This window comes from Equus przewalskii, chromosome 12 (genome assembly GCF_037783145.1).
Source record: "Equus przewalskii isolate Varuska chromosome 12, EquPr2, whole genome shotgun sequence".
Classification (NCBI taxonomy): domain Eukaryota; kingdom Metazoa; phylum Chordata; class Mammalia; order Perissodactyla; family Equidae; genus Equus; species Equus przewalskii.
The window spans coordinates 7,867,609-8,010,190 of NC_091842.1; the positions used below are offsets into that span (position 1 = coordinate 7,867,609).

At 44.3% G+C, this 142,582-nt stretch overlaps 4 protein-coding genes, 3 long non-coding RNA genes and 1 pseudogene across 22 annotated transcripts; 6 read left to right on the forward strand and 2 right to left on the reverse strand.

The window, feature by feature from the left end:
• The first annotated feature begins 301 nt into the window (after positions 1-301).
• AZGP1 (alpha-2-glycoprotein 1, zinc-binding) lies at positions 302-9,713 on the forward strand. 7 transcript variants are annotated; one of them, XM_070567630.1, is made up of 7 exons: positions 302-533; positions 1,641-1,910; positions 2,078-2,212; positions 2,924-3,862; positions 5,693-5,953; positions 8,239-8,514; positions 9,101-9,713. In XM_070567630.1, the coding sequence occupies exons 4-7, from the start codon at positions 3,787-3,789 to the stop codon at positions 9,424-9,426; spliced, it is 939 nt and encodes a 312-aa protein (XP_070423731.1). In that variant the 5' UTR covers positions 302-533; positions 1,641-1,910; positions 2,078-2,212; positions 2,924-3,786; the 3' UTR covers positions 9,427-9,713. The 7 variants fall into 7 exon arrangements, with proteins under 7 accessions (XP_070423731.1, XP_070423727.1, XP_070423729.1 ...); XM_070567629.1 differs by lacking the exon at positions 1,641-1,910 and having other exon boundaries at positions 318-533; XM_070567627.1 differs by lacking the exon at positions 1,641-1,910 and having other exon boundaries at positions 326-533; positions 5,693-6,013.
• Positions 9,714-40,435: 30,722 nt separating this feature from the next.
• LOC103561762 (uncharacterized) lies at positions 40,436-44,819 on the forward strand. Of its 4 annotated transcripts, none has more exons than XR_011524693.1 (5): positions 40,436-40,601; positions 40,864-41,000; positions 42,223-42,339; positions 44,291-44,475; positions 44,546-44,819. It is a non-coding gene; the product is annotated as an uncharacterized lncRNA (long non-coding RNA). The 4 variants fall into 4 exon arrangements; XR_011524695.1 differs by having other exon boundaries at positions 44,572-44,819; XR_011524694.1 differs by having other exon boundaries at positions 40,877-41,000.
• Positions 44,820-58,905: 14,086 nt separating this feature from the next.
• Positions 58,906-101,452, forward strand: ZSCAN21 (zinc finger and SCAN domain containing 21). 7 transcript variants are annotated; one of them, XM_008536548.2, is made up of 7 exons: positions 58,906-59,043; positions 67,339-67,855; positions 68,107-68,260; positions 70,563-70,654; positions 70,929-71,055; positions 73,514-74,351; positions 100,429-101,452. In XM_008536548.2, exons 2-7 carry the CDS (start codon positions 67,433-67,435, stop codon positions 101,024-101,026), a joined length of 2,232 nt encoding a protein of 743 aa, XP_008534770.2. In that variant the 5' UTR covers positions 58,906-59,043; positions 67,339-67,432; the 3' UTR covers positions 101,027-101,452. The 7 variants fall into 7 exon arrangements, with proteins under 7 accessions (XP_008534770.2, XP_008534772.1, XP_008534775.1 ...); XM_008536552.2 differs by lacking the exons at positions 58,906-59,043; positions 67,339-67,855; positions 68,107-68,260; ... (1 more) ...; positions 70,929-71,055; positions 73,514-74,351 and adding exons at positions 90,781-90,901; positions 91,166-91,308; positions 93,453-93,508; positions 97,804-98,295; positions 98,584-98,776 and having other exon boundaries at positions 100,188-101,452; XM_008536553.2 differs by lacking the exons at positions 58,906-59,043; positions 67,339-67,855; positions 68,107-68,260; ... (1 more) ...; positions 70,929-71,055; positions 73,514-74,351 and adding exons at positions 89,646-90,901; positions 93,453-93,508; positions 97,804-98,295; positions 98,584-98,776 and having other exon boundaries at positions 100,188-101,452.
• LOC139074844 (uncharacterized) lies at positions 101,349-105,648 on the reverse strand. Its single transcript, XR_011524697.1, has 2 exons — positions 105,419-105,648; positions 101,349-103,748 (listed from the first exon to the last, which is right to left on the reverse strand). It is a non-coding gene; the product is annotated as an uncharacterized lncRNA (long non-coding RNA).
• Positions 105,649-106,654: 1,006 nt separating this feature from the next.
• LOC139074840 (endogenous retrovirus group K member 7 Env polyprotein-like) lies at positions 106,655-113,850 on the forward strand. The gene is made up of 2 exons (XM_070567633.1): positions 106,655-106,729; positions 111,980-113,850. The coding sequence occupies exon 2, from the start codon at positions 112,074-112,076 to the stop codon at positions 112,974-112,976; it is 903 nt and encodes a 300-aa protein (XP_070423734.1). The 5' UTR covers positions 106,655-106,729; positions 111,980-112,073; the 3' UTR covers positions 112,977-113,850.
• Positions 113,851-125,342: 11,492 nt separating this feature from the next.
• Positions 125,343-130,636, forward strand: LOC139074843 (zinc finger protein 527-like). The gene is made up of 4 exons (XM_070567640.1): positions 125,343-125,549; positions 125,862-125,988; positions 126,560-126,676; positions 129,613-130,636. The coding sequence occupies exons 1-4, from the start codon at positions 125,442-125,444 to the stop codon at positions 129,702-129,704; spliced, it is 444 nt and encodes a 147-aa protein (XP_070423741.1). The 5' UTR covers positions 125,343-125,441; the 3' UTR covers positions 129,705-130,636.
• Positions 130,637-134,212: 3,576 nt separating this feature from the next.
• On the reverse strand, positions 134,213-134,806 carry LOC103561767 (non-histone chromosomal protein HMG-14 pseudogene; annotated as a pseudogene).
• A 3,795-nt stretch (positions 134,807-138,601) lies between these two features.
• Positions 138,602-140,216, forward strand: LOC139074848 (uncharacterized). Its single transcript, XR_011524701.1, has 3 exons — positions 138,602-139,081; positions 139,177-139,357; positions 139,979-140,216. It is a non-coding gene; the product is annotated as an uncharacterized lncRNA (long non-coding RNA).
• The last annotated feature ends 2,366 nt before the right edge of the window (positions 140,217-142,582 follow it).

Consider the following 142,582-nt stretch of genomic DNA (forward strand, 5'->3'; position numbering starts at 1 on the left):
ACTCAAGGAAGGAGCCTAATTTTGGATTCTGTCCTTGTCCCGAGAGCCTCAGGGAGAAACTGTTCTAGATAAGTTCTGTTGTCCTTTAGTTCTGTCTCACATTAGTATTTTTTTCTTATACCGTGATGAGTGAGCAATATGCGGAAATGCTGTCTTTGATATTTAGTCATGGAAGAAAAAACAAACAACGCAGAAGGAAATAACCCAGCTATTGATATTTGAAAGCAACTTCTGATCTTTTGAACAAATAAAGAAAAACACGTGACAGGAGAAAAGTTTCAGATCAATGAGGAAACTCAAAGTTCACATGAACAGGCAGAGCTAAGGCAGACTGGAATGTGAGATCCGGCCCCACTAGGACAGGAGAGATGGGGCAGGGGTGGAGGAGGGAGAAACCCCAGAAGACCCAGTCCTGGCCAGGCGTGGGGCAGGAGGAGAGGGGCACAGGGCCACTTGGACACCCAGACAAGCTTCCTGGAAGGATTCTGATTTCAGAGCAAGTGCGAAGGCCTAAGACAGCTTACCAAGGAAAGGTAAAAAGATTGTTCCTGACCAGTTGGGTGAAAGACAGCTGAGAGGGGAGGGTCACAAGGGCCTCAGGCGACCTGAGGGTGGGGCTGGGCTATGGGCATCGATTGAGCACACCAGGGAGGATGGGGGTCCAGAGAAGCAAATGTGGGTCCTTCCACGTTCACCTCCTGCCCGCTCAACAAAGAACACCAACAGATTCTCCTGCAGGCAGGACCGACTTCAAGTGCAGTTTGAGGATGTCCCACCCCAGGAGGGCCTCGTTTCCACAAATTGTCTCCTTCTTAACAATTCCTCAGTCACTTTAGAATAGCATGTTGTTCTGTACCTGGGAGACTCCTCTGCAAACAGCCCATCAGCCCCCGAGGCTGCACAGAACAACTTGTGTTTCCATGTAACTAGCTTCCTCTGTATTCTATATGCTTTGTTTTATGCATTAAAAATTATCTTGAGAGGCCAGCCTGGTGGCATATTGGTTAAACTCAGGTGCTCCACTTTGGCAGCCCAGGGTTCATGGGTTTGGATTCCAGGTATGGACCTACTCACCACTCCTCAAGCCATGCTGTGGCAGAGACCCACGTACAAAATGGAGGAAGACTGGCACAGATGTTAGTTCAGGGATAATCTTCCTCAAGCAAAATGAGAAATATTGGCAACAGATGTTAGCTCAGCACCAATCTTCCTCACCAAAATATATATATATATATATCTTGAGAATAACTGGTAAGAGAGTAAATGGCACAAAACGTTAAGAACTGCTGACCTATAAAAATGTATGCTTGGTCAACCTTTGAGATTCTTTTAGTATGTCTAGGATTAGAAATTAGATATGTACCTTTACTAATAGGAAGACAAAATTTTAATTTAGTCTTGTTATGCATATATCAAATTCTAGACCAACATAACATTAGCCTCGATATCTGGTCATCAAAGTCGAAGTTTCTAGCTAATTTGCCTTTCAAGATCTAAATTCAAATGGAGGCTGACCTAATATGTCGTGTTGCTTATTTTTTACGTGAAAGGAGTTTGTGATATTTCCCAGGACCATCTTTCCAAGCAAACTAGTCACCTACAATGTGAGGCTAGATCTTTAATAAAAACTGATTTTCCAGTCAAAAGGAAAAAAAAAGAGCTGCTGACCTAGAGGGATGGGGTATGCAGAGAAGGCAGGCTGTGAGGGAAGAGAGACGACAGCAGGATGTGCCTCATTCATGGACTGACATTGGACGCTCATTGGATCGACACTGGATGCTCACTGGATCGGGGAGCTCCAGAATCTGACTCCAACCTCCCATTTGAATTTATCACCCCGCCTGCCCAACCCCTCCATCTTCTTCATCAGCTCTGTTTCCACCAAAGTGGCCTCAATGACCTTTAAATAGGTGTGGTAACATCTCTTTTTGTCTTTGCTCCTTTATCCATTGATCTATTTTTGTGTTTACTGGTTGTCTTCTTTGTACCAGACACTGGGCTAAGACCCAGGGACAGAAAGATGAACGTGACAGATACCATCTCTGTCTTTATGAAATTTGCCCCCATCTGCCAACAGGAATTCTCTCCCTGTTCCATGTCCTGCTCAACCATATCTCTCATGAAGCCACTCCTGCTGCCATTCCAGATTTTAGTTCCTTCTCCGATGAAGCTCTTCTTGGCACTCACCGTCAGTACTAATCGTACAAAATTGGTAGGAATGTCTTGATAACTCTTCGGTATCAGATTTATTAGGTTTTTGTAATTAAGTTATGAAACCTAATTTTTTTTTGTTAGGTGTTAACCATTAGGCGTTAATAGGTTTTTGCCTGTTTCATCCTTGTAACTGCAAAAGACAAAAGAGTCTTTCCCCGCTATCTCAGAAATTGCCTGATTTTCAGACTGTGCCTTGAGTCAATAATTTCTGCTTTTGCGTTTATTCTCTTTTTCGTTAAGCTTTTCAGCACTTTTGGACTCAACCTTCCCAGACTTTATCTTTGAATTCCTCAAGTCCTTCATGCTGTGCAACAGTATTGGGACCTAAAATTTTGCCTTCGATGAACAGTTCGTTCTAGTCAACCACAAGAGATAACACAGTCACTTGTTTCACCCTCCACTGCGTTCCACACTAAGGACATCCCCAAGACGACTGTATTTCTGCTGCCTTCAGCCCCGATCTGGCCCCATAACCGGTCCCAGTTCCCCTCTCTCTGTTCCCCTGAGCGAGTGTTGCCTGAAAACAATCCTTGCACCAATTTTGTATCCATCAGAATCATTACTTGCTAGAAACAGAATCCAATTCTGACTTTGAGCAGAAAATAAACGTATTTATGAGTCGGCTCTCAGAATCAATGTAGAGACAGGAGAAGAACAGGCAAAATCACGAGACGGGACCAGTTCTGTAAACACGTGCTACCATCAACAGGGACACCGGATGCCACCTCGTGGACCGATGACACCACCCACTGGACGCTGGACCTCCCCCTCATGGCTACTGCTGCCCTGCTGCCCCCAGGAGTTGCTGAGACAACCAGACAGGGCTGTCCATGATGCCCTCTTCTTTGCTTCACTGACACCTGACCCTGTGTCTAGGGCACGAGCATCTGCCTCACTGAGCCCAAGCCACGCACACTTGGTCTGTTGCAAGAGATGCTGTGAAAAGGGGATCCTGGCTGTTTCTGCTTCCATGATGGAAAGGCCTGGATTCCCCAAGCATCGAAAGAGAGGGAGACAGACATGTGAATGTCCTCCAGACAGCACTCTGGTGGGATGGGGTGTGGGAGAGTGAGGGTCACACCTTAACTGGGGTCTACCCAGGCAGACCCAGGCTCTGGACATGTTGAGAGGTCTTCCAGAGGAGGGGAGTGAAGCCTGGTCTGACAACAGCCAAATCCCCCTACTGACCCCAGGGTGGGAACATCATAATAGACTGGAAGGGTGACACACATCTCAGGCACCTGCCACTTGCCACATACACCCCCAGCCCACTGGCATTCTTTCACCCGGGGATACAGAGTCCCTGTCCCTAGATCAGCTATCTCGGTTCTCAGTTTGGAGACTGTCCATAGACTCACTGAGCACAGCTTCTGCCCAGCCTGGCTGGTGCATCTTTTTCTCTCACTGTCAGGGGAGGAGCCCATCCTGACACTCTCATTGGGCTGTGGATTCACCTCCCTTGGGCTGGGCTCAAAGCCCAGCCATTCCCATAACTACACCTGGCTTTCTTTCTAAGTAGCCTGCTCCGAGCTCCAGGATCCAGGGAAGCCCAGAACCTTCCAGACAGCCACTATGAGCACAATGGTGCCTGTCCTGCTGCCTCTGCTGCTCCTTCTGGGTCCTGCCGTCTCCCAGGAGACTCACACTGGTGAGTGGGGAAGCCAGGAGTGGCTATGGAGAAGAATGGAGGGGAGATAAGGAACAGGATAGGTGGGCTGGGAGAATGGTGCCCGAGGCAGCTGCGATTCCCAAGTGTACTGCGGGAGTGGGCGTCCAAGGCTGTCAACCAACTCAGCTCACCCCCTTCTAGAAGCATTCAGGGAGCCTGTGGACTCATGCAAAATAAGACCTTAAAGAATCGGAACCGAAAACTCTTCATTTAAGACCCAGAGAGGATAAATGACCTGCCCAGGGTCATCCAGCCAGGACAGAGCAGGAGCCACACAGGTGGAACCTCTTGTTCCTCCCCTCCTTCCAACGGCTGGATGTACCTGTCTGACTCTCAGGGAAAGAGGGAACAACCTCAAGGGGCAGGTGTGAAGGCAGCTTAACTGGAGGGATGGTTCTGGAAGGACCTCACCCCACAGTCAGACACTACTCCAGTGGGCCTGGAAGGTGAGTGATTGTGAAAGGAGCCAGCTGGAGCTTGGGAAGAACCAGCGTCAGTTCTAGGATGGGGAAATGAGGCTGTTTTTTGACATGCAAAATTTCAAGAAGAAGAAATGTAAGCCAAACTGTACAAGTGTAAAATTCGTTATATTTATAAACGAGCAGAATATGTATTTTATAACAATTAATGACATTTAGAATGTTATCACCTCCTACACCAAAATCTGTGTTAGTCAGGGTTCTCCAGAGAAACAGAACTAATAGGATGTATATGCAGATAAAAAGAGATTTATTTTAGAGAATTGGCTCACACAGTTGTGGCAGCTGGCCAGCCCAAAATCTGCAGAGTAGGTCAGCAGGCTGGAGACCCAGAGAAGAGCTGATGTAACAGTCTTGAGTCCGAAGGCAGTCTGGAGGCCAAATTCCTTCTTCTTTGGGGCACCTCAGTCTTTTCTCTTATGGACTTCAACTGATCAGATGAGGCCCACCCACATTATGGAGGGTAATCAGCTTTACTGACATTCTGCTGAGTTAAATGTCAGTCACATTTAAAAACCAATTAGCAAGAATAATTTCAGTACTTGAACTAGGAATCTGCCATATGACCTCTAAGATTATTAACACTCAGGTAAGTCATATCATGAATTAATTATGGAAATGTCCCCCCCGCCCCCCACCAGTCCCTGCCTTCCACCAAAATGCAAGGTACAGGCCTGGGAATTCTGAGATCGATCCTGGTCTTAACCTGTGCTGATCCATTCTGGGTCATTTCCCGAGTTTTCCAGTAAATTCTCCTTTCAGCACTTTCTAACTATATGTATTTGTCAGGTTCGACTAGGCTATGCTTCAGTAGTAAAGTTTTTAGTGGCTTAACCCTACCGAGGTTTCTTTCCTGCTCATACAAAGTTGACTACAGTTCAGTCAACTTTCCTCTCCTCCATGGGGTGACACAGGGATCCAGCTGTTCGCATCTTGAGACTCTCCTGTCTCATCCTGGGGCCTCCACAGTCATCGCCTAAAGGGAAGAGAGACAGATGGGGCAAACCAGCTCATCAGTCCTCAGACCAGAAGAAAGACATCACTTCCCTTTTGACAGAACTCAGTCACATGGTCCCAACATACCTACAAGGGGGCTGAGAAATATTATGTTCTTGTGTGCCAAGAAAAGGAAACAAGACACAGAAGGGTCTCTGAAATGTCATCCCAGAAAAGACGTAGAGCCCTTTTGCTCGAGCGAGCCTCCAGTGGTGTGAGGCTGACAGCAGGGTGAAGAGAGCTGGGGAGGAGGAGGCCCAAGGACCAGGTCTCCCTCCCTGGCCCTCTGCTGTCTCACGTTGGCCCCCACACCTCAAAGTCTTCTCTTTTGCAGGGCCTTACTCTCTGAGCTTCCTCTACACTGGGCTGTCCAAGCCCGCTAAGGGTTTCCCCAGGTTTCAGGCCATCGCCTACCTCAATGACCAGGCCTTCTTCCGCTACGACAGTGAGGGCAGGAAGGCTGAGCCCTTGGGCCCGTGGAGCCAGGTGGAAGGGATGGAGGACTGGGAGAAGGAGAGTGAACTTCAGAAGGCCAGGGAGGACATCTTCATGGTGACCCTGGAAGACATCATGGACTATTACAAGGACAGAGAAGGTCAGTGGACGACGGACTGCTGGGGTGGAGGGTCTCAGCTCAAGAGGCAGCCCTGCAATTGTGAGTAGAAAAGGGTCAGCAGGATGGAAATAATCCCAATCCCAAAGGAGGAACGGGAAGCACAAGTAGAAATACACAGACATTTCTGTATCTCCCCCACCCCACAACACATCTGCTTTTCTCCTTCCCCATCACATCTCCCATCCTCACTCCCAGGACTCAACTCACACAGGAAGTGATGGCAGAGCCAGCGCTTATCCAGGCACATCTGACCTCTCAGCTCCACACCCCCGCCCGTCTGAGGCTGATCCCACTTTAGAAGGTGTCAGACTCACCCTTGCCCACGGATGTTGGGTAGAGAGTGAGCCAGCCTTGGGGTCACTCTGACCTGGGTTCATGTGGTGGTTCTGCCAGTCACTAGCTGTTTCACAGTGAACATGTTTCTTAATTATCTGGTCTGAATCTGCAAAACTTGGAGCATTGAGACTCGCCTTCAAGCGATTTCATAAAACTTGTTTATGAAAATTCCCTGAAGGCTGGGACATAATCTGTCTTAATCTCCCCTGTAGCCCCATCATCTAGGACAGCCAATAATACTTGCTCAAATGAAATTTGCTGAGTGATTGAGAGGAAGTACCTAGCACAGACCATGACCCATACGGAGAGCTCGGGAATGACTGAATTCAGGACCATGATGGTTAAAGTTACATGGAATCCTAAACACCCTCTTGTCCATAAGGAGCAAACTCAAGAGAGGTCAACTGGACATGTGGTGTGAGGAGCTGATCAGAGCATAGCACAGAGACTAGTTCTTGTGTCTCTCAGCCCAACACTCTTTCTCCTGAACCACACTGCCGACCCCCACTGCCTACCCTCGAGGGTGAGTGTCAAAAGATGGGTTTCTTGAGGGGGCCTGCATGGTGGCAGAGTGGTTAACATGCTCTGCTTCAGCGGCCCAGGGTTCACAGGTTTGGATCCCAGGCGTGGACCTCGCACTGCTTATCAAGCCATGCTGTGGCCGGCATCTCACATATACAGTAGAGGAAGATGGGCACGGATGTTAGCTCAGGGCCAATCTTCCTCAGCAAAAAGAGGAGGATTGATGGCAGACGTTAGCTCAGGGCTAACCTTCCTCCAAAAAAAAAAAAAAAAGATGGGTTTTTGAGTACAAAAATGCCCAAGAAGCTACACAGAATCTGAAAGTTTCCAAAAGGAGGCAAGAGTTATGCAAAACTGAAAGATGTGGAATGAGAAGCCCTGGTAAGGAAAACGCCCTGGTTTGTGTGTCAGAAATAGGAGAGGGTAAGGCCGGGGAGGACACTGGGAGACATTGTGATTGGTTGGAATAGAAATGTTGAAGTGAGTAACTATGAGTAAAGAGGATAAAGAGACTAACACCAGGTATTAGAAAATAATAGCACCTCATATTTAGTGAGCAATTACTATGTGCCAGCACATGTATTAACATGTGCAACGCTCACAATAACCCTCTAAAATAGTACTATTGCCAATGCCATTTCAGAGATGAAAAAATTGAGGCACAGAGAAGTTAATGGCCCAACTTCATGCAACAAGCCAGGCGGGGGTGGGGAGAGATCTGGGATTTGAGCCCAGACAGCTTGAGATCAGAGCCTGTGCCAATAGCACTAATCAGTATTCGGTAAACACCTACTTTTATAATCGAAATGGAGAGGTCATGTCCCCTTTCCCTGAGGAGGCCCATTTCCAAGAGCTGTTGCTAATGGGGAGGGGAGATGGCGCTTTAGAGATTTTTATTAAAGATATCAAACACCGGAAAAGAGGGAACAAGTGATCAAGCTATGTTTACTCAAGTGGTGACATCAACTCCACTTAGAAGTGAAAACAAAGGAGGGATTTCGTAATCTATATAAAACTACAAATAATTTCTATTTAACTTGGAAATGCACTTCAGCATGGCTGCATGAGGTTCCTAAGAACTCACAGCATATTTGAACAAAATTCATTAAATGAGATGATGCAGAGGTGCTGGCAAGCCGGGCTACAGTCTGTAGCTCTCTGAAATTCCCTGGCTGGGAAGAATGCAGCTCATCTCAGACTGGCCGAAAACACCAAACCAAACCAAATTTCCCTCTCTCTGTCTGCTGTAACGTCTGGCAATAACCCATTTGTCAAGATAAAGGGATGGCATGCTTAGATTTCAAAAACCTTTCTTCCTATTGGGTTGCAAACTGTGTAGGAGTAAGAGTTATTACGACTGGGTTGATGCCAGGCTGACTGACTCCCGGGGGGCTGGGGGGATGCAGGGTCTCACACCTTTCAGGGACTGTTTGGTTGTGAGCTCCGGAATAACCAAAGCAGCGGAGCCTTCTGGAGGTACTCCTACGATGGACGGGACTTCATCGAATTCAACAAAGAAATCCCAGCCTGGGTCGCCCTGGACCCAGCAGCTCGGGACACCAAGCAGAAGTGGGAGGCAGAAGAAGTCTATGTGCAGCGGGCCAAGGCCTACCTGGAGGAGGAGTGCCCGGGGATGCTGCGGAGGTACCTGCAAGACGGCAAGATCTACCTGGACCGACAAGGTACCCGCCGCTTCCTCGGTCCTGCTCCCCTGCACTGAGCTGAGACAGACTGAGGTGGTCACAGGCTGGGAGCTCAGGGGAACAGCTCAGGAGAATCCCACAGTGGTTTGTCTCTATGATGATGCCTCCTGGCTGGACTGTGGAGAGCAGGCAGGCGTGTGAAATGTCTGTGCTGGAAGGATGAAAATGAGCAAGTGTGACAAGACTGATTGTCACAAGCTGAGACTTTAGTTCGAGAAGTAGCGAGAAAGAGGGTCTTGTGGGACAGAGCTGGGAAGGATCTGATGGACGGAGTGGCAGGCAGAACTAAGGGGCAGGGCTGACAATGGGGGAGAAGGGAGCCACCAAGCTCACTCAGAGGTTTGGGAAAAAACAGAAAGTTGTATGTGGGCAATCACAATTTCTTGCCATCAAAAGTCAGTAAGTGGAGGAGGCGCTGGGGCAAGAGAGCAGCCACGGACACCCCGTGACCCAACAGGCAAGGCTCAGGGGAAGCTCTAAGATCACTGACATCCGGGGTGGGGGCGACATGAGCAGGCAGATGTCTGCTTCAGGCCCTCAGTACCCATGCTCCGTCCCTCCACAGATCCTCCCTCTGTGTCAGTCACCAGCCACGTGGCCCCAGGAAAAGAGAGGACACTCAAGTGCCTGGCCTATGACTTCTACCCACGAAGAATTGGTCTGCACTGGACCCGGGCCAGCGATGCGCAGGAGACTGAGTCAGGGGGAGACATTCTTCCCAGTGGAAATGGCACTTACCTGTCCTGGGTGGTGGTGGGAGTCCCCCCTCAGGACAGAGCCCCCCACTCCTGCCACGTGGAGCACAGTAGCCTGGCTCAGCCCCTCTCTGTGCTGTGGGATGAGAGGCAGGAAGCAGAGGTTAAAGGTGGCTTGGGGACTCGAGCCCAGTAGTTAGCCTTTCTGCAGGACACGAGAGATCTGAACTCTAACAATCACTGTCAGCGTCATCAGCGGGGCCCAGGGAACAGTTCCAGACGACAGGTGGTGGATCTGGAGACGGAAGACTTGAATGCCGGGCACGGAGCTGATTCACCGCCAAACCGCCCAGCAAAACCCCATCATCGAATCTGTAGGATCAGATCAGTAATAATCGTCTGGCCCAGCACCCAGGATAGAAATGTATCTGTAAACCATGAAATGCTGTAGAAGTGTGAATAGATTTTATCCTTTGTCCCGTCCCCTGAGTATTTGATTCATCTGAAATTCTGGGCATCCACTCGAAGCAATGTTCACTAGGCATCTTGACCTAGGATGTCTACCGTCTTGTGGTGTGGACCACCTGGTCTCTCGGGCGTTGCTCAGGAGCCCGCTGCTGACGTCCCCTCTGCTTGTGAGGTTGCAGAACTCTGTGGCCTCTTCAACACAAACCCAATCCTCCTCTGTACCTCAGTTTCTCCAGCACTCCCTTGCTCCCTGTGAGACACCACCATCCACTCCAACAATTTCCCCCTTTGCACACCATGTTGGCCCTTGGGGCCACGCACCACGCTCATTTGAGAGGCTCGTGTCTCAAGGACACACTCCCAGGGAAGCAGGAAGCTGATATTCCTGGACTCCCTCCAATTTCATTTGAGTGTGTTTGTATAACATTCATAGAAAAACACATTTTTTTTCTAACTTAGATTTAAACCTCAAAGACAGAGCAGAACTCTCACACCTGACCTTTTCATTAAGCTCGCCTACCTATGACTGTTTTTTCTTTCCTGTGTGACAAGACCTTCCTTCAAGGACACCCCATCCTCAGCCTCCAAAGTCAACCCTCCAAGCAGAGCTCCTTAAGGAAATCATTCCCAGCCTTCAGAATTCTGAGCTGACTCTCTTGTCTTTCTTGATAGCCTGAATTAAAGTCTACACTTTTTTTTTTTTTTTTTTTTGGTGAGGAAGATCAGCCTTGAGCTAACGTCTGTTGCCAATCTTCCTCTGTTTTGTATGTGGGATGCCATCTCAGCATGGCTTGATGAGCAGTGTGTAGGTCTGCACCCAGGATCCAAACCTGCGAACCCCAGGCCGCCAAAGCGGAGCACAAGAACTTAACCACTACGCCACCAGGCCAGCCCCAAAAAGCTATTCCTTTTTCTATTATTATTATTTTGAGCCAATTTGAAAATCAAAGCTGAGAAATAGCTTCTCTAGTCTATATGAAATCCGCATTCCTCTCCTCTGGGGCAAAAAAGTTCTGTCTAAACCCCCTGTAGAAGGGCTGCAGGGAAGAAAATCCAAACAGTCAAGAGGGAACAATGTGGTGACTGGTATTTCATACGTTATGACACTTGGAACAAATAAGAAAAACGCATGACAGGAGAAAAGTTTCAGATCAATGAGGAAACCTAAGGGCTACATGAACAGGCAGAGCTAAGGCAGGCTGGAATGTGCAATCCCACCCACCAATGACAGGACAGATAGGGTGGGGGTAGAGGAGGAGAAAAACCCCCAGAAGACCCACCCTGGCCAGGTGTGGGGGAGGAGGCGAGGGGCACAGAGCCACTTGGACACCCAGAGAAACGTCCTGGAGGGATCCGGTTTCCAGAGCAAGTGTGAAGGCCTAAGACAGCTTGTCAAGAAAAGGTAAAAGGATTGTTCCAGACCAGTTGGGTGAGAGACAGCTGAGAGCGGAGGGCCACAAGGGCCTCAGGTGACCTGAGCAGGGGGCTGGGCCATGGGCATCAACTGGTCACACCAGGGAGGATAAGGAGTCAGGAGAAGCAAATGTGGGTCCTTCCACAGTCACTTCCTGCCCACCCAACAAAGAACACCAACAGATTCTCCTCCAGGCAGGACAGACTTCAAGCGCAACTTGAGGATGCCCCACCCCAGGAGGGCCTCGTTTCCACAAATTATCTTCTTCTTAATTCCTCAGTCCCTTAGTACTAGCTGGTCTCTCTGGAGCATTCCTCTGGCTATCGCTCACCAGCTAGACGGGAGGGATGGAGCGCTCTGAACTAGGCAGGAGACACCAACCTGATATAGCACTTAAACACATTCTCTGTTAAACAATCCTCTTCAATATGGCTGAATGCTGCTTGTTCCATCCTTTTTCCCAGCTAGAACTTGCTGTTCTAGCCAAACAGACCTTATTGTTCATCAGACACATTTAGTATTTTCTACTTCTTTTGCTCATTTATCGGTGAATTCACTCAAGAATTATATATTGAGTGTCTATTTTCTGCTCGGTACTATAATAAGCACTGGAGACCTGGTGGAATAAGGTAGGTACAGCTCCTTCTTGCATGGAGATTCCCCCAAATCTGCTTATTGAAACAATACCTACTGTCAAGGTCCAGCTCAAATCTTACCTCCTCCCATGACCACTCCCGTGACCACCAGTGTCAACATATCCTCTTTCCATGCTGAGATTTCTCGCAGATAGAAATATCAGGGAAGATTTCAAGAAAGACATTTGAGTGAAGCCAGTCTCCACACTATCTAAGGATGTCACAAGCAATCTCAGACCACCCTATCACCTATTCTCTTTTTTCTTCCTTCCCAAGTGAAAAGAAAGGGAAAAAATAAAGAAATCAAAGATGGGACTATCTAGAAGAAACGCATTTGGAGAAAAGGGCACAGCAAATGCTAAGTGCCCAGGGGCAGGAACAATCTTGATGATTGAAAGACAGAATAAAGACCAGTGGGGCTGGAGCATCACAAACGAGAGCAGAGTCATAAGAGAAGATGTTGAAAAGGCAGATCATGTAGAAGCCAGATCATGTAGGGCTTTGTAAGCCTTGGGAAGGAGTTTCTATTGCAAGTGGCAACTCTTGGTGGACTTTAACCAAGATGGTGATACGACTTGACTTAGATTTTTAAAACATCCCTTTGGCTGCTGTGTGAAGAACTGACAACAGTGACACAAGAATGGAAACAGCGAAACCAGATATGAGTTCCAGTGAAGGGCTTGGACCAGTGTGGTAGCAGTGGGGAAGGTAGTAAGCAGCCAGTTTTAGGATACATTCTGGAGATCAAGCCTGCGGGACTTGCTGTGGATCCCAACGAGCACTGAGTTTGCTGATAGGTTGGATCTGAGCTGTGGGGGAAAGGAATGACTCACATCTGAACCCCAAGTTTTTGATCTGAGTCACTTCTTGAGGCCCTCTCCTTCGAGGGCTGTCACATCACACACAGGCCTCCACACTTCTCTTCTGAGACAGGACCCTAAAAGTTGTTCTCAGCTCCCCTTTTCCCTACCCACCAGTCCCAATCCATCACCAAGTCCTGTGGGTCCTTATTGCATAATCCATTCCAGTCCTCCGCTGACCTCCCCACCATCCAGTCCTCAGGGACTCGAGGTCCATGTGGCTTCAGAGAGACTGGGACATTCTGAACCCTGACCTTGTTAAAAGAAAAAGAAGCTCCCTGCTTCCCACCTGAGCAGGAGTTTTCAAGGTGACCCACCGGGAGTAGCATTTCCAGGGCTCCCAGTCACCACTTGGGAACCCACAGTAGCTCCTCCCAGAATCAGCCTCCAATCCAATCCGTGCTACTCCTTTCTGCACTCTTCCTCGCTCTTCCAGCTCAGACCTCCGTCTTCTCTCCCTCTAGCCCAAGCTGCAAGCTAAGTTCCCAATTACCCCCGACTTGTAGCACCCTCTCCTTACCTGGCCTGACCCTGCCTGCAACCTTTCTGACAAGATCATCCTCAACAGCCCCGCCTGCCAAGCCCTTCAGAGGCAGCTTCAGCGTAGCTCACAGCACCCCCTCGTGGTCCAAAAGCAAAGGTGCAGACTGGCGGTCCTCACCTGGAAGGGATCTCCTTGCGCTTGAGCGTCAAGATATCCTTTGCCTCCCGTGGAATCTGATGAAGCCAAGGTGGCTGGATTAATATCCGCAAAAGCAGGAGGGCTCCTGGAGGTGGAAATGCTTTCTACCTGGGAGGTCAATAACTGCTATAGATCATTCTTAAACTAAGAGCTGGCAGAGAGAGGAAGGAACCCATGTTGGCCCAAACTGAAGAGACCCAGCTGAACTTGTCCCTGAAGCCAGGTTGACAGAGGCTCCTCCTGCGCGCTGCCCGGGGAGGCAGAAGGGCAAAGACTCCCAGACGGCGTCACCAGACACCTCCTCCCCCAGACGTGCCACCCCTTTCTTTGATCATTTTGGTTTACTATGTTTTCTTTCATTTTATTTTATTTTCCACTCCCCAGGAAATCAAGTTCATCATCACTCCGCAGGACACAGCACATGGTTAGCCTCAGACGGCTCAAGGCCTCTCTGGCTTTCCTTTACGAAATTATTGTCCCAATTCGTCTCATCCTAACGTTGCAGCCCTCTGGCTGTTCATAAAGACCAGCCTCCACCCCACACACCGCCTTCTAGTGGGTTCTCTTCTGGCTGGGCAAATGAGTCAGGGTGAGCAGCCTCAGGAGCTGTGGGGATGAAGACTTGCTGCCTTTCTCTCTGTGTCATCCAGGAGTCACGAAATCCCTTTGCTGTGACCCTTTAACTCTGGGAGAGCATCACCCCCTTGAGAATCCGGCAAAATGAGCTAGCCCTCTGTAGCAGTCGCCGCTGGTAACTGACCCACAGCCTCTCGGCGTTCCTTGTTCTCGTGCAATGGATGCCGTAACAGAGTACCGCAGACTGGGCACCTTAAACAACAGAAACGTATTTCTCGCAGTTCTGGAGCCTGCAAATCCGAGATCAAGGTGTCGGCAGGGTTGGTTTCTCCAGAGGCCTCTCTCCTTGGCTTGCAGATGGCCGCCCTCTTGCTGCCTCTCCCCATGGTGGTCCCTCTGCACACGCACATACCTCGTGTCTCTTTGTGTGTCCAAATTTCTTTTTCTTATAAGGACACCGGTCATATTGGATCAGGGCCCACCCTAACGGCCTCATTTTAACTTAATTACCTCTTTAAAGGCCCTCTCTCTACATATGGTCACATTCTGAGGGCTTCGGGCTGGAGGTTGGGGCTTCGACATATGAATTTGAGGGCGAGCAGACACAATTCATCCCTTAGCATTGTTGTTGCAGGCTCCTGCTACTCTGCCTGGCAGCTTTTCTGCTCTGGGCTGATGCTTAGTTTACACATTGCAAAACTGTAAAGGCTTTTTGGGGTAAGAATGCGCCTTCTTAAGGATCCAGGGGAGTGGAGAATTAAGTCCTGAACATCTGGTTTGGTTTGGTTTGGTTTGGTTTGAGGAAGATTAGCCTTGAGCTAACATCTGCTGCCAATCCTCCTCTTTTTGCTGAGGAAGATTAGCCCTGAGTTAACATCCATGCCCATCTCCCTCTACTTTATATGTGGGACGCCTACCACAGCATGGCTTGCCAAGTCGTGCCGTGTCTGCACCCGGGATCCAAACCAGAAAACCCTGGGCCGCCAAAGTGGAACATGCGAACTTAACCACTGCACCACTGGGCCGGCCCCCTGAACATCTCTATTTTAATATTGGAATTAACCTATCTAAATACATTGCAATTACTGACACTGTTGAATTGTCTCACCTCATCTTCTGTTTTCTATTTACCATGCTTTCTTGTTACTTCAAACTTACCACGTGTGAGGCCCAAGGCTGAGGGCACAATGGTGAACAAGACAGGCAAAGTCCCTGACTTGGCAGGACCTACCATGATGCAGAGTTGTGTCCAAGAACATCCTTGGTGGCAAACAACAGGTACTAGCTGGCTAACTTAAGCCCAGCCCCACCCCCAAAAAAGGACTTTATTGGTAAAATTTTGGGTAATTCAAGATTTTGAGATGTAATCTTCTAAGGCAAACACAGAAAAGAAAAGTATGAGGTGAAGGCCAAATTGCTCTGGATTAAACATTTTAATGTGAAAATCAAACTCTTAAATATCTTACTGGAAAATATTTTTATAACCTTGGGGATAGGAAGGATTTCCTAAGCAAGACTCAAAAAGCATAAACAAGGGGCTGGCCCCGTGGCCGAGTGGTTAAGTTCATGCGCTCCGCTGCGGGCGGCCCAGTGTTTCGTTGGTTCGAATCCTGGGCGCGGACATGGCACTACTCATCAGGCCACGCTGAGGCAGCGTCCCACATGCCACAACTAGAGGGACCCACAACGAAGAATATGCAACTGTGTACCGGGGGGCTTTGGGGAGAAAAGGGAAAAAATAAAATCTTAAAAAAAAAAAAAAAGGGGGCTGGCCCCGTGGCCGAGTGGTTAAGTTCACGTACTCCACTGCAGGCGACCCAGTGTTTCGTCGGTTTGAATCCTGGGCATGGACATGGCACCGCTCATCAAGCCACGCTGAGGTGGCGTCCCACATGCCACAACTGGAAGGACCCACAACGAAGAATATACAACTATGTACCAGGGGGCTTTGGGGAGAAAAAGGAAAAAAATAAAAATAAAAACTTTAAAAACAAAAAGCATAAACAAAAAAAAGATTGATTAAAGTCTGCTGTGTTAAAACTTAAAACATGTACAGCAAAGACACAAGTGAAAAGCAAACCCACATGCTGAGAAGACGTATTTTGCAGTGCATAAAATCAGCAAAAAATGTAATATCCAAACGGACTTTAAAACTCTTGCAAATCAATGAGAAAAGGCTAGTGGGGAATGGGCCAATATTATGAATGGGAAATCATAGAAGAGGAAAGAGGAATGGATAATAAACATTCAACTTCAGTCGTAAATAGAAAAATGCAAATTAAACCATGAGGTATATCAAAACCACAATGAGATATCCCTTCACACCCACTAGGATGGTTAGAGTCAAAAAGACAGACCACCAGTGTTGGTGAAGATGTGGAGAAATGGGAACACTCGGACGTTGCTGGTGGGAATGTAAAATGGTGCAGCCCCTGTGGAAAGCAGTTTATCAACTCCTCGAAAGGTTGGCAGTACCACGTGACCCAGAAATTCTACTCCCTAGTACATACCCCAAGGAAATAAAACTATATGTTCAGCGTCACCCTGATAACCTAGTGGTTAAAGTTCAGTGTGCTCTGCTTCAGCAGCCCAAGCTCAGTTCCCAGCTGCAGAACCACACCACTCCTCAGTGAGTTGCCACACTGTGGCAGCAGCTCATACACAAGAACTAGAAGGACTTACAACTAGAATATACAACTATGTACTGGGGCTTTGGGGAAGAAAAATATGTATATATATTTTATGTTCACATAAAAACTGGTACGGAGGGCTAGCCCAGTGGCATAGTGGTTGAGTTTGCACACTCCACTTCAGCAGCCTGGGGTTCACCAGTTCGGATCCAGAGCACAGACGTAGCACCTCTCATGAAGCTACTGTGGCAGAGTCCCACATACAAGATAAAGGAATATTGCCACAGATGGTGGCTCAGTAACAATCTTCCTCAAGCAAAAAGAGGAAGATTGGCAACAGATGTTAGCTCAGGGCCAATCATCCTCACCCCAAAAAAAAAAAACAACCCTTGTACAGGAATGTTTATAACAGCGTTATTCATAATAGCCAAAAGGAGGGAAAAAAACACATGTCCATAATTACTTAAATAAGATGTGGTATATCCATACAGTAGAATACTATTCATCAGTAAAAAGGAATGAAGTACCAATACATGCTAGAATATGGATGAATCTTGAAAACATTATGGTAGGTGAAAGAATCACATATTGTATGATTCCATTTATAGGAAATGTCCAGAACAGACAAATCTATAGAGACAGTCAGTAAATTCGTGGTTGACTAGAGCTGGAGGTAGGGGGATTGGGTTATATATACAATATTGGTCAACTTTTGTGTGGGGTTTCTTTGGGGGTAATAAAAACGTTCTGAATTGACTGTGGTGATCGCACAACTCTGCAAATACACTAAACTCCACTGAAGTAAATACACACTTGAAATGGGTGGGTTTTGATATGTGAATTACATCCTAATAAAGCTGTGGGGTCTTTTAAATGTTGGAAAAGGAGTTGGGGCAACCTCTTTGGAGAATATCTAGTAAAGCCAAAGATTCGCATATCCTAAAACCTAGCAACTCCGCTCTTGGGTTTATGCTCCATGGAAATCCATGCAGAGGTGCAGAAAGGAACAAGTGAAATGTTATTCATTGCAACATTGTTTCTAACAGTAAAAATTTTTTAAAAAAAGACATTTGAAGCGTTCATCAACAGACTAATGGATACATAAATTGTGGCATATTCACATAATGGAATGCTATACTGAACTCAGAGTTAAACTAAAGCTACATGGATTAATATGAATGAATCTCAAAAACATACAATTGCATAAAAAAGTGAGCTTCAAAATAATATGTATAGTATGATATCCATTTTATTATGTTAAATACATGTAGCCCAGCATTATTTACAGATACATCATATGCAGTAACCTAACAATATGCAGAGGAAGGAGCACCACCATGTTCAGAAAGTGGTTACCTCTGGCGGGGAGGATGAAGACTGGAGCCAGGAGAGACTATCCACAAAGCATCATCTGTTTCCCATGTTTTAGATCTTTTTTAAAAAAAAATTATATATGTAAAACATAAATGCCAAAATACTACAATTTAACAAAACTGGGTTTTGGCTACACGTATGGTTATTATATTATGCTCCTCATTTTCTGTATGATTGAAATATTTCATGATAAAGTGAAAATGCTAAATGGCTTTTAAAATGAGACAATTAACATGTATCATTTTATTTAATTTTTAAACTTTTAAATACTTACCAATTATTCTCAGCGGTGAATTTACCTTGGTGAACAATTTAATGCTTTTAAGATTCCATGAAGCCCATGAATCGGTGGACAGAGGCACAAGGCAGAAGGGAAAAGAGATTCACAGCAGGAATTAATCCTAGTTTTAAAGGTCATAAATGAAGTTTCAAAAAGGAAATGGTCCAGCCAAGTTCATGTGGTTTATGAATGACAGAGGCAGACCTTGATCCCTAAATGGGATCAAGAAGAAATTCCTGATCATAAGGTCAGCACTATATTCGCTGCACTTGTCGCCCCACAAGTTCAAAGTCATCCAGATTGCTCATGGAGGAATTCAGAGGCATTCGAAAAACACTTCTTGAGACCATATAAGTATTAGGTTATTCACCAAAACAAACAGCATTGCTAAATGCACTGTTACTGTAAAATTAAAATGTGTTATAAAGTATTGAACATTCATTAAGGAAAATTTGTCTATTAAAGGAAAATACACCAAAAAAACTCAACAACGTCCCATCATTTAAATATAACCTTTCTCAACATTTTTGTTTTTACTATACATTGGCTTTTTAAAAATACATAGATTTGCAAATATAATTTACATCCTAATTGTTTCCCCATGTTCTGGAATATCCTATGAAAGCATTCATTCTCCAATAAGAACATTCCATTGAATTGATATTCTTGGCTTAACTAAAACACTTCCCTCTGTTGAAGGTTTGGGTTGTTTCTTGTTTTGATAGCATAAATATTGCTGTGATATCGTCATGCTTGCCTTTTTTTAAGCTTCTTGGTATATATTACTAAATTGCCTTCTGAAATAATTGTTCCATCCTTCTTGAGGACAATTTGTCTTTAGATGTGGGAACAAATTCTTAATATAACAGTAACCCCCCCCCCAAAAAAATATACAAAACAGTGTATACGTGAGTTAGTATGGGTTACTAGTTAAGCAAGTGGATTCTGAAATAAGATTTACTGGCTCCGATTGGAAGCTGTGCCATTTATGTGTGATCTCTCTACCTCGGTTGTCTCGTCTGTGAAACAGAAATGTTGTTATTATTTTCCTGGAGTAAGGTGTTGAGGATTAAGTGGTAGGTACACGGTACTATTCAAAACTCTACCTGTATTAAATCACTTACTCCTCAAGACAACAAAAGTATTGGGTGCTCCCAGGTCGGGCACTGACAGGGAGGGGATGAGCCCTCCTTCCCCCTTGGGTCTTCCCCATCCTGCTCCTTGGAAGTGGATGTGGTTCCTGAGGTTCCATCTTGATGACAATGAGGCCCACACCCTGGGGATAGTGGAACAGAAAGCTGGAAGCAACCTGGGTCCCTGGTGAGGATGGAGCCGCCAATCCAGCCTTGAACTGCCTAAATCCAGACTTTTTAAATGTGAGAGAAATGAACGTCTGTTTTACTTAAGCCACTCTTATTTGGAGTCTCGTTCTCAACACTTAAACCCGGATCCTAACTAATACAGCCTGCCACCAGGCACATTCTGCCTTTTCAGTCGTTCCTGGGTTTTGTACTGAAATAAAGGCTCAGACTTCTAAAACGGCCTTTCCTTAAACGGAGACAGGGCCAATCAAAAGGAGATAAGACCAAAACAAAATGTTTTCCACTCAGTAATGTTGCTTAGGGACCACCCAGGCAGACCATTTCTTTAAACGAGAGCTGCCGGGCTGGAAAAGCCTACGTTGTACATTGCACATTGATAGCTGGATGGAAAGGTGGAAGCACGAAGGAGACCCCCAAATATTTTCAATATACACACTCTTCTCACCCCACCATGCCCCATTAACTTTGCCTTTCAAATCCGTCCATCCAGGAGCCATTTCCGTGCCGTCCCGCAGGTGCCTCCTAGGTTCGTGGCACCTGCTGAGGGAGCAGTCAGCTTCTCTGGACCCTTGAGCACCCAGTCCTTACGTGCAGGATCTTAAGACACATTGCGCGGGTCAGTATCAGATTTCCCTCTTAGGCTAACGCGGCTTCCGGGATTCAGGAAAAGACATTTCAGCCCTAGAGTGCAGGGGCAGTTGCAGTTTTATGTTTTTGCCAGCAGAGGGCACTATGGATCCTGCTAACGGACTGGGAGAAGTTCTTCCAGAAGCTTTAAGAATATGCAGTGGGCAAGGAGCCCTGGGTGAGAAGGGGAGAGGACTTTTCTGTTCAACTATGTTTGTGGGTCCCTTTTATAATTATGGAGTCATCTCACTCCGTTTCCACAACTGTCCCCCAGCATTTCCTCCTGGGTGTCCTGAAGACACCTCAGAATGACAAGTCCAAATTCCAGCATGATCTTCCTCACTCCATCCCATCCCCCAAAAAGAACAAAAGCAACTCTTCCTGCTCCTCCTCCCTCTCCTGCATTCTCCTCCCCCTCCCCCAGCTCTCCCTCCCCCTCCTTCCCCCCTTCTCCCCTTCCCCTTCCTCCCTCCTCCTCTGCCTCTCCCTCCCCCTCCTTCTTCCCTTCCTCCTTCTCCTCCTCCTCTGACTTTCACTTTCTCAGTTAAGGGCATCTTTATCCTCCCAGCAATTCCAACTAAGACCACTGGCTCCTGTCCTCCCCCTTCCATCCCATACAGCCTGGGTGTCACCAAAGCCAAATTATGCACTGGGTTCGTTTTCTCCACCCACACTGCTCCTGTCTGGTTATGCCTCAATCAGGTATTTTGGAGTCCTTCCAAGGCTCCCTCCTCTCCCATCATCCTTAATACTCTGACAACACAGGTAAGATCATTTGCCTCTTTAAAGGTCAAGATAAGGTGGAAACAACCCAAGTGTCCATCGACGGATGAATGGGTAAACAAAATGTGGTCTATCCACACAGTGGAATATGATTCAGCCTTAAAAAGGAAGGAAATTCGGACACAGGCTCCAATAGGAGGCTCCTCCAATGAACCTACAGGACGTTATGCTAAGAGACAGCAGAGCTGGCGTTATTCCAGAACTGGCTGTTGGATTCAGATACTTTTATCAATAGACCTTTCCAGACAAATGTCCCAATGTATGGCAAATGGTGGGACAGAGAGATCAACTTCTAGCATACACAGATTTAAAGTAAACCTTTAAATCAACTATTTCCTCAGTCTCTAATTTCCATATTTAACTAAGCGAAATTTCTGGGTTGAATTTACTTTTTCCAAGTAGACTTTCCTAAGAGCAGTTCTCAGTCACCGTTCTCTTCCTGGGAATAGCTTCACCTAAAAAGGAATAAAGCTGGCTCTAGTTTCCCAACCAGGTTTTGTGGCTCTGGTTACTGAAAATCTGTCTGAGCCTAATTGTAGTGGCAAAGAGGACAAACTGGTCTAGAATTAGTCAGTCCCAGGGCCACTCTTGGCTCTTCTAGCTCCTATGTGACAACTCTGGGCAAGTCATTTATGTTCCTGTGCCTCAGCTTCCTCATCTGTAAAATGGGGTGGCAATATTACTGCTTGTCTCCTAAGGTTGATGTACAAGTTGAAAAAGATAAGTTTTCTAGTGGCCACACTTTAAAAAGTAGAAAGGCACAGATGGAATTAACTTTAATGATATATTTTATTTAACCTGATATATCCAAAACATTAGCACTTAGACATATAATCAATATTTTTAAATTTTTAATGATATATTTTACATTCTTCTCTTTAAATACAAAGTCTTTGAAATCCAGTGTGTATTTTACATCAAAGCATATTTCTAGCTCAAAAAGATACCTGCATCCCCATTATTTACAATAACCAAAATATGGAAGCATCCTAAGTGTCCATTGATGGATGAATGGATAAAGAAAATATGGTGTGTGTGTGTGTGTATATATATATACACACACACAATGAAATATTACTCACTCATAAAAAAGAAGGAAATCTTACCATTTGCGACAACATGGATGGACCTTGAAGGCATCATGCTAAGCAAAGTAAGTCAGACGGAGAAAGGCAAATATCATATGGTCTCACTTATGTGTGGAATCTAAGAAAAACTCCAAACTCATGGACACAGAGAACAGATTGGTGGTTGCCTGAGGCAGGGGGTATAGGGTGGGTGAAGTGGGTAAAGGTGGTCAAAAGGTACAAAACTTTCAGTTATAAAATAAATAAGTCCTGGGGATGTAATGTACAGCGTGGTGACTATAATTAATAATACTGTATGTATATTTGAAAGTTGCTAAGAGAGTAGATCTTAAAAGTCCTCATCACAAGAACAAAATTTGTAACTGTGTGGCGATGAATGTCAACTAGACATTGTGGTGATCATTTTGCAATGTATACAAATATCGAATCACTATGTTGTACACCTGAAACTAATATAATGTTATATATCAATTATATCTCAATTTAAAAAATTTAAAGCATATATCAATTTGGATTAGACACATGTCAGGTGCTCAACAGCTACCTGTGGCTAATGGTTACCCTATTGGAGAGAGCAGGACTAGAATTTAAACCAAAGAAGCTACTGAAGGCATCATGTCGCCAAATCCAAACTCCTACTGATCAGACAGAATGTAGTAATTTTCCACAAAGCTGCATTTCTTGAAAAAACATTCTACTATGGCAAGAGCTCAGTGAGGAATGCCGGAAAGCTTTCTCTCCCATTTGGGTGACAGTTTTCTTCTTGCGTGAATTGTTTACATTCAAACGATGACTTGAACCTTCTTTGTATTTAAGGTTCTTCTCTCCAGGGTAGCTTTTCTGTTGTTTCTTTAGGCTTAAGTTACAACTGGAAGCACCCCTATATTTGCCACGATTATAGGATTTCTGACCAACGTAAATTCTCAGATATGGAAGAAGCCCTGATAAATGGCTTGGAGCTTGGCCACATTCATTGCTTTCAGGAGGGTCCTGATTTGAGTAGATCTTATAATGCTGAATAAAGTGTGAGCATTGACTAAGTTCTCCCAAATTAATTACTGTCTCAGGGTTTCCCTGTAGTGTGATTTCTTTTTTTTAGAGAACAGATTTTTTTCCGCAGCTTTATTGAGATATAATTGACATGTAACATTGTGTAAGTTTAAGATGTACAACGTGATGACATGATACAATTATATATTGTGAAATGACTACCACAGTGGGATTAGTTAACACCTCCATCATCTCACATAATTACCATTTCTTTTTTTTTTTTTTTTTTGTGGTGAGGACATTTAACATCTACTCTCTTATCAACTTTCAAGTGTATAATACAGTATTTTTACTGTGGTCATCCCTAGAACTTATTTATCTTATAATTAGAAGTTTGTACTCTTTGACCAACATCGCCCCATGTCCTCCAGCCCCCAGCCCGTGGTAACGACCAGTCTACTCTCTGTTTCTGTAAGTGCAGCTTTTTTAGATTCCACATATAAGTGAGATCACAAATATTTGTCTTTGTTTGATTTATTTCACTTAGCACAATGCCCTCAAGGTCCATCCATGTTGTCACAAATGTCAGGTCATGGCTAAATAATATTCCTGGTGTGTGTGTGTGTGTGTATAAATATCTTTTTATCCATCCATCCATAGACGAGCACTTAGGTTGTTTCCATACCTTGGCTACTGTGAATGATGCTGCTAATGAACATGGGGATGCAGATATCTCTTTGCTATCCCGATTTCATTTCTCCTGGATATATACCCGGAAGTGGGATTGCTGGATCATATGGTAGTTCTATTTTTAATTTTTTTGAGGAATCTCCATACTGTTTTCCATAGTGGCTGCACCACTTTACATTCCCACCAACAGTGCACAAGGATTCCCTTTTCTCCACATCCTCACCAGCATGTGGAGGATAGGTCTTTTTAATAATAGCCATTCTAAAAGATGTGAGGTGATATCTCATTGTGGTTTTGATTTGCATTTCCCTGATGATTAGTGATGTTGAGCATCTTCCACATTCCTGTTGGCCATTTATGTGTCTTCTTTGGAAAAAATGTCTATTCAGGTCCTCTGCCCACTTTTAAATCAGATTATTTGATTTTTTGCTGTTGAATTGTATGAGTTCCCTATATATTTTGGACAGAAACTCCCTATCAGATAGATGGTTTGCAAATATTCTCTCCCATTCCATGGGTTGCTTTTTCATTTTGTGAATTTTTTTTCTCTGAGCAGAAGCTTTTTAGTTTAATATGGTCCCACTTATTTAGTTTTGCTTTTGTTGCTTGTGCTTTTGGTGTCACCTTCAAAAAATCATTGCCAAGACAAATGTCAAGGAGATTTTTTCCTACGTCTTCTTCATGAGTTTTATAGTTTCAGGTCTTATGTTTAAATTTTTAATCTATTTCGAGTTAATTTTTGTGAGTGATGTTAGATAGGGTCCAATTTCATTCTTTTGCCTGTGAATATCCAGTTTCCCAACTCTATATATTAAAGAGACTCTCTTTTCCCCATTGAGTCTTCTTGGCACCCTTGTTAAAGATCAGGTGACTGTATATATGTGGGTCCCCATTGAGTCTTCTTGGTACCCTTGTTAAAGATCAGGTGACTGTATATATGTCGGTTTATTTCTGGGCTCTCGGTTCTGTTCCATTGATCTACTTGTCTGTTTTTATGCCAGTACCATACTGTTTTTACTATAATATCTTTGTAATATAGTTTGAAATTGGGACTCCAGCTTTGTTCTTCTTTCTCCGAATTGCTTTGGCTATTTGGGATCTTTTGTGAATGTATACAAGTTTTAGGATTGTTTTTTCTATTTCTGTGAAATATGCCATTGGAATTTTGATAGGATTGCATGGAATGTATAGATGCCTTTGGGCAGTATGGGCATTTTAACATTAATCCTTCCAACCCATGAACACAGGATATCTTTCCATTTAATTGTGACTTCTTCCATTTCTTTTATCGAAGTCTTACAGTTTCCAGTGTCCAGATATTTCACCTCCTTGCTTAAATTTATTCCTAAGTATTTTATTGTTTTTGATGCTATTGTGAATGCGATTGTTTTCTTTATTTCTTTTTCAAATATTTCATTGTTAGTGTATACAAACACAACTGATTTTGATATGTCGATTTTGTATCCTGCAACTTTACTGAATTTGTTCGTTAGTTCTAACAGTTTTTTGGTGAAGTCTTTAGGATTTTTTATATATAAGATCATATCATGTGCAGAACAAGGACAATTTTACATCTTCCTTTCCAATTTGGGTGACTTTTTTTGCCTTTTCTAGCCTGATTTCTCTGGCTAGGACTACCAGTACTATGTTGAATAGGAGTGGTGAAAGTCTGCAACTTGTCTTTCTCCTGATCTTAGAGGAAAAGTTTTAACCTGTCACCACTGAGTATGATGTTAGCTGTGGGCTTGTCATATACGGCGTTTATTATATTGAGGTACATTTCTTCTAATGTTGAGAGTTTTCTTCATGAAAGGATGTTGGATTTTGGTAAATGCTTTTTCTGCATCTATTGAGATGATCATCAATTTCTATCTTTCATTCTATTTTGTGGTGTATCACATTGATTGATTTATGCATACTGAACCATCTTTGCATAACAGGGATAAATCCCAGTTGGTCACGTTGTATGATCTTTTTAATGTGTTTTTGAACTTGGTTTACTAATATTTTGTTGAGAAGTTTTGTATCTATATCCATCAGGGATATTGGCGCTGTAGTTTTCTTTTCTTGTATGTCCTTATCTGGCTTTGGTATCAGGGTAATGCTAGCCATGTAAAATGAGTTTGAGAGTGTTCCCTCCTCTTCAGGTTTTGGGAAGAGTTTGAGAAGGATTGGTGTTAATTCTTCTTTAAATGTTTTGTAGAGCTCACCAGGGAAACCATCTGGCCCCTGGCTTTTCTTTGTTGGGAGGTTTCTCATTACCAATTCAATCTCTTTCCTTACTATAGATCTGTTCAGATTTTCTCTTTCCTCATGATTCTGATAAATAAGTGAAAAGCAAACGAATATATTGGAGTATATGAGGAAGCCACTTGGTTTAAAACTAATTTGGCCTAACCTTGTTTTCCGAAAGGGCCTGAAGTGCCCTGTTGAGCAGGCATTGTACATCTGCTTTAAACATTTACTATGTCCCAAAGATAAGAATGATGCCCATTAAGATAGGGATGTAGCTTCCTCCCATATACGCATTTCTTTAAGAATAAGCATCTCTTCCTGGAAACCAAGGGTTATTTACTGACCTGCTGTGCAACCTTGTGACCGCTGACCTGCTGACCACCAACCTGCTGTGCCAGCTGAGCATCTTGTGACAGCAGTAAAAGAGATATTCCTGTCACATGTGATGTACACTCCTTGTTCCAAGACAGCATATAACCACTCTGTACAGTTCCACTTCTTTGGTGCCCCTCCTTCCTTGGAGAAGGAAGGCCCCAGGCTATAGTCCTCAAATCTGGCTCATAATCAACTCACTCCAATTTTGATTTATAGATTGATTATGGATTATTCGAAATTACTGAAATGTCGACATTTCAGACTTGGTCGGTTGAGCTTTATATTTTGCTCTGGTGCTTTCCAACTATGGATAGTGTTACTGGGGAGAATGGAGGTAACTAATTTTGGAAAATAAAGCACTTTATAGGACCCTCAAATATACCAACCTTGTTCTCCAAAGCACAGATCTTTGGGCATCCGAGAAAGCAGCTACAGGAGGGTGCCAGTGAGCAGAAAGGGAGGTGAAATGGGAAGGTCACCCTTGTTTTGCCTGGAGTCAGCCCTGCTCTGGGAAAGTGATTTTTTTTTTTTTAAAGATTTTATTTTTTCCTTTTTCTCCCCAAAGGCCCCCGGTACATAGTTGTGCATTCTTCGTTGTGGGTTCTTCTAGTTGTGGCATGTGGGACGCTGCCTCAGCGTGGTCTGATGAGCAGTGCCATGTCCGCGCCCAGGATTCGAACTAACGTTGAAACACTGGGCTGCCTGCAGCGGAGCGCGCGAACTTAACCACTTGGCCACGGGGCCAGCCCCTCTGGGAAAGTGATTTTTGAGCTTGCAAACCCAGACACCAGGCCCTCCTGTGAATATTTCCTAGAAATGCCGCTGCTGCCTTCTCTTCACACATCCTCTTGATAACTTGTATCTCTGATGTTGCCTTTTCCAGTTCCCAAAGCAGGACATTGGGAATGATATTCAGGGTGAAATATAGCTAATTATTTTTCTGCTGACAGTGGCAGGACTTTTCTAAAGCTCTCCCTAGTACTAGATTTCCATAATTACTAAGTAATTTGCTCAAAGCTATTGTAATAAAGCTTTTTTGAGAGGCTTTCAGAATCTTCCATGGTACCTGGCATAGAGTTTCAGGACTTTTTGTTCCAATCCCTTGAAAAACCTGAGATTGGGGCGATATTGCCAAACCCACCCATGAAACATCAGTTAACGTCATCATCTACAAAGATTTATTTATGTTCTGCTGCCAATCCTGCTTACCATTTCAGAAATCCCACCCTATTTTTGTAGCACAGGTCTGACACCTTTTACATGGGACTGTGTCTTCTCTGAGCTCTTATTTGTGCGTGTGGTAAAATAAACATAAAATTTACCATCTTAACCATTTTTAAATGTACAGTTTAAGCGACATTAAGTACATTCACATTGTTGAGTAACCACCACCGCCATCCATCTCCAGATCTCTTTTCATCTTGCAATATATATATATATTTGCATATACATATTTTATATATATATATGTATATATATATATGAATATACACACCACGTTTTGTTTCTCCACTCATTTGTTAGTGGATGCTTGGGTTGCTTCTACCTTTTGTCTATTGTGAATAATGCTGCTATGAACATGATGTACACATTTCTTCAAGTCCCTGCTTTCAATTCTTTGGGGCATATACCCAGTAGAGGAATTGCTGGATCATATAGTAATTCAATTTCTCCACATCCTTGCCAACACTTGCCTTTTTTTTTTTTTCCCCGAAAGTAGCCATCCTAATGGGTCCAAGATGGTCTTCTCTGAATTCTTGCACACTCCATTTGGTCAGCTTTGAAACTGTTACATGTTTCCTGTCATTTTGAAAGCACAAGCTTTAATTTTAATAGTGTTCATCTCTTTTGAGTGGCATCCCCAGGCAGCGGAAAGTGCACAGGCTTTTGTGGCACAAGTGGTGGGTTCTGACCAAGCCACGGCACTGAGAGACCCTTTAACAGGCGAGATATCTGGGCCTCAGTTTCCTTGTCCTCTGCTGGGGAGCCAGCGTGATAATCCACTCTGCTCCAATCCCTTGAAACAGGCCTGGATGCATTTTAAGTGAAGTTTCTCCTCCACTTGAATTGCTGGACTTGATTCCTAATTTTTTTCTTTTGATTCATTTTGCTGCCCCTGGAACGAGGAACCTGGGAGTCGGGGTCTAAGCGGTCTGGTCCCTAGAAACCTTCGAGTGTGGAGAACCACCGAGATGTGGGGCCTCCGCATCCTAGAGAGGGCGCGTCGCCAGGCGGATGCGGGCGCACTTCCGGCCTTTGTGTTTCTGCCTGTGACGGCGACCCGGGGCGGGGGGTCGGGGGGTCAATGCTCCGCGCGCGGGCAGCCCCGGGCGCTCGGTGGGGCATGGCTTGGGGGCCCCAGGATGGGGGCGTGGGTACAGCAGTCTCGGGGCGCCACGGTGGGCCTGTAGGGCTCCGAGAAGGCCGGGCGGCCTGCTGCGGGCGCCGCATCTCTCTTCCTGACCCCGCGTTTTTTGCTCTCGCCCTCCCTTCGCTCCCCGAGCCGGCGAGGAATTTACAAAGACTGGGGGCGGGGAGAGGGCGGGGGTGAATCCACGGTTCGACCCCTCGTTCCGGCCTCCTTGGAGCCACCTTGGCTGCAGAACTCAGGCCGACCCCGCTCCCTCCCAAGTCCATGCTGCTGTCCATGGAAACGCCTTTTGAACATGACCTTGTGGGAAGTCCGAGTTGTTGAACTGAAAAGTGCGCTCTGGACCCCTGGACTTTCCGTTTTCGTTATTCTTCAGCATCCACTTAAGAACGTGAGCATCCCTAGGTACAGAGGAACAGAAGATTCAGACTAGATTCTTGCCTTTCCCAGACTGGGACCTCTAGCAGGGGAACTGACGTGTGTTCCTGATAGAGTGTGAGATGTAAACGAGGGCGGTGCAGAGGCACAGGTGAAGATAGATACTGCGGCGGAGATCGGGGAAGACTGCAAAGTGGGTGGTATTCGCAGGAGGGGGGAACTGGATTTGTGGGGATGCCCTACCAGCCAAGAATATTCCAGATAGAGCTGGAGCAAAAGCATAAAGGCAAAAGGGTGGGAGAACTGCAGAGAATGGTAAATATTTCAACATCATCCTAATAAATGTTTATTGTCTGCTGGGTTGTGGAGATTAAAGAATGTGTGGCCACAGGTCCCTGCCATAGAGATTGTTAAATCTCTTGTAGAAATAGCCAAGCCCCTTTAAAAAACAAAAACGTGGGTCCGTCTGGGTGTGTTTTCTGTGGATAGTATAATAAACTGAGATCTGAATGCCATTTATTGGCTGTGTGACATTGGCCAATGATTTTCTTAACCTTTCTGACCCTCAGATTGCTTGTTTCTAACGGAGGGATAATAGCACTTATAAAGCACCCACCCCAATGTGTGTGGCAGGTACAAATAAGTTAGTCATCGTGTATCTTCCTGCACTTCATTTAAAGTGGTGTCACTCCCTATTTTTTTCTTGTGTCCTCACCAGACCTTTGGCACTTTTCTTACTGTCTTCATTTTTCTTTGCACAAGCCTCCTTTGCTGCTTCCATTATTTCCTTCTGGCTTTCCTCGGTTTCCCCATTATTGATTCTGTTTCTATTCTGCTTTTTCAGATTTTTGTTTCTTCTTTGAGTGCTTTTTCCTTTAATTTCTGTGTTTTTCAGGCTCGAAATCAAGTGTATTCTTTTTCCTCTTCAAACTTATATACAGTTGTGCTGTATCGTGATACATGCATTCCTAAAAACTTCATGTTCTACAAAATCATCAAAAAGACCAAGGCTAACAGAGTTGGAGAGACTCCTCAAAACTATACTTTTGTAACCAGAACTTCAAGAAAAACAATAACAATCCTAATTTTAATTGGTAGCACAGTTAAAAAGACATTGCATTCCTAATAAATAAAGGAATGCTACAGTATACAGGAATTTGCGTTTAAAAAAATAAAGGACAGGCATACAAATGGCCAATAGGTACATGAAAAGATACTCAGCATCACTAATCATCAGGGAAATGCAAATCAAAACCATGATGAGGTATCACCTCACATGTGTTAGAATGGCTGTTATCAAAAAGACAAAAGATGACCAAAAATGGCGAGGATATGGAGGAAAGGGAAACTTGTGCACTTCTGCCACCAACAGTGCAGCCACAACAAAGAACAGTATGGAGGGTCCTCAAAATTTAAAAACAGAGCTACCGTGTGATGCAGCAATTCCACTTCTGGGTGTTTATCTGTAGGAAATGAAGTCAGTATCTGAAAAAGACATCTGCACCCCCATGTTCATTGCAACATTATTTACAAGAGCCAAGACATGGAAACAACCTAAGTGTCCATCTATAGAAAAATGGATAAAGAAAATACGGTGTGTATGTATGTGTATATATATACAATGAAATATTATTCAGATGTTGACAAAAATAATCCATAACGAATCTATAAATTAAAATTGGGGTGAGTTTATTATGAGCTAGATCTGAGGACTAGCTTAGCCTGGGGCCTTCTTTTCCCAAGGCACCAAAGCAGTGGGGGCATACAGAGTGGTTATATACTGTGGGAGCCTGGAATTGGCCACCCCAAGATATGTCTCTTTGGCATGATGATTATTTGGGGCTAGTTACATTGCAGACAGGAAAGCAATTGAAAAGTAGAGTTTACTTGCCCTTTGTTAGGAGACATTTACAATGTAAAGGAAATCTCCATCTATAAAGGTCCCTCCCTCTCCGTACCAGGAAGAAGAGGAGGATGACTTTATCTCTAGAAACTCTTAATACCAAAGGCAAGGACTTCAATCTGCATTTGTTTACTGTACTTGTGTGGTAATCTCCCAAGATCGACTTCCCCTCCACCCCCAAAATCCTCCTTTGTCATTAGCTGAATATGATATTTAAGGTAGGGGCTTCAGACATTTTGGCAAGTTGCTCAGCTTGCCTGAGCCTCTCCCATGTACACATGTTATAAAGCTTTGTTTAATTTTCTCCTGCTATTCTGTCTCATGTGAATTTAATTCGTTCTCCAGCCAGACAAACCCAGAGAGAGTAGAGGAAATGTCTTCCTCCCCTACAATACCATCAGAGAGCATGTGTCACATATGATTGAAATGTCTCTATTGAAATAATCATGAGGTTGCTCTGTCAGCACAGCGATTAATGGACAGAGCAGGTAGTAGGTCTGCTGCCTCGGTGGACACAGCAGGGTAGCAGGTCTGTGGTCTCAAGCTAGGTGGTCACAGGTGAGCACAGCAATCGGTTCCTAATCTAGGGAGAGATGCTTATCCTTAAGGAAATGCCAATGTGGGGGAAATTGCATCTTTATCTTAAGGCCATTTATTCTTGTCTTTGGGACATAGCAAATGCTTAAAGCAGATAGATAATGCATGCTCAACGGCCACATCAGGCCCTTTTAGAAAAACAAATTCAGGCCAAATTAGGTTTACACCAAATGGCTTCCGCATACTCTCCAATATATCCTATTGCTTGCTGTTTGCTTATCACAGCCATAAAAAGAAAAAGGAAATCCTGTCATTTGCAACAACATGGATGGACGTTGAGGACATTATGCTAAGTGAAATAAATCAGAAAGAGAAAGACAAATACTATATGATCTCACTTATATGTGGAATCTAAAAAAAAAATGAAGTCATAGAAACAGAGAACAGATTGCTGGTTGCCATAGGCTGGGGGTTGGGGGAAATGGGTGAAGGTGGTCAAAAGGATCTGACCAATTATAAGACAGATAGGTTCTGGGGATGTAATTTACAACATGGTGACTATAATTAACAATACTGTATTGTATACAGTCATGTGCTACTTAATGACATTTTGGTCAACGATGGACCATATATATGATGGTGGTCCCATAAGATTAGTACCATATAGCCTAGGTGTGTAGTAGGCTATACCATCTAGGTTTGTTTAAATGCACTCTATGATGTTCGCACAATGACGAAACTGCCTAACAACGCATTTCTCGGAATATATTCCCATCTTTAAGTGACACAAGACTGTATTTGAAAGATGCTAAGAGAGTCGATCTTAAAAGTTCTCATCACAAGAAAAAAATTGTAACTATGTGAGGTGATGGATGTTAACTAAACTTATTGTGGTGATCATTTTGTAATATATACATTTATCAAATCATTGTGTTGTACACTTAAAACTAATATAATGTAATATGTTAATTATATCTCAATAAAATGGGGAGAAAAATAAAAGGAGAAGGTGTCTTGATGGAAGGGCTGTGAGGAAAGGTAGAGACTATTGAGCTAGAGAGACACAGGCAAATACGCAAAGATTAGGGACCACTGTACAATAAGCCTTTCCAAAATACAGCACTCGACCAACTGTGCTATAGGCCACCAACAGGAGGGAAAAAGGGATGTGTGCTGTACTCGGTTGCCCCACAGCTTGCCGAACTCAGTTTTGTTGCTGAGCTTTGCTTTCAGGTTCTGTTGCTTAGTGGCACAAAACATTCATATGCTGAGAAAACATGTGAAACCACACGATTTCACACTATGCTAATATCATTCCCTTGTTTACCAAGTGTATATGAGCTAATTCACCCTCCAGAAACACATACTCCAGCAAAACAGACTATCTGGTCATTGTTTTCTTCTGGTCCTTTTATAACCCCTCAAGCTACACTTTTCTTAATTTCTCAGGAGAGGATATGATGGATAATAATTTTTGCTTCTATAGCAGAGATGCACAGTTATCAGAAATTGGGAAAGTGTGTGGGGGAAATGGGGAGGGGTGGGTGAGACTGAAATATAAGCAATACGGGTTACAGGTGCCCGGTTTACAAATGTCCTGTAAGTGCGGTGGCCAGACGTACCTGCTTCCTTCTCTCTCCACCCTCCCCTATACCTCCCCTCACCACACACACACACACATAATCCACCACCCCTGAAGGCTTTGACCAGCAACCAAGAGTTAAGGCTCAAGGACTTGTCTGATCCGGCATCTCTTCCTCACCACCTCAGGGAAACCACGTACTCACTGCTGCCTTTTCCTGCCCATCACTGCTCACCATTCAGTCACACCATCCCAGACCCACTTTCACACAACCTCCTCTTTATGTCCCTGCAAAGGGTGCTTTCTTTCAACACTTGCCTTTTACCTTAGGAAACATGCTGTGCTTTTTCCTCTCACCCTCTTCATTCCACCTGTGAACTTAAAAATAATCTTTGCTGATTTGACCAGAGATAATCCAGAGATGTAACTGTATCAAGGAAAGAGAAGGGGGGCTGGCCCCATGGCCAAGTGGTTAAATTCATGCACTATGCTTCGGTGGCGCTGGGGTTTCGCCGGTTCGGATCCTGCACGGGGCGGCCCTAGCACTGCCCTTCAAGCCATGCTGAGGCTGTGTCCCACACAGCAGAGCCAGAAGGACCTACAACTAGAATATACAACTATGTACTGGGGGGCTTTGGGGAGAAGAAGAAGAAAAAAAGAAGAAGATTGGCAACAGATGTTAGCTCAGGTGCCAATCTGTAAGAAAAAAAGAAAAGAAAAGACCAGAAGTATCAAAGTGGAATTACATGGGTGCTCCCAGCACCTCAACTACTTGAAAGCCCAGACTCCTCACTCAGTATCTCCCAGACATCATCTCTTTCTTCGGTAGTCCTCTAATCCTCAAATACTAGCATCCAAAATGAATAAAGTAGTGTTTCTAACCCAATTTTAGTGTTTTCCTTCTGTACTTAAGTGCTAGAATTGCAATAATGTTTTCTTCTATTTTTTACTGCAGGTACAGCGTTTTAGCTACATTATGCTTTAGCTATGCTTTTGTGAGAGCATAGCTAATGCCTACAGCACTGTTTAATTGGGAAAATAAGCTCCAAATTCGCAAGAGCCAATCTGTAAATGGAATATTGGAATAAATTACCATTGTATATCAGAAATAGCCATTTATATGTTAGCATTTTAGTCTTCTAATACATTACTATTATAAATAATTTTTCTTCCTTCAACCCACATTTATTGGCATCTTGCTAATGTTGTGAGAAATAACACTTTTAATCATTCTGCGTGGAAATCTTTCTAAAATTTATAACACCTTCCTGTGTGTATATGATTTAACTCATTTCTTCTGACTTGGTCAACATTGTGAACATCCTTTATACAATGACATCCTGAGGGTTCTTTGCCCTACATGAAATGATCCTAATTATGTAACTTTTTTTTAATTGATACTTCACTGTACACTTATTTTAAAAGAAAAAGTAAACAGGAGCCTTATATACGCAGATAATTTGCTCAATTAAATGTGAATCCTTCTTTCATGTCAGTTATTATAATAGTCTCTGAAGTTTTATATTTATTTCTAAGTGACTGGAGAAGTCTGAATTTGTTTAAAATGCCATCCTGGTACAACCCTTTCCATACACCATTTTAAAAACCTGGTTTGACACAAATGTTTACTTTGTAATGTTCAAAGAGGAAATCTAAGCCTGTTTAAAAATAAAAACAAACAAACTCCACCCCCTGCTTGGGCCTTAGTCCTTATTTCTCAAACTTTATTGCAGACTGCCCTGATATTTCTTACACCATTTATGTAGTAAACATATTTACAAGAGCGAAGTGATTCATACTTGTTTTCCAATTTCCTTTTGGGCAGTGGTTATAAAAACATTGTTTCATGGATCCACTCTGTCCTCGGTCATCACTTGTTCCTTCTGGTCCCAGCTGGAGCATTAAAATGCCCTCTTTCTGGGAGCAGGTCTGTAATCACAGTCTGTTCTCAACCACATGGCTCTGCTGCTGGAAAGTGGGACAGGACATAAAACCACATCGAGGATGATTGCTCTTTCAAGAAAGTTCACTTCTCAGGGGCTCTATCTGTGTTAGAGCACTGCCCAGTAATCAGAAATACAATGTCCCAAAGGATCTATGCCATAGTCCTAGCCTGTTGCTTAGCTTTGGTCTTGTCTGTTTTTAAATGGGGACATAAATCTTGTCCTCCCAGCTCATTGAAGATTCACCAAGAAAGGATAGATGAAAGCACTGTGGAATCTATGAAACATTAACACGCGTAACAGCCACAAAGTGGTAAGCACCTGCTGGGCACCAGGAATGGCACTAGATGCTTTGTATCCACGAGCTGATCACTTTCAAATCTCGGAACAACCCTGCAAGGCTGGAATTATCGTACACAGTGTCTTACTGAGGAAACCGAGGTGCAGACAGCTGCCAAAGTTCGGCAGCTACAGCGTGACTTCAAATCTCAGGCTCTTTTCGCTAAAATCCTTCCTCAGATATAGGCTCTTATCTTCCTCTCTACCCAGCATGAAGACAAGAGCCATGTTTAAAGTTCTCAACCAACAGTGCACGGGATGACAGAGTGACTAATCGCTGCTTCGGCACAGTTGGCCCAGAAGCATGACTGTCCGTGAGCTATGCTTGCATTTTAGAACAGGCCCCAGGCCATCTGGGAAGCCTGTGGGGTCTGTGCGTTTTGGAGAGTTTTGCTGCATATAATGTGAAAGAGTAAAATTAAAGCATTTAAACCAAGAGGGTAGTACGATCTTGCATTCCGGAGAAAGCCAGAGATGACGGAATATTCTTTATCAGCGGTCCTTTCTCATGTTATCAAGTAGATGCACAAATGACAAATGATGTGGGAAAACATAAGGACGTGGTTGACTTTTGAAAACTGCTAAACAACAACAAAACAAAACAAAAAAATTTTTTAAGAAATGCAAAAATGTCCTTTTCTATAGGGCTAAAACAAAATGTCTTCCTGGGGTTTTGAGAACAGTTTGATTAAGAATCTGAATACAGACATATATTTTACTCTTTAGAAAAATCCTGGAGCTCGCTCTTCCTGCCTCAGAATGGCCTGGCTGTCGTCTCAGGATCTCCCCTCAACAGACCCTGGGGAGCCTTTGACCCACCTCCACCCCCGTGTTGCCTCTCCTGCTTCTGGATCCCATTTCTCTCTTTTTGTACTCCTCCTTTTGGTGAAGCGTATCCTCCCATAAGCTTCCTGAGATGGAGTGCCTGTGGAGTAAATATTCTGTGACCTTGCATATTTGAAAATGTCTTTTTGGCTCCCTTCATAACTCTTTTTTTAGTTTGGGTGTAAAATTCTAATTTGGAAATTATTTTCCCTTGGAATTTTGTCTTCTAACTTCCAGTGTTACTGTTGAGGAATGCAGGAGCATTCTGATTCTTAGTCCTTCGCATAAGACCTCTTTTTTATTTCTGCAAATCCTTGGATCCTCAAATTTCACATCCATGAATCCATTTTGTTTATTTATTTATTTATTTATTTTTTGAGAAAGATTAGCCCTGAGCTAACATCTGCTGCCAGTCCTCCTCTTTTTGCTGAGGAAGACTGGCCCTGAGCTAACATCCATGCCCATCTTTCTCTACTTTGTATGTGGGACGCCTACCACAGCATGGAGTGCCAAGCAGTGCATAGGTCTGGACCAGGATCTGAATCGGTGAACACCGGGCCACCAAAGCAGAACGTGTGAACTTAACGGCTCTGCCACCAGGCCGGCCCACCACACTTGATTTTATATAATGCGTGGGTATGACTCCAATTGAGTCTGCATACTGAAAGGATTTTTCCATCTCATGTTGGTCCTAATTTCCATTTCTCTAGACTATTTCAGTTCTTTCTTTGAACTTTACAGGCCACAATGTCATATCATAAGTGGACAAAACTAAGACTCCTCTTTCCATCTTAGTGACCATGAAATGTACACCGATTAATTACCCTTTTGTTTCTCTGAAACTCGTCCTGCCACGTCCCTTAGCTCTATAAAGCCCCCTGCTGCCTTCTCTCCTTGAAGTGGATTTGAGAGAACCCATGCTCCCACCTTCTCTTCTCGGCCAATTCAAATAAACCTTTCTCCGTCTCCAAGCACCTGATGTCTCGGTGTTTGGCACATGAACTTGAGAATTAAGAGGTTCAGTAACAGGGAGAGGAAAGGACTTGACCTTAAAGGGTGGGAGGGGTAAGGGCAGAGCCAGTCATCCACCATGGGTCTGAGAGCCCACAGCTCTCAGGCTACCAACCAGACCCAGCTGGATCAGGGACACCAGGCACAGCTGAGGTGTGGGAGCTATAAGAAAACAAGGGATTAAATGAATATCTGCTGGGGAACGGTGAGACGCCCCAAGCCCTGCCCAGGTGCATGAGTTTTCCTAGAACAGGAAACAGCAAACTTTTTCTATAAAGGGCCAGATGATAAACATAGGCTTTGCAGGCCACATGGTTGATGTCACAGCTACTTAACTCTGCCGCTGTGGCTCAAAAGCAGCCAGAGACTCTATGGAAACAAAGGAGCGTGGCTGCAGTCCAAAAGCACTTTACTGGTGGACAGTGAAATTTGAATTTAATATAATTTTCATGAACAATTACTCTGCTTTCAATTTTCTTCCGAACCATTTAAAAACGTACAATTCTTAGACGGCTGGCTATACAAAAAGGAGTGGTGAGCTGCATTTGGCCACGGGTGGAAATTTGCCAACCCATGTCCCGGAATATCATTGTCAAGAGTTTATCGTCAAAAGCTTCTGAACTGGGCCGGCCCGGTGGCACAGTGGTTAATTTCGCACGTTCTGCTTTGGCGGTCCAGGGTTCACGGGTTCGGATCCCAGGTGTGGACCTACACACTACTTGTCAAGCCATGCTGTGGAAGGCATCCCACATGTAAAGTATAGGAAGATGGGCATGAATGCTAGCTCAGGGCCAGGCTTCCTCAGCAAAAAGAGGAGGATTGGTGGCAGATGTTAGCTCAGGGCTAGTCTTCCTCAAAAGAAAAAAAAAGGCTTCTGAACCTTTCTCACTCTTCCCCTCAGCAATGCCTCTAGTGCTACTTTCTTTTTTTTATTATTATTATTTGTTTTTTATTGTGGTAACATTGGTTTATAACATTATATAAATTTTGGGTGTACATCATTATATTTCAGTTTCTGTGTAGATTACATCATGTTTACCACCCAAAGACTGATTTCCATCCATCACCACACACGCGTGCCTAATCACCCCTTTTGCCCTCACCCCTTTCCCTCTGGTAACCACCAATCCAGGCTCTGTCTCTATGTGTTTGTTTGTTGTTTTTATCTTCTATTTCTGAGTGAGATCATACAGTATTTGACTTTCTCCCCTCTGACTTATTTCACTTAGCATAATACCTTCAAAGTCCATCCATGTTGTCACAATGGCCAGATTTCATCCTTTTTTATGGCTGAGTAGTATTCCATTGTATAAATATACCAATCTTCTTTATCCATTCATCCCTTGATGGGCACCTAGGTTGCTTCCAAGTTTTGGCTGTTGTGAATAATGCTGCAGTGAACCTAGGGGTGCATATATCTTTATGCATTCATGTTTTCACGTTCTTTGGATAAATACCCAGCAGTGGAATAGCTGTATCGTATGGTAGTTCTATTTTTAATTTTTTGCGGAATCTCCAAACTGTTTTCCATAGTGGCTGCACCAGTTTGTACTCCCACCAGCAGCATACAGGGGTTCCCTTCACTCCACATCCTCTCCAACACTTGTTATTTCCTGTCTTGTTAGTTATAGCCATTCTGATGGGAGTGAGGTGATATCTCGTTGTAGTTTTGATTTGCATTTCCCTGATAGGTAGTGATGTTGAACATCTTTTCATGTGCCTGTTGGCCATTCTGTATATCTTCTTTGGAGAAATGTCTGTTCAGATCTTTTGCCCATTTTTCAATTGGGTTGTTAGTTTTTTTTGTTGTTGAAATGTATGAGTTCTTTATATATTTTGGACATTAACCCCTTATGTGATATATGGTTTGAAAATATCTTCTCCCAATTGTTAGGTTGTCTTTTTGATTTGTCGATGGTCTCCTTTGCTGTGCAAAAGTTTCTTGGTTTGATGTAGTCCCATTTGTTTACTTTTTCTATTGTTTCCCTTGCCCAGTCAGACATGATATTGGAAAAAATACTGCTGTGACCGATGTCGAAGAGCATACTGCTTATGTTTTCTTCTAAAAGTTCCATGGTTTCAGGTCTTACATTCAAGTCTTTAATCCATTTTGAGTCAATTTTTGGGTATCCAGCGCTAATTTCTGTCTGTAGGTATAAGGGTTACTGGTTCTTTCTCCCTCATGCCGGCTCCAAGGTGTGCCATGGAAATTTAGACATTTATGGATTGCCTTGGAATGGAAAAGGTGGTAACGGTGATTCCAAGCGTTCCTGCCAAGTTCTGCCGCAGGTGGAACAAGTTGTTGATTGTTCTCTCTCTCTGGATTTTAACCAAGGTGATAAATGAGTGCAGTGAGACATCTCTGGGACAGAGCCCTGACTGCCAGACCTTGAGCTTATCTGAGGCAAAATCTGTCTCGAGCAGAAAAGACTGTTTCAAGTCAGCCAGTAACTGCTTGGTCTCAGCTTTCAAATCATCAAAGAAAGAAATCCCACCTTGCTTAGTTGCAGGGGCAGAATAGGGGTTTGACCGAAAAAAGAGCTGCTTCTGCCACTTATTATTGTGTATTTTCGGGGCAAGTCAGTTCTCCTTGCTGAGCCTCAATTTCTTTATCTCTAAAATGGGGATAATCACCCCTCCCTCACTGGTAGTTGTGTGGATTAAAAAATTAACATATATTAAGTCCTTGTGACATCAAGGGGGCTCAACAAATGGCAGATAGTATAATTCCAATGTATCTAGACAAGGAAACTCAGAGAGGTTAAGGCACCTTCCAAAGGGCACACAGCTAAATGTATGGAGGCAGGGTAGCGGCAGGAATACAATTTGTTTTCTCAACCCTCCACATGATTTTCTTTCTTCTACCCTGTACTGCCTGAAAAGGAGACAGTTCTTTCCTTCACCACACTTGAAATGCTACAGTAGGGAAGGCATTGGGGCTGTGGCACATCAGGGGGAAAAACTGTTCCCCGTTTTTCTCGCACTCCCTTGGCTTCTGCTGCAGGTGACAGACCCTCTTCCCTCGTGGTCAGACACTGAGCAAAGCTGACTTCTCCATACTGTATGGCACAGGGGGTATTGGTCGGCCCCACCCCTTAGCCACCTGCCCTTGGCTCCTCCAGCACCCCTTATCTCCCCCTCACCCCCTTCCCGATGCAGGCTCCCTGCCTCTGAGCTGGGCAGCTGCAAAGGATAGTTACAAAGATTCTTTGTATTGTGTTTACACGGGGAGGAGTGAAGGCAGGGGCCTGGCTGTGCTCAAAGCACATGGGCCCCCAGCCCTGTTTACACAAAGAGAGAAGGAGCCAAGATAGATGACCCTGTTGCTCAGGGGCCCGGATTAAAAACCTAACCCAAGTCCAGAGCCCACGCGCAGGCTCCTCGTTTCTGAGCTACACCACACAGAAGCAGCTCCGAGGCGCCTTTCCCTGGGAGGCCTGCTGACTCTGCCGGGTGAGAGATGTTTGCACAGGGAGGGAGGTGGCAGCGGCCATCTGGCTGTTCCCTGGCTCAGCAGGGGAGCATTTGCAGGTCAGGCACCGGCTGTGTTCCAGGGCCTGTGGGGAGGCAGCCCCTGGACAACAGTCTTTCTGAGATACTTGTCTCTTCTTTGAGAGTGAAAATGGACAGTTTGGGAAAATTCTTGAAACAGTGCTATTTTTTCCCCTTTAATTCATACCCACACCAAATAAATCTTCTAGGATCTTTCCCCTAGTTTTATTTTGCAGGGTGAGAAGAAACGCAGTTTTCAGCATTTAAAGAATCGTGATGGTTGTTGGCACCTATAAGGTACTTTGCAGTTCACAAAGCATCATCATATCCTCCATTCCACACGATCCTCAGGACAGCGGGGTAAGTAGTTGTGGCCAAAATCGCCCCTAGTTTACAGATGGAGAGTTGACACTTAGAGAAATCAAGTCACCTGCAGGAAACCACACACCCAGGAAGAGGCAGCAGCCAGGTGACCACACATTCCATGCTCTTTCCACTCTGCCCCTGACTCCCCATTTGGCGGAAAAGCAAGGTGTGCAGAGAGCTTGTTCCAACTTGTAACCCCCTTGCAGGTGGCACCCGGGAGACAGCCTTGTGTCTCAGAGACATGGTGGAAGCCAAGACAGTGAGCCACAAGGGCACTATGCTGGGACTATGGGTCTGCCCTTGGGTATCACCAATGGGGCACTCCCTGGGCACCAGACGAAGCCTTATGTTGACCAACTGTATGAAATGGCATGTAACATACACACTCTTCTACCACCAGTGGAATCACAGAGGCTAGGGCATGTGTTATAGAATCATTGAAGCTTTCCTCCAAGTTCTCTAGTCCCTGCCTCCTCTTGGGCTTGATCTCCCTGCGTTCAAACCTGCATATGTCCACCTGAAGCCATTACCTGAGTTCCAATTTCTGTCCTAGCCAGTTCTTCCCAGTTCTTTATCCTGCCTTTTATAACCCAAAATACCAAACCCACCCAACAGGTGTCATTCCCAGCTTTCTCCTCTTTCTCTCTCCGTCTCTGTCCCTTAAGTCCAGCACCACTGCTCGATTCAAATGGCTTTGACTTGTATGATTGACTGGAACTTCTCAGCTCTGCTTTGGCCGCTCTTAGCCCAGTCCTTCTCTTTTCTTTCTTGCTGCTGTCAAATCCTGGCTCTCCTCTCTTCTCGCCAATCTATCCTTTAGTGACTACCTTTCTATGACAACGAATGTGTTACTGGGTTCTGCAGCTTGCAAAGAACTTTTGCACACGTGCATATAGAAATAAATTCATACGAAGTCTTAGTTAGAAGCTAGCTCCTCCTCTGTACCAGGTCTCCATTCATCTCCTGCCTAAACTACTAAAACTGTCTTTTGTTTGTCTTCACCTTGAATGCACCTGAATCCTGCCTGCCATCTTTTTTTTAACCAACCTACACTCAGATCTTTCATTACCTTCCTGATAAAATGCTATTTATAAGCTCTCAAGTATTGTTCCTATTGTGAAGGCCTCACTTCCCTTCCTCCAAAAATTCTAATTAGCTCTCTCCTGTACCCTTCTTTATTTTCTCTCGACATTCGGTACCTGTCGTCGATTGTTAGCATCATCAGACTGTGAATCCTGGAGCCAGAAGCTTTAAGGATCATGTGGCCGGTGAATGATAGCCACCCTGTGCTGCCTACGAGTGTTTGTACATCCACAATATGCTTCCTTACACTGTAAGCTCCCTGGAGCAAAGATGATCCTTTTCCTTTATAAACTACGCAGATGGTTAGAGGAATCTCTGAGGTTAGTTCAGCTGTTCTCCAGGTTCCAGCCCAACTCTGAGATGCATCTCTGTGCCATGTGCTCTCTCTCCTTTGCCATTTGGCCAATAGCAGAGGCAAAGTGGGGAGGCACTGCTATAAATGACTCTCAGTTTGCCTGTGATTGAAACTCTGATGATCAGAGAAGGCTTGGTACTGTGTCCTAGGGTTGAATCCCAGAATTTCAAAGAAGGTCTTGCAAAATTTGTACACAGCCTGCACAAATGAAGACGAGACCTGGGAACACAGCCCAGTGTTATCATTGTCTTCTCTACCTTGGTTCTTAAAGGGTGAAGAAGGACCACCCTATTCCTCTTGGGTGCCTGTCAGAGCCACTGGAGTTGTACTAAGCTCTCCTATATCCGTGCCACCTTTGTGTGCTGTAGACAGAGGCTGCCCTGTCATTGGCATACAGACAGGGAAGAGTTGCTGGGTGGGACCACATATGCAGCTCAAGTCCAAGGGTCAGTCAACAGCCCAGAGCCCTAAACTCATCTTGTGTCCAATGTGTGTGAGTCAAAAAATACAATAATGATAACAACTACATTACTAGCTAACCACAATAGTTCACAGTGTGCCAGACACTGTACCAGGGCTTTATGTGGGTCAACTCAGTTAGAGCCTCATGACTACCCAATGGGATAGATGCTGTCATAATTCCAGTTTTACAGACAAAGAAATGGAGGCTCCAAAAGGTTAGGTAACCAGGCCAACAGTAAGTGGTACAGATGAGATTGGAACCAGGGCCATCTTAATCCAATGCCCATGCATTGCATACCAGACATGGGAAGGTTGTCGCCTGGGCTTATTTGGGAATGAGGCCACAGGCTTGTTTTTGGGTTTTGTTTTGATGAGGGTTTTGTTTGATGAGGGCACCAATGTCCTCATTCAGACCCAGGTGCTTTTGTGCTGGTGTGACCAGATGTGGACTGGAATTCTGTTTGATGACTGGAGTCCAAAGTAAGGACAGGGAGGCTCAAAATTCTGGAGGACACCCCCAGCCCACAGCACAGTACCTCAAAGATCCCAGACGCCAGTAACAGGAGGAGGCTGGCATCTTGTTCTCTGGATGGGTCTCACCCAAGGGACCCAGCAAAAAAAATGGAAGGAGGTCTTGCTGGGGAAGATCTATAGGGACAGGGGGCTAGGCAGGGAGCCGGCTCCTGAGGGCCCACTGAAGATTTCATCCTTGTACTTCACGAGGCACCATTTGGATGTCTGACACACAGACCATCAGTCATGGTAGATGATATTTTCCAAAAGTGGCCACAGCAATATATTCTGGCCTCACATGCACTTCCAGAACCTTGATACTCCCCATCACTCTCTGTCACCTCCCCTTGAAACTGAAGGTGAATTTCTGACTTCCCTGAGGAACCGAACACTGTGAAAGTCATGCTGTGTGACTTCTGAGGCTGGGTGATAAAACAACATGGCCTCCATTTGGCACTTTCTCTCTCTCATGGTTGTCCTTGGATCCCAGCCACTATCCTGTGAGGAGGCCCAGGCCATGTGGAGAGGCCGCATGCAGGTGTTCCAACCAATGGCCCCAGCTAAGATCTCAGCTGACAGCCAGAATCAACCACCAGACTAGGAGGGAGTGAGAGAGATTTCAGATAGTCCAACCCCAGCCTGTGAGCCTCCCCCGCTGAGTGAAGTGGAGCAGAGACAAGGCAACCATGCTGGTCCCTGCCCCAAATTGAAGATAAAGGTTGTCATTGTTTAAACCCACCACATTTTGGAATGATTTGTTTTGAGGCCTAAGTTACTGGAACACTGTGTTACATAGTGAGCAGCGACAGCCCGCAGAAGGAGCAGTAATGGACCTTTGACCCTTTCCTCCTCCCTCCTCTCTGCCCAACAGGCCAAGAGACCACAGCTCAGCCCAGGAAAGGGGAGGAGGAGGCAGTCTCCTAGAAGCTGACCACTGTTTCCTCCACTCCGGGCAGAGGGAGGGAGAAGAGCAAAGTGGAGACCACACTCGCCTTCCCACTGCGTTCCCCAGCCACAACCTGGCCAACAGTAAAGGAGAGAACTTTAGAATCAGAGGTGAGACCAGGGCTCTAAACTAGGCAGAATCTTAACTGAAAGTGACTAGAAAGTATGGAATCTCCGTCAGGTGTCATTTAAAAATCTGTCACTCAGGGGCTGGCCCCGTGGCCTAGTGGTGGAGTTGGTGCGCTCTGCTGCAGGCGGCCCAGTGTTTGGTTGGTTCGAGTCCTGGGCGCGGACATGGCACTGCTCGTCGAGCCACGCTGAGACGGCGTCCCACATGCCACAACTAGCAGGACCCGCAGCGAAGAATATACAACTGTGTACTGCGGGGCTTTGGGGAGAAAAAAGAAAAAAAAAATTAAATAAATAAAAAAAATAAAATCTTTAAGAAAAAAAAATCTGTCGCTTAGGGAGATGAGAGATTCGACAATACCAGAAGGGTACTATCATGGATGAAAAAACTATTTCATGTGTGTGCCCCTCTGAATTGAGAATGCTCAGTAAAGTGGTTATATTCGCCAAGTAACCAAACTTATTCCTACCCAGGGCCCTAGTGTGGGCACCATCTTGAGGCAGTGGGAATGTGGGAGTTAGATGATGCAAGCAGATATGGCTGGAGGCGCGGAGACTCTGAGACTTGATCAGAGTAATTCCGACAAAGACATGATGCTGGAGTATTTTGAAAAGAGGGTCTCACTGGATAAGGATGTGCCATACAACCTACTATCTTCCCCTGGAGGGATACTACCTACTATAGGTATGAAGGCTATGGCTAATCTTTGCCAGATTATTCTGTGGCAAACATCATCCTAGGAGCTTTTTATTTAAATCTCACAACAACCAGTAGAGGCGGGTTCTGTTGATGGCGCCATTTCACAGACAGGGAAACTGAGGTTCAGAGAGGTTAAGTAACCATCCCAGGTTCACTTTCCCAAGGTCGGTCTCTCTCTCTCATATACACAAGAGGTTAAGTAGCCTCCCCAAGGTGGCAGAGCAAGGCTATAAAGCCAAGTATGACCACAAGGCCAAAGAGAAGACTCCTCCACTGCTTTGCCTGTCCTCTTGAGGGATAGTACCATTGAGGACCGCTGTGTTAAGGCAGGGAGTTTTATTCCCAGTTCAGCTGGAGCTCCAAGCTATAAATATTTAGAAATTGTCAATTTCCCTTCTTCCCTGAATCTTCTCTGTTCCTGACATTTTATAGTGGCTATTAGGCAACTCTTCTTCCCACCCCATAGACCAACTCTTTCCCCACCATGTCCTCGAGGATGGTTCACCTATGGGAAAGAAAGTACAAGCCATTTTCTTTTGAGGATAAATGGAACATATTCCTAAGTCCCCTACAAAGGGTCTTTGGCTCTTCCTATGAAACTTTTTCAAATACTCATTCTGGACCTTTCCCTTTGATTATCAGCACTGTGACAAGGAAGAATTTGCATGTGGAAACAACTATATGATAAGCAGAGCCTGCTCCATCTTTTGTGTGTGTGTGTGTGAGGAAGATTGGCCCTGAGCTAACATCTGTTGCTAGTCTTCCTCTTTTTGCTTGAGGAAGATTGATGCTGAGCTAACATCTGTGCCAATCTTCCTCTATTTATGTGAGGTGCCGCCACAGTGTGACCTGACCAGCAGTGCTAGCTCCATACCTGGGATCCGAACTTGTGAACTCTGGGCTGCCAAAGTGGAGTGTGCAAACTCAACCACTATGCCACCAGGGCAGCCCCTCTCCATCCCTTTTTAAGCTTTCTATGTCCTCCTAACTGGAAGCTTTGGGAAAACCATGGATTTTGCATGTTAAGAGCAACCAGGAAGCCAAGAAAGGTTTGTGTATGAGGAAGAACCTGTTTTACGCCACTTCCAAGGAAAACAATCGCCCAATATTAGGTGAAGTAGTGGCAACTGCCTTCACAATTTAGCAGGGAATTGCTTCTCCAGGGAAACGTTGTGATCTCAGAAACCAGAATGGGGACAGATCCTTAATCACGTATCTTTAGATAAGGCTGGGCACGGCCCACTTTTCCATGGAAGGGCTAGACGTGCTCTGATAAACTGAGATCTGGAACCAGGCTTTCTAGCTGGATAGGTGAAGGCACTGAGGAAAGAAACCCAACTGAGGACCCCAGAAGGAAGTCCTGACCAGCATGAAACTGACTGTCCCGAGGGTCTGGGAAAGATAGGCAAAGAGTTGGCATGGGAATCTCACAGAAAGTAGCAGGAGGCACCAACATTAGCTGGGAATCTAGGGCAGGTGATATTGAGAAGCAGGTAAGTAGGTGGCATCTGGGAGTTCTGCCAAGAGGGATCTAGAATCCACTTGCTTCAATCAGGAGCAGGCGGGAAAGCCTCCAGTCCCTGGATAAGAAGTGACAAGGCTAAAGCCCTCTGCCACTCCTAAATGGACCAAGGTGCTATGCAAATCCCAAACCAGGACATCAGGCACAGGGATGAGGCAGGATTCCAGACATGGGAACTCAGATAAAAGGTAGAAGGAGATCTGCTCTTTGGAACCAAACAGAAATTCATGTCACAGAACTGGTGCCCAAGAGTAACCAGAGTGACCTTCTACTGAGACCCAGTGTTCAGCTGGGTCCCCTTACATCTTTCTCTGATATGAATGGGCCTGCAAACGAGGGGCCAGCTCAGCTTCAGAAGGACCACCAGTGGTCCCAGCTGGGGGAAGCACAGCGGGACTTGACTTTCTCCTCCCTCTGGGTCATGTCATTGCAGTCCAGCCACCATTTCTTCTCATCCCTATGTTTAAAAGTTAAGATGAATTCAAAAACATATCTGCACCCTCATGTTCACTGCAGCATTATTTACTATAGCCAAGATATGGAGACAATCTGACAGTCCATTGATGAATGAACTGATAAAGAAAATGTGGTGTGTATATATTACATATATATATACACAATGGAATATTGTTCAGCCATAAATGAGAATGAAATCTTGCCATCTGTGACAAAACGGATGGACCTCGAGGGCATTATGCTAAGTGAAATAAGTCAGAAAAATATTGTATGATCTCACTTATATGTGGAATCTAAAAAAAGAAACAAAAAAAAAAGCTCATAGATATAGAGAACAGATTGGTGGTTGCCAGAGGGGAGGGGTGAGGAGTGGGTGAAAAAGGGTGAAGCTAGTCGGAAGTACAAACTTCCAGTTACAAAATAAATAAGTCATGGGGATGTAATGTATAGCATGGGGACAATAGTTAACAGTATTGTATTGTGTATTTGAAAGTTGCTAACAGAGTAGATCTTAAAAGTTCTCGTCACAAGAAAAAAATTGTAACTGTGTGGTGATTTAGACTTACTGTGGTGATCATTTTGCAATATAAACAAATATTGACTCATTATGTTGTACGCCCAAAACTAATATAAAGTTATATGTCAATTATATCTCAATCTGAAAAAAAGAAAGAGAAAAAAACTTAAGAAGAAATGGCACCCTGGTCCAAAACCATTAAGCACCAGGTCTAGGATTCTGTCATTAAAGGGAAGCACAAGACATATTTTTGTAATTGCACACATATATCCTCAAATACTAAAAATATCCTCAAAATGACTAGTCTTATTATGTAATCTGTCAGCCATCTATGAGCTACACTCTTCTTCCCACCCAGCACCGCTCAGTATCAAAGAAGCTCAGCCTGACAGATGCATCTCGAGGGACCATCTAGTCTACCTTTTCTCTGACACAACACTCCCAGCAAGAGACTATCTATCCTCTCTTTGACCAGCTTTGAAACCATCGCTTCCTAAGGCAAAGCTCTTCCTTTTATCTTACAAAGCTTTTCCTTATACTGAGCCAGAATCGGCGTTCCTAATAACTCCCATACAGTGGTCTTTGCTTTGTCTGCTGGAACCACAATGGAGAATTGATTTCCTGTGGAGACAGGAGTCAGGCACTATTATGGGCTGAATTATGTCCCCCCTAAAATGCCTATGTTGAATTCCTAACCCCCCAGTACCACAGAATGTGACTGTATTTGGAGATAGGGTTTTAAAAGCTAATTAAGTTAAAATGAGGTCATTGGGCTGGGCCCTAATCCAATAGGACTGGTGTCCTTGAAAGAAGAGGCAATTAGGACACAGACACATGGAGAGAAGACCATGTGAGGACACAGGGAGAAGACAGCCATCTACAAGCTAAGGAGAGAGGCCTCAGAAGGAACCAACCCTGCCAACACCTTGATCTTGGACTTCACCTCCAGACCATAAGACAACACATGTCTGTTGTTTAAGCTGCCCGGTCTATGGTACTTTGTTAGGGCAACCTCAGCAGACTGACACAGGCCCCTTCCCAAGTCCCCTCTTCAGCCTAAGCTGCTCTTCTGGCTGAAGCCCAGAGGAGAAGCTTCCATTGCTCCATCCCCATATGGCTAGCTCTCCTCTCACTGCTCTCTGCTTTGTTCCGGCGTCCAGAAGGTGAAGCCTTGCACCCAAGTGACCTGACGGTTGCGGAGGCAGGTGTGCCTTTCCCTCCGTGTTTGGACTCTGTGCTGCTATCTCTGCAGCCTAGGATTTGTTTGACGTTTATTGAATCACACTGTTGGCTCACATTGAGCTTACAATGCATGAAGAGCCCCAGGCCTTGTTAACTACTATTGCTGCCAGAAAGCCACCTCTTTCACTTCCAGTCCTTTCATATTTATTTTTTCCAGACTGATGCTCCATCTTGGACAGTGGCCACAAGGATATTTTGCAGACTTTTCCACCTACATGCAGAACATTTGGCCCTATTACATTTTAACTCATCTACTCCCTGTTTATTATTGGGGAAGGGGACAAGGATTGCTTTTCTACCTTCAACATACTAGCTAACACCATTAGCTTAGAGTCACATACAAATCTAACTTTATGTTACCAACGTTCTTATATAACATTGATAAAACAGAAAACAGGTCCTAAAAAGCACATATAAGAGGATCTGGTTGAACAGGAAACAACAGGACAGAATCCACTAGGAGCTGGCTCTGGACACGCCATTCCAAATTGATGTGAGCTTATTCATATAACTTGGGTCTGGTAATTCAACCAACTGAAAAGTACATCCAACTCTGCCATTACCTGCCTTGCATTCATTCAGCAAGGACTCACTGAGGGCCACACTTCTCTAGCTTGTCCCCTGGAGTAAGGTCCATAAACTCACTGTCTTCTCTATAAAGCAGCATCTCCAGGTATTTGTCCTTTGTGCGGTGCTTGGGCTTCTTCATTCTAGTATTCCAAGATTCAATGATTAAGCCTGTTTTACTCCAGCCACACCATTTACAATTTTTCAGACTTACAGGTCTCCCAGATTTCTACTTCTGGCCATATGGCAGACAAGATGATCAGAGAAAGCTTCCCCATATAGCACACCGAAAAATGGTGGGTTCCATGCAAAATATGTCTTTTTTTAATGCATGAATGAGCTGGTGGGAAAGGAAAGGAATCCTCTGGAGGCCAGAAATGACAAGGAAGCACTAATCCAGATGGAAAGCACACACTAGAGAGACTTCCCTGAAGAGTCTGCTCATCTCTTGCGTCTAGAGCATGGGTTTTAACAGGCCACACATCATGAGGGCAGGAGACAAAGCTGAGGACCTGAGACCTCTGCCAAAAGCTGGGAACCTCAAGGACAACACTCTGAAGGGTGAACAAAAATAAAATCCACCCCAAAGCAGAAGACAATGGGGATATGTAGCTATTCAGGCCTTGGAAAATTCTTAACCACAAAGCCACCCTCACAAAGGTTTGGGGCCTGAAATCACACTATCTGAGTGACCCAAAAGATCTCTAGTTAAATTTAGTTTATAGTGATCCTGTCTTATTAATCTTCCTGGGTATAAGACTGAATCAAACACAGATTCTCACTATAAACCCAGGGCTCATTTAACTCCCAAAGAGAAAAGTCTGAGGAACCCACAATAAAAAGTCACTAAGCATGTGAGAAGATTTACCCTCCGAGGTCCCTAGTGCCTGGTGTCAGCAACACATTCAGGGATGCACCCCTTCAGGATTAAGTCTACTAGTTTTCACAACATGGAAGTCAAACTTGGGAGCACAGTTTCTAGAGTGCCCTTCAGAAACTGTTATTTGCTCAGGGCAGCCTGCCAGTCCTTCAGCACAGCACCCCTTCGTAACAATAAATCACTACAGTTGGTGCTTTCAACCCTTTCACCTTTGAGTTCTTTCAAAACTCTTGGTGGATGCAACCTGATCTCATTAACTGAGCTTGTTTATCAACAGGTCTAGAGCCTTGGAGCTACAGCACTATTTCATATAGTTCCTTTACTGTGGGACCAACAACCTCATTTCTTGGAATCTATCCTCAGGAAAATAACCAGAGATGTCTTTAGTGATTATATACAAACATGTTTTCTTTTCTCATAGTACCACTATGAAACTGTCTTATTTGATTATTTACTCGTCTCTTTTCCCCGTACGGATGTAAGCACCATTATTTCCTCTTCTAATTAAGATTACAATAAGAATAGCAATAATAATAACGATGGAAAGTAACATGCATCGAGTGTTCACTGTGTGCCACATGGTTTGCTATGCACTTTATACACGTTATGTCATTGAACTCTCACAAAGACTTTATGAGCTTAGAACAATGATCACCATTATCAATTACTATTAGTAATTACCAATGATTAATTATCATCATTTTACAGATGAAGAAACTGAAGGCTTAGAGAGGTTATTAAGAAGCCCCCAAAGACTAGTTAGTGGTGGAGTTCAGACTTGAACTCAGCTCCATTTGACTCTAATTTTTATGCTCTGAATAAGGACACTGTGCCTGGTGTATGGGAAAGCTTAAAAGGAGCTCACCGGTCTCTTAAGTCATTCCACGGAAAAGGCACTATGCAGAAGAGTATCCTAGATTTTTAAGTTTCTTGTCTAGTATGGCAGAACCTGTTGGTTAGTCTACTCAAATCTCTGCCCCTACCGCCCCTAGGATCTCAGCTGTCCTGTTTTTGCCCTGCTAGCATAGCCCTGATTTTGTTTAGATTCTCCCCTTCCATACGGCTCACAGGTACCACATCCCAGGCAGTGAATCTCCGTAAGTCTTAGCCAATCCTGGTGATTCTATCCTCCATGCTCTTATGCTTCTTGGCATGAGTATGTGATTCTATTCTAGCTGAAGAGATGTGAAAGTCTACTGGGAGTGAGAGCGAGGGCAAACAGTTATAAGATTTTCCCCGCTCTTAAAAAGGGACACAAGACAGAAGACACGCCAGTCCCTTTTACAAGCTCTGAATATGGTATGAGGAGATGACTGAGGCTGTGGCAGCCATCTTGGGACCACCAAGGAAACAGCCAAAAGCATCAGTCAGGTGTGTTATAAAATTTTCTCACTTGTCTTTTAATTTTGTAAGTGTGTTTTTTTCAACTAGTTTTAAAAGGCTTTTAATTTAAAAATCTACCATTTTTTTTTCATGGTTCCTGTCTCTGGTATTATTTGAATTGGAACTTTGGATAGTAAGAGATAGATATTGAGCTGAAATAAGCTGTGGCAAAAGTGAGAATTTATTAACTCACATAACCAGAAAGGACAGGGTGTAACCTAGCATTGCAGGAGGTAGAGACTAGCCATCCTCTGTTTGCTTCTCAGCTTGCTTTTCCCTCCTTGGCAGAGCTTTATTTTCTCATGATGGCTGTATCCAAAAGGCTAGAATCACCGCCAATGGCAGTGCCAGGAGACACATCTTAGTTTCATGAACAGGGAGGGGGTTCAAAGAATCTCAAGGTGACTCAGACTGGTAGCCAGAGGAGTTATTAGCCCTGCTTGGATGAGGAGCTCACCTCTAGACCAGCCACCGTGGCCAGGAAGACGGATTCACATGAGAGGACACCGCTTGCCCAAACCACTTGTCCATGGCAGCAGGGGGTGGGGAGTGCAAGGGCAGGGCAGGGTCCTCGGAAGAGGGGAGCTGCTGGGTGGACGAGTCAATGGATGCCTACCTCAGGTGTCATGCTTAATAATCTCCCACTGCCCAAAGGGTACAAATAGTCACGCCTCCTTTCTTCTATTACTTATTTGGTTTTATATTTTATGTTTAAAATTTTAATCCATCTGGAATTTATTTTGATCTAAGTATAAAGTACACATCTAATGTTTCATGTTTTCCAGATTGGTAACCAATAACCCCAAAACACAACCATGTGATGGGCTACAGAAATAAGAGTTGTAGCGTGGAATACTACTCAGCCATAAAAAAGACAAAACTGTCCCATTTGTGACAACATGGATGCACCTTCAGGGTATTGTGCTGATTGAAATAAGTCATGCAGAGAAAGAAGGGCACCATACGATTTCATTCACATGTAGCACACAAACAAACACATAGATAAGGAGAACAGATTGGTGGTGACCAGAGGAGAAGGGGGTGGGAGGAGGGTGAAAGGGGTAAAGGGGCACATGTGTATGATGACAGATAAAAACTAGACTACTGGTGGTGAATACAATGCAATCAATACAGAAACTGAAATAGAATAATGTTCGCCTGAAATTACACAGTTATAAATGAATATGACCTCAATAAAATAATTTTTTAAAAAAGAAAGGGGCCTGCCTGGTGGCATGGTGGTTAAGTTCTCATGTTCCGCTTTGGCGGCCTAGGGTTCACAGGTTCAGATCCCGGGCACGGACCTACACACGGTTCATCAAGTCATGCTGTGGGGCTGTCCCACATACAAAATAGAGCAAGATTGGCAGATGTTAGCTCAGGGCCAATCTTCCTCACCAGAAAAAAAAAAAAAGAAAGAAAGAAGACCTGTAGCAACTATACATATTTTCTTCCTTATTTGTATTATATTTTATATTTATATATGTATTTATATATTTCTATATATTCACTAATCATTCCTTTTTTCCTCTCTCTGTTTATACTACAACTTTATATAAAGAGTGTTTTTAATTTTACTCCAGGAGTGGTTTTAGATTTAGGTTTAGATTTTAGGTTACACACTAATCAGGTGAGACTGGAACTGAACGAGAAGAGAAAGTAACACTCAATGGCAGATACGGCGACTGATGGGACTTTTCAGAAAAGGGCAAAAGCCTTCATTTGTATGAGGGAAGTTGCATCATCTTAAGTGGAAGCACAACGCCTTTTGTTGTCACTGCTGTTGCATGGAAGTTAAATCTGGATGAAAGGGTGTGAATGGATGCAATGGACTTCACCTGTCTGCTCTCAGCTCTCAGTTCAATTCTGTCTGCATTCTGTGTTCCATTCTGTGTTGAAGAAGTCTGGGACCGTGCGAATTACACTTTCCAGACTCCTTTGCCAACAGGCAATTCTGGTGTCATTTCCTGCAGGGTTACTGGAATAGCCTTGGTGGTGGTGATGGTGAGCCAGCAGGGTGAGACAGCTGGTGATGAAGCAGTGGCCTGGGCATGCAGGTCCACAGGTGCCCAGGCCCTGGGTGTGGGACATACAACCCACAGAGGAGGCTCAAAGAATTCTTCCCTCAGGAAACTGTGGTAGGCAGAATGATATCCCGAAACATCTATGTCCGAATCCTGAAACCTGTGAATATGTTATCTTTCATGTTAAAAAGGACTTTGAAGATGTGATTACATTGAGCATTTCAAGACGGAGAGATTATCCTGGCTTATCTGGGTGGTCTCAGTGTAATCACAAGAGTCCTTGTAAGAGAGAGGCTGAAGGCTCAGAGTCAGAGAGCAAAGATGTGAGGCTGGAAGTAGAGGTCAGAGAGAAGAGAGAAAGACAGGGATTTGAAGATGCTACACTACTGAGTTTGAAGATGGAGGCAGGGGCCATGAGCCAAGGAATGCAGGTGGCCCATGGAAGATAGAAAAGCCAGGAAGTGGGTTCTCCCTTACAGCCTCCAGAAGGAACCAGCCCCGTTGACACCTTGATTTTGGCCCTGTAAGACCCAGTTTCAGACTTCTGACCTCCAGAATTGCAAGAGAATAAATTTGTATTTTATATGCCCTAAGGGCTGTGAGACTGGAATAGGAGGCCACAGGGAGCCAGCTCAAGTGGTAAATCTGACAGGCAGCATTACTCATGCTCAGAAGTGCAGTCCCCTGTGACGACTTTATTGCTGAGTAAGACTTGTCTGCCAGCCTCTCCCATGGGGTGAGCTCTGTCTCAGGAGGCTTCTCCGACCTTCGTGCAAATAGGCCTGAGGAGGATACATTCCTCAAATTCAAAAGGCCCAGACACTTGCACCCCCAGAGTGAATTCACATGGGTCAGGACTCCAAGGTACCCTTTTATGGAGGACACAAGTCAACCCATAATGGGAACAGAGGCTCGGAGAGGTTAACTAACTTGCCCAAGCTCATACAGTGAGATAGTATTTCAGCAAAGATTTAAACCCCAGTCTGACCCTAAGAATCAAGCAGATCACGGACTCTGCTGCCTTCCATGTGCAGCCACCAGAGAGAGGAGAAAAAAAATTGTGGCTTATGTATTTTTGCCTTCCAAGCTGGGTTTCTTAATTCCTTGTGGTTTATGGGAAATGTTTTCCATATTTCTGGGAAAGAGAAAGGTTTTTCTGTTATCTACCACACTGTGTCCACCCGTTCCCTTCATCACATACACCTGACAGGCTTTTTCAGTGAAACCTGTATTACCGCAGTGCAAATCAATATTTGAGTAGCACTTACCAGAAGATTTGAAGGTGTTGAGTCATCTTGTCCTGGACAATGGAAAGGGGACTGTGGCATTATTCTGCTCATATTTTCAGTGACCCACTACAGCTGGGAGAGATGAAGTGATTGGGTAAGGTTATACAGTTTAGCAAGTGGTCGGCTGGCACCTGGCTGAAGTCTCCTCGCGTAGACTCTGGGCTTCGTCTGCTGTCCAGACCGCCCATCCCGGGGTGCCTTCTGTGTGCCACCCTGGCCATCCACCTTGTCTAGGGAGCACCAGCCTTCCCACAAGCAGGGCCAGTGGGCAGCTTGCAGACTCCATGGGAGTTTGTTCACCATCAGCCCCCTCCCATGGCGCTGAGGGGCACAAAGAGTTGGGAAGGTTGGTTCTGGTCTAAGGCCGTGATGCCAAGGATTAAAAACAACCAGCCACATCCATCAACATCCTTCACTGAAGGCCTAGTGGACTCACCTCCAGGAGGCATTGTGAAGAAGAAGAATGCACTTTTTGAAAGGGAAGGAGTGGCAAATGTGCTTCCATATTATTGGGGAGGATGGGCATTCACCTCCCGGGCAGGTGGCGCATTGTTTGGGGGAACCCATTGAGAGAACATTTTTAAGAAAGGGAGCTCCTTAGCCATGGGGCTCTTTAGACAAGAGGCAGCACATGGCCACCTACCTGCAAAACCCGTCTGCCCCCAACTCAGAGGGGGTGTACCTGTGTATGTGCCCTGTGTGAGTGTGCCCCTTGTTTGTTTGCTGAGTGCCATTGAAAAAATGAGAAATTTCATCTAAAAATCCCATTTCTCCTTAGAAAAATGAGCCTATCTGGTAATTCTGAGTCCACATCCCACTTGGCAACAATAGGCTGAAAAGTGATTGCCTCCCTCGGCCGGGGCATGTGCTCAATAGATGGGTGGCTACCCACAACCCCCTTCACACTCAGGCAACCATTAAATCTATCCCAGCCATTGGCTGCCTGGCCCTCGTGGGCATTTGGGGATGGGGGTGGTCGGATTGATGTACGTAAAGTGAAATCAATGCCCAACAGAACAAAAGCTCCAAGAGACTGTTAGGATCTTAGAAGCTAGGAGATGTGAGGAAGGATCTGGACAAGGCAGAAGGCTTCAAGGGAGGCTAAGCATTAGAGAGCTGGCCAGGGATATATTCCTGATGGCTGAGATGGCTGAAAATGTTGAATATTCACCTTGAGGCTGATTCCAGTCCACACGGTTATCATCTTCCTCATTGATTCAGAAATTGAGGATTAAATCTATTGTGCACAACAATCTTGTGCGATGGATCTTTCATGGGTCTAGAAACTGAAGAAGAAGCTGTTCCAAGCCAGGGGACCCAGAGAAGACAGCAGCTGGCAGTGGCACTCAGGAGCAGCAGGAGGAGAAGCTACAACATGGCTGACCCTGGAGCAAGCTTGAGACAACACCCTTTTCTACTAGCAGAGAGTAACCTTCAGAAGAGAGCTCCACAGAACTCTTAATCCTGATCTGGGAAATCTGCAACCAGCCCCGAGAAGTGCATTTATGTGGCTCCAGACACACACATCATTTCACGTTGTATTTTGGTGACCCACACATTGGCCTAACATCCCCTACCAGACGGTAAACTTCTTGAAGACCAGTGCAAAGTGACTTTTGCATCCTCCAAAATCAAGCATAATCCCTGATACTTACTAGGTGATAAATGGCTACAAAAAAATAAATTCTGCCGTAACTCTGATATGACCCAATAAATTAATCAAGGTCAATAGAAGGACATTTGCCACCCTTCTGGTATAAGTAACTTTGCTGAAGGAAGAAGACAAGAATTAGACCTCTTTGGATAAGAAATATAGTAATATATATATTGCAAAGTGCATACCCATTAACTCAGTAAACCCATTTGTCAGAATCTGTCCTAATTAAATAATCCAAAAGACATTTGCACAAAAATCTTCATTTAAATATTTCTTAAACTATCCAAACTTTGGAAGTATTCTACATGTCTAGAAATAAAGGAATTATTAAATAATTAATGGTATAGCTGCTCCATGGAATACTATAAAGCTATTAAAATGATACTTATCCATTCTGTGTAGCAAAATTTAAAATGTTAATGATATTAAGCATTTTTAAGTGTACACATGATTTCACATCAATCACATAGGGCTTTTCCAGGTGACAAAGAACAAAGTTAGACTCTTCATTGGCAAGGGATTTATTGTAAGGACACGTGGGGAAGGACGGAGACAGGGCGCAATGGCATATGCAGCAAAGTCCAGCACTGCAGAGAATAAAACACAGGGACCTGAAGGTTATTCAGGCTGTCGCCTCATCATGCAGTGGGCCCTCAGCACTGGGTGGCTGGGCTCCCTCCTGTGCGCTCTGCCATGTAGAGCACCAGCCCTTCTCTGCATTTGTTTCTAGAGCTCAGTTTGTTTTTCTCTCTACTCAAGCCTCTGCTTACTCATGGCTTCTATCACGTAATGTCTTCTGCTTACTGATTTCTGCTTGCCTCCAGCTTTCTGTGTGTCTCACATTTAAACTCCCCAGGAAGGAGATCTAATTGCCTTGGATCCCTGCTGTTCCATTAGTCAGAGCTCTCAGGCCAGGCCACCTCCATAGCTCCAATGGGCAGCATCTATATAAGCCGTATTTCCATCAGGTGCCCAAATGTGATGCAATCAGCTCTGGTCCAAAAAGTGGTCACAGGATGAACGTGGCAGGTACTTCACGCACACCAGCTACCTATCCATTACAAGGATAGTTTTGAACTATGTTTAACACAATTAATGAAAAATACATGCACACATATGAAAACAGATGGGAAGGGGATAAATTAAAGCCATCATAGTCCAGTTAAGGTGGAGGGATTACAAGTGATTACTTTTCTCCATTTTGCAATCTTCATTTAATGACACTGTAATTGTTTTTTTTTTAGTTTTCAAGTATTTTGTAAAGAGTAGTCTCCCCCAGCACGATGAAGTGTATTCAGGAATTGATAAACAACAATGTACTCCTGAAATTACACAAAGGTATAAACCTTTATAATCCCAATAAAATTACTTAAAAAAAAAAGTAATCTCCCCCACGTAATAGGAGTCATGCAACCAAGCTACTAAGTTCAGTCTTTCCCATGTACTTGTTTTGGGAGGTAGAACAAAGTCACAGCCATTAAAGCTTGTGGTCACGCTTGCAGGCGGAGCATTATTTCTGCCTTACCTTGCCAGGTAAAGGTCAAGGCCATAATTGTTGAAGGTTTTTAAAGCACCTTGAAGGCAAAAGTGTCTGTTATTATTCCTCTGAAACCTCCTTTAAACTGATATAATAGCATGTGCCACATGAGCAAAACACAGAACCTCATAACTAACTCGGCTGTGTCAAGTATTTGAAAACACCATCCTCTCGACTGACAAAAATCTCCAGGGCCCGAGAGAAGCTACCATGGCAGTTCTGTGAAATCAGCCACCCCTGGCTTCACTTTGATCTTCCTCTGTCTACAGCCTTGTTTCAGAACCTCTGTCACAGACATACAATTACTAAATATTATTACTGCTTGGTAATAACTATAATTACTACAAGGACTGCCAGAGATGGAAAGACAGGAGAAATCTAATTATCATACGGACTGGTGTCTGAGCTGGACAGTCTGTTTGTATCTCGTAAAGCCTGAAGCCCCTTCTCGTCCGTCCCCGGCATTAATTCCGGACGCGCAAACTGAGGACGGGAACTTCAAACCTGGAGGCTTGATCCCCCGAGGGCAGGTCCCCAGTCTAGCAATTCGGGAACCGAGATGCAAAATCCTCCCGCGCTCCTAGAGAGGACCCGGAAGCGCTGCGCAGTCCCGGAAGGCGAGGTGCTGACACACTTCCGGCCTTTGTGACTCATTGTGTCTGTGTCGAGGCGTCGGGAGGGCCTAGGTCCGTGTGCAGCGCCCTTCGGCCGGCCTGAGCCCCAGAGTCGGCTCCCCTCTCTCGCCCAGCGTCCCCAGGCCGCTCCCGGGGCTCACGGTGAGACTTGGGGCCGGCCTCGGGGGAGGGCGGGCGGGGCCGCAGGGGTGTGTGCGTGAGGGTGGGCTCTGCAGCTGCGGCCCGGGTTGCCCTGCAGGCCGCCCGGGCGGAGTGTGACGAGAGTCCGGTGACCCTGTCCCCTCCCCAGGCCCGGCTGTAGGAAGCTCCGTCCCCCGGGGGGACGTCCCCGCCCCACCCCGGGACCAGGCGGGGATGGGGCGAGGGCTTAGCGTCCAGGGGAGCTCGGAGACCTGGGGAGAAGGCGTCTACGGCCCCTTCGGGCCTCTCGCCCGCGGTGTCGTCATCGTCGTTTGACGTTTCAGAGAATCGCGAGCGAAGCGACCCCTGTCTGATTTTTCTGCTTCTCCTAAGTCGCCATTTGCTTTGATTCCAATGAGAGATTTTTTTTTCGGGGTCTTCCAGGACCTCGAGGTGAAAAATGCGGAAGGCCGAGCAGTGGACGCATTTTGAGGTGCCGCATACGTGTTTCGAGATCACCTGTGTCTTTTCACCCCACCCCCACTCGCGAGTGGTGATTCAGGAGTCTTTGAAGCCTAGTCAGAATGGAGAAAGAAGTGATTCAGATCTAGTAGCGATTATGTACATCCCACTCTCTCTCACTTTCAGCTAATGAGTATTTTGAAGGCTTTTTAAAAATGAGCTGTCCGGAAGATTAGGTAGATTTTTTAGTTCTCGGTGGTTGCTCTGCTTGACTTGGAGTGGGTGAACAGTGAAGGGCATTTGTGGAAATTGCACAGGCTGTTAGGAGCCTGATGAACCGAGTGACCTTGGATAAGACAAAACACTTGGCCAACTCTCAATTTTGTCATCAATAAAATTAACTAGATTTTCTCAAAAGTCCCTTCCAACTTGGAAATCATTTGATTTGGTCAGTGTAATTGAAAAACTCAGCTACCGTTTAGCCTGACACTGCTCCCCTCCCTTCCCTTTCCTGCAGTGCCTCCGGTACACAATAAGATACTTTCATTATAGAGAGTGGCTGTTACATGGCCTGGGACCAAAGAAAGCATTTATTGTACAGGCCAGTGCTAGGCGGATTGGAGGTGGTCAGTAAATACTTGTTGAATTGAATTGTGGAGAATTCATTGTAACCAGATCAACAAAGCACTGTTCCTATATATGCTAGCCAAATGTGGAGAAATAACTTTACTACATAGGGAACCATAATGATAATTTGCCCCAGAATGTTTCTCCAAGTTTGTATGCAGGATTCTTGTTCATTATTTCAGGCAGTTTTCACCAATCTTACAGTACAAACGGAAGCTAGCTACTTGGTACTATAGTCTTTTGCTGGTTCTCTACGTGATCTAAGCATTTAAATTTTTTCTAACTTTATATGGTATCTAAATACAAATGAATGTTACGGTTAAATCCTACCTTTTCATTCTGAGATAGTATCAATATTCTTTGGGAAGGTAGCTGTCTTTTAAAGGAAATGTTTTTATATTTTAAGACATTTTATAGCTCTGTTCAAAAATGGCAGGGGGGCGGTTTGTTTAAACTTCTAAGACTACGCCCTGGAAAAGATACTGACCTGTTTAGAAAAATAGCCTTTGGAATAAACTGAGCTTGTAACTCCAAGCCCTTTTTGTAAGAAAATCGTTTGTATTCTTGGTGAGAACCACATGCGGGGGATAATCTTATCTATATTGGATAGTGTGTCAGAATGGTTGTCAGCTTAAAGGGACCCCGGAGGTAGTTTTCCACTCCTCCCCCGCTTACACACACTTGACAGGTAAGGATACTGAGTGTCCAAGAGGTTAAATAACTCACTCGGGGATGTGTAACTCATTTGTGGGAGACTGGAATTCAGCTGTTCCAACCTGTGCTGCTATTATAGGATTTCTTCCATTGCTTAATCTCAGCAGGCTGAAAATTGCAAAATACAGTTACATTTTGTAAATTTATCAACAAAAATTAAAATACTTTTCTAGTGCCTGCTAAATGCCAGACACTGTTTTAAGTGCCTTATATATGTTAACTCATTTAATCCTCACAGCAACTCTGAGGTAAATACTGTTTTTCATCCCCGTTGTGCAGATAAAGAAATGTGCATAGAGAGATGAACCGGCCCCAAATCATCACCTGATGAGTGGTGAGCTGCTAAGTGGTAGCCTGTGGGGCTAATTTGAGGGTAACATTGTATGAATAGGCACAAAATAGTGACATTGTAAATTCAGTCAAGTATTTTCTAAAAACTGATGCTTGCAAGGAAGCATACTGAGTGGTCTAAGAGGCACAAAGACGCATACCCTTAACAATAGTTCGGTTGAGAAAGAAGGCATGAAAAATTAAATTACAGGGGAAGAAACATCCTAAGAACTTCCATATCAAATGCTAGGTGGAGACTATTAGGGCCAGGAGTTTAAAGAAAGGAGAAAAGATTGTGTGCTCAGATCCTCTGGGAGACCTAAAATAAAACCCAGCCCTTCCACTGCTGTTGTGACCTTTCTCTTGTCCAGAGTAGGAGCAGAGAAATGTTGGGAGATGGGGGAGAGGACCTGTCGCAATTGAGGGAAGAGGGCATATGCCCATGCCCTCGTCTCTGTCCCTTTAGGTCTCACTTCCTCCTCAGAGTCTTCCTATTGAGTCCCACTGATCCAGGAGTATTCTGCTCTTTAAAACTCTGGCCTAAGTGTGGTCACAAATGAAGATTCCTTTTATTCTCCTTACTATAGCTGAGACAGGATAGAATTTTCATAAAAATAGAGATTTCTAGTGCTAGGCTAGTTACTGCAGTAGTTCAGTTATCCTGTTTCAAGGTCCCACCTGGTTAGACTTTAGATGATTCCCACTTGCTTCTCCTCCTGTATCTCCTGAGTCACATAGCTCTCCAGTGAAAACAGTGGGTGGCAGGTGAAGCCCATTCCTGAGTGATCATCCTTCATGGGTCTTCCTCTCAGAAGGACTCTGTATGTACACAGAAGCCCTTCCTTACCCCACATGTTGGGACAGAGTGAGTTTGGTATGATGGTTAGAGCTTGAAGTGAGGAGTCCCACAGACCTAATTTCAAATCCTGGCTCTGCCATTTAATTGCTGTGTGACCTTGGGTATGTTATTTAATGTCAGTAAACCTTAGGTTTGTCATTATAAAGTGAGATGATAGCTGTGTGAAATGCTTCATATGATACCTGGTACAGAGAAAGCCCTCAATAAACGTTGGCTCTTACTATTCTGCCTCCAGGAGGCTTGAATTGAACAGTGATGAGAGGCAAGTGGCATTTTAGCTTAGGTCTGACAGAGAAGTAGGATTTGAAAAGGCAGAGAGACTGGGAAGGAAATCCCAGGCACTGAGTGTGATGTGAGGAAAGGATAGCAATCAAAATACAGGGGCAATATGGGAAATACTGAGTAGACTCATCTTGCTGGATGGAGAAGGTTCCTGCGGGGGAGGGAGAGACATTGATGGGAACTGAAGCTGGAGGGGAAACTGGGACCAGGTACTGGGGTGTGTTGACGCAAGGCTATAGAGTTTTAGGAAGAAGAATCTGAGAATAAGGTAGGAGATGAATTGTGGGGAGGAAGAAAATGAAGGCAGGGAACCAAAGGGAGGAATCTGGACTTCATACAGCTAGGTAGAAAAATATATATGAACGAAGAATTCCTTCTACCTGGTGCTTGGACACTGAATGCATGTAAGGAGAGGGGGCAAGGAACGTGAGAATCTGAGCCTGTGCGATTGAGATATTAGTAGAACGTCTGATCTCTAATTGCCACAAAAGGCAGATGGCAGGGGGGGCTGTGGTAGTTTGAGTGGTTCTTATTTCTTTTATTCAGTTTAACAGAATTAAACTCTGCCAGGTTCTCTAGGAGATGATTACAAAGAAGACAAGAGTCCCTGTCATTGAGGGGCTTAAAATTTAGTTGGGAGTGGAGATAGGAACTGTCACCCAAATAGTGATAATACAAGGAGGATGTAAGTGCCATAAGATAGAACAAAGAAAGTACTAAGGGTGTTCAAAGGAGGAAGATACCTTATTTAATTCAGAATGTCAGGAGACATTACACATCTTGAAGGGTGAGTGAAAATTTGACCCATAGTGTTGATAGGGTGGGAGATGGTTCACAGCAGAGTGAGGATGAAAAATCACACTGCATGCTTGGGGATCATTAATAGGCCAGACAGGCTGAAATATAGGGGCTTGCTACTAAGAAAAGTAGTGTAGTGTGTTGTCTGAACACTGAATTGGTAGATATTGAGGATTCGTTGACAGTAATTGAGAAGAAGGAGGGAATAGCCAGAAGCATACTTTGGCAATACTCTGTTGACCTTGGTGTATTGTTGGTATTGGAACAGGGAGAAATTGAATCTAGAGAAACGATACGGGACTATGGCACTAGTCTAGGCAGGAGATATGGAGCCTGACTTCGGGTGGTGGAAAATAATTGTGGGAAGCATAGCAGAAGATCATCTTTCTTTTGACTTCTCAAAATGAAATGAAAGAAACTAAGGTTTATAGGAACTATTTAGCAGCCAGTGGGGAGAAACTAGGCAAACTTGCTGCCTCTTCCTATAGAGGTTCTGGCTATTCTGTGCCCCAGCTCCCGGGGGCCTCTTCCTAGAAGCTGTCTTATTAAGGCTGTCAGTTACTTCTCAGGGCTCCTCTTGCACTGCTACTGAAACCTCCTTAGAACAGTTGGCACCTTCTTCTCTGTACTGTAATTATTTATATAAAAATAGGAATCGTGCTTCTCATCTTTTTATTCCCCTCAGTCTAGCAGGCACCTTGCATATTGTAGATCTGCAGAAGTGTTTAGGAAGTTGAATAATTGTAGCTGTAAGCAGGTAAAGCTGCTCTGAAATTGAAAAAATATATTAAGGCTGCAGCAAGGAGGGTGGGGTGCAAAACAGCTCTGAGGGAATCCATCGATGGGAATGGCTAGAAGATGGTTTGCAATAGGACTTTTGCTAGTTTAAAATTATTAGAGAAATTACTTGATTCCCACATCTTCTTACATTTATGTAGAAAGCCTTTTTGAATGTAATGTTCTTTGTTATTATTATAGACTGCTATTGTAATAAGAATTTCTGTTTTTCATTAGGGACAAAGGAGAAAGAAAAACTAATCCTGTGATAAATCTCAAATTACAGTCATATTTTCTGTAATTAACATAGTCATCTCCAAACTTTTTTGGTCACATTCTTATCAGTAAAAACTATTTATAAAAATTACAAACATATGCTGTTATACCAATGATGAATAAATGAAAAGCAATTAAAAACAGTTAATGTATTGAGGCATATGAGGAAACCAGTTGGTTTAAAACTAATCCGGCCTGACCTTGCTTTTGAGAATGACCTGACGTGCCTATCCAGCGTGCCTTGTACATCTGCTTTAAACATTTACAATATCCCAAAGCAAAGAAAAATGCCCTTAAAGATAGGGATGTATGCCTCACCCCAGATCAGCATTTCTTTAGAGATAAGCATTTCTTCCCAGAAACTAAGGGTCAAACTGACCTGTTGTGTGCATCTCATGACCACTGACCTGTTGCGCTAGCAAGACATCTTATGATTATAGTAAAAAAGAGAGATTCCTGTTATACTTGGTGTGTGTTCCTTGTTCCAAGATGGCGTGTAACTTCTCTGTAGACGCCGCTTCTTCCTCGGAGCACTTCTTCCCCTGGTGGAGGTTACTTCTCTCAGGCTGTATGGTCCTCAGGCTGGCTCATACAATAAACTCACCCAATTTTGATTTATGCATTGATTATTGATTATTTGCGTTGACACCAACATTTTGTATAATAAAACAGTACATTAAATCGTGCTCTTTAAAAATAATTTTTGTGCTTTAAATGTACATGATTCCTTTCCCACCAAAATTGTTAATAACTTTTTAGTGAGAGCCATGTAATTAAAAATGCTTTGCTGATCTAAAACTCTTGGCTTAACTCATTGTGATACTATCTTGTATTTGGTGCTTAATTTTGATGGCTGCACAGGTGAAAAAAATATTTCCCAAAGATTTGTCACTTCACATGGAAGAAACGCATTGTCGACTGCTTAGTAACTCGTGCTTGGTGCTGTCCACCAAGCACGCTAACTTTTTGTTGCTGTTGAAATTCAGCTAGTACAGTTCCATTTTCCATGCCCTTAAATCATCTGTTCTTACAAACTAATCTAAAGGTGTTTTATATTTTTAACAAACAGGCCTAAGACCCACTAAAACTCTTGATTTGGAACATTTTTAAACAGATGAGGAAGTTTTTCCAAGTTTTTTTTTAAAGATTGGCCCAGAGCTAACATCTGTTGCCAATCTTTTTATTTTTCCTTCTGTCTCCCCAAAGCCCCCAAGTACATAGTTCTATCTCCTAGTTGTAGGTCCTTGTAGTTCTTCCGTGTGGGACACCACCTCAGCATGGCTTGATGAGTGGTGCTAGGTCTGTGCCCCGGATCTGAACCTGCGAAACCCTGGGCCTCCGAAGCAGAGCGCATAGACCTAACCACTTGGCCACGGGACTGGCCCCTCCAAGTTTTTAAAATGTGTAATAAGGATTTTTCCAGGATACTTAGTATGATTTTTGGCAGTTAAAACTACTTAACAGTGGAAACATCTCCCAGCATACACCTGTTCTCATAATAGTTCTTCACACTCTGTTTTGTTTTCTTAAGGAGCTGCCTTCTTATTTGTTGACTTCTTGTTTGATTTAGAGCCACATTGGTTTTCACCCTCTAATCTGGCAGAGTAGAACCTTACTCTAGATAGAAGCTTCAGCTGTACCATTTTCTTGTTCACGTGTGTTTGCATCATTGGTGTTTCTTCTAATTGTAGTTTCTCTGGAAGAATCTTTAAAGCTGCTTGTCTCTCTTTTTTTCTGAGATATAATTGACAGAACATTATATTAGTTTCAGGTATACAACATAGTGATTTGATGGTTGTATATATTGCGAAATGATCACCACACTAAGTCAATATCCATCACCATAGTTACAAATTTTTTTTCTTGTGATGAGAACTTCTAGAATCTTTTCTCTTAGCAACTTTCAAATATCCAATACAGTATTAGTAACTATAGTAACCATGCTGTGCATTACATCCCCACAACTTATTTATCTTATAACTGGAAGTTTGTGTCATTTGTCCCCCTTCACCCATTCCACCCACCCCCCATGCTTGTCTCTTTTAGGAAGGCCATTAGTTAAGGCTGGATAAAAATAATCCATTATTTCCGTTAAGTGTTCTCAGGTAAATTGGGAAACACCACAGTACCTAAAAGTGAACGAGTGAATGAGGGCATCTCTGTACGGGAGGGAGGGGCCTCCCACTCTTCCTTTGGGATGTATCATACACCCTGTGTGACATGGGGCAGTTCAACATGTAGACCAAGTGAGGTTGTTCGTGTCAATTTGTACATAAAATATGCTTAATTTCTCTAATGCTTACAATATAAATAGGCATTCTGACGTTTTCTTTCTGTACCCAAGGTAGATCATCTTGTGCTTTGAAGACCACAGCTTTAGACTGACTAAGGCACCTATAGAAATAATAGAAATAGGGGCTGTCCCCGTGGCCGAGTGGTTAAGTTCGCGCGCTCTGCTGCAGGCGGCCCAGCGTTTCGTTGGTTCAAATCCTGGGCGCGGACATGGCACTGCTCATCAGACCACGCTGAGGCAGCGTCCCACATGCCACAACTAGAAGGACCCACAATGAAGAATATACAACTATGTACCGGGGGGCTTTGGGGAGAAAAGGGAAAAAATAAAATCTTTAAAAAAAAGAAGAAATAATAGAAGTAGCCAGGTGGTAGATTGGCAAGGGCAGGACTTCAAATTTGGCTTGAATGTTGACTCCACCGGGTAGGTAACCACCTGCTAGCGAGCAAATGAAGTTATCTAAGCTTCAGTCACGTCATCTGTAAAGTGGTACTAGCACTTGTGCCCACCTGCTGGGGTTATTGTGGCAGGATATGCCATTTTGCGTGCCCTGTGTGGAGCCTGGTGCCTGGCACCCTGCTGACCTTCAGCTCTCCTGGGCTAAGCAGTTTAAACACCTGATGTCACAACCTGCTGTCCTCCTGGAGGTAAGGTGCTCAGACTCGACAAACACCCTGAGGGTGGAATTCGCCTGTTGGAGGTTTCTGTTTGCAAGCCTTAATATACAGAGTGACAGTGAAAAACAAAGTGACAGTGAAAACAGTGCAGCCCTGAGGCTTTTTTTCCCCCTTTACTGTTCAGAGGCATTCTTAGCGCCTTGATGTGAAGCCTTGTATGAAGGGTTAGCAGCACAGTTCACTTTTCATAAAGGTGCTAATAACTTTTTTCAATACCTCAGGAATAGTGCAGAAACAAGTACCAGAAACATCTCCTAGGACAGAAAGGAGAGCACAGACCCTATTTGGATCAAGTCGGTTCCCCGAGCCTGAACGATGACTGCTGAATCAAGGGAAGCCACGGGTCTCTCCCCCCAGGCTGCCCAGGAGAAGGATGGCATTGTCATAGTGAAGGTGGAAGAGGAAGATGAGGAGGACCACATGTGGGGGCAGGATTCCAGCCTGCAGGACACCCCTCCTCCTGACCCGGAGATATTCCGCCAACGTTTCAGGCACTTCTGTTACCAGAACACTTTTGGGCCTCGAGAGGCTCTGAGTCGACTGAAAGAACTTTGTCATCAGTGGCTACGACCAGAGATAAACACCAAGGAGCAGATTCTGGAGCTGCTCGTGCTGGAGCAGTTCCTTTCCATTCTGCCCAAGGAGCTCCAGGTCTGGCTGCAGGAGTACCGTCCCGATAGTGGGGAGGAGGCTGTGACCCTTCTGGAAGATTTGGAGCTTGATTTATCAGGACAGCAGGTAAGAAGGAGTGGAACCTATTGTATGTGAGCAGCACGTGGACTTTGAGACTGGAACAAAGAGAAAGTTACTCATTTAAATCTAGTGTGAGTAGTCTTTGTGGTGGTTATTCTCTCAGCTCGGTTTGGATATTAAAAAGTATTCTGGCCTTCTCCCCACTGCATCCACTGGTATACGTAATGGTTTTTCCATTTGTTTAAATTCCTGTTAAAATACGATTTACCCGTGAGCCCAACCTGTTTGTCCCTCAGGTCCCAGGTCAAGTTCATGGACCTGAGATGCTCGCAAGGGGGATGGTGCCTCTGGATCCAGTACAGGAGTCCTCGAGCTTTGACCTTCATCCTGAAGCTGCCCAGTCCCATTTCAAGCATTCATCTCGGAAACCCCGCCTCTTACAGTCACGAGGTAAGAAGCAAATCTTCATGTGGGAGAAAGAGGCAGACTGTTTCGGGTGGGTGTGCCCTCTCTGTGTTGCTAAGTGCCTGTAATAAAGAAGCATGCTGTTTTTATCATTATACATGGTTGTCATCATTATTAAACATGAAGAGAAATATAACTTACAGACGAATCTCAGGAGTCAAATGTTACTAACGAGTTACATGAAATGTGCATAGTGAACTTGAGTGGACATTACATTATTTACTGAATTGTCAGCATTCTGGATGTCTAGCAGATTTTTTTTTATAGGAAAGTGCTGGGAAGAGATGATATATTTTCAGCCTGGGTTTTGAAACACCCTAGTATGTCATAAATTATGTTAAAAAAGGATCATCTTTAAAATTCACTTTATTAGGGCCGGCCTGGTGGCTCAGCAGTTAAATGCACACGTTCCCCTTCGGCAGCCCGGGGTTCACCGGTTCAGATCCCAGGTGCGGACATGGCACCGCTTGGCAAGTGGTAGATGTCCCACATAGAAAGTAGAGGAAGGTGGGCATGGATGTTAACTCAGGGCCAGTCTTCCTCAGCTAAAAGAGGAGGATTGGCAGCAGATGTTAGCTCAGGGCTAATCTTCCTCAAAAAAAAAAAAATTTTTCCTTCCAAAAGAAAAATTTATTTTATTTAAAATGTATAAAAATATTCTGTAACTTCGCTCTTCTAGGTTTCTTTTAGAAATTTCAAACAATGGAAAAATATTTTGTTTTTGGGTGAGGAACATGATGGGGAAGAAAATCACTTCAGGGTCATATAAATAAAACTCAGTTTTAATTTTTTTTCCTTTGAGGGACTTTTAACAATATCTTTATCCAGTTTTAAAATCAAAGTAGGTGCATAGGATATCAGTATAAACAATAACATGCTAAAATTATAGTTGTCCAAGAAGAGTTGATAAAGGCACATTCCTTAGCCAGTGTGTCTATTTGTGATGACATTTGGGGTAGGAATATTAGCACTTAAGGAAGCATTCTTGTCTGTATATCCTGGAGGATAGCCAGCATTCACGTGCTGGAGAAATCCACATATACCAATGCACTGTGATGTCATCCACCACTGTCCACCCAACCCCTTCCAGGGATTGCAGGGTCTCTCTACACTCCACAGGGGAAAATCAGGAAATTGAGGAGGATATTCATGGTTTTAAGTGCCAGATTAGAGCTTCAGGTTGCCAGAATTAGTTTCAGAGACCCTGGTACATACACTTATTACTTAGTACAGAGTTCCTCAACGAATTGAGGCATACACACTCATTCTTAATTTCTTCTTTGTGCGCTTCGTCTTCCGGAGTGCTCCTAACTGTCAGAAAGTTGAAGTGCTGGGTACTCGATCTTTTTGTACATTTTACTTAGCTTGTCTTATTATTGTAAGTTCTGAAATAGGTGCAAGGTTTAGTAATTCAGTTTCAAATTCATTTCCCTAATATCTTTGCGGCTCAGTAACATTACCTGTTTAGCAGTAACATTTCCAAATCTATTATTACTTGGCAAGGGAGGATTTCAATTTCGCACTTGAAAATTGTTCTGCTTGCTCTTACACACTGCAATTAGTGTGATCATTCGCTATGTTATAGATGTCTGGTTAGATGAGTGTCAACCCAGGCCTTTGTACTCTTGTAAATGTCTTGTCAACATTTGAACCGTGTATACATTTTATCAAAAAACTCTTTGGTTCAGTGAGAGAGAAAAGTAGAGGGATGGAAATGGAAAAACTTACCCAGAAGTAAGATGATCCCCTTCTTACCCTGTTTTTCAAGATCCTACAGCTAAAGATTTTTAAAGCCGTGGTGTGTTTTTCACAACTAAATGGGATTCTCGTGTCCTGGTACTGTTCCTTAGACTGGAGAAAATTAAATTATGACCCAGACTTGAATCATGGGCTAAATGTTACCCACTTCTGTAGCTGAGAATAGGAACCTGGGTTCTGGTTCTGGTTCTGGTTCTGCCATTCTTAACTGTGTGACATTAGACGAGTCATTTACCCTCTCAGGACTTCAGTTTCCTCAGGGCTTCAGTTTCCCCTTTAAAATAAAGGGGTTGGACCAGGTGATTTTAAGGACCCTTATATGATTCCTTGTGACTCTTGCTTAAGACTAGAAGTCTTGGAAACGTAGAGGTCACGGTTTTTCTTCATGTTCTCTGTGGTTATCTATTCTGTAGTTGAACGTTGAATATCAAGCATGCTGGTGCAGGAAAGAGAGTGCCCCTGGGCCCTTCTTCGAGGGGAGGCCCAGAGCAGAGCTGGTTTTACTCACAGCTCCTTTCTCCTCCCTCAGCTCTCCCTGCCACCCACGTTCCTGCCCCTCATAATGAGGGGAGTCCCCGAGACCAGGCGATGGCATCTGCACTATTCACGGCAGATTCCCAGGTGAGCTGTGGGCCCCTCTGCCCTCCTGAGTCCCTCGTATCTGCCTCTCTTCTGGAGCTCTTTTAGCAGTCTCCACTCAGGACACTCACTCTTGATGCCCCTGCCCACAGAGCAGCCTCACTCCCCCCTCCATGCACCAGAGCCTGGCATGGTCACCTTTTCTTTCCCAGCATCCTGTAGGTTTGTAGTCAACTCTGTCCATGACTCCAGGTTTGGGCAGTGGGATTGTCCCTGAGCTTCGGGAGAACTGAGTGTGGGGATCTCATTATTTCAGGCAATGGTGAAGATCGAGGACATGGCCGTGTCCCTCATCCTGGAGGAATGGGGATGTCAGAACCTGGCTCGGAGGAATCTCAATAGGGACAACAGGCAGGAGAATTATGGGAACGTGTTTTCCCAGGGTAAGACTGATGCAGGATTATTGTCTGATAAGATTGTTTTGCCTGTTTTCTTGTTAGTTGTGGGATCTCTGATGTGTTCAGTTGAGTGTTAACCAGGATTTAGAGACCACTGAGCCCCTTTCTTCAGACCAGATAGAGAATCAGAACATTTGTGTTCATTTAACCCCAAAAGCCTGGTGCTTTGACTCCCTGATTCCAGGTGGATTTTTTCCCTCTAGGTAGTTTTTGCTATTTGAAGTCAGAAATACTCTTGCGTTCTTGTCCTTACCTCTTCAGCCACTCCGTTACCTGGGAGGATTCTTCTCCACTCCTCAGGGGTTAGTTTAGGCGCCTCTGTCGGGGCATCTGACAGTATCTGTATTTCCTGGTATAAAGGGCCAGGTGAGAACTGATCATCTCTCTAACCGTAATCCGGGACCATGCTCCTGAACCTACCAACATCCTTCCATGGACTCTGTGTCTTCTTCCATCCAGTGAGCACTGCTCCGCGACAGCTTTATATAATTCCGTGAACCTGCACCCACGCCTCCCTCATGATCGGGATTCCCAGTGTCAAAACTAATGGGGATCTTTGAAGAGCTGTGGCTCCTGGGTGTGTAATAAGAATGAAGAAGGTCTATGAGGCACCACAATTGACAGACGTTCCCATTTGTCTCTGCTAGATCTCAGCCCCTGGGAGATAGACCGCAAAGCAGCTCTCAAAGGAGTCCTACCACGGGGAAGTCCACAGTGAGACTTCTGCCTGGGGAGGGCAGAGGGAGGGTGGATGAAGGGAAACCTTGAAGAAAGACAGGGTGTTAGCAAAGAAACGTCAGGTTTCGTTTTGAGCCATAGGAGTAACTGGGGTTTATGGTTTCTTGGTAACTGCCCTTTGGACTAGATGAAAGTTAAGCCAAAGAACTGATCTGTATTTATGAGCTGGGTATTGCTTACTCTGCAATAGCTTTTAAAAAAAGACATTGGGAATAGTCTGGGAATTATCTAGACCGTCAGGAGCTTGGCTTGGAATTCAAAAGAAGTGGACCGATTTCCTCTTCCTTAAAATTGGTTCAGTATTTATGGTAATTTCATCACTCAAGTCACGGGCGGGCCTGGTGGCGCAGTGGTCAAGTGCTCACATTCCACTTCGGCAGCCCGGGTTTCGCCTGTTCAGATCCTGGGTGCAGACATGGCACCGCTTGATAAGCCATGCTGTAGTAGGCATCCCACATATAAAGTAGAGGAAGATGGTCATGGATGTTAGCTCAGGGCCAGTCTTCCTCGGCAAAAAGAGGAGGATTAGCAGCAGATGTTAGCTCAAGGCTGATCTTCCTCAAAAAAAAATTTAAAAAAAAAGCCGGTGCATCACTCAAGTCAGGAGTTAGATAGTATTTAGCTCCCTCAGTAGCTGCATTCAGGGGCCTCTTGGGATGGTACAGACCTACCTGGAGAGGTTTCTGAAGGCCAAGTAAAAAAAAAAGTAGAATTAGGATATTTTTGTTTTATTCCTAGACAAATGTAAACACATGTAAAATATTGTGTGTTTATTGAAGAATTTTCAGTCTCTACTTAGAAAACAAAGTGACACACAGAATGTAGCAGGCTACAGCAAAAATATATTCCAGCATTTAATATGTGATTGCTGAAATGAGAGGATCAGCTCTGCATTTGTAAAATTTTGTTTTCTTCTGTTATCTCCATGCCTGTCTCCAGCATTGTTTTCGGTTTCTTTTCTGTTAGCAATTATTCTCAGTTGTCTGTCAGTGAAGGATTTAATTATGTTTACTAATGCCCCACCCAGCTTCTTCGCCCTCGTCTCTCCTGGTTGAGCACTGGCAGCTCTCTGCTGTCCCCCATGGTGAAGAGAAATTATTTCCTTTGTCTGAAGGTCCTTATAACTGCTAAGTTCGGAGCTCCTTGTTTTTCCCATTAACCATGACCTTATTGATAAAAGTTTCACATAATTGGAGGAGTATTCACTTTTCCTTTATTAACTGTGTTCCTTTCTTTCTGCTAATACCACTTAATATTTTCTGGGAAAGATCTATCCATTGTTTTTGTTTTTAACTCATAAATGCTTGCATTAGAAATGAAATACGATTTTTTAAATGTATATTCCTTCAAATTAGCTATCAGGTACCCAACAGTAGAACTGTGAATTATGACCTCTCATGTTAATTCTGCCTCCCTTCCTTCCTTTACTGGTTCTGACCCCTCTGCTCATTCCCCAGCATGGCTGTTCATTCCCGTCCCCTCTGCACACTCCCTTTGTTGTCCTCTCCACTCTTTGCGTGCCCTCTCACTTCCCAGCTCTACTCCCTGCTGTCCCTATTTTTTTTCCTTATTTTTCTCCTACTTTATCTCTGATTAATATTATGAGGTCATTTTGCAGGCATGTAGAAGCTTTCTGAAAAACACTGTCAGCTGATTATATTGAAAAGAAAAAGACGCTATTTGTATTTTCTATTTATTGTGTCAGGTTGTGAAAACAGGAATGAGAATGAGGAGTCAACCTCAAAGGCTGAAATTGCAGAAGACTCAGCATCACGTGGGGAGACAACAGGAAGATTCCAGAAAGATTTTGGAGAAAAACGTGAACAGCAGGGCAGAATAGCAGAAAGGCAGCTAAGAAACCCTGAGGAGAAAACTGGAAAAGAAAAGAAAGATTCAGGGCCAGCTACAGTCAAGGAAAAAAAACCCACCACGGGAGAGAGAGGTCCAAGGGAGAAGGGTAAAGGATTGGGAAGAAGCTTCAGTTTGAGCTCAAACTTTAACACCCCTGAGGAAGTTCCGACAGGAGCCAAGTCTCATAGGTGTGATGAATGTGGTAAATGCTTCACAAGGAGTTCAAGCCTTATTCGCCATAAAATAATCCACACTGGAGAAAAGCCCTATGAATGTAGTGAGTGTGGGAAAGCCTTCAGTCTTAACTCAAACCTTGTCCTCCATCAGAGAATCCACACAGGAGAGAAACCTCATGAATGTAACGAGTGTGGCAAAGCCTTCAGTCATAGTTCAAATCTCATTCTACATCAGCGAATCCACTCCGGAGAGAAACCTTACGAATGTAATGAGTGTGGGAAGGCCTTCAGCCAGAGCTCAGACCTCACTAAACATCAGAGGATCCACACAGGGGAAAAGCCCTATGAATGTAGCGAGTGTGGAAAAGCTTTCAACCGAAACTCATACCTTATTCTGCACCGGAGGATTCACACCCGAGAAAAGCCCTATAAGTGCACTAAGTGCGGCAAGGCCTTCACCCGGAGCTCGACGCTCACTCTGCACCACAGAATCCACACCAGAGAGCGCGCCTCCGAGTACAGCCCGGCCTCCCTCGATGCATTTGGAGCGTTCCTGAAAAGCTGTGTGTAAAGCAAAAGTTTGTCAACAAGCCATTTCCCCCTTTCGTTTCTAAAATTATCTCAGAGATGTGTGCCCGTGGAGGGGAAAGAAACAGATTCAACAGATTTAAAAAAATCACACTAAGGATCCTTGTAGTTACATCAGCAGTGTTTTGCCTTCGCAGTCTGTGGGCATCTAGTTCTTCCACACAGCCCCTGCAGGGGAAAGCTAGTCCTGGATAATCGACATGCTATTTCCACACGAGATGAAAGCACACACACTAAAATGTCAAGCTTTTCAGTAATGAGGATACCTCTAAGGCGCTATTGGACTCTCAGCAACCATAATATATGATTGAAAGATTAAGATTGGCTCTGAAAATGATACCAAGGTTAAAAAGCTGCTTGCTGCAAACAAGCCCTGCCTGGCCGCCATCTGGCTGTACCTTATTTCTCAAAAAAGAGGAACAGTTAAAAAACAAAAACTCCATTGGGACATGCTGCTCAAACTAGTTATATATACAGTAAGTTATATATATGATCACTGGTAGCCTACCAAAGCTATGGAAATCGAGGACTGTGCTGATGAGTATTAAACCAAAGATTTCTGTCTCTTCCTGAAAGAGAGAGTACGTGCACCAGTCTACAGTTCCAAAGGACTGCAACACATGTAGATGGTTCTATCCTCATCACTGAGAGAAATTCTACTGAAATGGCAACAATGATTCAAAACACTTCTCTCCCTTCTAGAAATCCCTAAAGCACTATCGCACTCCTAAATGCATTTCTCCACAAGTTAGCACTTGATTGTACACTCTCTTCTAATCCTTCATGGTTTTGTGTCTGAAAGTTTTCATCACCCCCCAAAAGAGATGCTTCCATTGTCAAGGGATGTGTTTATATCCCCCACAGCACTGGACACAGTGCTGAACGCAGAAGAGACACTCATTCTGCCTGACTTCCAACAGGACTTTTGCATTTATGATAAAGCCCTGTGAGTCATGAGTACCTGAAGTGTAGTAGCCTGACCCAGCTTTTGAAGAGGACCTTCAGAGCCTGAGGCATGCTAACCCTCAAGGGTCTGATGCTATTTTTGTCCTAAATATAAAAGAAAGGTGCTGGTTGGCTGCGTGCATAGACTTTCTAAACATGGATCGGTGAGTGAGTACCATGGAATGTCAGAAATGACTCTGTTGTCGTCATCTTAAAGAAGAAAACTATGAACACTTACTAAGGCCATTTCTTGACATCTTTCTACGGTAAAGATCTTAGCCAGAGTTCTCTTCAGTCAGCAGCTGAACAACCTGATGATTTGGGCACTTTCTGAATCATTTGTAACTTTACATAATATAGTTCAGAAGATGTGATTTTTGTTGCTTTTTCAGAAAAAGGAAAGTTGCAGGGAGCATTTTTTCCCCACACTTTCCAGAAACTTTGCAAAAGCATTTGACATCGTTAGCTGGCAGTTACTAAACACGTTGTTGCTCTGTGAAGTTCACCAACACGCTAGGATGTGGTTAACTGTATCGTAGTCATACTGCAAGGGTCTTTTCTGCTTCTCATCACTAAAGACTGAGGTGAGGTTATGAAACTTTGAGCTTTTCCATCATCTGCGCAGGAGGATGCAATTGGCTGCCTCAAAACTAGTGACAGAGACTGGTTTGGGATACACATACAGGAGACCCAAGTATCATGCGCTCCACGGGTACTCATTAGGGACTTGGGTAGAGATGACTGCTCATGAGAGCACGCAAATGATTGTGGACAGCTCTGTAGAAACTTAGAAACATAGGCTAAGACCAAACCTGAAGACTCCCCATAATGGGAGAACCCCACATAGAGTTTGAGGTCTCCCATCGAGAAACAGAACTGAAACTAGATTTCAGCAGTTGTTCACTAAACAGGAACCAGCTCCTCATGGGAGACAGCATGGCTTTATGGGGAGCCAGCGGGATCGGAGCAGCTGTGGCCTCAGCTCCAGACTAAACTACAGTTCTGCACAGCAGTAATTCTTTTTTTTGGCTTGGCTTTACTACTTGGACCAACCACAACTTCCCTGTAGCTTCGAAGCAGTTTCATCATGTTGCGTGGGGAAACTTCAAGGAAGTCAGCTGCTGACCAGAATGTTCCTATCCATCCAGTTTAAGAAAAACAGACGAGATACTCCCAAAGAGTTTATGTAAGTAACTCTTTACAGTAAAGTGAAGGTAGAAAAAAATGCTTTCAGGATTTTCTTCAAAGAGCGAGCCGCAGCGATGATTGCATAGAACAACCGCTGGTGCTTTTGAGCTACGACTTTGGCTGCTGGGAAGCAACTGAAGGCAGTGAGGTACTTACCTCCAGGCACTGATCAAAGCACTGACTGTTCTTAAGAGGGAAAGAACTTTGCTCGGTTCCAGGTGGGCCTTTTTCAACCGCAACTACATGCTGGCGTAAGTCAGCCATCATTTTTGTTTTTTTTTTAAGTGGAAGTTAAATATAACCTGAGCCCCCACATTTAATTCCCGTTTTACTGGGACAGTGTGCTGACTATGTGTGGTTGCCCCTGGGGTTGCTTCAGATCTTCAGCCTTGAAGCAGCTGTTTGAAGATATGTTTTCTGAAGAAAACGGGTTACAGCTGTTTATTAAAGCTTATTTGCATTGCATTCCTTTACCTGCTGCTCAGTGCAGAGTGTAATTGGGTCATGGTCAAACAGGCTTACATCATCTAATTAGTGCTCAGGATAGTCACTCGAAAGTTCTTGACTGGCTGAAGTCTGTCAACAGTTTAAGTACTCTACAGTTAACCATTAGCATGCTAGTTGACCTAATGGAAGTTTTTGAAGGGTTTTTAAAAATATACCTTAACCTTGCCAGGAAGAGAGGTAAAATTCTTCAGGTTGTGGGGTATTTGTTTCTACTCCAGCCTGGCAGTCAAGGCTAAAGCCTGAATACAGATGCGTGAGGCATCTTGATATGTAAGGCACTTAGTTTTTTATTAAAGGCATAAAGGTGAAACTGTGCTAAATATGTACAGAGAGGACGACGTGTTTGATATGTGAGACAGTTCACATCTTAACATATATCAGAGAATTCATTCCAGAAAGGAACCTCTTGAATGTGATAAATATGGCAAAGCCTTTAATCACATCTCAGCCCTTAGCGTCAGAAAGCTTACACTGTAAATAAACTTTACTAACATTATATGTGAGGAAAACTTTCACGTATAGCACTCGTTGCTTTGGACAGAAAATGAATTCCGTCAGTACGTTCCAGTCATATAACGAATTTCAGAAACACTGCAGAGGAAACTCAATCTTAACTCCAGAGGATCCGCAGAAGAAAACAATGTGGGGAAATGCTAAAGAAATAGCAAAATGTGCTTCTTACAAAAATTGTTAATGTTGGGTACTTCTATATATTTTGTATGACCATGATGTCAGTGTCTTGTGTTTTGTACCTCCAGCCCCTGTTGTTATTCTGTATATTCTCTGTAAACAGATAGTGTATTTTATTTTAATCTATTTGACAGAACACATCACTCCAAGAGAGCAAAGTTTTGGAGTGAGTAGTGAAAAAGTCAATGTGGTTATAGACAAAAAATCAGTTCACAGAACTGAGGAGGAGGAAAATGAGAAAAAATTTCCGTAGTTTGGTGCTTATCAGATCTGGAGAGGAGGGTAGTCGATTGTTAGGAGAGACAAGTTCATAGGGCACTCAAATGGAACAATTCCTGTAAACATCTGTAGCTTCCTGAGAGTTTTCTCTTCAAAGCCAGGAATTTAACCTCTTAGCTGCCAGATCACCATTTCAAACAAAGAGAACAGGTTCTCAGAGCTTGTCTGGGGAGAAGGAGGGTCTTCTCCATGAATCTAGAGGAGGGAGTATACTGGAAAGGCCAGTGGGACCACTTAACTTGACCGGATTCTGTAAACCATAGTCCTGCTTCCCCCACTAACTCTTAAATCCTTATGCTTAGAAATTTTGGGATAGGGAAACACCAAGGTGAACTCTTTCCTGGAAAATAGGCACAGATGCCTCCAGTTCCTGGCATTACAGAAAGTTTTCCTGATAAGGCTTGAGAAGCATTTTGCAATATTCCCTTGTTTGTGCTCCTGCGTGCCTTCCCTGCTCCCATTTCTTCCCCGGTTTATGATGATTAGGAGAGAGGACTTGTGAAGATTCATAGCTGTGAAAGAATTCTTTTCTAGTTTTTATCCTAGAATTGATCACCTTTTATTGCAGGGTCTGGTCATCCTGATGTACGCATCTAAAGCTAGCTAACCAGGTTCATCCTGCCACCTCCTGGAAGGTTCGTTGTGTGAATTGGAGTAACAGTGTTAAAACGTAATCAGACAGTGACCACAGTACTTGCCAGGGGAGCTGTATTTTTGTGTGTCCCACTCTGAGCAACTTCTCAGAAATGTTTATGAGGGGGCTGGGGTTCTCCATCTGGGAAACCAAATGAGGGTCTACAGATTGCCCAGTGAAATACAGAATCAGAAAAAAGGAAATTAAGTGGTATAAATAGGTCTTTTCATAGAAGTTAGAGTAGATTTTTATTTCAACTACTACTGGAGAATTTAATAAAAAGCATTATTTGAAAAATTTTCGTAACAGATTTATGTTTCATTTTTATTTTTTTTTTTTTTTTTTTTTTTTTAAAGATTTTATTTTTTCCTTTTTTTCCCCAAAGCCCCCCGGTACATAGTTGTGTATTCTTCGTTGTGGGTTCTTCTAGTTGTGGCATGTGGGACGCTGCCTCAGCGTGGTCTGATGAGCAGTGCCATGTCCGCGCCCAGGATTCGAACCAACGAAACACTGGGCCGCCTGCAGCGGAGCGCGCGAACTTAACCACTCGGCCACGGGGCCAGCCCCTTATGTTTCATTTTTAGAATGAACACACTTGCACATTTAAAAGCAGTTACTTATTTTGCTATTCAAATTAATTTTTTATTCTATCTAAAAATGAAATTATCTGTTTTACTTTTCAAAGCATTGTGAAACAAACTTGAAGTTATATGGAGGTAAGCCATCTCCAATTCTGCAGGTCAAACAGAAGTTTGGGAAATACTTCGGACATCTCATAATACAGAATGTCTTAACATGAGAACTTAGTTTCATGTTGTCTGGTTCTGTTTAATAGTGGATACCACAAACCAAGTTTTTCTCATCCTAAAACAGCGGAAGGTAAAGAGTGGGCATTAGGTTGACTTCTAAACAATGGTCTGCTGTGATTTTAACAGCTTTTTTTTTTTTTAATCTTTGAGATTCTCACCTCCATTTACTAAAGAATCATGAAGTATTTACACAGTAATCAGCAAAGTTAATTGGTCTTGAAATTACATTTTATCCCTTCAGCAAGCACTCATTAAGCAGTGAGGCTGAGTGTTTTAAGAATGAAATCTGTGAGTGATTGAAAGGTGGGATTGAAACTCGGATTTCATTCCAGTTTCAGATTTAGGTTTTAAGTTCCTTTGGTCCAGGGAAGGGACTAGGCAACCCCAGTCGCCCCAAATCTCTGTCAGTTTGTCTCCCGACGAGGTCAGGTGTTTTATGAAGGAGCGAGGGGAGGAGGTTTTTAACAGCGCCTGCTCCCAGCTGAGGAGGAATAGTGCCGACGACGCCTGGCGGAGGGAGAGGAGAGAAACTTGGGGATGTGTTGCGTCAGTGCTCGCTCGCCTTCCTCCTCAGCTCAACCACTTAGCAGCTGAAGGAAGGTTTCAGTCCGGCGGAGCGTGTTAGACTGAGATACTTCTGCTGGTAGGCGGGGTTCTTACGTGAAAGCAAATACGTGAGGGGGGCGGGGTGGGAGGAAGCCGATTGTGATTATGCAGGAAAATCTTGTTCTAAAAATCTATGAGTTTAGGGGTAAAGGGTGATATGCAAGCAAAATCAGTAATTATTTTAAAATGAACATATGTATTTTTATTAACTTTTAGTTAAATATAGATTATTACAACCAACTCGACATGATAAGCCTAAATCTATATAGAGAGCTAACTCAGGCATTGTCTTGTTTATCTGTAGACTGGATAAAACAACCCTTTCCTGTTGTGTCAGTTCCTAGTTTCTTAGTTTAGAATAAATTAGACCAAAAGAAGAAACTCGCTTGTCTTTAAATACCTGCAGAATTAAGTTATTGCTGTTAAAACCTGGCCTTTTCATTTTGCTAGTCTTGGAAGAGTCCAGATGCTTGGTAGATGTTCAGTAAGTGATTTTAAATTAAATTTGTTCATTTAAAATCCTCATTAACTTTTCTAGAAAGGCTTCTTTCAATAAATAATGGAATCTTAGAGGAAAAGTGGTTTGTTTTTTTAGAAACTAAGGAACTCCTCCACTGAAAATAATCATTTGAAACCTTGATTGAGGATTAAAGTTTCAATCATGAGACATGGCAGCAAAAAGAAATTTATATGCATTTATAGTCAATGGTCCATTTTAGGAGGCCGGTGGTGTCTGACAAATGCTAGAGTAGTGAGGTTGGGGAAGGAAATTGTGGGGATTTGTAATAAATATTCTCTTTATGTTGTTTCTCTTCTGGGTCATGGTAAAACAATAAATTATCATCTCTAGGTGGCAGTATTTGTGGCGCTTGGTTTTTTTTGTCATCCTTGGTTGTGTAAATACACATGTTTTGGGTAAAGAAAAAAGTGTGATTTCGAAGTTAAAAACTGGAACTGTGACCCACAAACAATCCTCACACACATGAACATGTTCTGAGTAATTTCACAGAGCTCTGTATGAAACACCACCTTAGAGCTCCAGGTAGCTTCTTGGAAAGAAGGCAAGAGGGTGAAAAACCGTGAAACAAAGTAGCTTTTTAATGATCCCCCCAAACAATTTTCTTATAAGTTGGAACCATTAAAATAACCTTTGACCAATTTATGAAACTTAGAAAACTGAACATCCTAAGGGTAGGTGCAGCATGCAATCAATAGTTGAGACCTTCAAACTATGACCTCTAACCTGATAACCTTGTTTTGTCACTGCATGATATATTGAGACAAATTCTATTTGATTTTTTTTTACTTTGTCTCATTTAAATAATTGACTTATTCATCCTTTTCAGAAACCAGAATAGAGGTGCAAAGTGTTCTGTTTTCCTGCATGCTTCAGTTTCAGAATCCTTAAGGTATTTAATACTACCCCCTGCCCTGCTTGCTTTCCAAGGTTATGGCGGAATAAGCAAATTTTTTCTAAAGTAAATAAAAGGTGGCACATGTGAAAAAAACATGTATTTTTACTTGGGTATCTTCACATCCAAATCCCTGTTCAGGGGATCTTCACCCTATCCTGTCCACCTGTCTCAGCCTGTGTTCCCCACAGAGCAGAAACAGGTGAGGGCTTGTGTGCAGATGATTTACTTAAGGAAATGATTCCAGAGAACAGAAGTGAGGGACAGGGTAGTCAAGAACAGGAAGAAATCCAGTAGTTTATTGGACTTGGTCACTGCTATGGACAGTGGGTCTTGTGAGAGATTCTTATCCCAAGTTAATAAAGGCTTGGACACGGAGACGACGAGCCTTCCAGCGCCAATGTATAGACAAGAGCCCTAGGAGTGACAAGGGTCAGGGTTCACCATCTGAGCTGCTCTCAACATTTCACTCTGTCCAGTCCAGTTCAAAGCCTGGTGGCTTCCTCCACTTCCTCCATTCCTGCGCCTTCGTTATGGAGAGCTGACAGAGGCAGACATGCCCACGTGGCTGCCTTGGTGTCTGGCCCCTACTAGACAATCCCCTAGTCTCGATTTCACAGTCTGGGTGTCTCCTGCCCCCGCAAACTTCCGTGCCTACCACAGCCTCACCTCACCCCTTCCCAGCAGAGACCCCCTCAGCATTCTTTCCCGAGGGCCCCAGGCCATCCGGATGTGCTTCACTCTGGTCCTTCCTGCTCCCTGGAGCCCCTTGCATGCTGCCTGCAAGGGGTATGGCCTCGATCTCGGGTGCCTCTAAGCTCCTCCTGACCCTTCAGCATCAGTTCTACATTTAAATAAGCACAAACTTGTAGATTTAAGGGGCAAAAGCAAATGTGTAAAAATCTTTTGTTTGACCTTGTCTCTTCCTTTTAGCTACCAATCCTCTACCAAGTGGAGCATCACTGCTGTTTTCATCTCTTCACTGCCAGTGTCCTCCCTCTTAAAGCCCCTGTGACTCAGCCCTTATCCCACCTACTTCAGTGGCACTGTTTAAGGTCGCCGGTGTTCTTGACAGAGCATTTTCTCATTTTTCTATAACATTTGACCATTTCCTTGAAACATTGTCAGTTCACGTTATGCTGTCCTTCAACTCCTCTTCCTTCACTTATGAGTTATAACAACCATGAATTTTCTCTAATCCACATATCAACTTCGCAAAGACAGTTGCCCCATTTTACAGATGCAGAAAGTGAAGTGGCTGACCCAGCAAGTGGCAGAGCTGGATTTTAAAAGCAGGTGTGTCTGACTCCAGCAACCAGATTCTTTCCACTACTTAATTGTCCCCTGTCCTCCTTTATGAGCTCAATTATTCTCCCATCTTCATACATCACGGCTGTGGTCCCACAGCTATGTTTATGGAGCAGCCTAGCATAGTGGTTAGGCACACAGGCACTGGAGCCAGTTTGCCTAAGATCAAGTCCTTCATCCACCACTGACTTGCTGTGTCTTAGTTTCCTCATCTGTAAAATGGACATAGAGTTATCCTAAGCATTAAATGAGCCATTACACTTGGAGCACCTACAACATTGCCTTATGTAAGTGTTCCAAAAATATTAGCTATGATTATTTCCTCATGTGCCTCTTGCTCTTCTCTCCTGAATTCTCATTTACCCCTCACAAAAGTCTCCCTTTTGTAAGTGAAACGTGCTGGCAGTGTCCTCCATCCCATGAGTTCCTAAAACACATCACCTTGAAATCAGGTCTTTATGAAAAGACTGTTCAGAGACCATTTCAGTCCCAGATGTTACGGACAGAATTCCACACGGTTTCTGTGATTCTCCCAAATTGTCCCAATCCTTGCTCAATTCCTTCCCCTGCCCCAATCCTCAGCTAACAAAATTCCTTTTAAATCCCAAATCCTCTGAGGAACCAAATTTCCCCTGGAACGATGGAAATTGCTGCGCAGCTTCAGGAGGCCTTTCTTGTCCCAAACCAGCCGTGTCCCTTTGCCAGTAGATCCCATCAGTGCCTCCAAGTCTCAGATGTCTTCAGCACGGCCTCCGCTCCAGATTCTTTAACACAGCAGGTACTAGGCTGACTCGACTCTGCCTGGCTTATGTCATCATGTGCCCTGCATTTTGTCCTGGATTCCACATTTTAAAAGACAGACCAACTGCAGGATGGTAAGGGCAAAACCACCTCCTGCGCAATAGGGTTTTGCTTGGTGAGGAGAAAACTCACTGGGAACTCGTCTCTGCCCTCAAATATCTAAAGGCCTGTCGTGTTAGAAGAGGGATTCAATTGCTCTGCATGACTCCAAGAACTAGAACTAAATCCTTTCCAACAAACATTGTTGTCAGGCCATGTGCTGAGTGTGAGGAATAATAAAACAAAAGGTAACAGCAATGAGTAAGGCAGACAAGTAAAGGCAGCTCTGCCCAGCCCCACCAGGCCTTAGGGCAAGTTAGAAAAAGGCACCCCTTCCTCAAGACACTTGACTGCCTCCTGCTGGCAAGCATAACTATATAGTACAGCTCCCTGATAACGAGATGAGTGGTGGCCCCTGGCGTTGTGCAGGGCACAAGTTGCACAACCGGAAGGAGTGGTCCTAGTGAAGGCTACTGGAAGAAGAAAGAACCTTGTCGCAGAGCCAGCCAGAGCAGGTGGCTGTGATGCATCAGTTCAGGTGTTCAGGGATGGCTGGGGGACACCTGGGTCCTGGGCAGGAAGGGATGTTGCATGGGGGAAGGCTGGGCCAGATGCCCGTTGTGATCTCCTTCTCCTCTGAGATTATGCCAATTTTTGGTGGGTTCTTCCACAAACAAGGGGGAACAAGCCAGCAATCTGCTCTCGTAAAAGTCTTGGCAGGAAACTGTATCCTCTCTAATTCAGGAGAAGGCAGGTGGCCCTCTCCAGGGAAGGCAGACTGGAAAAAAGGATCTGTGATAGGTGGAGCCACATATATTCCTGTGGGGCAGGGGGCAGAGAGGGTTGACATTAAAACAGAAGAGGGGTGGCCCGACAGTGTAGTGGTTAAGTTTGTGTGGTCTACTTTGGCAGACCAGGGTTCATGGGTTCAGATCCTGGGTGCAGACCCACACAGCTCATCAAGCCACACTGTGGTGGCATCCCACATACAAAAGAGAGGAAGATTGGCACAGATGTTAGCTCAGTGACAATCTTCCTCAAGCCAAAAAAAAAAAGAGGAAGATTGGCAACATATGTTAACTCAGAGCCCACCTTCCTCACCAAAAAAAACCAAAAAAACCCAGAAGAGATCAGAAATAATATTGTAGCCAAGAGTTTTGAAGATTAAAAATCCCTTACTATTGGTATAGGTAGTTGCAGAGCTAGTTCATTCTCACATGATCCAAATGCTTTCAAGTTGTCAGAACAGGTATTATTATGCCCATTTTCCAGAGAATCCGGTTGTCTATCCAAATCTCCCAAGGCTTGTTAGCAGCAGAGCTCCAGCTCTAAGCTGTGGGGCTAACTAAATCACTCCACTTTTATTCTCCTTTCCTTTCATTTTCTTTAGCTGAATGAATGTCTTTGCAGCTGCAAGTGGACTCCTTCTGGAAAGAAAGAAGGGAAGTTTTCAGACCCATAAGGGGTGAGCAGCTTTCCTAGCCCTGTTCTAAGAGAAATCAAGGTTTGATCGCCCTCTACTGGCCAAGCATAGCGATGGCAGCAAAAATAAGCCATGGTGAGAGTGAGGGAGGGTGATCCAGAGAGCAACCATTTTAGAGAGACCCGGGCCCACCCTGCTGAGAGAAGAGGGAGGGAGCCAGGGCCCACAGTAACCCTGCAGCTTTTCCCCTTCCCGATTTCTGCTACAAGGGGGAGGGGAATCCTTTTTCTCTTTGAAACCAAATCTTGAACTGCGGGACCTTCAGAGGGCCCGCGGTCAGTTCGGACATTTTACATTCCAAGATTCAGAAGTAACTTTAAGACAAGATTATGGAACGGTTGTAGGTGATCTTTGGGACAATCATACGTGATAGTTTTCAAATATTTTGAAGGGCTGACAAGAAGAATAACTACATGCATTTTGTGAGAGAAAAGAATCAATCAAGACTAGGATCAATGAGTTGAAATTATAGGAAAGCAGATTTTTGCGTTAATTTAAAGAACTTTTAGCAATTAGAACTCTCCAAAAGGAGGGAACGGTACTCTAGAGTAGTAAGTTTCCAAGCAGAGGGCTGTTGTAGAAAAGACGTTTATGAGAGGTTAGAGTGTGGATACCAAGATGACACACACAGTCACCATTTATTGGTCTGGGGTCTATTATCACTGAACACATCTGTAATTAGTTGTTTACAGATCTGCCAAGAACTGTGTGTATTTTTAATTTTTTCCTTGTGCCGCAACACAATGCCTGACACATTGTAGATTCTTGGTAAGTGTTTGTTGTATGAATTCATTGGAAAACGATGAGGTTCTTAAAAATCAAAACCATTCTGAAGAGGGAATGCAGGTGACACATTACAGTGAGCCACAGGTCACACTGGCTAGCTTTTCCTTTGCTCTCTTATGGTTTTATCATATGGTCATGGTTATATTAATGGAAGATAATAATGGATCATCCTAAATTAACTTGTTTTAATACTGTATGATTTGGATGGACAGCATATTGATCTTTCTAATGCTATTTTTAAAATTGTGGAGATATAGTGAGGACACAGGATTGAATTACAGAATCTGCATTCTACTCTCATCTCTGCTACTAACTAGCTTGTTAGTGTGCCTTGGATCTGACTTCTTCAGACATTGATTCTTCACCTGAAAATGAGAGTTTACCAGATTGTCCTCAAGGTCTCTTTTGGCATTAATATTTTTCAGCTCTAGGCCCCCTTGATTTAGAAAGAACAATGGGCTTAGAATTGGAAGGATTTCTTTCAAGCCCCAACATCACCACTCACAGGTTGCATGACAAGGCAAAGATCCAAAGATCCTTTTGACTGAGAGGCTGGATAGAGCGCCACCAAGGCATCAACACGTGTGGCTCATGGAATTGTGCAGGTTCCCTGGTTCTCCCCTCTGCCCTAGTGATGCTGTTCCCTTCAACCTTCCCTCCTTTCTCCAGTTTAACTCAGAGGCAGTAGATGCTTAAAAGCATGGGCTTTGGAGAAAAAGCCAAGTCTGAAGCTTGACTTTCTCATACATCACTTACATGACACTGGAAAGGTTACTTACTTTTCTGAGCCCAAGTATCCTGATGTTTAAAATAGAGATTTTAATATTTCACAGGGCTAAGTATTCTCAGCATTATAATATTTCATAGGGTTGATATAATGAAGATAAATGTGTGCAGTAAATTGCTTCCAAAGATAGTCACCACATTATCTCCCATCCCACGCGCTCTTTTGCAATGTGAGCAAGAGACAGAGCCTGTGTTTCTGTTACCAAACCAGGTTTGTTTTTGCCCGTCGCCTGGAAAGCCAAACACCAAGATGATGAGATTGCAGCAAAGAGAGAGTTTAACCACAAGGCAGTCGAGTGAGGAAACGGAAGAACACGTCTCAAATCCACCTCCCCGGAAATGGGGGGCTCAGGGGTATTTCTGGGATAGGGGGCAAGGTGGTCTGAAATGTGGAGGTAGGTGATTGGAGGTGAGGAGAGGTGAGGTAATTGATGATCTGCGCAGGCGTAGTCAGACCACGCCTCTTCACAGGACGCACGTTCACAAAATGGTGGTGTTAGCATGATCTGAGGATGGAGTTTTTAGTCTCTTGACGTCAGACATCTGATCAGGCCCAGTTGATGGGTTGATGGATTGGCCTGAAGTGGACAAGGAGTTCTAACTCCTGAAAAACAGCTCACACAACCATTACCGTGGTGACCAGGCTCCAGGGAGATGTTATCTATAGGAGCCTAGGGGAAGTCAGCATATCGCCTAAAGAGCACAGTTAACAATGGGTGGGTTAAACAGCTAAAAGCTATAATCAGTAATTGCAAAAAGGAAAAAAACCTTTAGTTACTAGCTATTTAATCATCAATGGCTGTTTACTGGTTTCATTTCTTCCCCTTGAATGGGGCCCAGTGACCTGTTTTAACAATAGAATGTGCTGGAAATGATACTGTGGGACTTCCAAGGCTGGGCCCTAAACATCTGCAAGTTCCACCTTGATCTCTTAAAATGCCCCTCGTGGGGAACCCAGTCGTCACGCCGTGAGGAAGCCCAAGCAGCCATGCAGAGCGACTCGCTTGGAGGAGCACCGAGGCCCCAGGCCAGCATCCCAGCTGAGCTTCCAGTCTGGGCCAGCACCAACTGCCAGCCCTCCCAGCTCCTCAGTTGATACCACAGGAAGCAGAACAACTCAGCCACTCCACAGATTTGTGAGAAATGATAATTGTGTTAAGGCACTAAATTTGAGGGTAGTGTTTTTTTTTTTCCTCTCCAAAGCCCCAGTGCATAATTGCATATCCTAGTTGTAAGTCCTTCTAGTTCTTCTATGTGAGCCACCACCACAGCACGGCAACTGAGAGATGGGAGGTGTGGTTCCTCAACCAGGAAATGAACCAGGCCACCGAAGCAGTGAGAGTGCTGAACTTTAACCATTAGGCCATCAGGGCTCACTCTGGGGGTAGTTTTTTATGAAGCAATAAAGAACTGAAACCAAGTGCTTAACACAGCACCTGGCCCTTGGTAAGTACTCAAAGGAGGTGTGTAGAGGGAGCAGTAATGGTGAATGAGTGCTGTGAAAGGGTTGGAGTCTAACGGAAAAACTAACAGGAGTCTGGGTCAGGCTGGGAGAAGATGTTAAAGATCATCTAGCCATAAAATTTACTCTGCAAAACTCCCGTCCTCCCCATCCCCAGAGCTCTCCCACTTCTTCAAAACAGCACAAGATGAGGCAGGAAGTGGCCATCTTTAAGCAACTCTATTAGGAAGTCCTTCCTTGGATCAAACTTTTCTATCATTTCCATTCATTGGTATTTTGTCTTCTGGGGTCCCATAAGACAAACTGCTTTTTCAAATGGCAACACTCCACATACTTGAAAACTAAGACTGCTTTGTCCCTCATCCTCCCCTTGTCTTCTCCTACCTAAGGGAATAAAAAATTCTCCAGATTCTCTTAGGTCGACTGGCATGGTGTTCAGACCTCACACTTTCTGATTTGCTAATTTCTGGATGCCTGTGGGGTTTTGAATGCTCCTCTTAACATGTGGCACACGGAACAGTCCCATCTTAGACATCTGACCAGTGCATGGGGGAATGAATGAAACAACACTGACCGTGTGACAACTGCTGAAACTGGCCAGTTGGTACATGGAGGCTCCCTATGTCATTCTCCCTACTATTGTTTATCTTTGAAAATAAAAATTTTTTTAACGATCCTAGAAAATATCAGAGAAAAGTGATGTCATGTTTCTATAAATTTATGGTGCACTTAGGGAATTCCGTGTGCACGTATGTTGCCATCCCTCAACATCTACGCCTTTTTTCTTTTTAGCTTTGGAGTCAGATTTATTGAACACCACAGTAGTTCCTGGATCCACTAACTGTGTGACCTTGTGCAAATAACAGCATGTAGCTTGTAGAGTTGTTGAGAGGTTTAAGAGATGCATAGAATGAATTTAGTAGTTCTGCCATGTTGCAGGAGAGCATAGCAACATTATCGCAAGGCTTGAAGCTTAGCAAGAACAAATTACAAAATGGGCGACTGAGAAATACGCAATCTGCTGATTCTCATAAATTACTATACTAGATTGTTTGTGCTTTGGAATCAAAGGCCGGAAGGGAGGATCTTATCAAACATGAAGGCAAGGGGCTTAGGAACGCCGGGCCCTTGCAGGAATGGAACGCCATCTGCATAACTTGCCAGATTGTTTGTTCCCAGGATGCTCCCTCAGAGAATGGCCTTGTGTAGGGCCGGGGTACATTGAAGAGGGGATGACTAGAACTGCTGAGCTTTGACTTGCATGTCCCTGCTGGCATGAGTTCCTGCTATGCTTGTACTTCTTTGCCTGCAAATAAATACGTGGCAATCAGAGGGATGTGACCTCAGTCCTTGAGGCTGATGGTCCCCTGTCCCATTAAATAATATAGAGTGTGTTGTGTCTATTATATAGACTGTGTTCTGTCTATTAATTCCGTCTGGCCCTTCAGCTGGCTGCCTAGCTGGTCTCGACAGCACTGGCACATGGTCAACATGCAGTAATTGTTGTCAGTATTCACACATCCTGCAGTATATTTACATGAATATCCAGGTGGTTTTCCTTTGTGTGAATTCCTGGGCACTGAGTCACTTTTTTATGTGCCTTTGGGGCCTGCAGAATTTATTCCTCTGGGGTTGTATTTTCCTGATTAAAATGTGAGACATGATCCAAAATTTCAACGCAACAGTCCATTGACAGCAGTTTCTTTCAACCATTGCTTATCTTGGTGTCACACAGGGCTATCAGACAGCTGAGGTCCTGATGCAGGCAGGTTTCTCACTCAGGTGAAGGCATCTGAAAACTCGATACGCAGACTATCTGCCTGCCACTAATACTCTCCTTTCAGGAGGGCCAAAGATGCCCTACTTTCAAGTCATCCTGGGGTTGCATTTGCCCACAGTCCACAGCTGGCCCCTTCGCATGTGGCCGGAGTTCGGCCGGGGCACTCCAGCCCGGGCAGGGGCGGCAGGAAAAAGGGCCAACGTGCGCCTTTCGAGGGACCAGGCACAAGCAAGCTCCTGGCGGTCAGAGGGGGTGGGGCTGAGATCGAAAACACTGAGAATCTAGGCTGGAAGCCTGCAGCTGAGTAGGAGCAGCGGGAGATAGAGGTGAGCAAAGACTTCTTCATCAAGTCCTGCAGCATCTGGAGCGCTTGGAGGGCAGCCTCTGAGACTCCCGCCCGGGAAGCTGAGAAGCCGCACAAGGCCCAAGGGCCCAGCTACTTCGGATTGATGCCGCAGGTGCCCGGGTCTGAGAGTGACAACTGAATCTCTGGCTCCATGGGCCAAGCGTGGGGCTCCGTGTCCATAAACGTGGACCATGTTCTCACGGAGTGACGGGCCTGTGGGCTACAGGTGACCCGGGCTCTGAAGTCCACGAGGGGGCCCGAGGTCGCCGAGCCGCGCCCACCGCCTCTCCCTGGCCTGGGGCGTCGGGGGCGGGGTGCGAGAACCGCCGAAGCCTTCAACCGGTCGGCCCTTCCTTGGTTAAATAAAAGGGGGCGGGGCAGGGGAATGAGGTCCCTGCCTGTCCATCTTGAGGGGGGCGACTCCGCTTGTCCCTGACGCGCCCCAGCCTCCCGCGCATCCGAGACGCAGAGATGCAGAGAAGACCTCCGGAATTCCTAGAGGGGTCGCTGCGACCCCGCACAACGCTTCGCGGGAGCGGGGCTGTGACGCACTTCCGGCTGCGCCGGCCGTCGTGCGCGTCGAGGCGTCCCGGCCCCCCGAGCGGCTCTGACTCACGGTGAGCCTCTAGATTCCCGTTGGGGTAGCGGTTGGAACAGGGAGCCTTGGCCGCAAGGGTTCAGGGAGGGAGGGGTGGATTAGGCAGCTGTGGCCTCTGGGGATTCCCCTACCCCCGGACCAGTCCTGCGAGGGCTCTGGGGAGGAGCCCGTGCCCGTGCCCAGCCGTAGATGGGGGAGGCGCTGCCGCCCTGGAAAGCGTTTTCCTCCCCCCCACCCCCCCCAGGGGTTTAACAAATGAAACTTTGTCCCTTTCTCATTCCAGAGCAGTTTTGCCGTGCGCTCCCTGAGCCGAGCCGTCTTTTCAGTCTGACCAGGGCTGCCTTCTCTTTTTCCCTGGCTCTCCACGGGAGGTCTGAACTCCAGGGGAATTGATGAGAACACGCCCGAGAGGGTTGGGGACCTCCGGTGAGAAAGCGAGGCTCATTAGAAATCTGGGTAGTATCAGATTAGAGGGAGGGAGTGATTCCGTTGGGCTTTGTTGAGGTTAGAAAGCACATGCCTAACGGATCTGCTCGAGGTTGGAAACACATTTTTAGAGGAGCATTTGTAACTAGTTTGTCAAGAGAAGGGTGATCTGCTGGGTGAGGTACTTAGAAACCTATGTTGTATAAGGAACAGCTGAAGGAACTGAAGAAAAGAGTTAAGAGGCAAGACAGTTGTTTTCAGGTGTTGAAAGACTACTGGGGAGAGGGTAAGTATTGGTCTGAGACCGAAGAAAGAAGATAAAAAGTGATGCAAAATTTGGTTCGGTTTAAAGAAAACCTTGTAACAATTAGAACTATCCAGCAATAGAATTCTGTGCCTAAAGAATTATCAAATTTGCTTGCCTGGGAGTTTTCAGGCACAGAATGGGTGTGTTAAAGGCGTTCTAGCTTTAGTTGGTAAGTCTCATTAAATTGTTAGAGTCTCTGGTGATTTGATTTATTTGTGCCTTGTCTTGTTCCAGAATGGGTTTGGGGTACTTTTATAAGGGCATATAAGCTGCAGGAAATGAGCATAAAGGAGGAAAAAAGAAACGGGGAACAGAACAAAGGCCTTCTGCTTATAGATGACCATGAACCTTTGCTTGATGGACCTCTTGAGCTAAACATGCTAGATAGCCTAAAAAAGTGATTCACTGTGGTTGAACACAACGTCAGTTAGTAACGAAACCTGTGTTTTCCATCCACATGCTTTTTTATTTTATAAACACTTTATTAAGAAAATTTCAGAAGCTGAGACCTGGAGGGCATCCCTCAATGACCCTTTAGACAAACAGCATGACTAAAAATGAAATTACTGGCTTTGCGCAGGGGAAAAACAAATCAAGACAGCATTATCAGATTTAAAAAAAAATCTTTGCTGGTCTGATAGGTAGAAACATTTCATTGTAGCTTTATTTGCATTTCTTTTGTTAAGCATAACTGAGGTTGAGCATCTTTTCCTGGGTTAATTACTAAGCTGAGACTTGAAAGACAAATAGACGTTGGCCATGGGAATTGGGCACTGTTGGAGTATAGGGCAGGAGAAGAGGAGTGACGAGACTGACAGTGGAGGCAGAGCCTGGATTGTGAGTGACTTTGTTTGCCACGCGAAGAAGTTGTTATTACATGATTTTAAACAGCTGGGTGATATGTGCAGCTCTGTATTTTAATCTTCCACAGATAGCCTTTGAGCCTGGGGAGATAGAATTGCCAAATTGGAAAATGGTCTGTGTGATTTCAAAGGAAGAATGGATATTGTCGTGAGATTACCAAGTAGTTAAAAGCTACAAGTGTTTGATAAAATTAAAAATAGGCTTTGTGGAGGGCCAGGCTTGTGGCTGAGTGGTTAAGTTCACATGCTCCGCTTCCGCAGCCCAGGGTTTCAACGGTTTGGATCCTGGGTCCAGACATGGCACCGCTCCCCAGGCCTTCTTGAGGCGTCGTCCCACACAGCACAACCAGAGGGTCCTACAACCAGAATATGCAACTATGTACTAGGGCACTTTGGGCAGAAGGATTAAAAAAAAATGTGGCAACAGTTAGCTCAGGTGCCAATCTTTAAAAAAAGTAGGCTTTGTGTTATTTTTGAAATACATTTGCTAGAAACTTTATTTCATTAGGCCAATATTCTGACAGTTGTTGGAAGGGAGTTAGAAACTATTGTTGCTCCTAGAAACAAAGCACGCACCTTTGTTTAAATAATTCTGAAAGAAAAAGGCTTCACAACTTTTTTAAGTGTCCAATTAACTCTGAGTGGTCGGCTTCAACCTTCTAAGTGTTGTTGAAGTTAACAGCTATATTTCTCTTTACCACCCCTCCATAATAGAACAGCATTTACCGAGGCTGCTGTTTTTCCCCAATGCCTCATATTTTTTTAAGTAAACATTTTATTTTAGAATAGTTTTAGATTTATAGAGAAGCACAAAAATAATATAATGAGCTTCATTTCCCTCTCACCTGGTTTCCTTTGTTGTTGACACCTTACATTTGTCACAACTAAGTAACCAACGTTGATACATTACGATTAAGCTTCATCATTTATTTGGATCTCACTGGTTTTCCCCTAATGTCCTTTTTCTGTTTCAGGATCCCGTCTAGGATACCACATTCCATTGGTCTTCATGTCTATTTAGTATGCTGTGGTCAGTAACAATTTCTCAGTCTTTCCTTGTTTTTGATGACCTTGAGAGTTTTGAGGAGTACTGGTTGGTTATTTTGTAGAATGTTTCTCAGTTTAGGTTTATCTGATGGTTTTCTCGTGGTTTGGGGGAGGAAGTCCACGGAGGTGAAGTGCCCTTGTCAGCCCTTCCTGTTACGGACACAGGACTTATCACTGATGATGTTAACCTTGATTGCCTGGCTGAGGTGGTGCTGGCCAGGTTTCTCCACTGTAGTTACCTCCCCCAAACCCTTTCCTTCCTCTCCTCTTTAGAAGCAAGTCAGCCCACGCTCTAGGAGTTGGGAGTTAAGCTCCATCTTCTTGAGGGGGAGTATCTACGTAAATTATTTTGAATAATTCTGTATGGGAGATTGTCTCCTGTTTATTTATTCAATCACCTTTTTTTTATATCAGTATGAACTTACGGACTTTTATTTTATACTTTGGATTATAACCCAGTATTACATTATTTATTTTGTTGCTCAAGTTGTTTCAGCTGTGGTCATTGGGAGGTTTTTGTTTTTTTTGTTTTTTTAGGTTGGCTTCTGTGTCCCTTTGACACACCCCATTGTTTTGTTTTTTGAACACTTTCTGGCAGGCTCCAGGCTCATCTCGTATACTCCTCAACCTAGAATCAGCCGTTTCTCCATTTTCTAGTTCCTCTTAGTAGAAAATGATATTTAGAAACCAAGATCTGGGCACTGGGTGGCTGATTGCTACCAGCATGTCATTGCTTTTAGACCTCCACAGCAGACAGAGCTAGGAAATAAATGCCGGTATCCTAACCCGTGGGCACACATGTAGCTAATTAAGCTAAACGTGAATTCATGCTGCCATATTTTTTCTACTTAAATTTGTATTGATAATATTTTTTTAAAATCTGTTTTCACAATTTTTACTCCTTAAGAGTAGCCCTAAAGATCCAGGTTTCATATTCATCCTTTCCACAGATATTTGAGCACCTACAAAGTACCAGGCATATTCTGGACATCTGGAATACAGCAGTGAGCAAAGCAGATGGAAGTCCCTGCCCTCTAGGGTTGATATTCAAGGACAGAAACAGTTTGAAAAAAAACCAAAAAGATAAAATATGTAGTATATTATAGTAGTAAATGATATAGAGGAAAAGAGTACATTAGGAGGATTAGGAGTTCTGGGGTGAGGGCAGGCAGTGTGCAGTTTAAAACAGGGTGATAGGGATGCCTCAGTGAGAAGTGCAGACCTGAAGGAGGTGAGGGAGTGAGCCACGTGTAAGCTGGAGGAAGTGTTAGGTGGCGGGAGCAGCGAGTACAAAGGCTCTGAGATGGGAGCGTGCCTCACACGTTCAGGGAACAGCGAGCGTGACTACGGCAGAATGAACAGGAGGGAGAGAAGTACAGGATGAGGTCAGAGAGGCAGCAGGCCTGCGATCTTGTGGGCCTTGTTGGCCTTTGTGATGACTTTGGCTTTTACTCTGTATGAAACACGGAGCCATGAAGGGTGTGAGCAGAGGAACGATGTGACCTGACTTGTATTTTAACAGGAACACATGGTGTGCTGGGAATAGACTGAGGGGCAGGGCTGGAAGCAGTTAGGAGGCTGGTGCACTTCTCCAGGCCAGACGTGATGGGCTGGGCAGCAGTGTTGGAGGTAGTGAGAAGTGGTCGAACTTGGGATCTTTTGGACGTAGGACTAACAGGATTTGCTTATGAATTGTATGTAGAATGTGAATGAGGAGTCAGGGGTGACTAGGTTTTGTTGATCTAAGTAAACAGAATGATGGACTTGCCATTAGCTGAGATGAGCAGCTTTGTGGGCAAAGATGAAGAATGTCAGTTTTGGATATGCAGGTGGCAATGTCAAGTGAGCAGTTGGTGGTTAGGAGTTGAGTTCAGAAGAGAGATCCGGCCTGGAGATAATTGGGCAGTCGCGAGTACATAGATGGTAATTAAAGCCATGCGACTGAATGAAATCTCCAAAGAGATTGAGTGCAGCAAGGAAGGAGGGGTCCAGGTACCCAGCCCTCCACTCGTCTGTGGTCCTGCTGAGACATGAATGTGAATTGTGGGCACTACAAAACAGGTGCACTAGAATACATCACTTCACTGGTGAGCCGGCCCAGCCAGCTGCCCAGCAGCACCATCTCAGGAAGCTTTCTCCTTCAGTTGTGACTATGTACATGTTTTTTAAAGGCAGTCACGTGTTATAGTGGCATCTGTGAGTTGGGACTCTCGACTCACCAAGTTCTGGGAACATATCCTACATGAATGTGATATAGGACGCTCCCCATTTAATAGCCCCTGTGCTATGTAACTCCTCATATCCTGCTGAGTTTCCCAGGCTGGATCCCAGAAGCTGAGCAGCCCAAACAGGTTCCCATGTCTTTCCTGTTCTTGGGGTGCCCTCCTCTGGATAGAGTGGGAAGTTTTGTAACCAGTTAAATAAAGTTATTCCGGCACTGAGGAGGTCTCCTTCTAAGCATTTCTAAAGAATGCTCTCCAGCACTGCTACAGCTGTTGTTTTTAGGTTATTTTAGCCTTTGGTGCCAGGGCCTTTATTTTAGGAGACTAGGTGGCTGTGCTTCTCCCTTGGCTCAGTTTACAGGTCATCCTGAACTTGGTGGCACCAGCAGTGTATTGGGTGCATAGGACAGCATGAGGGAGTGGATGGTGCTGATTCAGGTCCACCGTGTCACAACACCTGTTGGCATCTCAAGATCCTGCAGAATTGGGGTACAGTGGAGAGGAGTCTGACTACTGGCCTCCTTGGAATTCTGAACTAATTAGCAGCTGATAATTATTGAACTTCTCATAGAAGTAAGGTTACTTACTGAGATTCTAGTCCTAGAATCCCATTTCATATTTTTAAAAATTACCAAAATCCGGGCTGGCCCTGTGGCCGAGTGGTTAAAGTTCCACACCCTCTGCTTCGGTGGCCCAGAGTTCACAGGTGCAGATCTGCTCCACTCATCAGCCGCGCTGTGGCGGCATCCCACATGCAAAGTAGAGGAAGACTGGCACAGGTGTTAGTTAGCTCAGGGCCAGTCTTCCTCACACAAAAAAAGAGGAGGATTGGCAACAGACATTAACTCAGGGCAAATCTTCCTCACAAGAAAAATTACCAAGATTGGTCACAAAAACAAATGAAAGGGAACAGTCATAAAAAATACATATTTTAATATGTATTTGCTAAATGTGTGAAACTAAACACCTAATATAAAAGCAGTAACATAAATGTACATTTATTGGCGAGTTCTCTATGGGCTGGAATTCCTGGGGCTTTTCCCCCCTGGGTTTTGTTTTGAAGGCCATTAAGTTTGGGCATTGGTAAAACCTATTTTGTTAAAAGACTGATCCCTTTAAAGATTTTATGATTTTCTGATTACAGAAGTAATAATACCCCTTATAGAAGATTTGGAAAATCAAAACAAGAATTAAAAAGATTGAAATCATCCCTAATTCTATACCCAGAAATATCGCTGTTTGTGATTTGTCCTGTGTCCTTCAGTGTGATTATGTATTTCCCTTCATTGTATATTATGGGTGGGTGTGCGAGTGAGAGAGACACTTGATATTTCAAGTGCTGTCAAGCCAGATCCATGGAGATTGACGTGCATGTTAGAAATGAGCGTACTCAAGTTTTTTAATGCCTATAATTTGGATTATCTGCAACTTCTCTTCCCTCATCTTCAGCTTTTATAAGCTATTTATACATCCTCTTTATGGTGTCTACCATTGTTATCAATATAATTTCATGTAACAAATACCCATATAGATTTTTATCTATTTGGTTCTTAATTGAGACTACTGGAGTTTTCCTGTCCTACATGATCCAAATGCAGTATGGGAGCACCTGTGTGACATGAAAGATGCTGCCTAAAGTTTGAAAACATGCTCAGGAAGGCCAGTCACAGCATGTAACACTCATTAATTTATGTATTTTTCTTTCAAAATAGATTTAATGAGTGCTGGTAATGATAGCAGGCATCCCACATATAAAGTAGAGGAAGATGGGCACGGATGTTGGCTCAGGGCCAGTCTTCCTCAGCAAAAAGAGGAGGATTGGCAGCAGATGTTTTAAGATTATGCCGCAGTGCACTTTTTAGGAGAGTAGACACACAGTAAAATCAAATTAAGATACCCTGAGCTGCCTCCAGAAAAATTCTGAATAGTAATTTTTACGTAGTAGTTTTACAGTGCCCATAATTTCCACAATTTCTTGTGCTAAAGGTGTGGCTGTAAAGACCAAAAGAACATACTTTTTTCTTTTTGGTAATTTTATGGTAACCATATTTTTTAGGTTTAACGTGTAGCCCTAAAGAACCAGAAACCCAAAGGAACCAATATTCCTGCCACACAGAGCCCCATCTTTAGTGAGGCTGTTGCTGGAGTCTGTATGATGACCAAGGTGCTGGGCATGGCCACAGTTCTGGGCCCTAGGCCTCCACAGGAGCAGGTGGGGCTTGTGATTGTGAAAGTCGAGGAGGAGGAGAAAGGGAAGTGCCTTCCTAGCCTGGAGATGTTCCGCCAGCGCTTCAGGCAGTTTGGGTACCATGACACACCTGGACCCCGGGAGGCCCTGAGCCAGCTCCGGGTGCTTTGCTGTGAGTGGCTGAGGCCCGAGATCCACACCAAGGAGCAGATCTTGGAGCTGCTGGTGCTGGAGCAGTTCCTGACCATCCTGCCCCAGGAGCTCCAGGCCTGGGTGCAGGAGCACTGCCCAGAGAGCGCTGAAGAGGCTGTCACTCTCCTGGAAGATCTGGAGCGAGAACTGGATGAGCCAGGACAGCAGGTAGGCTGGGGGAGACCTTTTACTCTATGGGATGGAGAGCATTCCTGGAGGGAATGGGTTTGTCCATGCAATAAGAATAGCTGAGTGGACGTTTCTGTTGAGTTAGACCTTGTTTCCCCCTGTTTTTCTTCTGCATCCTGTATTGACTTTTAGCTTTGGGAATTGAATGGGATGGATGTTTTTCTTTTCTCTTTCCTAGAGGTTCTACATAGCTCTCCTGAAGCTTGCTTTCCTTCTAATTCTTAAAGTGAGCTGTGCTGAGACCCAGCCATTCCTGATTGTCTCTAGGTCTCACCTCCTCCAAATGAACAGAAACAGGTGTGGGCGAAGATGTCATCTTCAGGAACAGCAAAGGAATCCCTCAGCGGCGTGCAGCCACAGTCTGTGGAGACCATTCCCAAATACGAATCTTGGGGGCCCCTGTACATCCAAGAGACTGGTGAAGAGCAGGATTTCACTCCAGAGCTGAGACAGATTCAAGGTAGGGAAGATCAGCCAGGCCCTGCTTGATGCCCCAGGCCTTTGTGATTGAAGAAGAAACGGGATAATTCTGATTACTGTTCTGAGGCAGTCCCCTGGTTTGACTCGACTGGTCTGACTACCAGAAAGAGTTGCCTTTCTTGCCTCAGATGCATCTCAGTCCTAGCATGGGAACAGATGACACACTCCTAAAAGGTCAGTTGAAGTGAGTTTAACAAAGGGACTGTTTCCGGAGGTGTGGACAGGTTGAATGAACCAATAAGAGAAGGTGCTTGTTGTCTGTTAATGATTTAGTGAAGCTGTCATAGTCAGCTTTGGATGATGCAGAAATGGTCCCTGGTAAATTGTTTTTCAACTGCTGCCTGCTTAGGCTATTTAAAATTCTTGAGCTTCGTTACGTTAACTCCTTTCCCACACAGTTCATGGCAGCTGGAAGGGAAGTCTCTCTGCGTAGCCCAGTGCTTGCTCATCTGGAGAGTGACAGGGATTTTGGTGCTTCGGTGTTATGTGTGCAGCAGACGGTCAGTGGGGATGAGCCTGGAAGCCGCTGAGTGGTTACTGCCAGCAGAGGAAGGAAATAGGTGGTCAGGTGGAGAGAGAGAGAGAGACACAGGGACAAGGAAAAAGGGGCTCAGAGGAAAGTGCTCGTTGAGGGATGACAGTTGTCAGAGGGAGCCCCTTTTTCTGTGTGAATTTCTCTTACTCCCCTTTTCCGTGTATGTGGGCAGTTAGATGGACTTTTTAGAAGTGTGACTGCCTAGTGAATTGCTCTAAAAATGATCTAATTCTTCAGTCTGATTTCAACAGTAAATGTTACTTTAAACGAATTATAAGACAAAGCCAATATAGGTGACATGATAAAGAGTTAAACTCTTGTGGGAGTTAAGTGCTTTCATTCAAATGAATAAGGATCTAGGACTAGAATGATTATAAATGGGCTGAATCTTCCCTTCTTTTGCTTTTATATTCAGTTTTTGTGAGAATGTGGATTTTGTTAGTTTGCCACTAGCCCCTTCTCCCTTAATTATCCTTTTTATTTTCCTTAATCAACTCTGACCCTTCAGCAATCTATCTTTCTTGTTCCTTTCTGTCGAGCATCACCCGTCTCCTTTGCTGCTGTCCCCATACGCTTGGTTTGGCCTTGTTGCCCTCTAGGTATGAAGTTCTAACAGAGAAAGCCATGTGTTCATCACACCATAACCGCTTCTGGTAGGGACTTGTGTGAGAGTCTGGTCTTGAAACTAGATTTGATGGTGACTTATTTGTATCAATGTGATATTGTGACCTCTCAGAGCAATGTTTGGCCACCCTTTGGAACCCATCCGTGTCACTGAGGATTCTGTTTCTCCTTTAACACTTTCTTCTCAGCACAGGAAACAACTGACATGTCCTTTTTCTACTTAATGTTTCAGATCGTAAATCGAACACTCAGAATGAGGCATCAACAGATAAGCCAGAAAGTTCTGAAGAATCTCATGCAGAAGGATTCCAAAGGGATATTACCCCCATGATTACTGCCAATAAATGTGAGGCCAGGTTAGAAAGGCAGTGGGTAAACCTTGAAAAGGAAAGTGGAACAAAAACCCCTCTCCTAGACAAAGGTTCCAAGAAAGGTAGAGAACTAATTCCTACTAAACCTCCCCCGGGAGAGAGACGTTACATATGCGCTGAGTGTGGGAAAGCCTTTAGTAATAGCTCAAACCTCACTAAGCACCGGAGAACACACACTGGGGAGAAGCCGTATGTGTGCACCAAGTGTGGGAAAGCCTTCAGCCACAGCTCAAACCTTACCCTTCACTACAGGACACACTTGGTGGACCGGCCCTATGACTGTAAGTGTGGGAAAGCCTTCGGTCAGAGCTCAGACCTCCTTAAACATCAGCGAATGCACACTGAAGAGGCACCTTATCAGTGTAAAGATTGTGGAAAGGCTTTCAGTGGTAAAGGCAGCCTCATTCGGCACTATCGAATACACACTGGGGAGAAACCTTATCAGTGTAACGAGTGTGGGAAGAGCTTTAGTCAGCACGCGGGTCTTAGTTCTCATCAGAGACTCCACACTGGAGAGAAGCCATATAAATGTAAGGAGTGTGGGAAAGCCTTCAACCACAGCTCCAATTTTAATAAACATCACCGAATCCATACTGGGGAAAAGCCCTATTGGTGTAATAATTGTGGAAAGACCTTCTGCAGTAAGTCAAATCTCTCCAAACACCAGAGAGTCCACACTGGAGAGGGAGAAGTGCTTTAACTGGCAAATATACTCTTGCTGGTTTTGGGATTCTGTGTTTGTTTTTCTTCTTTAGAACATGAGTGCTAGAGAGAAACCCAGTAATTGCAATATAAACTCTGGTGGTGGATTTTATTTCACTCCACATCAAAGGATGCCTGAGGAGGGAGCTGAGGCGGCAGCACTGTAGGATGGGGCCCTGGTGGGTGTCGGGATTCCTCACTCACCAGCTCACTGGGGCAGGGTCCCCTCGCCACACTTTGGTCCCATAAACCATGCCAGCATTGCCTTTTGTATAGTTAAACTCATGTGTATCCAGTATAGTTAAAGAAGAAACGTAAAAGCTGTTTAACTGTTTTAATATGTATTCAAGAATGACAATTTGTAAAGAATTGAGCCACGCTGAACACAATTTAATCTGATTCAGAATAAACTTAGAACATCTTGTAATGCCTCAAGACTGTTATTATAATAGAGGGTCTGTTGGTTATTGAACACTATGCTGAAGAGAGGAAACGTCTCCTGGTTTAGCGTTTGGAAAATTTGGCTTTGGGTAAATGGAACTTTTAGTACTTGTGAACGTGTGTGTCAGGAGGTCGCGGTAGGGTGTAGTCGCCTGCTGCCTCTTGGTCTACATTGTGGTTTTCTACAGACTGAACACATTTTTCCATCGCTGGGAACATTTTGCCAGCCTCCTGTGCTTTTTGTTGTGTATATTCTGTCTCTACCAAAGTCTGAAAGTGTGACTCTCCCCGAGAAGTTTCTTCTAAACTCCAGAAGTCAATAATACATAATACGATTACTTAGGTCCATCCTGCCTTTTCCTTCTGACTGCGGTCTCTCTGAGGTCTTAAGATATTTTTCTCTGTGTCCCTTATAAAGTCTTCTGGCCGGCAAGTCCTCCTCTCCCCTAGAAACCCAGCTAGTTCACTCCCTCCTCTCACTTGCTTATCTTCATGTTACAAGGTTTTTTTTTTTTACCTCTGACTAGTAGTCACTGAAATACCTTTTTGTCTACTGCTGCAGCCCTTAGGGTCAGACGAACCTACATGCCAGGATTAGGGACAGCAAGAAAGTCTCATGTCTAGTACCAGTTCTGATCTCTGGAAACCAGCCTGAATGCCATCCTGGGATGATTAAATAACTAAGTCTTTATGCACCAGCCAGATAAGTTAGGGAGAGGGTCATTGCTGAAAAAGAATCAATAGTGCTTGAAATACGAAATATTCTTACTCCTCCGGTAGCTTACTGACAATCCTGATGTCCTGCCAGCACCTTAAACTCAGTACATTTCACGTGAGCTGTGCTGTTTGCATATTAACCGTGATGGAGGCCCACAGAGAATTTAGTGATCAGGCAGCAGCTGATTATCTTTAGGCCCCTGGTGGAGCTGCTGCATATGAGGGAAATGAAGCATCCTGCTGGGCCCCAAGAGCTGCCGCTCATCGTCCTACTTTGGTGAGAGGTGAAGGGGTCCCACATCTGTGCTGTCTCACAGCCCAGCAGGCCGTGAAATCTTTACCTTAGGCTGCTTCTCCCTCCATGCAAGCGAGACGTACAGACATACAGTCTCTCCCTCCAGGTAGACTGCAGCTCTGCCCACTGGATTTCCCCTCACGCTGGCCTGTAGGGCCCTCCTGGGGAAGGCCGGAGTGCATCAACAATGCATTTCTGGTTCACATCAGTGTCTTGAGCTGATCCCTCTGTGAAACAAACCCTAGGTGTTCCACCGACAGGTTAAAGGGAGCCTTCAGTGAATCCACAGGTGTGAACAGAGGGAGGGCATCACTTCAGCAAACGTAGGAGACGGGGATGGGTCTGAGCCTCCTGCGTACCTACCTTGTGGCTTCTGGACCTGCTCATGCCTGATCCCAAGTGTGACACTTCCCCCACATGATGGATGGTTGCTCTGTCTACCCAGTCGAGTGACTTGATGAGTCAGAAAATACTCAGCTGTGATCAATAGCTACAGGCACGTAGTCATTTGCTGTCATGGTCAGTAGCATCCCAGGAGCTGCTTTTCAAACTGCGTAGTTCTCTGCTGCAGCAGGCATGACTTCTATTGGCAAGTTCCTATTGGGCTTGGCAGACCTCTACACAACATTTCTATCCAACACAGATGACTCTAACACCATTTGAATCTGCCGGGTCATATGGTGCTTGGGCTGTGTGACTGGACCACACTTGAAAGTGGATGTGCTGCCTCCAAAATCCAAGGAGGCCCACCAAACACTGCCTCTTTCTTAGTCTTAGTAGTGAGGGCAAGATGCAGTAATTTGTCCCTTACCTTAGAATGTCCCAGCATGCCTCAGATGCTTGGACCCTTAAAAACTTCACTGATATAAAAGGCCCTGGCATCTTTGTAGGGTTTATCTCCCCTCCTCTGGTATGTGTGTGTGTTACTGAGGGATCCATGTACGCCTGCCACTTCCTCTTCACCAGGTCTGATTATTAGGATGTTATCAGTTGAAGGATGTTCCACAGAATGTCCACAAAATCAGTCCCTGTGTGAAGTAGGAGGGTTGACAAGTCCTTTGTCAAGAAGTTGGATGTATTCCGCTGTCCTTCCCACTTAATCATGAACTGCCTTTGGTCCTTTTTATTGATGGGAATGGAAAGAATGCATTCACCAGACCACTAGCTGCATGCGAGGAACCAGGGCCGTGTTGATCTGTTCCAGTGAAGACAGCACAGCAGTTGTGATTAGGTTGACGGCAGACAACCGTCATCGGCCACGATTCATCTGTTTTTTGTAGGAGCAATACAGAAAAATTGAGTCAAATCTTTGAGAGTGGCACTAATCACTTCAGTTCCACGCAGGATATAGTATTGTTTCTGATGTACTATCTTGGCTCGGTAAAGGGGAGGGAGGACTTCAAGGGTTTCCTCTTGGCCCTTTCTACCATAACAACTTATGCTACAGGTTGGGGAACCAATTTGCCAAAGCTCCATCACCCTCCTGAATACATCCATCCCAGTTACCCTCTCAGGAACAGGTCCACACGGTGGGTCTCGGGCCCTCTGGGCCCACTGAGGTGCATCTGGGTCAGGACTCCATTTATGAGCTCACCTCTATCTGCATGGCAGTGATGAAGTCGTGGATGCTCTAGATTCAGGTCACCTCAGACCCTCATCCAGTAGCCTCAAAAGGTCTGGCATTCCCTTCCCTTCGTGTCCATCTAGGGAACAGCCACAAGACCCTCTGGGGCAATATTTATTGCATATTCTTGTGGTGGAATTGTAAAGTTCTTCCCCAAAGAACCCAAACCTCCCGTTCAACTGATGAATTCATCTGAGGACTGGCTGAGACCCGGAAAGTGGGTGAAAGATTGCAATTTCCCATCACAGTGGCTAATATCAGCCTTCCCCCCAGCTCTTGATTTTTTTGTTTGTTTATATGTCAGGCACTACCTTGGTGACTCCCAATCTTTCCCAGGAACACCAGGGGTTATTAGCCATCACCACGGATCCCTGTGGGTCAAGACACCCTAGTTGCCAGTCTGTCCACGTTGCCCTTCATAGTAGCTATTTTAGAATTCAGTCATCCCCACTGACGGCAGGAACTCAGTTCCATGGCAGCATCTCCCGTTAATCCTAACCTACAGTGACAGCCACCACCGAACTTCTCAGCAATACCTGTGCTCCCCTCATTAGTGCATCCCTATTGTCTTAGTGAAGGGGGAGTGCTTTAGGCCCCCTAGTAACATAGCCAGGCGTTGGGTTCTCCAGTCTCATGTTTTAAGTTCACCTTAGCACTCATGAGCCTGCTGACCCCTTTCTCAACACTGCTAATTAATTAGTTGCAGCAGCTCTGCCTCATTTACTATAGGCCATCATTCACATCCAAGTTTTAATGAGCCACCTAGAGTGCATTAGGATTGTATTAGTTTTTCTATGGTTGCTGTAATAAATTACCACAAACTTGGTGACTTAAAAAAAACTTTTTTTCAATAATTTTATTGAGATCATAATGGTCTATACCTGTGTAATTATTGTGTACGTTATTGTTTATCAGTTTCTGAGTAGACTTCATTGTGCTGACCACCAGTGGTCTAATTTTCATCCATCACTGTCCCTACGTGCCCTTTTACCTCTTTCGCCCACCCGCAACAACACGGCTTTGTTATCTGTGGATTAGAACTGCAACATGGGTCTCACTGGGCTAAAATCAAGGTGGTAGCAGGGCTGTGTTCCTTTGTGGACTCTGGGGGACAATCTAATTCCTTGCATTTTCCAGCCTCTAGAGGCTGCCCACATTCCGGCCTCCTCCCCCACCCCCTCCCCTCTGTGCCCCCTCCCTCCCTCCCCTGTCCGGGAACGCCAGCGTCAGGACCACAGAGTGAGCTAAACCTCCGAGGTCCTAGAGAGGCCCGAAGTCGCGAGCCCGGGGGTCTCCTCAGGCTGGGGCCTCACAGAAAATGGGCGGAGAGCACGCGTGCGTGGGTTTGGGTCCCAGCGCCTCGGCCGCTGTCGGGAGGTCCGTTCGTTCCGAATCGTGGGTGCCCCGGGCCGGCAGAGGACGCGGCGCTGCCCGGTGAGGCTCCGGGGGCGGGGCCGCGTCCGGTTCCGGCGACCCCCCGCGAGGCGAGCGCGCTCCGGCGGCTGGCGGCCCTGGGCTTCTGCGCGCGCTCCCGCTGGGCCGTGCGCTTTCCTTGCGGCTGAGCCGCTTAACCCTCAAGATTCCGGAGGAGCCGGATCCAGCCTATAACGCACGCAGGCCCTAAAGGCAGGGTTGGCCGCGCTAGGGCTGGATCTCAAGCCTTCTGGGGACCGCTGCCTGCTTCAGTGCTCTTGATGGTTACACAAGTTGACCCCTAATACAGTGTTGGTCTGCTTACTTAAGATCTGTATCTCAATGAGTTATTCCGATAAGCTAACTGGATGCACGCTGTTTTTAAAAACTAGAGTAGTAGAGAAATGTTACCTGCAAAATAAACGCCCCTTATAAGCTCACACTTAATATTTGATGCCTAGTGATTCTTAAAGACTTTTCCAAGCATATATAAATACATTTTTTTTTTAACAAAAATGAGGTTATGGTATATATGCTGTTTTGGACTTTGCACTTTTAAAGTCTAATTGTACCTTGGACCTTCTCCCATATCGATCAATACTGTACATAGGAATCAAACTTCATTCTAACCATTACCTGGTTTATTTAACCTTTCATCTCATGGTTAACATTTGGATTTTGTCCAATTCTGTGTGATTACGAAGGGCATTTTTGCACAGGTTTCTTTGCAGACTTATGGAAGTATTTCCATACAACAAATTCCTAGATGTGGAATTGTTCTAACGTAGTGTAAAGGAGACCTAGCATGAAATGTGGTTGCGCTTGCACGCAAGGCATCTCACAAAGCTGGCTGGACTTATCTGCAAACAGAATGTTCTGCCTTGTGAACTCACAAGGCCCCAGGGAAAACATTGCTTGCAAACAAGGATGTTTTATCAGTTCCTCACAAGGAACAAGCCTGGGGCCTTGGGAGTTTGAAACATTATGAAGGAACCTGTTAGAAACAGATATGTAGGGGAAAGCTCATTATTGTGGGACGCTTGCGCAGGCTTAAGTCGCTGACTCCTTGCTTTGGCAAAATGCTGGCTTTGTTTAGAGGCTATAAAAATAAAGAGCTCGAGAAACTCGAGACTACACAGCAACCGGTGTTTGTATATTCATTTCTTCGGCGGCATCTGGCGCCCAACGTGGGGCTCGACGAAACCGAAAGGGTAAGCACCCCGGGAAAAGCAAAGGGGGACTTTCGGGAATAAGTAAGTCATGGGGAATTCTAATTCTCTCAGGTCACAATATTTAGACCTTATAAAGGGACTCCTTGAGTCCGTCGGGGTAGAAGCGTCCTCTCGGCACTTAAATGAATTATTTCGGCATGTTGAATGCCACTGTTATTGGTTCCGTCATCAGACAAAGGTTCAGTTAAATTTGGGGGAGTGGAAGCAAGTTCAAAAGGAGTTGCGGAAGCAACATCAGCGGGGAAACGTTATGTCTCTTAAACTCTGGATTCTCTGTAGCGCCGTTACTCAGGCGCTTGAAATTTTTGAAACAGATAGTGAGGTTAATTCCTTCGTAGTGAGGCTCATTATGAGGACGTTCCGGTGGAAGAAAAAGATAAAAAGGAGGGATCTTGGGGCTGGCCCCGTGGCCGAGTGGTTAAGTTCGCGCGCTCCACTGCAGGCGGCCCAGTGTTTCGTCAGTTCGAATCCTGGGCGCGGACATGGCACTGCTCATCAGACCACGCTGAGGCAGCGTCCCACATGCCACAACTAGAAGAACCCACAACGAAGAATACACAACTATGTACCGGGGGGCTTTGGGGAGAAAAAGGAAAAAATAAAATCTTTAAAAAAAAAAAAAAAATATTTAATAAAAAAAAAAAAAAAAAAAAAAAAAAGGAGGGATCTTTCCCTCCCTCTCCACCGGAGCCTCCTGATGGGATTTCTAAGTCTAGCTCAGATTCTGAGGAGGATAGTGACGAGGAGGAAGAAGATAAATTGATTTCCAAAATGGCTGAAACGTTTTCTAAATTACTACAAAAGACTCAAGGGAAGAAAAGCCAACGGTGTACACCCACTGCTCCTCTTTATGCCTCCTTGTACCCAGTTGCCAAGACAAAGCATGTGGATGTGGGTCGGGAAAATCGCCGTTTTACATTTCCAGCCACAATGTTTTATGATGGCGAGGAGGATCTCCCTGCGCCGCCTGGTGGATTTATAGACTCTCCTTTTCTTTTCCCTATTACCCGACAGCCCGGTCAGCCCGGAATGATTAATGTCCATTATACGCCAATGGAATATAAATTTTTTAAGGATTTAAAATTGGCAGTATCCCAATATGGATCCCAGTCTCCCTTTGTCTTGGCAATGATGGAAAATGTGGGGATGGCCAAATTGCTCCTGCCCATAGACTGGGAGGCAATAGGACAGGCTGTTCTTGAAGGGTCGCAATGGCTACAGTTGTGAAGTTGGTGGGAGGAAGAAGCAAGGAAGCAAGCTCGCATTAATCAGACCCAAAATCCCCCAGGGTCCCTTGGAGGATAAGCTAATGGGGGAAGCTGCATTTAGCTCTTTAGCAGCTCAAGCTCAATACACTGATCAAGATTTACGACAGGTTCGTCAGGTATTTTTAAGAGCATGGAGGCGTGTAGTCCCGAGTGGACAATCACAGCCCTCTTTTGTTAAGACTATGCAGGGTGCTACAGAGCCTTATACTGATTTTTTGGCGCGATTAAGGATTGCTGTTGAGAGAGCTGTTGGTACCGATCAGGTTGGGAGGCTCTTGCTAGAGACCTTGGCATATGAAAATGCCAATCCTGAATGTATGCGCGTTCTTGATCCGTTGCGTGGTCAGGGGGCTAGCATTGCTGAATACTTTAGGGCATGTGCAGGTGTGGGAGGAGTTGAACATCAGGCCTCTGTTTTTGCTACTGCTGTGGCTACTGCCTTGAAACCTCAGCGACAGGGCACTTGCTTCAATTGTGGGAAGCCAGGACATTTTCGCAAGGACTGTCGACAGCGCAACCGACAAAAAGGGGGACCTCCTGGTCTCCTTAATGTCCCAAAACCACAGCCACCAGGTCTTTGCAAACGCTGTGGAAAGGGAAGACATTGGACTAACGAATGTCAATCCCGCACCGATAAAGATGGAAATCCTCTCCCAAACCCCCCGTCCGGGAAACTTCCCAGTGGGCCTCAGTCCTTGGGGCCCAGCAACAATACCGAGGACCCAGGGGCCAACGACTCTCCCATCGTCTCCAACTTTGCAAAAATCCCCTCATATGGTTGTCACTTAGTAATTTCAGATTTAAAGGCTGCCACCCATGGCAGTGCCGCCGCTGATCTGCCTATTGCTGAGAATGTAACACTCTCCCCAGGAAGTGGCCCATGTAAATTACAGACCAGTGGTTTTGGTCCCTTACCTCAGGGCACTTTTGCACTCCTCTTAGGTCGGAGTAGCGCTGCCCTTCGAGGAATAACTGTTTTTCCGGGAGTGATTGATCCTGATTATAGGGGAGAGATTTGCATTGTTGCCTAAGTTTCCAAAGTTACTTCATTATTGGCAGGAGAACGGATAGCTCAACTCTTGCTACTTCCATATATTTCTTTTCCTGCGATGGACAAAGAAAGGACAGGGGGTTTCGGCAGTACAGGCAAAGGAATATATTGGGAAATGTTCATCAATGATTCCCGTCCATCTTTAACCTTGATTATAAATCAAAAATCTTTTGAAGGCCTAATTGACACCGGGGCCGATGTATCTGTTCTATCTTTACTTCAATGGCCAGCCGACTGGAAAAAACAGAGATGTTCTTTGATGTTGTCAGGGATGGGTACGGCCTCTGAAGTATGGCAAAGTGCCCAGCCCTTGTCTTGCCACATAAATGAGGGAAAAGAGATATTTATAACATTTTATGTGGTTAATATACCCATTAACATCTGGGGAAGAGATATTTTAACTAAACTAGGAGTATCCTTATCTTTCCCTCTGGAAAACTAATAGCCACTGCTCAACCCCCTCAAGCACTTCCTCTTAAATGACTTACAACTACTCCTAAATGGATTGAGCAGTGGCCTCTTCCTATGATAAAGCTCGAGGCCTTAAGATCGTTAGTGGCAGAACAATTAACTGCTGGCCACATCGAACTTTCCACTTCCCCATGGAATTCTCCTGTGTTTGTAATCAAAAAGAAATCTGGAAAGTGGAAGCTCTTGGTCGATCTAAGAGAGGTTAACAAATGTATTGAACCCATGGGCGGATTACAACTTGGCTTGCCTTCCCCCGCCATGATTCCTCAGACTTGGTCTATTACTGTAATAGACCTAAAAGATTGCTTTTTGACAATCCCTTTACAGCCACAGGATAAGGCCAAATTTGCTTTCACTGTACCTACCTATAATCATCAACAGCCAGTTGAACGTTATCAATGGACCGATCTCCCTCAAGGTATGATTAATAGTCCGACCTTATGCCAAGAGTTTGTGGCGCGGGCCTTGACTCCTGTGAGACACTTGTTTCCTCAATTTATCTTATATCACTACATGGATGATTTACTCCTTGCTGCCCCTAATAGGGAACAAAAGGCTCCATTTTATCACAAGGTTCTGGAGGCCTTAAAAGCCTTTGGATTACAGGTTGCGCCTGAAAAGATCCAAGAGGAATTTCCTTATTCTTATCTAGGATTGACTCTTGAATCCACTCAGATTAGACCCCAAAACATTCAAATTCGAAGAGATCATCTAAAAACACTTAATGATTTTCAAAAGTTACTCGGAGATATTAATTGGCTTAGGCCCTCCATTGGCATCCCGACTTATCAATTACGTCATTTATTTGGCACCTTAGAAGGAGATAGGGCGCTTAATGGTCCCAGACAATTGTCCCCTCAAGCTGCAAAGGAGCTCTCATATGTGGAACAGCGTATCTCCCAAGGGTTTCTTTCCTACTTAAATCCACAAAAGTCTGTTCAATTAATTCTTTTCCAAACGCCTCACTCTCCTACTGGAGTAATATCCCAGGACGTAGCCATTTTAGAATGGCTCTCCCTCTCCAATCAGACCAACAAGAAGTTACAAACATATATTGATAAAATAGCTCTTCTCATTGCAAAAGGTAGAACACGAGTCCTTCAATTGACTGGCCAAGAGCCCCAAGAAATTACTACTCAATTAACTAATGCTCAAGTCTCAAAAGGTTTTCAATTCAATGAAGAATGGCAACTAGCTTTAGCAGATTATCCTGGAAGGCTATCCAATCATTATCCTCACTCTAAACTTTTCGATTTTCTTCGACAGACATCTGTTGTCATTACTAATGTTATTTCTCACATGCCCGTTTCAGGTATTACTGCTTTTATTGATGCTAACAAGACATCTGAGGGATATTGGACAGACCAACAATACAAGGTGTTGCCTCACTCCTTTTCTTCAGTCCAGCTCGCTGAACTTTGGGCCATAACTTTAGCCTTACAAGAATTTAATACCGTCCCTCTTAATATTGTTTCTGATTCTCGTTATGCTACCTTATCCTGCTCCATACTTCCAGACGTTGATCTCCCTTTGTTTTCTAGATCTTCTATAGATAAACTTTTCTTACGGGCCCAACAGTTACTACTACAGCGACATGACCCAGTGTACATTTGTCATGTTTGAGCTCATTCTACCTTACCTGGCCCTGTTGCTGAGGGCAATCGCTTAATAGACACCTTACTGTTCCCTCTCCAGGCGGCGGAACACGAACACGCTCTTCATCATACTAATGTTCAAGGACTTCTTTCCAAACATTCTATTACTCATCACCAGGCTCGTGACATAATCCGTACATGCCCCTCTTGTGCCCCTTTCTCTTTGACCCTTCTTCCTCCAGGCGTCAACCCTCGAGGCCGTCAAGTGAATGAAGTCTGGCAGATGGATGTTCTTATTGTTCCCTTTTTCGGATGATTAAAGTATGTTCACCACACTATTGACACCTACTCTCATTTTCAATGGGCATCGGCCTTATCTTCGGAAAAAGCTGATGCAGTTATTACACATTTACTCGCTTGTTTTGCAATCATGGGAATACCTTTACAGATAAAGACTGATAATGCGCTGGCTTATCAGTCTCTTAAACTCCATAAATTTTTTCAAAAATATCACATTCAGCACATTTTTGGTATTCCTTATAATAGCCAAGGTCAAGCGATCATTGAACGTGCTAATAGGACCTTGTGTGAATATCTCACAAAACTGAAAAAGGGGGATGTGAGTAGAGAAATGGTCGAAACATACCTTAAAGTGGCATTGCCACAATGGAACTTTAAATGGTTATGGAAATAAGACTGTGACTATGCAGCATTTCGCTCTTGTTCCCCCACTTTTACAACATCCTCCTTATCCTCAAATTCAGGGAGATATATGGAAATTGTGGGCGGTGTCTGGACATTTGACTGTATGGACTGGTAATTTTACCTTAAATGTGTCTCAAAGTTCCGGACCTTTTCAGGTTCACCTACGTAAGAATAACACCTACACTGCAACGGCTTGTGTCAAATTTCCCTATTCCTTATTATCAGGGAAAATTATGTTAAGTGTTACAGAGGGATATGTAAATTGTACTGCTGATTGTGTCTTTACTCAATGTGTAAATAAAACTTGGTGGGAGACAATCGAAGATACCAATAAATCTGTAATAATTGTAAAAGCTCGTTCCGAGTTTTGGATGCCTGTTAATCTGACACGTCCTTGGTCTGACTCTATTGCTGTTTCACATCTGTATGATGCCCTTCAAGTTGTACTACATCGATCTCATCGACTAGTAGGATTGATCGTCGCGACTATCCTTGCGGTTGCATCCGTTACTGCGACGGCCGCTGTGGCCAGCCTGGCACTGCAGCAAGAGATACAAACTGCGGACTTTGTCAGGGAATGGCACAAAGACTCTCATGCCTTATGGCAACAGCAAAAGGACTTAGATGCTCAATTAGCTACCGATGTAATTAACTTGCAACATACTGTATCTTGGTTAGGGGATCAACTGACAGTTCTTGCTACCCGCAGTATATTGAAATGTGATTGGAATTCTACACAAATGTGTGTCACCCCACTGCATTTTAACATGTCAGAAGGATGGGAAATGATTAAGTGCTCTTTACGGGGTCATCAAAATTTAACTGCAGAGATAATGCAACTCGAACGATCTATTGCAGACACTTTCAGTAAAGAATTGCCTAAATTGACTGGGGATGACCTGTTAAAGGGACTGCAGGAGGGGTTAAACCGTTTGAATCCCTTGGGGCATGTAAATACGCTGTTGTCTACTTCTTTAGGGAATCTGGTGCTAATATTGATTTTATGCTTGCTTCTCTATGTAGTCTTCCGGCGCTGGAGAAAGCGACAACAACTAAAAAGTATCGTTGAGACCGTTGCGCATGCTGTCCGTCAAAATGCTAACAAAAGAGGGAGAGATGAAGGAGACCTGGCATGAAATGTGGTTGCGCTTGCACGCGAGGCATCCACAAGACTGGCTGGACTTTTCTGCAAACAGAATGTTCTGCCTGGTGAACTCACAAGGCCCCAGGGAAAACATTGCTTGCAAACAAGGATGTTTTATCAGTTCCTCACAAGGAACAAGCCTGGGGCCTTGGGAGTTTGAAACATTATGAAGGAACCTGTTAGAAACAGATATGTAGGGGAAAGGTCATTATTGTGGGACGCTTGCGCAGGCTTAAGTCGCTGACTCCTTGCTTTGGCAAAATGCCAGCTTTGTTTAGAGGCTATAAAAATAAAGAGCTCAAGAAACTTGAGAGACTACACAGCAACCGGTGTTTGTATATTCATTTCGTCGGCGGCATAGTGTGCACTTTTTGTGTCACCATATTGCCTTCCAAAGTACTGAGCCAATTTGCACTCCTTCACCAGTGTTTTGTTCTTAGAAAAGCCTTCCCCATACAAAATTAGAAAAAATGTGCACTATTTTTATTGACTTTTTGTGTCTTCATTTATTAAAATATTATGAAATGTATTATTCTCTTCTTATCTGTATGCTTGAAATAAATGTGCCCACCACCTGTTTTTCTTCCAGATCTTTAAATTACGCTCTATTTGCTTCAGATTCTCTTTCTACCCCTCCCCCTCCGTTTTTTAAGAAATAAAATTTCTGTGTTTAGAAACCCTCCCCTGTAAACCCTTGCACCTTGTTTCCCTTGAACCTGTTTCTGTCTCCAGTGCTAACCATTATGAATTCTGTGTTTCTCATTTCCATGTATCATTTTGCACTTTTGCTAAATGTATATTTACACACAATCTACATCATTTTGTTTTGAAGATTTTTAAATTGGCAATAAATGATATCATACCACTCTCCACAGCTTGCTTTTTTCAATTATTGTTTTTTTGCGATTTAACTGCAAGATAACAGCCCATTGTATGATTATTTTATTGATGGACATGTAGGATGTTTCCCCCTTTTTTTTCCTATCACAAACAGTGTTGAAGCAAATATGACTGTATACTCTGTGAGAACCCTGCGCTTCTCCGATCCTGAGCAGTGCAGTTGCTGGCACAGCACATGAGCATCATCTTCAGTCCTCTTAGATGATGCCAAATTGTTCTCTTGAGGAGTCCCAGGTTACCCCTTAAACCGCTTGGCATTGCTGACAACAAATTATTTCAGATGGTTGTAAAATGGAATACCATTGTCTTAATTTGTATTTTCCTACCTTTTCTTGAGATTGAGCATCTTTTGACATGTTTTTAGTCATTCAGAGTTCTTTTAATTGCTTATCTACTTGCCTATTTTACCACTAGGTTGATACATAGAAAGTCTTCATATAGTCTGGAAAAAGTCACTTAATAAAAATACAAAAACAAAGTAATATTCTCATTATCTTATTGAGGAGATTGTAAAGGGAAAGAGAATCAGAAATTTAATTTTCTGGGGCCAGTCTGGTGGCCCAGCGATTAAGTTGACATGTTCCGCTTCTCGGAGGCACGGGGTTTGCCGGTTCGGATCCCGGGTGCAGACATGGCAGCGCTTGGCAAGCCATGCTGTGGTAGGCGTCCCGGATATCAAGTAGAGGAAGATGGGCATGGATGTTAGCTCAGGGCCAGTCTTCCTCAGCAAAAAGAGGAGGACTGGCAGTAGTTAGCTCAGGGCTAATCTTCCTCAAAAAGAAAAAAAGAAAGAAATTTAATTTTCTTTCTTACATCAGGGCCAATGCTTAACATTTGAGGGGGATTTACAAACAAAATATAAATTCTGAGCAATGCCTAGAACTTAAAAAATAACTCATTCATATCTCTATGTTTCCAAAGTGGAGAGTGGGCAATAAATAATTTGTTGATGATTCCTCTTGTTTCACTTTAAGACTCCTTAAAAAATAAGATGGAACCCTAGTGAATAAATGTCACAGAGTACCAATTTTACATTTACTCAAGTGGAAACAATTCCTATTTTAATAATAGTGATGATAATGACAACTAACATCTTTTGAGCTCTTAATAGGTGCCAGGCACTGTGCTAAACACTTTACGTACATGATTTAATTTTTTTCTCAACAACAGTGTTGTTATTATTAGTTTCTTTGTTTTATCAATGAAGAAACAGTCACCAGAAGGGTAATTGTCTTGCAGCGGTCTCCCAGCTAATAGGTGGCTCCTGTGTAACGTGACTCTAGGTCTGCCTGCAATCATAATACATGATGAGGATCAATATTCTTGTAAATATGATAATCTCATGAATTGGCTATTTATTGGAATTTCAAGATAGAAGATCTTCAGCAATCCTATAACCCAATCCCCTTGTTTTATGGGTGACAAAATGAAGAGCCAAATGGAAATTATTCAATTCTAATAAAAGGCTGAGTTGGGCCTCAACTTCCAGGCTGGATGTATTTTCACAATTCAGCGCGATTCTGGAAACCAGCCCTTCATCAGCTGTGTGTGTTGCAAACATCTCCCCGTGTTTGCCCTAGATTGTCACCTGAATCCCGTGAACGCACCTCATGTCCCACTCACTCCTTCTGAAGGACCTCTGTGACCCCTCCCCTCGGTCTGTATTTTACCTTGTTTGCTGTGGCTCCCTGTGTTTTCAGGCGATACTTTTGTGAAACAGAGGGTAAAGGCAGATATTAAACTTAAGGGGTTAACCTCAGACGTTAAATTTCATCAGTATTTTCCTTTTCAATGTGCCCCTTTTTGTATTTTTGGAATACTTCCCACCCCAAAGTTACTTAAGTTATTTTCCTATATTTTTTTCTAAACTTTTTAGACTTTTGCTGTTTCACATTTATGAATTTTAGGATCAACTTGTCAAGTTACACCACCTAAAAAGAAAAGCAAAGTCCTAACCAAGTTTTGAAATTTTAATGCATAACGAGCAGCCTGACTCCACCTTTTGGTGTTTGCGGACAGCTTTCAAGCTACCCCCTCTCTTTCCCCATGCCCCACCTCTAAGCAAGCTGGTAAGAAAGCGGGTGTCCTGCGCTGTCAGCAGGAGATTCGGAGCAGCGGGGCTCGTGGAAGAGCAGGAACTCCCAGCCAGCCCCAACAATGATCAAAAACCCAGCCCCGTCTCCTTTCCCTGCTCTCTCAATCTGCTTGTGAGAGCTGCCTTCCGCTCCCCGGATCCCCCAGTTGTGTAACTGATAAACCATTTCATACTCCTTGGTGTGTGTGTGGAGTCATCAGTCTCAACATTGGGACCAAATTTTGTATGGGGCGAGGAGGGTCCATCTGCCTCTGTGGGTGATGCAACATTTACCGTGAATTTATACAGGAAGTTTGGGAGAATGGATCTCTCTGCCATGTTTTGTCCTTCCATTCCTTACTATGGTTTATTTCTCCATTTATTCAGGTCTTCTTTCTTTGTCCTTCAATAATATTTTATAATCCCTCATACTTATATATCTCTACACAAGGTCTTGTCACCTTGCAGTGTTTATTGTGAATGAGATCTTTTCATTCCTATTAAATCTTAGTTGGTTATTATAATAGAAAAGAATGTTATTGATTTGTATGTTGATTTTGTATCCAGCAACTTGCTGAGCTTTTATTATTTCTAATAATTTTCTTAAGATTTTCAGGTAGATAATACATACTGTTTGGTTTTCTTTTTGGGAGGAAGGTTGGCCCTGAGCTAACATCTGTTGCCAATCTTCCTCCTCTTGCTTGAGAAAGATTGTCACTGAACTAACATCGGTACCAATCTCCCTGTATTTTGTACGTGGGTTACAGCTACAACATGACTTGACAATTGGTGTAGGTCCATACTCAGGATCCAAACCTGTGAACCCCAGTCTGCTGAAGCAGAGCACGAAAACTTAACCACTACACCGCCGGGCAGTCCCCCATATTGTCTTTCAACAAGGTGGTTTTTTATCTTTTCTTTTCCAGTTCTTGTGACTTTCTTTTTCTTCTTGCATAAGTTAGGACCTGCAGTTTAGTGTCAAACTGTTAGATAAATAGAAATCATCTTAAGCATCCTTGTCTTGTTCGTGACTTTAATGGGATTTCTTCTAAAATCTCACAGGTAAATATGATGTGTGCTTTCTGTTTTGATAGATCCACTTTATTGGGATTTTTGAGAATTTTTATCATGAATGTTTCAAGTTGCTAACGCTTTTCTGCATCTATTGAAATGATCATATGACTTTTCTCATTTAACCTGTTAATATAGTATATTACATTTATAGATTTGTTTAATGTTTAAAGATCCTTCCATTCCAGTGATAAAATTTTATGATATATTTTATTATACTAATAAAGTTGTCATATTGATGTTTAGGATTTTAGCATCCATGTTCATAAGTGAGAATGGTTTTTTTCTTTTTCTTTTCCTTTTTTGTTTGAGGAAGATTAGCCCTGAGCTAACATCTGCTGCCAATCCTCCTCTGTTTGCTGAGGAAGACTGTCCCTGAGCTAACATCTGTGCCCAGCTTCCTCTACTTTATATGTGGGACGCCTGCCACAGCATGGCTTGATGAGTGGTGCCATGTCCACATCTGGGATCCCAGCCGGGGAACCCTGGGCCACCAAAGCAGAACGTGCGAATTTAACCACTGCACCACTGGGCCGGCGCTGGTTTGTTTCTTATTTGGTCAAACCATCTTTAAAAATTGAATTGAGTTGCTTTCCCTTCTTTAGATAGTAATGTGGATTATCTGTTCTGAAGGTTTGGTAAAACATTTTTGTAAAACCATCTAGTCCTGCCCTGTGGCCTGGGCAGGAGACTTTTGGTTACAAATATAATTCATTTCCATTCATTTATTCCACAAATACTTATGGCCTGACCACTGTGTACCAGGTCCTATTCTTGGCATTGGGGAGATAACGTGAACAAACAGAAGACAATCCCTGCCCTCATGAGGTTACACTCGAGAGACAGGAGGCAGACGATAAACAAAGGAAATTAATAAAATATCTACTACGTATATGAGGAGCAGTGCTATCGAGAAAGACTAAACAGGGGAAGGCAATAGGGCAGCTGGAGTGCAGGTGGTAGAAATAAATCCCAACGCATCAGTAAGCACTCTAACTGAGTAACAGAATTGTATAACTGAGGTATGACAATCTACTAGAAATCTCAAGTGAATTTTAAGACAGACTATAATGTGCACTTTCAAAGATGGTGATTTTTTTTAAAGTTCAGCTATATATTGTTTACAAGAGACACACCAACATGATTATCCAGTAAGCTTGAAAAGTAAAGGGGTGCAAAAAATATGTATACAGGTAATTACTAAGCAAAAGAAAGCTGGCGCAGCTATATTACTATCTGGCAAAACTAACCATATGATAACAAGCTATATCAAAGATACAGAGGGGTAGGTCATAATTTTAAGAGGGTCAATTCATCGGGAAAATATAACAGTTTGGAAGCTGTCTGTATCTAACAGTATAGCCTCAAAAGATAAGCAGAAAAAAATTGATCCAACTAGGAGAAATGGACAAATTCACAACCATAGTGAGATATTTTATACTTTTCTCAACAATTGATAAACAGACAAACATTAGTAATAAATTAGATGATTTTTACAGCACAACTTAAGACACTTAATCTAATGGACCTGTAAATAACCCAACAATGAGACAAGGAGACATTTTTCAAGCACACATGGAATGCACTTAAGGGTTGATATCTTACGGGTTATTTCCCTGAGGACAATGCAATACAATTAGATATAAAAAACGTTTGGGGGGGTGTAAGGAAGACTGACCTTGACCTAACATCTGACGCCAATCTTCCTCTTTTTGCTTGAGGAAGATTGTCACTGAGCTAACATCTGTGCCAGTCTTCCTCTATTCTATGTGGGATGTCACCACAGCGTGGCTTGCTGAGTGGTGCTTAGGTCTGCACCAAGGATCCAAAGCTTCAAACTCCAGGCCATGGAAGCAGAGCACACGAGCTTCACCACCACGCCAGGGGACTGGCCCCAAGACAATTTTTTTAATTACTCTACTCCCGCACAAAACCTTCAGATTGGAATTTTAACAGGACATCTCCAAATGCTTTTTGGACTAAAAGAAAATCATAATGGAGTCTCAGAATTATTTAGAACCGAATGACAATGAAAATCATGCATATTAAAACTTGTGATATATAGCCAAAATGGTACTTACAGCAAATTTTATGCTTTGAATGTACACCGATTATTAGAAGACTGAAGATTAATGAAACTAAACTCATCAGCCCCACGTGGTTTTATGAGGTAGCGCCACTGAACCTCTGAACAGCAATAGGTAAAACCAACAACAGCTACTCAACTCGTAAAAGGACAGTAAGAGACGGAAAATTATGGGCCCATCTCACTTAAAAGCATAGACGTGGGAAAGTGCTAAGCAAACTATTTGCAAATCAAAGCCAGCAAGAGGTGTGTGTGTGCATAAAAATGTTTAAACTCATGATAAAAACACTTAGCAAATTAAGATTAGAGATGAATTCCTTAATTCGGTAAAAAGGATCGATCAAACACTTAAATATAGTCATGGTAAAACGTCAGAATCACCCCATTTAAAGGGGAAATAAGAGGATGCCCACTAGGGTGGCTTCTGTTCAACATTGTACTGGTGGTTCTAACAGACACAAGAAACGAAAAGAGACAAAAAGTTAAGAGATTTGAAAGGGAGAAATAAATTGCCATTATTTGCAGTTATCTCCATAGATATGATGTCTAGACAAAAAATCCAAAAGATCAATTATTAGAGTGAAGAAGAGGGTTCCGTGAGGTTTCCTGATAGTAGATCAATAAACAAAACCCAGTAGCCTTCTGCTGCTGAGGTAAACAGAGAGGGCTGGAACAAGAGGGAAGGCAGAATGTTTCAGCTCCGCATGCATTCAGCTATGAGTAACAGAAATTCTCGCTGTGGTTTATTGGCCTCCCCAAACCTGAAGTCCCGAGATAGGTAGTCCAGAGCTGACCGAGGTGTCTGGCAACGCCATAAGGGCCCCAGATTTGTTTTTTTTTCCCACCATCCTTGGCATGTTCATGCTCATTGTCATTTTTTGTCACCTCATGGTCCTAAAATGGCTGCTGCACCCCTACACAGCACATCTACATTCCAAGCAGGAAGGAGAAAGGAGCAGAAAGTGTGCATCAGCTGGCTTTGCCCCTTTTAGCACAGAAAACAAAGGCTTTCCTGAAGCACCATCCTGTAGACTGCTGCTTCCATGTCAGTGGCTAAAATTCGGTCACATGACCACTCCTTGATCATCTCTAGATAAAGAGAATTAGATTACCCATTTTTCTATTCGCTTGTTTATCTTTTTTAAATTGGTTTCTAGGAGCTTCTAGACATTAGAAGTTTATATTAATCCTTTATATTTTATACGTGCTACGAAGGGTGGCAGAATGTGTCACCCCAAAATATATTTGCCTCTTTGGCATAAGGATTATTTTGAACTGATTATTTTTGAGAAAAAAGAAACATAGGAGAAGCTCTAAAAACAGAGTAGGATTCACCCTTTTGTGAGGGAAACTCACATTTATAAGGGAAATCTCCGTTTGTGGGGTTGCCTCCCTCTGCGCACCAGGAAAAGGCTGCCTCAGAACCTCCAGAAGCCCCTTCATCAGTGGAGACGCCCCGACTGATGTCTGCATGACAAACCTCACCCTTGTTTACCTGCTTCCTGGTGACCTCGCCCCAGCACCTTTCATTTTTAGCTGAAGATGGTGTTTAAGGTGCTTAAAACTCTGGAAGTTTTGCTCAGTTTTCCTGGGTCTCTCCCATGCGCACAGGACATATACATGTTGTTAAACTTGTGTCTATTTCTCTCTTGTTAATCTGTCTTTTATTTCTGGGGGGTCTCAGCCACAGAACCTAGCAGAGTAGAGGGAAAAATACTTTCCTTCCCCTACTGCTGAGAGGATTTTTCTACCAGTCTGTTGTTTATCTTTTAATTTTGTTAATAGTGCCATTTGTCATATAGAAATTTTTAATTTTTTATCCGGCCGACTCTGTTTGTTTGTTTGAATAGCTACTGGGTGTGACATCTTGTTTAGGAAGGCCTTTCCTATCAAACATTACAAAAATATTCTCGAATATTTTCTTAAGTATCTTTTTTAACCTTAGGATCTTCAATGCATCTGGAATTTATTTTCTATATGATGCGAGGTGTTGATCTTTTTTTCCTCTCAGCCAGATAGCCAGTTTTTCCTACGTCATTTTTCTGTTTTTCTAAAGATTGGCACCTGGGCTAACAACTGTTGCCAATCTTCCTTTTTTTTTTTTAAGGATTGGCACCTGGGCTAACAACTGTTGCCAATCTTTTTTTTTTTTTTTTTCTGCTTTATTTCCCAAACCTCCCCCAACTCAGTGCATAGTTGTATATCTTAGTTGCAGTTCCTTCTAGTTGTGGGATGTGGGACGCCACCTCAACATGGCCTGACGAGCGGTGCCATGTCCGCGCCCAGGATCCGAACCCTGGGCCGCTGCAGCAGAGTGCGCGAACTTAACCACTCGGCCATGGAGCCGGCCCCTACATCATTTTTTGAAATACCACCTTTATCAAAACCTTTCTCTACACCCTGGGTCTGTTTGGAGTTCCTCTGTTCTTCCCATTGATCTCTCTGCCTATTTGTACTCTAATCCCACACATTTATTAATGCAGCTTTAAAGAATATTTGGTATTTAGTAGGGCAAATCCTCATTGCTTTTATTTTTCAAAAACTTTTTTTATTCATGTCTTCTTTTTTGACTTATTTGGAGCTTTAAATTGTTTTCTTATTTGAACTCATTTTTCTATTAATGTAAAGAATTAACTATATTCCCCACTATTTCACCCCTCCCAGTGTCAGAGAAGGGTAGACATTCTCATACTTCCATTGCATCTCCTTACTCCTTTCTCCCCCAGCTACCTCCCTTGTCTTACTGTTATCTGGAATTTTAAGTTTATACTATTTTTATGTGCCTTTGATTTCTTAGGAATCATTTAAAACAATTTTATTAAACTTCACAGACCAATTATCAATAATCATTCAGACTTCACTATGTATTATGCTGGTTTGTTTACTCATCATTGTTTCCTATATATCATGTCACCTTCTCTCTCAGATTTTTTTTTTTTTTTTTGAGGAAGATTAGCTCTGAGCTAACATCCACTGCCAATCCTCCTCTTTTTGCTGAGGAAGACTGGCCCTGAGCTAACATCCATGCCCATCTTCCTCTACTTTATATGCGGGACGCCTGCCACAACATAGTTTGACAAGTGGTGCGTATGTCCACGCCTAGGATCTGAACCGGCGAACCCCGGGCCGCGAAGTGGAGCACACGAACTTAACCGCTGTGCCACCGTGCAGCCCTTCTTGGATTTATTTTTTGTTTTGCTTGTGTACATCTTCAAGTAGCCCATTGTGGGTGAAAGATTTCAGAATCTTAACATTTTAAGATAATTTGCTTTTACATTTGAATCATAACTTTTAGTACTGACTTGGTAAAGTGCTTCTTTTTTTTTTTTTAAACATTGTTCTATGGGAATTTCAAACAGGCATGAAAAAGACAAGAGTACATAATGAACCAACATGTACCATGAGCCAACAGTTAGCAACGTTCTGCCATCCTTGTTTATTCACCCCTTCCCGCTTTTTGAGGGAGAAAGAAGGCTGGTATTTGAAAGATAAATTAGACTGTTTATAAAATTCTCAATTCTAATTTTTCCACAGAACTCCAAAGACATGCTTTGTTGTCATCTAGCGCCAGGATTGCAAACGAGAAGTATGATGTCAGCTCGATTTTTTGTTGGAGTGGTCGATAGGAAATATATTTGGTATGGCACAGAGCTCCTAAAACCCTTGGATATTTCTGAGTGACAGGAGTGTCTCTTGTCATTCATAAGGACCCCTTCTACACAGCTGAGTGTATGTTAATGAGGTGACACTTGGTGGATCCCTAGACAACCTAAGGATGGGGCTGGTTACCAGGGGAACCAACCTTCATTAGAAGGATGGAACTTTTAGCCCCTCCCCACAACCTCCGGGAGAGGAGAGGGGCTGGAGATTGAGTTCCATCACCAATGGCCAATGACTTAATCAATCATGCCTATGTAATGAAGCCTCCATAAAAATCCAAAAGGACGGGGTTCAGGCAACACGTGGAGGTGAGAATAGAGTGGCCGGCTGGGAGACATCCTGGAAGCTCCTCAACCCTCCCTATAACCTGCCCCATGCACCTTTTCCAGCTGGCTGTTCCTGAGTTGATCCTTTTGTCCTAAACTGGTAATCTAAGAAGTAAAATGTTTCTCTGAGTTCCCTGAGCTGCTGTAGCAAATTAATCGAACCCATGGAGTGGGCCGTGGGAAGCTCCTATCAATAGCCAGTGAGTCAGAAGGGCAGGTGACAACCTGGATTTGGGATTGGCACCTGAAGTGTGTGGTTTTGGAGGGGGGCAGTCTTGTGGGACTGAGCCCCTAGCCTGTGGGTTCTGCTGCTATCTCCAGGTAGATAGTGTCAGAAATGAGTTAATTGCTTAGTGGTGTTGAAAAACACCAGAGCTGGTAACTATTTTTTTCTTCCTGATTTCATTTTAGGTTTTAAAATCTGTATTCTTGGAGTTCAGAATCTGTATACTATGCCTAGATGTGGAATCTGTACTAAAATGTACCTAGATGTGGGGCTGATCCCACCCCTCCTGCCCACCTCTCTCCCCTCCTCCGTATTGCTCAGTACTTGGTTGGCCCTTTCTGTTTGAAGACTTGGTCCATCTTCAATTCCAGGAAATTTTCATCTTTGATATTAGTCACTCTCTACCCTGGTTGGGACTGTTCTGTCTATCTGTGACTCTATTAGACAAATTTGCCAATATAAGGGTCTGTCTTCCAGAAGTGGAAAACATGCATTCTTTTTTATTCTAGATGTGTCTTTCTTGGTCCTAATCACTATATTTTTTTTCTCAAGAACGTAGTGAGCTCTTTCAGCCTTCAGATTCAGTTCTTCCTTTATCTCAAGAAAACATCCTTAATGTGTTCACACATGGAAAGATTTTCTCGTGAAGAAAGCAAGCTGTAAAAAGTGTGTTTTGTGCTCCTGTGTCTACATTTTTTAATTTGATGGATGCAGATGTGTGCATAACGAAGCAGGCAAAATACGGCACTGTCGGCAGGAGTGTTGACTGTTGCTCCTGTTCATTTACTCAACGATTCAGCCTCCAGGTATAGCCCTTCAGGTGGACTTGCTGAAGAGTGCAAAGATATTTACACATGGCTGTCTATTGCATTTTTGTTTGTTATTGGAAAACTCTAGAAGCAATCTAAGTGTCCATCAATGGGGAACTGATAAAATTACAGTAAATTCGTATATCAAAATACTCTGAGCTGTTGAAAAGGAATGCAATAAACTTGAAAGTACCAATACACAAAAACACCCAAAACATAAGGCGGGAAAAACTCAAATTACAGAACGCCATGCATAGTATAAACCTATTTGTGTTTAACCCGGTCCACCGGAAATATTTATATCTTCACACACTTGTGTGTGTGTGTATTTCTGTGTATGTTTATTGCCCTATCAGGTTGAACTTTAACACTGAGGTTGTTTCAGCCATTTTTAGTTATCAAAATAGTTTTTTAAATAACTTTTAGGTTTTTATTCAAACCTCTTAATATGGGGAATTTCAAACATCCATGAAGGTGGGCAGAATAGTATGATAACCCCACATGCCCATCATCCAGCCCCAACACACACCAGCCCTTGGCCAGTCCTCCCTTATCTGCTTTCCACCTCTATATTATTTTCAAGCAAATCCAAGACATCATATTTCATCTGTAAATACTTCAGTGCGTAGCTTTAAAAGATAAGGTCTCTCTTTCAAGCCTAACCACAACAGCATTATCAACACTGTTATGCCGATTTTTAAGATTTAGTCCTCCTTCAAGAATACTTGGCTGGTCCACAGGTGGTGAGTTAGCGCAACGGATCGTTCACAGTCGGTTACAGATCAAACTCCTCGATCTACCCTGTCTCCCTTCTCTCTATGCCGTGACTCAACAAAACAAAACCAAACCCCAAATTCTTCACGCATATCCGATTCAAAGTTCTCTCTCAGCTCAGCTTGGAGTATGTTCAGGCTGTTCTCTAACTGCCTCCCCGTCCCTCTTCCCTGGGCTCCTCTGGTGTTGGTGCGAAGAGGCGGATGAGGGAAAAAAAGACATGGCCTTAAGTGGCTCTCATGGCAACGTTTCTGTTAGCCGTCGCTCGTTCTCTTTCTGCTTATGGATGGTTGAAGACCCCAACAACCCCATCTGAAACCTAAACCCTAGATATTTGCATGGTCTTTCGAGATTAAGCTACAGCACGTTAGCTTAAGATGATTTTACAGCTGAGTGGCAGATAGGCTGGGGCCTGGGGCCAGGAAGTGCGCTGTGGATGTGAGGCCTCCTGGGCTTCTCGTTGATTCTCAGGAGGGTCTGGCACACCGGAATGCTCCATAAAACTTAGCTGTTGTTATCTTTAGTTTGAGGATGGTGCTCACGGTTGCTTTTCCTTCTCAGCTCTACTCGATACCTCCCAGTGCCCGAGAAAAGACCAGGACCCCCAATATGGCTCCTGTCCTGTCAGAAAAGCTAGAGGTGGGTCTCAGTCCTCTCCATGCCTTCTAAAGCCCCATTACTGTGGATGGCATTTCCTTAGCCTCTGGCTGGTTTGTCCAATAATTTGCCATCAGAGCCCCCTGCCTTTCCTCCAGCTCCCGGTCCCTGTGAGCTGAGGCCCAACTATTGAAAGATATTCCCCACTATGAGCCCTGTCTGTCACCTAAATCCCACATGGACACAGCGACGCTGGCGCCCTCCAGCCTCTGTTCTGCTTCAGCCAGCTTCGCCCCTCATGCTGGGCCTACACAGTGGGGTCGGGAACTGGAATAATAGAATGTATCCTTTCAGGATGCATTAACACGTGAGGATGTGGCTGTACGTTTCTCCCGGGAAGAGTGGGACTGTCTGAATCCTGCCCAGAAGGAGCTCTATAGAGACGTGACGCCGGAGGATCACCGGAACTGCCTCTGGCTGGGTAAGGACCGCTGCTTCTCCCTAATTCCCTGCCCCAACTGAAGATCCTTATTTGTGATTTCTTTCCTTCCTCCTGTACTACTGGATCTGCCTGAAATCCTCTTTGGGAATGCGACAGGACATATCAATCTTAAGATAACAATAGTTTGGGGGGCCTTGATATTTCCTGACAGATGAGAGAATTCCTGTCCAACTGAACCCGGGACGGAGTTAGAGACCGTATTTCCCTTAAGACGTGGAGATTCCTAAGAGTCGCTGCCCTGTTTTTAGAAACAGGAGTTTCTTTTACCACGGCTGAGTCCTCTCTTTCCAGCTTTTTTTCTCGTTCCCTTGGGTAACTGCACTTTTTCTTTCAGGCTGGGGACTAATATCTGTGTCTCCAGTAAAACTTCTGGAGTTTTCTTTATACAAGAGAAAGAAAATTATCTAATTGTCCTTCTGAGGTAAAACAGTCTACTTGCCAAGCCTTCGTTTCTTGTCTTAAAACGTCCTTTCTTTCCACAAAGGGGTAAAGGCTGGGGCCCCTTCGCAAACTAGCACAGAGCACCTCCTTTCTCCTTCCTCATGGGCAGGGTTTCCAATCTCCAAAATTGCTCTGACCTCTAAGCTGGAACGAGGAGAAGAACCCAGGGCCGTGTTGCCTCCCCACAGAGCCAAGTATGAAGAGTTCCCGATACCTGTCGACACGGGTGAGTGAGGGGGATCTGAAGGATGCCGCCACAGAGAAAGGAAGACCCACCTAGGAAGGAGCTGGTGGCTGCTTTGAAATCCTGGGGAGAGCTGACTGCCTAGGATGCAGGGGGTGGAGGGGGCGGTGAGCTCCCTTTCTGTCCTATTAGGGTGTCCCTACACTGATCCTTAGTGCCAGCTCCTCCTGATCCTTCCCAGGGACGCTCAGAGATGATCTTGTTGTTACTGCTAAACTTTCCTGTCGTTATTTTCTCATCTGTAAAATGGGAGTCGTGATGCCCATAACAACCCATTAGGCCTGTTGCGGGTATATCAGCTCATACCTGCCACCAAACAAGTATATCTGAGCATTTGCTAGGGGTTCAAGGGTGATGGGTGTCCTGGAATATACAGCAGCAACGCAGAACCACTTCTCTTGATGAGTTTACAGACGACTTGAGAAAATCACGAAATAGTATATAAGCAGGATAATAATAATAATCCCAAGGAGTTATTAGAAACTATAAGGTGCTTTTTTTATTGTGGTAAAATATATACAATATATAATGTGCCATTTTAACCATTTAGGTCAGTGGCATCAAATACATTCACTTTGTTGTGTAACCATCACATGAGGTGCTTTTTACATGCATCTTTTGTGTGTGTGTGTGGGTAAGATTGACCCTGAGCCAATATCTGTTGCCAATCTTCCTTTTTTTGCTTGAGGAAGACTGTTGCTGAGCTAACATCTGTGCCAATCTTCCTCTATTTTATGTGGGACACCGTCACCACGTGACTTGACAAGTGGTGCTAGGTCTGGGCCCAGGATCTGAACCTGCGAACCCCGGGCTGCCAAAGGGGAGTGTGGGAACTTAACCGCTACGCCACCCAGCTGGCCCCTTTACATGTATCTTTTTATTTAATCTTCACAACTGCCCTGCAAAGCAGGCCTTAACATTCTTATTTTACATATGAGGCAACAGAGGTCCAGACAATTGAAGTAATTTGCTGAACATTTCAAGATAATAAGTTGCCCAGCTGAGATTTGAATCCGTGGCTGTGTGTTCAAAGCTTATAGTTTTTATTAAAAAACTATAAAAGTAATAATGGAGGGACCGTGGAGGATCGGGCAGAGCTGGGAGCAGGGGATGTAACCACAAGCACTACCTTCAAACTAAAGATGACAGGCTCAATTTTATGGAGATGTCCTGTGTGCCAGGCCCTCTCTCCCCAGGAAGATTATATTTTGCCTCACAAAGTGGTTATGTGATTATTAAATGTGATCATTTGCAAAGTCCATAACATAACACACTAGTATTACATATAATAAAAATATAAAGTTATATATTAATAGTAATACTGTTATCCTCCATAAAAAGTTTACGTTGCCATCGTCATCATCAAATTCTCCTTACTATCTGTGGCATTTCTGCTTTTCTTGTCCTTTAGGCTTACAACTTTGATTTAATGGCTCCTAAATGACCTTGGACACCTATATCCAGATAATTGCCAAGTACTAATGATGCTGTCACATTTTCCAACCGGGTCGTTCTCTGCTGCTCTAGTTAGGCTGTATTGGCCCCACACCTGGATTGGGACCTACAATTTTTAGAAGGTGTCACTGTGTCCCCTAGGATCCAAGGCATATTAGCATAGTCCAAGCATAGGACTTATTAGGTAGCTGGTGTGGGGCAGAGAGAATTAAGGAGTAACGGAAATAACTACCTTTACCTTTAGCATAAGTTTTAAAATCTAAAAAAAGAAGCCACAGTTCCAGAGGGCAGTTAGTCATGTAAGGCAGGCCTGACTCCGGGAGAGGCTGATAGGAGTGTGGGTACTAGAGAAGAGCTGGTGGAGTGTGGTGCACGATCTTGGCACAAGGTTGTGGGCCAACCAGAAACATCCAGTCTAGTATCGCTTTCTGATGGTGAGGGATCAATCCAGAAGTCATAGTTTAAATGGGCGTCTGTCACTGGAATTCGGGGTGATATTCCAGGCACGGCTGAACTTAGATTGTTAAAAACTTTGCTGAAATCTCCTCTTTGCTCTGTAGCCTGACTCTGTCATCTGTCCAGGGCCGTAATTAAAACTCCTATCTTATTGTTCTGTCTCTAGTCAAAACCCTGCCCTAGACCTACCTTTCTATTGATTCTCAGGCAAATTCTAAATAACTCGGTGGCCCTAACGATTACCTCTCCCGTCTTCTTGCTGCTAATCACTAGCTCTTCCTTGGTTCTCCCTGTGAGTTGATCTCTTAACTCAATGCTTGCCCCAGTTCGGTCCTTTCCAAGTTTTGACTTAATGCCGTTCTTACTACCGACTCTGACCTCCTGTATAAAATCTACTGATCCATACTAACTTGCTTTAAGACTCTTTCTTCAAGAGCGCCTTCCAGGCGCACCGTACTCCAGTCTGATCACGTTCTGACTTTGAACGTCTTTCCGCACTTTGTTTACTGAATCCCACGCACTCATCTCTCATTTCACATACGTCCGTCCATTCTCGTTTAGGACATTATGAGCTTCTCAAAAACTGACTGTTTTCTTATATGCTCTGCTATTCCCATTGCACACACGGCACTTTGGGCCCTTCCTGGAGCGATGAAACCTTTTGAGTGGATAAGCATCCTGCTCCCGCTTACAACAGACATGTAACCGACACGGTGCTGTGTACTCTGCTGAGTGGTTTGACATCGATGGCCACATTCCCTCTTCACAATTCTCCTGTGAGCTAGCTGACATCATCTCTTCCTCTAGGTTCCTTGGATAACAAGTGACAGTGTAAGAATGACGGGGGTCATCACACCATGCCATTTCTCCCAATTAATAATAACTATCCTATATACGTCCGTTATCCTGTATTAAGCCATGAGGATTATCCTCTCCTGCTCAATACTGTGTTCTTTACCCACCTAGCCCAAGCCTTAATGACACTTGCACTTTCCGTTTGCTGTCAGACCATAAAATCAAGATCAAGAGGGAGACAAGTACTTCAGACGTGATGTTTGTGCAGCAGCAGATGTGCACGAGTCGTTTGGAGAATCCATGACACTAGGAGCTGGTTAGAAAGACGGCAGAGCTTGCGCATAAGAGAGGAAAAAGGAAAATCCCCTTTCCTAAGCACAGCTTCCAGCAAGGTGAAGGCCATGCACAGGAAAATCTCCACCACAGAAAGAGTCTATAAAAACAGGAAATGTGAAAAAATTTTCAGCATTCTGGGAAAAGAAATACTCTCTGAGAATTTTAAATGTGGAACTTCATCTTCCAGAAAACATCCAAAAATGCACAGCACAAAGAAATCATATGTATGTAAAGAGTGTGGAGGGGCTGATGCGGTGGCGCAGTGGTTAAGTTCACACATTCCCCTTCAGCAGCCCGGGGTTCTCTGGTTTGGATCCCGGGTGCAGACATGGCAGCACTTGGCATGCCATGCTGTGGTAGGCGTCCCACAAATAAAGTAGAGGAAGATGGGCATGGATGTTAGCTCAGGGCCAGTCTTCCTCAGCAAAAAGAGGAGGATTGGCAGCAGATGTTATCTCAGGGCTAATCTTCCTAAAAGAAAAACCAAAGAGTATGGGAAATCATGCCGAAAGAAATCACACCTTACAAATCACATGAGAATTCACCCTGGAGAGAAGGCTTTTGTGTGTAATGAATGTGGAACAGCTTTTAATCAGAACTCAATTCTTACTCAACATGAAAAAATACATTCAGGGGAGAAGCCACTTAAATGTGGTGACTGTGGAAAATCGTTTAAGCAGTCTGCTCACCTAGTTAAGCATCAGAGAATTCCTACCACGCAGAAGCCCTATATAAAGGTTGAGTGTGGGAATGCATTCAATTATAAGTCACACGGTGGAGAGAAACCCTGTACGTGCAATGAGTGTGACAAAACCTTTCATCTTGGCACAGACTATACCAACCATCAGAGGATCCACCTGGAGAGAAAGCTTTTCAGTGCAATAAATGTGGGACTCAGGGAAGCTGCCTGTTAAAACTCTGGTCTTATTTCACACCGGCCAACCCAAGTGTGATCACAGCAAGAAGCTAAAACACAGCAGATGTGAGGAAAAACACAATACCAAGAAAGAAATGCAGTAACATGGGACATTTTTCTCTTGGGGTTCATATGTTACACTGTCTATACCGTAGTGGTATGAACACATGGTTGGTGTGAAAACTCTTTCTCAGCAAAGGGTTCTGCCAACCCTCAGATCATCAGATGGTTTACTCAGGAGATAAATCTTACGAATAAAGTAAATAAGAAGAGAACTGAACAGAGCCAAGGCATTTACCAGGTATTCACATTAATTGTGATCAATATGAGGAACGCCAAGAGGAACATTTAACTTGCCAGAAATTGAAACAACCTTTGCTCCTATGGAAAATCTTAAGACTATAATACATGTTACATTTAAGTTGAAATTTAAATTGGGTTCATCGTTTCTTTTTGCAATTTAGGGAATATATTCTGAATATAGTAAGGTTGGGGAAAACTGCAGAAACCAAATTAACGGTTTTAAGAATGGATTTTGCTAATTTAAAAATACGAGAATTCAGTTAATATTTCTTTTAAAATTTTTGGAGGAATGTCAATCAATTTTATATGATGATCTATCACATAACCTGATCCAAGAGAAGGTTTTAGCCCTTATTTTGAGTCAGTTTCAGCGGCGGTTGAGTGACCCAGAGAACACGGTTTGCTTTGTGGCCAGGCTGGCGCAGCATCGCGAAGCACATGCTGTGAAGAGGCGAAACCAGAAGGAATTAGATCTAACATTGTATTTTGTCCATCGTTTGATGTATCTGTGGTTTCATATACGTGTGTCCTGTGTCCCCATGAGACTCTTTGAAAATGTTCTTACATTCCCATCAAGGACAGAGCTCCAGGAATTGTCATCAGTGTCCCAAACCTCAATCTACTTAATAGACACTCTTAACAGGAGTTCTTATCACGTGTTCTGTTTTTGACTTCAGTTCTTCAAATGGGGAGATTCTGTGTTTAGTCCTGTGGATCTTTTAAGATGAATTCTTCAAAACTTAAAAGCAGCAGTCAAAAAATTCAAAGATTTTGTCAAAAATAAAAAGTGTGAGAGTTGTGGCTTTATTTTGTGTGACACACGCATTTTAGTGTCTGTTTTTGTGTTTTGGCCTTTTGCTCCTAATTGGCTCTTTTGGTCATGTATTCACCTGTGTGTGACAGTTCCATGGGGCAGGGGCCAACACTTGCCTTCCCCACCATTCACATTTGTTCTCATGGAAGCTGATGGAAGAGCAGTTTGGAGACAGCGTCAAACAGCATGAAAAGGAAACCTATGAAATGTGTGTAAGTTGGAGGGCTGGTATTCAGTGTCCCGTGCTGTGCCAGGCGATGTTCTCAGAGCTACACACATACTCTCATTGTCTACGAGCACCTGTGACATGGGTAGTGGTCTGTCTTTGTTTTACAGATGAGGGTACATTGATATGCTCAAGTTCACAAGGCTTGCAACTGGCAAAACTCTTGTATACCCTTGTGCCTGAGATCTCTGGAAATGGTGGAACTAGTGAGAGAGAAGCAGCCAGGGATTCTCTTCCGACACTTCAGCAGCTTATATACTTGGAATACCTGTTTTCTTTGAGAGAGTAAAGCAGCTTCAATCCCCTCCTTCTTCCCAGCCATGATAACGTCCTTCCTGCCTCGAGACCCTCGAGCACAGACAGCGGGGACCAGAGAAGCCTACGGCACATCAGGAATGGGTTTTCTCACACTAAAGATGTCCCATTTAAGAACTGGGCCTATAAGAACATAACTCAGGCCTGTTCTCCAGAAGGTAATTCACTGGAAATTAACCAAATTATCTGCAAAACTTAGTGGACTAACCTGATTTGTCTGAAGAAACATTTAAAACTGTTCTCAAGTATAAGAGTTATTTATGTGCTCTGTGAAATCCAGCAAAAGATATTAAAGTGCAAAGATGAGCAGGCTGGCGGAGCCTCATTTTGCACATCAAAGGGCCACCTGTGATGTGAGCCTTTGTCCTCTCACAATCTAGCTAGCATTGTCCTCCTGCCATCCAGAATGCTAACCTTGGGTATGTTATCAGTCTTCACCGGACCCCTTTTCCTGTACAGGATTTGTAATAACTATTCTGATAGGTGAGAGTTCTTTTGTGGTTTTGTGGGTTTTTTTTTTTTGCTTGAGGAAGATTGTCCCTGAGCTAACAACTGTGCCAGTCTTCCTCTATTTTTTGGTATGTGGGCTGTCACCACAGCGTGGCTTAATGAGCAGTGTGTAGGTCTGTACCTGGGATCTGAACCCACAAACCCCAGGCTGCCAAAGTGGAGCACACGAACTTAACCACTATGCCACTGGGCCGGCCCAAGAAGTGAAGTATCTTGATAGAGGAGATACAGTTAGCAGAGGTTTGAAGCATGGAAACAAAATCGATTATGAATTTCTGATATGGGTGTGCTTTCTTATTACACTCTCCTCTGCCTCTGCTTAGCAGGGTGTCAGAAACCCACCGGACCTAAGTGTGAAGGATGTACTTAGCAAGTCCCTGTTGAAGATCACACTAGCTACTGTTTACTGAACAAACACGGCAGCTTCCTATGTCATGTACAGTGCTCACTGCTTTCACACACATTCTGTACCCAGAAGAATCTGAAGTAGGAGTTAGTTACATCCCTATTTTATACAGAAGTAAATAGACTCAGGGCCTTCAAGCAATTAAGTGTGGAGCGCCAATTCTCGCTGAAGCTCTGTCTGCCTCCAACGCCCAGGCTGCCTGCCCATTTACCTAAGATTCATGTAGATCTTTCTAGGCTTTTCGTAGAATTTTTCTTTTATTTTTTTTCATAATTGAGATATTATTGGTTGTTTTGAGGATCAATACACAATCATTTCAATCAGTACACAATTCTTGACATACATACCAAAAATCTAAAAATTCATGTAGTTATGATCCTTTTCTAAATGGTTGTTCCAGTGACTTTCCAGCTTAAAATGTGGAGGCAAATTTCCCTTAACAGGATATCAAGTACCAATATCTTCAAATGTTGACACCTGTTTCATCGTAAGTCTCACTAATTCACAATTTAGTATCAAATACACTACATACTCAAAATTTCAATCTTTCACAGCACATTAACAAAGTTACTAGGAAAACTGGACTTCCACAGCCAAAGATGTCACAGAGGACACAAAATCCTGACAGGGAGAGCCAAGATCAAGGAGCGGTGTTCTTTAGGAAACAATTCTATCAGAAACAACATAAGAGTGGAAGTAATTTAAAATGTTCAAGATATGTTAATGCACGACTGACTCCAAATTGCCATTTAGTATGCTTTGTATTTTAGCATATAAAAACTACCCGCATCTACGGAATGTTGAGCCGAAGCCCAAGACAATCAAAGCTTCCCATATTCAACATCCCAGTGTTTCCTGGTTGTGCCAAAAAATAAACAGCCAGCAAATGATTGCACCTCTTAAAAAAAAAGCATTTGCACTTAAAAAATGGGATGAAGCGGGATTCCTTCTTTCTTAAATGTTTCCAGAGCTACTAAAAAACTTGCATTTACAAAATGATAAAAATATCCCTCTGGATTGCACAACAAAGCAGATAGGGATTGCTGATAAGACATGGTGTATGACATTAATCAGACTTGGCTTCTTTCTTTCCTGCTTCATCAGAGGCTGCACTCTCCTCATTTTCGATTTCTCCATTTTCTGCAGGTAAGTCTTCTCAGTTTCTTGGTGAGCCAGTTTGGCCTGTTTTTCCTTTGTTCCTCTTTTCCCTTTGGTTTGCACTTTTTTGTCTGAAGATTTATCCTTTCCTGCTACCTTTCTTGGCTTCATTTCCACTTTGGCAGGAGCAGCTTTAGCTGACAACCTCTGTGATCTCCTCTTGGGCTCCTCCTTTGTCACGCCCTCAGCAGAGCTGACCTTCCTCTTGGGCATCGTGATGGTGGCGGTGCATGCCAGGAGCCTGCAGGCCATGGTCCAAAGCCTTTGTGAAGCTGGCCTGCCTGCCGCTCCTCCTGCGTCTGAGCTTCTGAGACCCGCCTGTAGAACGTTTCTTTTCCTGACCACAGGGATTAATGACATTTACCTGTTCTGTTTATTGGCTTAGACCCAAAGTTGACAACCAAGAATGAGCCGAGCACCCCAAGATGGACTGATATGAACGGAAGATTTGATCAGTCTGACAAATCTGTGAGCTGTTTAGAAACAGGGCAGCAAAATTCCACAAGAGAGAGAAAGAAAGTGTCCCCTTCCTCCAGCTTTTGTTCTAGGAGAGCAACAGTCATCCCCAGAAAACCCCCCTTTGGAGAAAAAGCCTATAGCCATAAGAAGGTTGACCAAAATGTCAACATTCCCAAGAAGAAAGATCTTGTAAGAAATGTAAATTGGGTTGCTCAGCCATTGGTAAACATGAGAAAAGCCCCAGAGTAAAGAAATCCTACATATGTAGTGATTGTGGGAAAACCAGCCGTCAGAAGTCCCACCCTAAAATGCACCTGAGAAAACTTGCTGAAGAGAAGCCCTTCGTGTGTAATGAATGCGGGAAGGCGTCCACTGGGAGCAGCGCCCCTACTCAGCATTGGAAAATCCAGACCGGGCAGAAGCCATTTAAGTGCAGTGACTGTGGAAAATCCTTCAGGCAGAAGTCTCACCTCCTTGTACATCAGAGAGTTTATTCTAGAGAGAAACCATATAAATGTTGTGAGTGTGGAAAAGCCTTCAGGAATTAGTCACGGCTTTCTCAACACAAGAGGACACTCCCTGGGGAGAAACCTTATAAATGCAATGATTGTGGGGAAGCCTTCTGCCAAAGCTCAAATCTTATCACATGCCAAAACATTCATGCAGAGAGAGGCCCTATTGTGTGATCTCATCAATCATCAGGGTGTTCACACTGGAGAGAGGCCTTATAAATGCAAGCAGGGTGAGAAAGCTTTTGCCAAAGATCAAATCTTCTCACCCATCAGAGTGTCCACACTGGAGAGAGGCCCTTTACACGTGCCAGTGTGAACAAAACTTCCGTCTTAGCTGGGACCTTACCAAGCTCCTGAGAGTTCACCTAAAGGGGAACCTTGAGAGAGCCTTCAAGCACAGTTAGGATTCTATCTCATATACAGTATCTATGCTATATTAGGTTATTATAATTTAGGATCCCCCCACCAGAGAGGGGCCCTGTAATTGTTATAAGATGGGAGGCGACCTGCATCGGGCATATACAGTGACCCAAACTCATACTCCTGGAAAACCCTGTGCATCTGATGTATCAAAAAGACTCCAACAGGGGCCGGCCCTGTGGCCGAGTGGTTAAGTTTGCGTGCTCCACTTCGGTGGCCCAGGGTTTCGCTGGTTCAGAACCTGGGCGCGGACATGGCACCATTCGTCAGGCCACGTTGAGGCGGCGTCCCACGTGCCACAACTAGAAGGACCCACAACTAAAATATATACAACTATGCACTGGGGGAATTTGGTGAGAAAAAAGCAGAAAGAAAAAAAAAAGGACTCCAACATTGTGAATGCACTTAATGCCCCTCAATCATACACTTAAAGATGGTAAAATTGATGTTATGTGCATTTTACCATGATTTTAAAAATTGCCATAAAAGTATTTTATGCTTGGTGTATGCAATAAATCCCATTTTTCACCAAAAAAAGAAAAAGGCTCTAACAGATGTCTGAATCATATTCTGCAACTGTGGAGTCTATCTTTCGAGGAAATTTAGAGGATGTTAAAGAGGGAAGATGCTTTATGGTAGCTCAAAAGTATATCTAAACTCGAAATTCCACTTACAGCAAACCTGAGATTAGTCTGAAAGAGTTTGTAAATGCTCTTGAAAAATCATTTGAGAGTTGTTGATTCCGTCTAGAAAGATACCACAGGACCCGTCTGGCATCTCTCTAAACCACGGAAATGCTCCTGGCTGGCCCTCAGGCCCATAGGAATGAGGAATCATGTTTCCTGAGCACAGTCTACGGGCAACCTCCCTGCAGACACTTTGCTGGCTTGCTCTCATCTAAGCCTTACAAAACCCCGTGGAGTGAGTACTGTTTGTAGAAGTGAAAACTGAGGCTTAGGGAAGGTGAGCAATTTGCCAAAGGGTCACTCACAGCAAGTCAAGGGGCAAAGCTAAGAGTATCTGACTCCCGAACCCACCGTGTTGGCTCCATAAGGATAGAGACCATTTCTTTAAAAAACAAGCTTCAGTGGCAGTTAAGCTGACTGTCAAAGAATCTGTCGAGGTTTGTGGTAAGACAGCATTGAAAAATAGACTGTGAAGTCAAGAGAAGTCAGAAATGACTTGAGCGGTAAGGCCATGTGGCCAAGGATCTGATCAGATTAAAGTTTGCCTCAGTTCCACCAGGGCCTGATCACATTTTGAATTCATCATGCTGTTCGCTGACAATTGATCAATCAATCCACACACACACAAACACTGAGTCCTCGTTGCCTTTCCAGCCACAGCTACGTAACAGCCCATCTTTAGGGCACATCAATTTCATTCCTGATCCAGAACTTTCTTTGCTGTTCTCCAACATGATTCCTTGGTGCCAGAGTGAGCCGTGGTCAATGGAACTCAGACCAGTCACTCTACTGAAGCCCTCCTGTGGCTCCCGGCTCACTCAGGGAACAGGAATGAATGAATGGACAACCTTCACGTGTGATGTGTGTGATGCTTGAACGTCTGCTATAACAGCCCAGGGCCCAGTGACTGGGAGCTCCCTCTCTGAAGTCATCCCTTTACCTCCAGACAACCTGACTATTGGGCCAAACCTCTTTGGCTGCAGCTTCCCCTCCCTGCCCCCGACCCTGAGCTCTCATCACCTCTCCCCTGCCATAGCCCTTCCCAATTTTTCCTGAGCACTCTCACGCCTCCGTGACTCCCAACTCAAACACCCTCTGAGTGTGGCGCCAAACCAAGCGTGATTCTCCACACGTCCCTCCTGTGTGGAAGGGGCTCTCACCTTCCACATTCTATCTACATAGCCTCAGACCCCAGTGGCTTTGTCGTCAGGCACGTTGTGTTGTGGGACTCAGCTACAACTAGGCACCTTCACCGCTTTCACTGAATCAACGTGTTTATAAACCTCCTTTGACTTCCTGGTACCTATAGGAAAGACAGCAGTCCTTGCCTTGCCATGTGAGGCCCTTCCTATCTGACCTTAACCACCAGGATTTCCCACCTCATCTCCCAGGGGGACCCTCTGCTCTCTCACATGCCCTCCTTCCCCCCCACACACCTGGTCCAGCCACCCTTCCCCATGGGGAACAGTGCACCCGATGTTTCTCCACCATGAAAGAGACTCCCTCTCTTCACCCTTCAACCTCACCTCCTCAGAGGGGTCTCCAGGTTGGTCAGCAGAGCCATTCTTCCTGCTTTGGTAAATTTACCTTGGGGGTTCGGGGTCCCGCTGTTCTGCTCCACAGTGCTCCTCTGGCCTCTGCTGACCTCTCTTACCTGGGGCTGTGTCCCCACACCCAGCGCAGGACCAGCACTTAAGTCAGCTTGTCTGGGGATGAGGTGACAGGTTTAGGGAGGGAGCTCCCAGTCGCTGGTCGCTGGGGTTCAGGGGCATCGGGAATGCTGAACAAAGGGCTGCCAGTTATAACAGACGTTCAAGCATCCTGTGAAAGGAGTGGATTTACAGACCAGCAAAGCGAGGAGACTGTAGCTTTCGTACTTTCATCTTGGCATCCACCTTGTGGATTGCCAATTGACCTGAAAGAGGATGTAAGTCAGGGGTTCCCAAACTTGATTGTGCATCAGAATCAACCGTGGAGCGAAACTAGAACCCGGAACACTGCAGGCCCAGCCCCCCAACTGCCCTGTCGCACCCCTGGGTGGTGTGGGGGTCCTGGACCCTGGAAACCTAGCCGGGCTCCCCGGAAGCCCGCGCCACGGTCTGCAGCTCCTCTGGCTTTGCAGGCGGCCGGAGGCGGGGACACCACGGTTTCCCCAGCGAGTCCCGCGCTGCCGGCTCCGCAGGGCGCCCGGACCCAGGCGCACTCGGAAAGGGTCCACCCTGGGGTCCGAAGGCCGGGTGGGGCAGGAGAAGGGGTGTGGGGCTGTCCCTTGGCTCCCCGCTCGTCCAGACCGGGTGTGGGGAGGGGGCGCTCCCACCTGGAGGCTCCAGGCACGTCCCACTGACCATCTCCGCGCGGGGCTCCGGTCGCCCCCTCCCGGACAGGCGGGGACGCGCGCGGGCTCTGAGGACCCGGTCACCTGCTCGGTGCCCGTCTGATCAGGCCCTCGGAGGAGCTCCCAACACCACCTTCCGTGCGGCTTCGCCCGTGGCGCCTGGACCGCCAGCAGGGCCTGTTACACGCGCTGTTCTCCCGGCCAGCGTCCGAAGTTTCTTCCTGCCTAACCAAGTCAGCCACGCCGACGAACCCCAAGAGCGCGGTTTCCTGGACAGAACATAGGGTATTTTGTCTGCCCAACAATCCACGCGGTAGATATTTTTAAATTTTTAATTTTTTAAAATTATCGTGCAAAGTGAGTTTTTTCTTTTTTTTCAGTTCTATGCATTTTAACACAGGTATAGAAGTGTGGAATTCCCACTCAATCACGGTACTGGATAGGTCCGTGAAAAACTCCCTCCTGCAGCCCCTTGCAGTCGCAGCCTCGCTCCACTCCTAACCGCTGGCCACCGCTGATCCGTTCTCCATCTCTGTAGTTTTGTCTCTTCAAGAATATCAGGTAGGTGGGATAATCCAGTAGATAAATTTTTGAGGCTGGCTTCTTTCACTCAGTTGTGTTGCGAGTGGATATCACATCTTATTTTCTTGCTCAGCGGTGTTCCACTGTATCAGGTACCGCAATTTGGTTATCCCCTTACCACTTGGACATGTGACTTGTGTCCAGGTTTCGGAGATTATGGACACGGCTGTTGTAACGTCAGCGTGCAGGTTTTCGTGTGAAGGTAACTATATTTCTCTAGGGTGGATGCCTAGGATTGGGACTGCTGGGTCGTGTTGTATGTGAGTGTTTAACTTTATAAGAAACTGCCAAACTGTTTTTCCCGAGCGGCTGTACCATTTTACATTCCCACCAGCAGTGGTTTCTTAGATCTGACACTGTGATGGCTCATTTTATGTGCCAACTTGACAGGGCTAAGGAAGGGATGCCCAGACAGCTGGTAAAACATTATTTCTGGATGTGTCTGTGAAGGTGTTTCTGGAAGAGATGGTCATTCAAATAAACAGACTGAATAAAGAAGATCTACCCTCTCCGATGTGGGTGGGCATCATCTAACCCATTGAGGGCCCCAATAGAACAGAAAAGCAGAGAAAGGGCTAATTCTCTCTCTCTCTTATTCAGCTGGTTCATCCATCTTCTCCTGCGCTCCAACATCAGGACCATCCTTGGTTCTCAGGCCTTTGGACTCTGGACATTACACCAGCAGCCCCTGGGGTTCTCAGGCCTTCAGACTCAGACTGAATTACGCCACCGGCTTTCCTGGGTCTCCAGCTTGCAAGTAGTATATCGTGGCAAAACTCAGCCTCCAAAACCACATGAGCCAATTCCCATAATAAATCTCCTCTTATATCTCTCTCTATATATACCCTATTGTGTCTGTTTCTCTGGAGAACCCTAACTAATACAGAAACCAAAAGCACAGGGAGCCAAAGGAAAAATAGATAGACTGGACATCAACAAAATTAAAAACCTCTGTGCTTCAAAGGGCACCGTCAACAAAGTGAAAGGACAGTCCACAGAGTGGTAGAAAATTTTTGCAAATCATGTGTATACGATAAGGCACTTATTTCTAGAATACATCTTACAACTCAATAATAAAAAGACAACCCATGAAAAGATGGGCAAAGGATCTGAGTAGACATTTCTCCAAAAAAGATATACAAATGGACAATAAGCACATGGAAAGATGCTCAACATAATTAGGCATCACGGAAATGCAAATCAAAACCTCAGTGAAGGGCTGGCCCAGGGGTGCAGGGGTTAAGTTCTCACATTCCGCTTCTTGGCGGCCCGGGGTTCCCCGGTTCAGATCCCAGGTGCGGACATGGCACTGCTTAGCATGCCATGCTGTGGTAGGCGTCTCACGTATAAAGTAGAGGAAGATGGGCATGGATGTTAACTCAGGGCCAGGCTTCCTCAGCAAAAAGAGGAGCACTGGCAGTAGTTAGCTCAGGGCTAATCTTCCTTGGGAAAAAGAAAAAAAGCATCTCAATGAGACCACTTCATACTGACTGGGATGGCCATAATAAAAAAAGATAATAACAAGTGTTGAGGATGTAGAGAAATCAGAAGCCTCTAAATATTGCTAGTGAGAATATAAAATGGGACAACCACTTTGGAAGACAGTCTGGCATTTCCTCAAAAGGTTAGATAAAGCATTTGACCCAGAAACTCCTATCCTACGTATATACCCAAGAGAAATGAAAACATATAACCACACAAAAACTTGTGCACAAATGTTCATAGCAACATTATTCATAATAGCCAAAAAGTGGAAACAACCCAAATGTCCATGAATGGATGAAAGAATAAACAAAATGTGGTACATACATACAATGGAATACTATTCAGCCATAAAAAAGGATGAAGTACAGATTTGTGTTACAGCATACATAGATGAACTTTGACATCATTATGCTAAGTGAAAGAAGCCAGAGACAAAAGGCCACATATTGTATGATTCCATTTGTGTGAAATTTCCAGAACAGGCAAATCCACAGAGACAGAGAGTACACTGGTAGTTGCCCAGAGCTGAAGGAGTTGGGAGAAAACGGGGAGTGACTGCTAAAGGGTATGGGGTTTCTTTTTAAGGTGATGAAAATGTTCTAAAATTGATTATGACGATGGTTGCACAACTCTGTAAATACTAAAAACCAGTGAATTGTATACTTTAAATGGGTGAACTGTATGGTGTGTGAATTATCTCAATAAAGTTATTTTAAAAAAACACACAAAGAACCTCAAGCAGACAGACATACAAATGCATACCGCTTCTTTGTAGGGGTCAGACGTGGCTTAACTTGTGAAGAGTCGTACTGGCAGTGACCCTTGCATATATAACTGTAGAAAAATTTTCTATCAGAATTTCAAGTGGATGAAGGATCAGGGATTCTGTACAAGAAAATGCCCTCACATCTGACGATCTGACTTTCAGGATACAGCCCTTCCTAGGTTGCAACGCCTCTCACTCTTCCCGGAATGTGGCAAGCACACTCCTCTCGAAAGGCCCTTTGCAGCTGCTGTTCTTACTGCTTGGAATACTGTTCCCCCAATATTAACATACTAGGATTTTAGCAATCAGGGAAAGGAAAGAAGGACCTTGCAAACAGAGGGAACAGCACCAGCAAGGGCAGGGCAATGGACAGTAAGAGGCATGCTCATGAGAGAAGAAACTGGGCGGGTCCTGGGGAGGCTGATGAGCTGCCAGGCCTTTAATGCCAGGTCATGGAATAGGTGATGGAAGTCCATGACAGGGCACAGGACTCTGACCAGAGTGGGACCTGAAGAAAATGGGGTGATGGGCTACGCCAGGGGCTCCCGAGCAGCTGCTGGGGCGAGGTTTTCCTGTGGCGTAATTAAAGCATGTAAGTATTACTAAGAAATTATATGCGCAATTCAGGGTACAGGATAGAAGATTTAAAAGGTGATTTTTTAAAAGCAATTTTTTGGGATCATTTGTTACTCCTTATGATTCTCATGGTGCATCAGCTTTTTCCTACAGAAAAGATGATCTCAACTTTCTTTTCACTGGAACTTTCCATCCTGGCATCCACACTGTGACAAAGCAGACAGGAAGAGGAGGGAGAGGTGGCAGTGGTATTTCATGTTTCTGGCTAAATAGTTTGGTCTCAATGATTCCTGCCCGCCCACGGTCTTAAGTTTTGTCCTACAGAGTGATACGCGGCACATAAAATCCTGTATGTGTGTGTGAAGGTGGCAGCGACT

Coding starts and splice junctions, on each gene's coding strand:
- LOC139074840 (XM_070567633.1), top strand. CDS start 112,074: ATGTTAAGTGTTACAGAGGGATATGTAAATTGTACTGCTGATTGTGTC.
- ZSCAN21 (XM_008536548.2), top strand. CDS start 67,433: ATGACTGCTGAATCAAGGGAAGCCACGGGTCTCTCCCCCCAGGCTGCC. Junction 67,856..68,106: donor TTGATTTATCAGGACAGCAG/GTAAGAAGGAGT, acceptor TTTGTCCCTCAG/GTCCCAGGTCAAGTTCATGG. Junction 68,261..70,562: donor CCGCCTCTTACAGTCACGAG/GTAAGAAGCAAA, acceptor CTCCTCCCTCAG/CTCTCCCTGCCACCCACGTT.
- LOC139074843 (XM_070567640.1), top strand. CDS start 125,442: ATGGTGCTCACGGTTGCTTTTCCTTCTCAGCTCTACTCGATACCTCCC. Junction 125,550..125,861: donor TCCTGTCAGAAAAGCTAGAG/GTGGGTCTCAGT, acceptor GTATCCTTTCAG/GATGCATTAACACGTGAGGA. Junction 125,989..126,559: donor CCGGAACTGCCTCTGGCTGG/GTAAGGACCGCT, acceptor CCTCATGGGCAG/GGTTTCCAATCTCCAAAATT.
- AZGP1 (XM_070567626.1), top strand. CDS start 3,787: ATGAGCACAATGGTGCCTGTCCTGCTGCCTCTGCTGCTCCTTCTGGGT. Junction 6,014..8,238: donor CAAGAGGCAGCCCTGCAATT/GTGAGTAGAAAA, acceptor GGGGGGATGCAG/GGTCTCACACCTTTCAGGGA. Junction 8,515..9,100: donor GATCTACCTGGACCGACAAG/GTACCCGCCGCT, acceptor GTCCCTCCACAG/ATCCTCCCTCTGTGTCAGTC.